Source organism: Neophocaena asiaeorientalis, unplaced genomic scaffold, assembly GCF_003031525.2.
Source record: "Neophocaena asiaeorientalis asiaeorientalis breed wild unplaced genomic scaffold, Neophocaena_asiaeorientalis_V1.1 scaffold438, whole genome shotgun sequence".
NCBI lineage: Eukaryota > Metazoa > Chordata > Mammalia > Artiodactyla > Phocoenidae > Neophocaena > Neophocaena asiaeorientalis.
In genome coordinates this window covers 6686152-6810430 of record NW_020173491.1, presented here as the reverse complement: position 1 = coordinate 6810430, position 124279 = coordinate 6686152, and the positions used below count along the sequence as shown (strand labels likewise).

Genomic DNA, 124279 nt, shown 5'->3' with positions numbered 1-124279 from the left:
ACGAGGCTGCCCTGGAGAGGATGGGTATGATGCAACCCTGGTGTCGTGAAATAGCCGGGTAAGAGGATGCGCTGCTCGTCGGCCTGATTCACAACACCAGCTGCAGCAACGATACCAGAACTCGGCGAGCTTCCTCCTCTGGATGTGGCTCCGAGGGTTTGAGGCAGTGATGACAAGCCTGGGCAAACATCCTCCCCGACCGATGGCTGCCCTGGGCCAGCGCCATGCAGAGGCCCAGGGCTGCAAATGATAGAGGCTGGGTCCCTGCCCACAGGGGGGGCGCACAGACTCGATGGTAGTGGGGAAGTGGGGAGCAGACACAAAACCCTGTATACAGTGTAGGGGGAAGGGCAACAATGGAGGTGTCTGGCACTGGAAAGATCTGGGAAGCCAGAGGCTGACTGCAACCTCTGCAAGCAACCAGGACCAAGAAAACTGAGATTTCTCTTGAGCCTTGCAAACCACATAAGTGTGTCTATTGCAATCCTGGTCCTTCTAGCCGGACAGTGTTACAGCAGTTGAACACTGAAGTACCTTGAAGCTACTGGCAGCTAAAGCAAAAGGGAAACATGTTTGATGATTAAGATATTTTCATTGTTAAAGGAACAACTCCTCGTTCCTTTTTCTTCACGGTTAGACTTGCTTTTTTAAAAAAGTCTTTTTAGCCAACATTCATTCCACAGTAATTGTAGGTATTAATAATGTATTAGACACAGCCTGGCTGTTTTGGAGGATACACAGAAGGACAGGGCACAATGTCCTCAAGTAGCATATAGTTCCTCAGAGGAGGTAACGACCACAACAGCCACAACCCAAGGCCCAAAGGCAGAAATCCCTGATAAAATGCTACATGGGTTCAGAGAAGGGATGACTTCCTCTGGCTGGGGTAATGATGGAGTGGGATGTATGAAGTAGCACAGTTAGAATAAAGGCAAAAAGAGATAAACAAACATTTAAGGCAGGAGAGTGCCATGTGTTAGCTTGGAGCTTCCTGGCAGCCAAGGCAAAAAGTAGAATTATAATCAGTAGTCACTATCTGATAAAAAGAGATTTCACTTTTTTCCCCCTCTTCCTCTTCTCATAAAGAAAATAAATCTCCATCAATTCTTGATCCCTCCACCCAAACTTGGAAAAGATTCCAAAACAAGGGTGGCTTGAGCTCATTCCTGCTGCATCAACACAAACTGAAGCAGTGATTCTAACAGAAATTCGGTCCTGTAGTCACAGGCATGACCATGTGCTCTTCACCCTGATGACTCAGCCTATGTGCTCTCCAAGAGACCAAGGAGCCAAACCCATTGTTTCTCCTAGCCCCAGCTTTTCACTTTTAAATACACCTTCAGTTTTTCTAACTTTCCTGTAAACCTTTTTGTCTTCCTTGAAAAAAATAGAGGAAAAACGTGGTCATTCTGCTCGATTTTGAACTCCACAGTGCATTCCTAATCAGAATACTCCTTAATGGCAGCTTTTGGAGCTCAGGAGCCTCTGACCTGATACTGGAGCTGGGGCCAGGGGACCTAGAATCATGGAACTGCTTTAAAAGCTCAGCTTCCCCCACCCCATCCCCCAAATTGGGTCCAGCCCTAGACACATGGAGGGAGTGGGAAGGATAAGAGTCAAAGGAGGCCTGGACCTGGCTCTGCACCACCTACCTCATGACCTCAGGCCTGTGTGCCTTAGTTTCATCATCTGCCAAATGGATAATTCTTCTCAATGAATGTTTTGATGATCGAGAGAGGGAACTTGTGAAAGAAGCATTTCAGAGGACATTAATATTGCTCTGCAAATGTGTGTGTGTGTGTGTGTGTGTGTGTGTGTGTGTGTGTTCTGCCCCCCACCCTTCCCCCAGCTCTTTAGTTACCAGAAAAGAAAGGTGGGGGTGGGGGAAGAAACCAACTCATTCTTGACTATTTAAGGCAATGCTTTTTAGTAAGGGCAGGCACTAAAATTTATTAACAAACAAACAAAAAAGTTAGGGCATTAGGAGGAGTTGCGGGGAAGGGTTGCTTGGGATCAGAAGGTGGAAACCCAAAGAGAGTTGGATTTGGTCATTTGCATTCATCACAACTCAGGCTTCGACAGGGCAAATGTCCAGAGGATCCCAGAAGCCCAGAGAGAGGGTATCCCCCATCATCTTGTTGCCCCTTTACCAGACACTTGAAATAAGCTACTGACCTCCTTAATATATATCCCAAAGGATCTTCTGCCGGTGGTCACCAAGGGTTCAGCTGCAAGATGACACCTGCCATCTGGAATGCATTTGTGCTAAAGTGGGGAAGGGGCTGGATCCAAAGGGAGTCTGCCCTCCAGACGCGGTCCCTCTGGCTGGGTGCGAGTCCCCAGGGTATGGAGCCCTACAGCAGGAAGTCCGAGGGGCTTCACGTGGAGCGGGAATCGAGTCCTCACTCCCAGCGAGCTTCGTTAGCAGCAGCACTAAGTGCTGGAGAGGCTCAGGACAAGCCCGGCAAGGCCTGTACCTGCCAAAGGTGGATGCGGGAAGGCTGGGGGCAGGTGGACACTAGGAAAGAACACCCCTGATGAGGGCCCAGGGATTCGGCCAGAGTTGTCAGATGGCCATTCACTTGTGATTTCCTGGGAAATGGACACTGTTTTTTGTCATTTTTACTGATTAACCATCAACATCAAAAACCATCCTAGACAACTAGCTTTGACCTTGGTGGGTACACAATGGGCAAGTTGACCCAATGGGCCCTAGGTATGGCACATATTTTTCCTAACTAGTTAGAATTTTCATCTTCCTATTTAGTGCATCTCTGACAATCTATGATTTATTGAAAGTCCCTGTTGAGGATGGTGGGGGGAGTCCATGTTTACAGGGGCCTACTTCACTCCCTGCTTCTTCAGAACAATGGTCTTGACCCTGTTTTTGACCCAGGACATGAAAATCACCTGGGGAACTTTAACAAACCAGTCAGCGCCTAGGCCCCTCCCCAGACCAATTAAGTCAGAAACTCAGGGGGCAAGGGCTTGGAAGCCAGTATTTTTAAGAGCGCCCCAGGTGATCCTAATCGGTAGCCAGGGTTGAGAATGGCAGAGCTGGGGCTATAAGCTTGAGAAAGATGTGTTGATTAAGGCTGTGCACGGCACAAAATCTGGCTTTTCTTGATAAAGGTAATGCTGATTTAGGGTTCTTAAAAATAATCTTTCATGTTGTAAAAGGATTTTAAAGAGCTTTTTTATCCTGGGTAGACTCATGAATATATAAGCAGGTTATCAGCCCTTTGCTTGAATTCACTGCCTAAGGCCAACAGACAGCTTTACAGTTATTGATTTGTAAGACAAGTGTGTGTCCCCAAATGAGACCACCCCTCGTCACTCTGCCTGATGGACCACACACCCCAGGTGCAAACCCCACATACTCACCTCTTGGACAAGGTAGATGCCCCACAATCAGGTTTCTGCTCAGCCAGGAAGGGCTGCACATGAGGCCTGTGACCTCTGGCAGTTCTCCACCTGGTTCCAAGGCCCCTCAACTCACCTGAGTCCTGCTGTCTCCCCAGCTTCAAGGTCATAGGAGAGATTAACAGCTGCATGAGACTGCTGGGGCCGAGTGGGGAGCTGGAGTGGAGCTCACTGTATCATTCTGGGATGGCTGGGTGGCCACACCCAAACCACGCTGGCCCCCCCACCCCACCCACCCCTCTGCGGTCTGGATCCTGGTCAAGTGCAGATGGCTCCTGCATCCCCCAGCCACAGGAAATCTCATCTTCTTTATCTAGCCCTTTCTTGTGGCATTTCCTAAGGCTTCCTATTTTATTATAGTGTCTGTGTGCACGCACACACCTGCTTATCTCTTCTCCCCGCCTACCACACCACACCACACCATGAGCTTACAAAAGCAGGAAATGCAACTCGGTCTCACCTAGGAAGAAGCCCTTTGCTGTTGGTCTCACCTCAGTAAAAGGCAAGCTTCTTGAAGGCAGGGATGTCAATTCATTTCACCACTGTGTCCTAGAACAATGCCTGGCACAGGATAGATGCTCAAACATTTGTTGAACTGCATTCTTCAGTCAGCGGTCACTGAATCAACAGGAATCACAACTTGAACTTGACATGCCAACGTTGGTCCCCTTGTAGCAAATTTTTGGCTTACTAATTTTAACCTAAATTTGTCTCTTGCAAAAAACAAAAAGATTGCCATCCCTGGGGTGGGGGTAATTGAGTCCACCCTGCACCCATGTGAAAAACCTGTTGTGAAGTGCAGAAGCCAAATGGTAGAGGACATACCTATAGCCCTAGAGACCCATCTAAACAACGCTTGGAGTAGGGTGGTCAAAATTAACCTTTATTGAGGGCCCACAGTATGTCAGGCAATAGGTAGGCGATTTCTATAAATTAACCTCATATTCCCATTAGCCTGATGGAATATGATTGGTATCCCTGCCTTACATCTGAGCAATCTAGTTCTAAGCAGTCAAACGACTTGCCCTCAGTCACATGATTACCAGATGGTGAAATACGGATTTTAGCCCAACTTTCAGGCCAGCTCCAAGGCTGTGGTGTCTCTTGAAAATGCCAGGCCCTGAGGCCTGGTGGGCTTATTCCATTCAGGGCTCTGTGCTTGGAGAGCCTTCAGTCTTGGGCTGGTCCCTCAATATTCATTTCCTTTTCCTCCCCCGGACCCCCACTGTTGCTGAGCTCTTTCCTTTCAGAATTTAGTTTTCAAAGAAGTCTCGAATGGGGCTTCCCTGGTGGCGCAGTGGTTGAGAGTCCGCCTGCCGATGCAGGGGACACGGGTTTGTGCCCCGGTCCGGGAGGATCCCACATGCCGCGGAGCGGCTGGGCCCGTGAGCCATGGCCGCTGAGCCTGCGCGTCCGGAGCCTGTGCTCCGCAACGGGAGAGGCCACAACAGTGAGAGGCCCGCGTACCGCAAAAAAAAAAAAAAAGAAGTCTCGAAATCTTTCTTAGGCCTTTTGTGCTTTCTAAAGCTAATAATCGCTGCCAGCCACCAGAGGGCCACATCCCAAACATTCATACTTAGGGAATCAAAATGCCCTTTTGGGTTTGGTTTAATTTTCCTAAAAATACAAGCCAGCTGATGTGTGTGGCTGACCAGTATGAAAGCTCACCCAGGGACCCACTCTGAGTGCAAGAGGGTCAGCCGGGTGGTGAGGGTGATGCCTCTGGGCCGGCACTGTTTGGGGGGAGGCATTTGCAGCAACTGGGCAGAGGGGCTCTCCAGCCGACCTCCCTGAGGAAAATGTCTTACCCCAGCAACAGCACCGCCAGGATGCAGCTCTCCTGGGCTCTGGGGCCTCACTGCCCACCATTAGTCCTCATACTTCTCTGTGGCTGTGTGCTTCCCGGGGCTTCTATGGAAATCTGGCTGTTCCAAGGGAATGGCTAAAGCACCCTTCATTTGGGGTGACCAGTGGCCCTAACCTTGTCCTCTTTCCTCGTGGGTGGCATTTTAAAGGTTTTAACTAGGACTCCGCTGAAAAGCTTCTAGCTCTGAGATCTGGGTAAACGGGGCTATGCTTTACTGCAGCAGCCAGCTCTCCACCTGCCCCCAGCCGCCGCTCCAGGAGGTGCTGCAGAGCGTGGAAGAGACCACTAAGCCCTACATGGGGTGGGCCCTACATGGGCACTTGTCTGAGGCCCAGATTTCCAGGTGATTCATCAGGAAGTGGCCTCGCATAGGTCGCAGGGGCCAAAACAAGCTGAGGGCCCCCAGGCAAAGGGAATGGGCTGAAGCTCTTCCATGTGGCTCCTTCAAGGAGAGAGTATCCTGCCACCAGGCAGCTGGAGCCTGTCTCTTCGTTAGGGCCAGGTCTCCCAGGTGGAGAGAAATGAAGACCCCCCCTACCTCCTCAGCCATTTGCACATCCCCAGGCAGAAGCCCAAACCCCAGACCCTGAAAACCCTTCCTGGTCAGAAACACAGGCAGATACTGCCCAAGAGAGCAGGGGACAACTGTCCTGTGACCAGGCCCAAGTCTCTCCCACCATTGAAACAATCTTGCATCCCCTTCCCAAGGCCAATAACTGGCTATTGACCCCCATTTAAAATGCTTTCCACTGAGAGCCCAGCGTCAATGGTCACAGAGCTCCAACAGCTCCTAGCCCCAGAATGTATGCCACATGCTGGGTCACCATCAAAATACTCTGGATCTATTGTCCTACCACACCTCCAGCCAGACCGACCTCCCTCAGATCCCCTAGCCAGGGGACTGAACTCTGAGGCTGGTGAGGGGAGAGCAAGACTTCGGAGCTGGGATGGGAGTCCTGTACTTACAGAAACCTGTGGGGACTTCGAGGACCCAGGGGCCCGGCAGGCCTTAGCCTTCCTTGCAGGGAGTGGAGAAGGGGCCAGGCCCAGTCACCCCCAGAGGCTGGGAAGAGGCACTTCTGCTGCCTTCCAAGGAGCCCCAGGCTGTGCCTCAGTTAAGGACATTCCCAGGAAAGGAGGCCTGAGAGAGGTTTCTGCTCCACTGAAGGACTGAACAAAGGGGGCACATGACACTTAGGGAGAACATTCCGGAAATTTACTGGCTACGGACAGGGGTGGTGGTGAAGGAACCATCCTAAACAGAGTAAATGCAGAAGTTACTGTACAGGAAGGAACGTGAGAAAACATATACCGACTCTCTCCCACCCTGCCCCTTCTCCCCACAAATAGCACACAGAGCAACAATGTCAGCAAAGCAAAGTTGAAAGGAAAATAATCAGTCAACCAAACAAAGCAAAGAACTCTCCCCCCCCACATCTCTAATCAAAGTTACTGATCAAGTGAGAAAAGGCTGTACTTTGCTTCCTTGCTCTCTTTATAAGATACACATTTGAAATTCCTGACGGAAAAATACCCAGTAGAAGCTAGCAGCTGAGGTCAACGGGGGCCCACACTCATCCAACTCAGTCAGCCTGCCTGGCTCTTCAGAACTGAATTCCCCTTACTGCCCTCTCTCCAGTGACTTCATATCTCACTGTCATTTCCGCTGCCCACAGAGGCACAAACAGTGCAACAAATCAGGGTAATCCAATGTAGCTGGAGAGCTACTGGCAGCCTGTACCAAGCCTGGAAGCCTCTACGCAGCAGATGCCAGCAGAGGCCAGCCTGAATAAGGCAGTCAGAAAAAACTGGGACAAACTTATACTAAGAACGTATTCACTGTTTATCTGAAATTCAAATTTAACCAGGTGTCCTGTACTTTTATTTGCTAAATCTGGGGCAGATGAAGGGGCCTTAGCTGCAGGCCGTGCCAGCCCTGGATGCCACCTGAGAGCCTGCCTAGGTCAGCTCTGCTGCGGCCAGCCAAGAGGCTACAGTATGTCTGTTTCTCTGTTAGAAGTCCCCTCTGGGATCACGGGCTCCCCTCTTTCCTGTTCAAACAGAAGCTACTGTCCGAGGCAAACTCTTTTGCCCTCCCCATCCTAAGAAACAGATTCTCAAGGACCCCAAGGGCAAAGACAACAGGGCATATAGAGTATGCCAATATGCAATGCTGGGCTTCTGCCAGCCCCTCAACCTTTTTTTTTTTTTTTTTAAAGATCTGGCCTTTATCATAGTTAACAGTAAATCAAATGTCCACCCCTTCTTCTCAATGTTTCCCTACAGACTGTGCAGCTCTGCAAGTTTCCTTCTTTGAAGGATCAGTCCTGTTTTATCTAACCCCAGGAGGCACTCCCCTCTACCTTCTTTCAGACTGAATGCCTGTTAAAGGCCCCTAAGTCTGAATCCAGGCATGTGGAGCTGGTACAGAGGATGTGGGGAGGGGGCTGGCACAGGAGGCTGAAGCAAAGAATCTGCTCATTCAAACCTTTGCTGAATGAGCCATCGTGGGCTAAATACCTAGGAGAGGGCACACGGAAGCTATTTCAAAAATCGAGATTAGGACAAAGAATTTTCCTCCCTTCCTGGGTTAGCCACTTATAACCAACAGTATTTCCACTTAGATGATCCTGGCAAAAAAAGGAAATAAAGAGCCCACTTAGACTTCTGAACAACTCTGGGATGGGGACTTGATGACCTGGCTATCCCCAGCTACCTAGCACAGCCCAGCACATGCAGGACTGTAACTGCTGAACTGAACTTAGGCTGACACATCAACACACAGGCCTGTTTAGGCAGGCCCTCCCTGAGCCATAGCCAGTCACAACAGTTACATGTATAACAAGGCAAGGAGAAGCACAGATCACTTGAAAATAATTTTGGAAACATTTTAGTTAGTGGTTTTAAGCTTTTTTCCACCAACCTTTTTAGTTAGAAACAAGTGGCAAGACATTTATTTCCCTCCTGTCCCTGTTCTGTGAGGGATACTAGTATACTATGAAGCTGTCAAAAGATGGGCCGGAGATAGGTGACTTCTGAATTCAACCTACAAAGAATGAAGAACAGGGGACCATCCAGGACCTCAAAACAGCCTCATTTTCCTGCAGGGAGCTACACAATTTCCGCTTAATGAGTTGCTGACTTCCTCCTGATATTCCTGAAATGCAGGCACAAAAGCCTTTTTTTTACTGATATAAAATGAGCATCTTGAAAAATACCATAAAGTGCACATCTCCATTAGGAATTTTATAACGTTTTCTCCCAATTTGCTGGACACAGGGCTCAGTCAATCTCTATGACTGACTGAGGCTAAGTGAGAGTCCAGGCAGGCTGGGGCCTGCCAGCGCTCTGGTGGGCCTGGGACAATGCCCCAGCTTGGGGTTTTATTCAGCGTTTGGCATGCCCGAGTCACTTTCTGAGTGACATAATGGAAATGTGGCAGTGATGTGAACTACCTAATGAGCTAGACAAAGGTTCAGATGCCTAATGGAGAAACAATGATTGTGGGGATCAGTGTAAAGCAGTAGGACGTTGGCACATCTGCACGTTACAGTTAAATTAAGTATTAAAGCTTTGGCCAAAACAGTTCACTCAAACAGAGCGGGCAGGGGTGAGAATCCAAAGAGTAAATGCTCAATTTTTTTCCCCTCTATATCAGCAAGTGCGGGATTCTGTGGGAAAGTCTATAGTACTGTTCTTCAAGTAACCTAAACCCTCGAATTTAAATGATTCATCAAAAGAATAATAGTGGCTGCTCTACTGCCATTATAAGTCCCTAATTAGATGGTAAGTTATTGGAGGGCAGGAGCAGGGCCTACATTCTGGCTTCAGTGTGCGTGGGCATCTCCTGCTCTTTGATGAACGCGTCCAGCTCAGGAGTGATAAAACCAAAGGATTCGCGCTCTGAGAGCTCACTAGTTCCACTTGTTTTCCCTTAGAAGTTAGGCGGCCACGGTTGTTTTAAAAAAAAAAAAAAAATCAAAGGAACAGAGTCCATGCAATCAAATCCCTAGGCCTCTGAAAGGGACTCAGATCAAGTCAGTACATCCCTCTGAGTGTCTCAGTGAGTTTATTATGAGCCACTCGGAGGCAGGCACTGACCCTGTCAGCCTCCAAGTACCCTTGATTTTGTTAGAAAGATTGGAATCTCATCCTGGGAAGATGAAAGACTACCAGGACCACTTTCTCTCAGTTTCTCTGGGTAAATGGTGAAATCATGGACCAGTATCAAGGGAAAGGATTTAGCTCCCTGACTGAGTGAGCTAAGGATGACTTTTAACCTAATAATCTATCACAGGACCATGATTTCTGGCCACAAGCTGTAACCATGAGTACACGGGAACCTGTTAGATGCTGTGACCTTCTAAACTCGGCCTCATGTCTCCTGCATCTCTGCACCCAGCAGGCCTTGCTTTACCACAGAATCCGTCGACAGGACAAGCCCTGGGTTTGCTCCATGAGCCTGGCCCAGCCCTTCTGGTATGAACCAAGTTACCTTATTTCTCCTATAAATGTCTCTCGCTACGCAAGTTCTCAAATGCCAACCAGGGACTGCGCTCCTCTCAACTCCACCCAGCTCCCCCTTCAGGGCAGCTTTCCCCTCCCTTCTGTCCAAGGGTAGAGGACCTCATCCCCCTATGCAGGGCTCACGTGCAGCTCTCCTATTTGGAGCTGGCAGAACTGCATGACGCAAGGAAAGGCAAATTCACAATTAATTCTCACAATGAGAATGATGAACAAGAGGTGAGCCAGGGAGCAAATACATATTTAAACACCTTGTGCCTTCTCTCCTTTATGACACTGTTATATTTCTATCTACAAGATCTAGTATCAAAAAAAAAAAAGAACCCTAAATCAAACTTTATAAAAAGTCCTCAGAATACTCTTTTTAAGACACTGTTAAAGCAAACTGTTTGCTTTGTTTAAAATATAATCAACACACATAAATTGGGCACAACTTGCTAAATCAAGTCCCCTGCAGTGCTTGCGTTCTGAGACTTTCTTAGTAAAGCCCAACTGAAGGTGAATAGATGGGACTAGAGGAGGGAGACAGCTCCTTAGGCTACATCCTTGATAGATATAAGGGGATCCAACTGATGAACAGCAGATGGCCCCATTATCTATCTATTAGCTCTTTACTACAAGGAAAGGCAACAATTAGTATTTTTATAACCAGAGGATTGTGAGGGTAACCATGCCCTGTGACGAGAGTTTCCTCTCTAGAAGCAAAAAAGTACCTTTGGAGACTCTGGGAATCTTAACATCCTCCTGGGAGAGCCCACCTCAGGAGCAGTCCATAAAACCGGTAGAGCCGACCATACCCAATTTCTCGTAGCCCCAGCTGGTCCATTCAGCAACAAACACTCGTCCTCACGTCCTCTCTAGTTTAGTCCAAGGCTTCGGGAGAAACAGGGCCAATGATGGGGGACAACCTCTGCTCAGGGACCACACATCCACGGTGCTGATGCCCAATGTAATGAGACCCATGAGCCGGCCTGGCCAACTGGCTTCATGAGTGGGAAAGGGAAGGAGAGGGGAAGCTGTCCAAGCAGAAGAACCAAGCACCAGAGAAGGGAAAAGAGGGGCTTAGAAGTCCTCTTGAAGAGAAGAGTACACAAGGCCAAGCAGTCGCCTCGCAGTACTGCAGCTACAGAGGGCTCCCAGGTTTGCCCTCCCTCGAGCTCCAGCTGAGACCCCGACAAGGTTCGTTTACTAGGCTATCGTTTCCTAGGCCTATGTTTTCATCTCCAGTGGGATTTCAACAGAACAGCAAACCAAATAATTTGGAGGATGGTCTTGGACCCCCGGATGCCAAGGCCCACCTTGGTGAGGTAAGAGGGAAGAGGACATGGAGTGCTTGGTATTTCACACACAAATCTTAACTTACCAAGGCTGAGACTGGCTTTCACATTCAAATAAAAATGTGAAAAGCAAACTGTGACCCTGCTACAGGGAATGTTATATCTAAATAAAAGCAACTCCCAAAGGCTTCATTTCCTTGCTCATTTTGGGTGAATTTTTAATCATTTAAGGTCAACTTTAACCAAATCACAGATGCCTATATAAGCCTATAATTTTCTGGCCCAAGCACTAGTGAAGACATTTCCTCCCACACAAATAAAAATTTGAACAAAATTTCAAAGGAAAAACAAAACAAAACAATGAAAATAAAAGAATGTGAAAAGAAATACAAATCAAAGAAATTTATTGGTGTTGACAAATATACATAATACAAAAAAACAAAACAAAACTAACACAACAGAAACAAAACCAGAAACTCCCCCCACCCTGGCAGGCCCACAGGCCTGAGGTACTGACAGCAAGCAGCCCCAGGAGCCCCTTGGAGCATCGCACTTAATTCATGAGGACCTCCATCTGCACCAGCCTCGCGTTGGTGTCCCCAGATGTCCGGTAGGGTATCATCCCAGCAAAGGTAATCAGGGCTCGGGCTTGGCTGCGGAGTTGCTGAGAGAAAGGGGAAGAAGAGAAGAAATCCAGTTAACTTCCGGGTCAGGGCACTGTCCTGAGAACCACCACCCTGGCCTTCCATTTTCTACCCCTTGGGGGTCAGGGCAGATTCCCGGTGGGTGGATGACAGTCTCACCCTCCACCATCATGTTCCTCCAGCATGGTGCAGAGTTAGCAAAGCTCGGCTGCTGGGGCCTCAGTTCCAAAGCCTTTCTGCTTAGCAAAAGATGGATGGGTGTGCCGGGCAAGCTGCCTCACCTGACACGTCTGACCAGCTGCTGACACGGCCCTGTGCTTCAGACTGCCTGCTCTACTTCTCTGAGCCTCTCTCTCTCTCCTGGCTGGTTTCTGTCCAACTGTTACCATGGGGTCCTGAGTTTCTTTCTAGGACCCTCATGAAGCACCTGCACTACCAGAGGCAACAGTCGTGCCTAAGTGAGGCCCATTCCAGCTCTTTCCTCTCCTGCATCTTCCCCTTTCCTTCCTTTCACTCCTTACATTCCTTCCTTCCTGACAGAAGTGCTTGGCCCTCTTTTCTCAGGCAACAATATTTATGAGATTCCTGGATTGCTCCAGGAAGGAAAAAGATTTAAACTCAGGTGTTTCCAACAACAAAAATAGGAACCTTCACTCCAATTTCCAACTGATAAATTACTGAATAAAGAATAAAGAAACGTAAGAGAACAGCTTCAGGTTGCCCCACATTGAGGTGTGTTGGATGCTTATACCAGCAGGAAAGGAAACCATATCTGGAATAGAAAAGGAGGGTCTACACACATCTTTTGGATCAGTAATGAGATTTTTAAGAAAAATTCAAGGGTTACTTACTAGGCTTCTTAAGGACCATTCAAGAAGAAAACTGAAAGGTAAGTGCCTTTTACCTGATATGTGAAGTAAATTGGCAAGTAAAGGTCCTAATTAATGTCCAAGCCAAAAGAAATTTACTTTATGATGAGAGTATCCATCAGATTTTCTTTAAAAGTGCAAAAATGTGCATGGGTTCTCCTAACTTGTAGCTACTTTACGTAAGCTCTAGGGGTATGCAGGCCAAGGGACACATCCACTCCCTGGCAACACTGCAGCTTAAACCATGAGGCCAATTCTTGGGCAGGCGGCTTTTACACTTAAGTCTTTCCTTGACTCCACCCATCCCTTCCTTTCATTACAAAGGAGAGTGGTGGGTAAGGGGAAGACAGGAGAATGGCTTTATCCATCATATGTAAAAACTAAGTGCCTAAAAAAGAGAGACTAAAACACACAACGTGTGAGTCCAGCTAGTCTTAAATCAGTTCCCTTCAGATGTGGAAAATGGACCTGCCAGGCCACCAGCTCTGCTCTCTGTGAGCAAGCCCTGCTCTGACCTGTAAGCAGTACAGAGAGTATCAGAAACGCCCACCACTTCAGTAGTTGTATTCACAACAGCACTGCTGCCAAGGCCCTAGCACAGCGAGCCCACTGCTGGCACATCTCCTATGTAGGCTCTTGCCTGTCCAAGGGCAGATGGCAGACCTGCAGCTGCCTCTCATGCACACACGGATGGGCCTACCACGTCGGAGGACCACTTCTGAGCACTGCTATGTATGCTGCTAAAGGTGAAAATTCCCACCATCACTCACGAGGCAGAGGTTCTGACAGTGACAATGCCTGTAGGGGTCATAGCAGAGAGAGCCCATGGAGGCGGGAGATAGATTTTCAAGGCTCTAGTTTCTTGATTGCCAAAATCAGGTATGGCTGTTGTACACCATACTGAGAGACTCGCCAAACATTAAGTGGAAATGTTAAGGGAAAGGTAATTAATTCTAAAACACTGCCTGTTTTAATGGTTTAATTGGAAGTCCAATGCGCTATCCATTGCGCGACAGAATTAATGGTTTAATTGGGTCAAACACCTTTCTTTCCCCTTTTATCAAATCAACTGTACACCATACACTGTTGGAATCCCAGGGTTCTATCTACCTGGACTCTGCGTGACCCAAGCAATGCCGGAGGCCCCACAGGCAATGGAAAGGGCACTGGCCTTGGTATCAGACAGACCCGGCTTCCAGATGTGGCTCCTTCACCTACCACCTGAGGTGCCCACAAAAGCAAGACACCTCCTGACCCAGGCCTCAGATCCCTCAACTGTAAAATGGGGATAACGACTGTCCTAGGTACCTCCCTGGAGTCACTGTGAGATGACAGTAGAAACAAGGGATTGCATCTAATTGTTGACCAAAAGTAAGTATGGTTTTCATGAAAGTGCTGAACTGAGACTCATAAAATGACCTTCTATTTTAAAATGGGCTGGAATTCTTGTGGAATCAGTATAAATCAGCATTTTGATTTTTTAAAGGTGATATTCGCTGACTTAGCACATCTTTGTTTTTTAGCTTGAGAAGAGTAGCAACCCCATTAATGTTCGATTTCTTCCGGGAGCCCCCGACACAAACTTTACCCAGCTGCCAGGTAGTAAAGAAACGAGCAATTTAGGGTCATGAGCAGTGGTCTCATGAGGTGCAATGGACAGCAAACCAGAAAGGTGGTTCTCAGCGATGGCTCTGGCCAACCATCTGGCTGGGATCTTACAGAATCACGGTCCTCGATGACTCGCTGGGGCCTGGATGCCGATGATGGACTTGTCCCCTTGAGCCTCTTAAACTGTGTGAACAAGATGTTCATGGTGGCGAGAAGCACTTCTGAGAGGTTGTGCCTGACCTGCACAGAGGGACACACATTAAGTAAGGAGAAAGAACCAAGCCCTGGGGCCAACCACAGGTTGGGGGAGGGGGGAGCAGTGCTCCAGGAAGGCCTGGTCACATCACATCTCCACAGCTGCCAGGTGGAGCGCCACACAGCCACCAAAAAGGAGCTGATGGCATTGAAATGTCAAGCGTGAAAGCAAAGCTCAGGCAATGCTACTCAGAAGGTCAGGTAGGTCACTCTTCTGACCCCTTGTTTATGCCAGTCCTCCTAGGCAGGGGCAGTGAGCAAAAAGCATGCCCACTACGTCTGGCCAGCAAGAGTGATTAGCAAATGCCTGCATTTGAATGTCAGCAGGCAGGGACGCATACGCTGGTTCTCCAGTCCCTACCACTCCCCACTGTCTCAGACCCACCAGACTGTCTCCATGGGACCAGCACAGCCCGAGCAGAGGCCTCGGGAGTGTCTATGAGGACAGGCCCTGGTACAACACTTCAGTCCATGAAACACTGAATGATGTAACCAGGGGAGGGCAAGAATCAACAGAAGGAGTGGCTAGGGGTAGAACTGTAGCAGGTGTGAAGGGATGGTCGGCAAGAGGTAAGACCTCCTGAACTGTGTGTACCACAGCAGGCAGCTGCCTCACCACATGTGCAGAAGCCGGCCTTCCTTCTTCCTCTAGAACAGAAACATGCTTCCATAAAAGGAATGTGCTTACTAATGGTTTTAAATTGAAACACTGTTAGGAACATCCTGGAACCAGGCAGCTGGCCCTCAGTGCCTGTGGTTCTAGAGAAGAGTCTTACCCTTAGCTGCACATGGGAATAACCCGGGGAGTTCTGGGCTGCAGCTCAGATCAGGGAAACCAGAATTTCTGGGCCTGGGCACAAAGATTCTTTTAAAGGTCTCCTAGCAATTCCAGTGTGTAGCCCAGTTGAGCACCCTTGGGCTAAGCAGTGGCAACATGCTAGAAACCCTGCAGAGAGACAGTAGCTCTGGGGCTCTTGGGCTGATAATTGAGTCCATGGTCACTGCACCTGCTTCTTGAGACAAAATGGTTCAGAGAAGGGAAAGAAGGATGTGAATCATGATGCATATTTCATGTACCCAATGGAACTACTTAGACAAGATCAGAGTTAAGCACTGACACACCCTCTAGAACAAGTGCATAGTAAAGAATCAAACCAGATCCCACAGGATCAACAAGAAACCTGTTTCTCCCAAGAATATGTCTGGTCTCTAAAGCGAGTGTATTTTCTGAGTCAGGAACTCAGACTATAATCTGATGGGGATATGTGTACTCACAGAAAAACCAGTCCAGGATACCTGAAATTGGACTCGTCTTAGAAAACTCAGTCTGGATGGTGACTGTAGTAGGACTGTTAAAGTTACTGGCTATGTTAAAACAAAAGCTTTCAGTTAGAAGTGGGGGAAAAAAGAATTTTATAATTCAGGAAGAAAAGGACTCACCTCATCACTGAAATTTCTGAAGGCAGCCACTCTCTCTTCCACACTCTCCTGATTCAGGGGCACCAGCTTCAACCGATCAATTATCTATTTAAAACAAAACACATCGGTCCCATATGATACAACCATCACAGTCATTTCATCTCCTCAAACACATAGTCAGCATCTAACACATTCATAGTGGGCTTCTTAATAGGAAATGCTAATCCCCTCATTCAAAGGCTTTGATTCTAACTTGCTGACTGACTCAATTCCTATCCTCGTTTTCTGAGGCAGTTTTACAATTCAGAGATTTCAAATTACTCTGAGAAACCTCTCTGTTTTTAGACTAAAGAAGAAAGGAAGAGAAAAAGGAAAAAAAGAGCAACACAGAAATCCCTTTTATATTCACAGGATCATACTTGTCCTTCTTCACTTAACAAGCATACTGGTGACATTTCCTTTGTTTTAAATGAATCTCACCAAGCGTTTTGACATTTCCTTTGTTTTAAATGAATCTCACAAAGCGTTTTGATTTTTCAAGGGCATACATTAACCTGCACTTCAAACACCCTTCCTGAAACTTACATCAAAGGCTCTGTCAATATGCCCACTGTGATACTCGTCAAAAAAGGTGATCAAGTCCAACAGAAGATAGAACGTGGAGTCCACAAATTTATTTGCACTGATTCCCTGAGCCCTATACCTGAAGGACAAAAAAGAAGGAAGGGGGGTATATTAGGAATTTCTGTGCAATCTATAACTTGAGGATAGCATCTAAAAAATGTCAAACAAAACCTTTTAAACTCTCTAGATGAAGTGAACTAAGGAGTGGAAAATAGTGTTTCTTTTGAAATGGCCAAGCATTTGATGGTGGGTTTGACAGAAATCCACCTATAAATGTTCTGTGTGAAGCACAGTTCTCTTGCCTCAGCCCCCATCTCAGCAAGCATCTCCAACCCAGTTTTCACTGGATCACTTTATTAGGCATATCGGCAGAGGGCACAAAAAGTGACAACTATTGCCCCAGCCTGGGAGTTACACTGGTTAAAGTATGATAACTCCTCGAACTCATGGGGAGGAAGGTAGCTTCTGAAACACTGGCCACTACATCTCTAAGAATTTCCCCATCCATCCATCACTAGCTTTGTTCCAAAATGTCTTTGAGATGGCTGCTAATGACATATAGATGAGTATAATGCCTAGAATTAAACCTCATGTACAGGATTAAAATGTTGAGATACCCTTTCATACCCTTCCTTTTGGCAAGAATGTTTACCAAGTGACAGTGCCAAGTGACAGTTGGTTATGACGTGGGGGAACAGGAACTCTCAAACTGTCAGTGCTGGTGGGAGGGTGAGTGAGTAGAGCCATGCTGGGGAACTCTTTGATGCTACGGTAAAGCTGAAGACGTGTCTGGGTGGGCGCTGGGAGCCCCGGGACCCCTCGGAGCCAGCCCCGGCCTTACCGCTCCGCGACGGAGAGCGCCATGTTCTTCAGCCTCTCCTTGTTGGACTGCGGGGCACTGATCTGGGGGACGACAGGGCTGAGCAGTTTGTTCATCAGCTCCAGAACCTTGTCAGCATTCTGTTCGGTTTTTTAAATTAAGAAAGGAATCAATTAAAAATAATCAATAAGAGGAAAAAAACTAAATAACCGAAACCAAAGAGGGAACTTGTGTTCTGTATCTTGATCTGGGTGGTGATGACACAGATACATACCTGTGGGAAACCCATCAAGCTGTTCACTGAATATGTGTACATTTTTCTACTTTTTAATTAGACCTCAATCAGAACACTTTTAAATGAAAGGAAAAATGAATTATAATCCTCTTTTTGCCCACGTTGGTCAGCTGATAAAAGGAGAGAATGTATCCTTCTTCAGGCCCTAACAGTCATCAGTATTCCCCGCATGTTCTCACAACGAGCTACTTCCTCCAGTTCTCTCAGAACCCCTCAGCTGTGATTTTGTCCCCTGACACACACGGGGCAGTGTTTGTGCGGCTGCCCGGAGGGTGAGCACCAGGCATCTTCACCAGCAGTTTCACCACCCAAGCGTGATGGGTGCTTCCTCTGCTGCCAAGGGAGGCTTTGCTCAGTGCCCGTGGGACAGCCTTTCAATATGTCACTCTTGTTTGGCCAGGAAGACCTTATGGGCAGAAATAATTCTGTAAAATGGGAATTTCACCCTGACTGGACTATTAACTGCCTAAGCACTAGGAGAAAATGCCTCAGCAGGGAGAGGGGTACAACAATGGCAGCAGCGAAATGTTTGTGCATTTAATGCCAAAAGGCCGATGACAGATCTATTAAGTGCAGAAGAAAGAAAAGAGCACGTTTTACCTTGGCAAGGTCATAAAGCTTTGCTGCTTCTTCAAACAGTCCTTTATTTTCTGCCACGGAAGCAACTTTGTTGATAATAGGTTTTGTGTCACTAGTAAACTTATCTATGACTCCAGGCTGACAAGACAAATTATGGAGGGGAGGAAGAGAGAAATGGGGGGACAGAGTTGTTATTTTAAACACAGAGAAGCAACTGAGATCCGAAAACTACTTTAACTGAAAATACTTGCCCTGGGCAATGCACATATTTCATCAGCTAGACTCTGGCTTTCTTGAAGATATACGGTCACATTAAACATATGAAAAGGACCAAGGAAACTACCCATGAAGAGGCAGACTCAAAGGAAGCACAGGAGTCACCAGTAAGACTGTGCTTTCTAGTTTTCCAGAATGACCTAGAGAATCGGTGAAATCATCAATGATTTTAATTTTGCTGATGAGTAGGCACTAGGGGGAAAGAAACCAGGAGGCTCAGAGAAAGTATCTGAAAGATTATGAATTTGTTTTCTAAGACAGATGGCAAAAGAAATCCAGTCCTGAAAAAATATATGGCAAGTGGTGTCAGGATACTAAAAACAAATTTAAAAAATCTGCATCATCACTCAACAGCAACCAAATGGTCAAGAAAGTATGGGAGAGGCCTGAGGTACTGTGAAGAGAGAGGGCAGACTATGTGACGTCTGACTGGCCATCTGATTCTCCATCAGCCCTGGACCAAGTCGGGTGACCTGCTCCGCCACCCTGGCAGCACAGGAGATCAGTGAAGAGCATGGGCTCTGGGGTCAAGAAGGACTGGGCTCAAATTCCAGCTCACTTCCTTACTAGCTGTGTGATCTTGAGGAAAATAACCTCTCTTGTCTCCACTTCCTCCCTTGAAAAACAGATGACGGTTCCCACTGTGTTGGGTTCTTGTGATGATTAAGTGAGAAAATACATGTCAAGCATTCAGCACAGGGGCCTGGCAGTTGTCACTGCTCCATAAGCATGACCACTGTCACCAGCACTGCCACTGTTCTTCTTCTGGATGGTGTGAGCAGTGGGAGGTCATCTTGAGACTGCTGGCTCTAAACCACCCATTTTTACAAATGAGGAAAGTGAGTCCCTAAGAGAGGCATGTGGAGAGTGCCCGAGTGGGTCAGGAGGGGTCTCTGACACCAGGGCCTCTGCCCTTCTACATTGCCCAATAGCCATGATGGGTCTTAGGGAACTGCTAAGGCTCACGGGAGCAGCTGCATCTCTGGGGTCAGTGTAGAGTTCTGAGCCCTCAAAAACTATCTTTTGAGAGAGGTCAAGTGCATTTCTAACTTGCCCCTCTGGGGAGAGTAAGTGCAGTAACCAATTTCTTTCTTGCATATTTTCTGAGCCAAGAATGGCAGAAATGTAGCCTTCTCAGCTGAAAATATGGCAGGTGTGAACAGATGAGTATTCTGAACATAATAAAAAAACTATCTAACCACAAATTTACATATTTTAAGGAGAAATGTAAATGTATGTAAAATCAAGGTCATCATTTGGGGCCTGTAGTTTTCATTCTTTGTTTTTAAAACTAAGCAACTTCATTCAGATTTGCGTCTTCAGTACCTTGAATCCTAAAATCTAACTGTATTCTTTGGACAATTATAAACCCCCAACTGCAAACTAACACATCTCTGGGGTGCACTTAACCCACCTTTCTACTTCCATCGTTCTCTAGCTTCCCAAGAATCATATCGAACTGCAGAGACAAAAAAAAGTTTACTCAGTTTATTGGACGAGGATATACACAGAATCCACAATTCTTTGAAGACAAGAGAGGAATAGGGGAGGTGGGAGAAGTCTTGCACAAACTAGAGAACAGTGAGACTGAATCAACGTTTTTATTGTCAGAAACCAAAGAAAACTCTAACACCCCCCTGCCCCCAGCCACATCCACCAAACTCATATTGAGGTGACCATCCAGTATCACATCAGCATGAGAACTTGTACACTGTAAATCATGGGGGCGTGGAGAAAAGTTAACAGACATACCTCTCGACTTTCTATCACCAGCTCGCTCACACAACGCAGAAACATGTTTTCTCCTTGACTGTCTTTCTCGTCTCTAGAAGGGGACAAAATCAACCTGGTTTCTGGTGTGGCCCCAAGGTCTCTGTCATTCTCACAGTGGCAGAAATCAAAACCAGCTGAAGTAAATGGTCAAAAGCCAGTCTAACCTGAGGAAGTAGAAGTATTGGAGGGCCTCTCTCGGGTCCGTGGATTCAAACTTCCGGGTGTAGAGAATGAGTAGCCGCACGAAGTTCAGCCTCCGCATGCAGGGAGGGTCGCCAGGCTCATGGCTGACTGCACCGACGGGGACAGAACTGGTCACAACCACACTGCCCTTCTGACCCATGCAACGGAGAGCTATGGGAACTGAGTCCAAAGACCCAGTGGTGGCACCTACTCCTGCAGCCCAGCCAATGTTTGCCACTGTGAGCTTAGGCCAATCCCCTTCACCACCCTGTCCTCAATTTCATCCCAAGTACAGATTGGAGAAAGTGGCATTTTTAGTAAATCACTAGTATGCTGGTCTCTGAGTGAAAAGATGGTGACAACTGACCATTACGGCATGTGTTCTGGAATGAGTCTGCTGTGCTACTAAGGAAGCTGCAGCCATTCATGCACAGGTATCTTCTCTCCCTCCCCGGACTCCCACCCCATGCAGGTAGGCACACAAGATGGCTGGCTACGCCTTCCAATGTCTCCAGTTAGAGCCCTAATGAGAACCAGTCTCACGACTCTAGGGACTGTTTCTCCTGTACCACCCTCCAGGCGACCTGACTCACTGGCCACAAAACTAGCACTTAGCAAAGCATTTTATCTATTAAACACCTCAGGGAATACTAATGGCGGTGGGAAAGGCAAGAACCCTCATACTAATCACCTCATAAGCCCAAGCGCCTACAACACTCTAAAATGACTGGTACCCACTTGCCCAAATCCCTGCTGGCTGCAGCTACGTGTCCACTGCCATCTGATGGGGGGATGTGTTATGGATGTGCCACTGCCAACAAATACTCACGGAGTTGAGCGCTCTGTCCCGAGGATTTTAAAAGCAGCTTTAGCTCAAAGAGCACTAGCGCCACGTGCACAGCATGGCAGCGCAGCCGCTCCATGCGGAAGAGAAAGGCAATGGCAGCTTCGAACTGCGCGGTCAGGAACAGCACTTGGAAGTAGAGGAAGGGCTGATGGTTCACCGTGAAGTGGGACTCACCTGTCCAGGGAGAGGAGGTCAAGCTGACTCAGAAGGAGCCGGCCTCTGCTGGCAGCCCCGAGCCCAGAAGAAGCCCTATGTGCTCAAAGGACTTGCTGGGCAGGACAAAAGCACCAGCCTGAGCCTGAACGGATGCGGGGGCTCTGGACACAGTGGATGCCACTCCAGCCGTGGCCTGTTTCCACAGCCTCCGGACCTCACAAAACAACTGGCGAGCGGGGCTGTGTTGTAAAACCCAAACTGCTTGCATTAGTTGGGAGAGAAACAGAGCACAGGACCTTAAAACGGAATACAAAAGGGGCTGTTTCTCTCCTTTATCCTGATAAAAGTCACTCAATAAGGACAGGAATGATTTCAAAGCTTCGGTATTCTCAGATTCACAGATATCTGCATTCAACACTGCGGACCACTAGTCGGAATTTCCTTTTCTTCCCCCATTTTTTAAACAGTGAGAGAAAGAAAAAATGAAAAGCTATTTCTCCCTTGTTTGTGCTCAGATATAGTCACTGCGAGGTCTCTGAGGAAGCAGTAACCAAGTCCTCTTATGTCTCTCCCTGAGCCAGTGTCTGCCAGAGCAGTTCAAAGAACTAGTGGAGTTTACGGTCAACGACCATGTAAGTCACATACTCTGTTTACGGCCACGTGCGTGGCCTCTACCCAAATTTGAACTCATTGTTTTGTTGTGTTGTGTTTTGAAGATCCAGAGGGTTCTGAAGGAGAGACAGAGTTCAGAGATGAAGGATTTTCCCAGAAAAAAGCTAAGCAGTGACCTTAGGTGGACAAGAGAGGAAAGGTAGCTATGTTCTGGGTATCTTACCGTAGTCTTCCAACAACTGTTTCTGGAACTGAGAGAGAGTGAGCCTGTCTTGTGGGGAGCTGGTGCCGTCATCATCGAAACACACCTGGTTCAACTAAACGCCCAAGAGAAATACAGGCATTGGTACAAGCTACTTCCTGTGCCGGGTGCGGACTTGTAGCCGATCAGCTGCCATGCTCAAGGCTACGCTAATGGCTGTGTTACTGGTTGCGAATATTACACAATAAAAAATGGGCCAGGAGACAGGAAATCCACTAGTCCAGTCGCCCTATTGGCATTATACATTAAGCAGTAATATCTGTGTGCAGTGTGTGAGCAGGGGGAAGGGGAGAATGCCCTACTGGGCAAGGGAAGTAGCGCCTGCCTTCAGCCACAGGTAGTCCTCAGTTTTGTCGGCCACCTCGCTCTGGTTGTCAGTGATGTCACATCTGCCAATGATACAGTACACAGCCCGTTTGTAGGGGTCCGTGTTGTTCCTGAGGGCCCTGCGGTAATGCAGTCGGAGCTTGTTCTCCGTAGCTGGGGACAATCTAGAGACACAAGGGAACACACAGACACATATGCTAAAGATCCTCACGGGCATCTGAAAGTACCCAGGTCCCAACCACACAGCAGAGTCACGAAGCCTTCCTTCACGGAGGGTAACACTGTCCCACCCATACCCACGGGTACCATCACTTTAACCAGACTTGCAGCTACCAAAACCTGCGTCTCCACCCACTGGCTTCCTCAAGTAGTGGCTGTCAGAGGCACGTGAGAAGGTCTGGGGAATTAATCCTCCACCCACCTCCCTGGCAGCCCTCAAGCAGTGATGGGCAAGAGTGAGTCAGTCCCTTAAGTGCCTCAGCCCCGCTCCGGCTTCTCCACTCCCTTATCCCTGTGAGATCACCTCCCAAATAAACTCCATGCACTCAAACCCTTGCCTCAGAGTCTGCATCTGGGGGAACCCTAAAACACTGTCCCTACTTTACACTCTCTAACATGAGCAAGACAGGGCTTATGGTTTAAGATAATCTCTGGACACGGCATTATTGACACTGCCAAAAAAGTAACCCTGGTTTTCCACATGTATAACTGGGGTAACCACCATTATTTCTTCTACATACATGTATGTATATTGAAACTGGGTTCGAATATGAACTTTAAGTCCTATTACATTAACAAAAACCAGAGAAAAATGAATGCTTAGCAGTTCCTTAATGCAAGAGAACTAAAAAAAAAAAAAACGTACTGAATTAATTCAACGATTATATCTCAAGTTTGCTAACTTCTAACTCTGGCCTTTGAGTATGAAGCGTATATTGTCACTTGGGTCAAGCGGAAAAGCACTAAGTGTGAGCAAGTGAAGTGTAATACAACAAAGTTTCATTTACTAAAGCGCCCTTGATGCGCCTGGGACTTTGTAAGTGTACACGTGGTGTCAGAAGGGGGCTCTTTTAATGTTTTCCACTGTTATTCTACAGAGGTCTACTGGCTTTCTAAACTTCATTTTTCTCCCAATCAGAAACTTATTTGGAGCCATGCACAAGGAAAAGAGAGCAATGCCAGTGGGGGCCACCCTGCTGATTCCACGTGGCTTCTTCTGGATGCACCATCTCATTCACTGTACCTTCTGTCCTTGCTGTTCATGTACTCCTGGAACCAAGTTTTAAACTCTCCCAGCTGGTGCTGGGCTCGGTTGACCACCTGTGAAGCGGCAAGCAGGTCTCCACAGCGCAGGCAGTAATAAATTAACGCCCACACAGGATGGCCTTCCACCTCTCCATCCTAAAAGAGGAAAGGTTTAACTGACGACTTTCGATGTGCTGGCCCTCAGCTAAGCCCTCTTCTTGTATTAAGTCACTTAATCTCACAACTCCACTAGGCAGGGACCATGAATGGCCTCTTCCTCTCTGTTTTACAAACTAGGAACCTGAGGCATGGGGACGTTAAATAATTTTTCCAAGGTAAGCTGGTAAGCAGCAGTCTGGCTCGAGAGCCTTTCCTCTACAGCACTGTGTACACAGGCTTCAAAGACAGCCAGTGGGTTCTCCGTGGAACCCCAGTACCCACAGCAATCAGGTGACATGTTCTTCTGTGATAATTTACAGATGTGCACTCAGGCTAAGGACGTTCACTGACCAATAAGAGACTATCATCATATTTGAGTTTATAAAATGTTAACCATTAATGATTAGCTAAATGGATTCTGGCACTTCCATTCACCTGTTAGTTGTTCACTCACTTAGTATCTTTGTTTTGGACACCGTGCTACGTTATGCACTGGGGAATCTAAGAAAGCAGCTCTGTTCCCACTCTCCCAGCACTAGAGCTTCTCTCTCCTAAAAGTGGCTTTGCCATCACCTGCGCAGCAGCCCTGTGGTTACTCCTCTCTCTGCTTCTCCCCAACTCCTCCAGAAAAGTGGACCTCAGACTTCCTTTCTTGGCCCCTCCACCCTTCCCTAGGCAGGACTCTTTCTTAAGCCCAGATCTGATCGTGTCACTTCCTCACTTAAACCCCTTTGAGCAATTTACATCCTAAGTGCTTAGCCTGGTGCTCAAGGCCATCACCAGCTGGCCCCAAGCTGGTCCAGCCCTACCACACACCAGATACACCAGATACTCTTTCCTGCCTCCACGCATTTGTTCACGCTCCTCCCTCCTCCTGGAATACCCTTTTCCCAGACCCCTGGCTGGCAAGCCCCTACTCTTTAAGCACAAATGTGGGCCTCACCTCCTGTATGAAGCCAGGAGCCTGCAGCCCACCACCCTTGGTACACAGCTCCGGTTCAGCACTTTGCACAGGGTCTGTATCTGACTGTAACTAGACTGTGAGCTGAGAAGAAAGGCATGTTCTAGGACCCATATCTAACTCTGTTCTTCCAGCTGTTTGAGCCAACAATCTCAGAAGTCAGCCCTGACTCTGCCACATCCAAGTTCTTCCACAGTCCTATTGGGTCTACTTTCAAAACATGTCCAGAACCCAATGACATCATCCCCCTGCACCCTCCTCCACCCTAAGCTGAGCGACCACCATAATCACCTGGACTCCTGCACCACCAGTCTCCCAAGGTCCCCTAGCTTCTCTCCCTGCCCCCTCTGGTCTCTTCTCCATATAGTAGGTCCCACACATAACCTCATTTAAACTGAAAACGCCTAACCGAGAGAGACTGCTCTGGGAAGGTAACTCATCACATAGAGAAAGATGCCAATACCTGAAGTCCAGGCAAGGGAGCCGGAAGTTTGATGTTCAGGAAACTTCGAACCAACTGGTAAGTCCCAGGCACCCCACCCAGCTGGGCCTGATGCAAGTTGCCAAAGACAGTCACAAGGGTGTAATTCTTATAACTGGAAAAAATTTACAGGCAAAAAAAGGGAGGTTGAAAACACATATTACATGTATCTATGTCCATATCCACAAACATTAGACTGTGAACTCCACAGGGAAGGGCCTGGATTTCAACCTAACATAGAAGAGGAAACAGTGCATGCTTAATGAAGCAAACTACATTATTTATTCATTGGGCAGTGGACCACTGTGAAGGTCTCTCATCACTGCGGATACTCAAAAGAATCCCTGGAGCAACGTAACAGTGGACTTCAAATGCATTAAGGGCTAATGTGCAGAATAGTAATTGCTCCAGCTCACAGCCTAATGCTCTACTGGGATCTTTTCAAATTTTTCATTTCGAAAAATTTTAAACCTAAAAAAAGGAATAGTCCAAAGAATGCTCATATATCCTTTACTTAGATTCGCCAATTGTTAATATTTGTATGATGTGTTTTTCTCTCTATATATACGTAGATATACAACATATACAAACACACATACTTTTTTTCTGAACCATTTGAAAATGTTATAGAAATATAGAAATCAGGGGCTACCTCATCTGTAAATATTTCACCATGTATCTCCTAGTTAGGACATTCTACCTAACTCAATACTACCATGACACTAAGAAATTTAACATTAATGTACTGTTGCTATCTAAAATATAACACATATTCAAATTTCTTAATAACATCCTTTATAGTTTTTTTTTTTCTTAAATCCAGGATCCAGTCAAGGGAATGCATGAAATTTCGCTGTCATACCACTTCCATTTCCCTTAATCTAGGGTCTAACACTTTTTATATAAAGACACTGACCTTTTAAAAAGAATCCAGGCTACTAGCTACCTGGTAAAATGTCCCACAAGCTGAATAGTTTCTCATGACTTGATTCAGGTTCAACTCTTTTGCCAAGAACCCCACCTACACAGCTGATGCTGGTACTGCCACAATGAGGCAGGTAATACCATTTTGCCCTTCTTGGTAACATTTAATTTGATCACTTGGTTAAAGGTGTTGTCCACCAGATTTCACCACTGTAAAAGCACCTCCTTTCCCCTTTGTAATTAATAAGTACTCTATGGGGTAATACTTGGAGGTCATGTGAATAATCTGTTCACCAATAATCTTTCACCCAATAGTTTCCACTGGTGGTCCTTGCTGAACCCATTGTCACATTGGTGGTTGCAAATGATTTTCTATCATTTCCTGTTTATTTATTTGCTAGCAGGCTTCTTAAAATCCTTTACAGTGTTTTAAAATTGCTTTTATATTAAGATTAAATGGTTCAAGTTATAGATACCCAAACATGGGGTTAATACATTGAAGAACTTTCTAAATATGTTTCTTGTCCAAAACAAAACAGACTGCCTCAAAAAGTCAGGTGCTTCATATGTTCAACCACATAATAATATTAATATTATACCACATTAAGTATAATAACCAACTGAGAGAGACAGGGTGAGAGTGAGAGAGAGAAAAAGAGAGAGACACACACAGAGAAAAACACCTAACTATCAATTACAGAAAATAGACTCAATGGAAATTGATGTAGTCATAAAGAATGATACGGACAAAAAATTTTAAAAGCGAACTATATAAAACCATATATTGTACACATTTGGATCATAAGCTGTGTAAAAGATACATATCGAACAAAATATTCATACGTCCAAAAAGGCGGCAGGGATGGTATGGGGGTAAGGAAATACAACAAGGTGCCAGGGGCCTCTGGGCGGGGGAGAGGGGACTTCTCCCTTTTTCAGGTCCTCTTTTTGGCATCTTCCAAAATTTCTATAACAGTCATGTAGTATTTTCATAATGAAAAATGAACACAATTCAATTTAGCAAATGTAATGAGTTCGCCATCACTGGAAGTATTTAAAAGCAGAGGTTGGAAAAGAGATTACAGAAGAGTCCTGTAGCAACCAGGACAAACAGATGCCCACTATGGTCTCTTCAAACTCGAATGAAGACAACTCACATGCTGGAAAGGGCCTCAGAGCCTAAATTCCTTGAGAGCTAAGAAATGTGTACCTTGCTTCAAAGTTGGAATGTGGCAGGAAACAGAACAATGCTGTTTTCTCAACATTTTCAGCCTTATACCCCAAAAATAATTTGGGACCAGGTCTACTTTGCCACCTGGTGTATTACATCACTTGAAATACTGTACGTACGTTACACTGTCAGTGGATTAGCATTAGAAAGAATATTTTTTTTAGTGAGTACGACTATCTGAAATATTCCCTTTATCAAAAGGGACAACAAATCTTAAAAAGGATGCCATCAGAGAGTGATGCTACTAGAGTGAAAAAGAAAATAAGCATCCAATCGTTGTGCACAGGAAACTCCCAAATAGCTCCAAGTGCTGCTAAAGGAATTAATGGAACAACATAATGCCAAAAAAACGAAATGAAAAGAATAATAAAAGAAATGGGATAGCTTACATATATAAAACCAAAAACTGCAGCCTGGTACCACTGGTGAAGTCAAGCAACAACGTTAAGGATGAGGTTTATTGAAGAAAAAGCAGTCACGAGCAGTCATATACGTACACACGTTAAAAACTAAAATCCTCATGTTTTTTATAAACTGTAAGAACTTCTGAGTCATATGTTGCTGACTTGTAGCAAATAAATATCACTATATACATTAGGTTCTTTATGGCTGAACACTTAGAAATTTACATTACAAAAATTTAGTGAAAGCCTGATATAATACTTTATGAACTCTTTGTGCCCTGTGCCAGAAGCAATAAAAAACCATTTGGAGTTCTAGACTTTTCTTAACAACAGAATGGAGGCTAGCGAGTTTAATATGTCTGATGGTGTTCATCTCATGTAGCCATTATATAATTAATTTAGTATTTGGTATAAAAACCTGTTCTCTCTCTGCTGTACCAGGTCTGAATTACCTTGACTTCCTAATGAACTATATTATTTTGTTGACAGAGGGTGACCACACTACAAGGCCATTGGCAGCTGCATGGGCTCAGCAGCAAAGAACTGCAATTGAGCAAGTGTATTCAGCTTGGCTTTCTCTTCTCAAGCTAACAGAGAGAGGCCCAGCACCCTGTCTCTGAAATAAAGAGGGTCTGTTGCACGCTCACGACAACCTGCTGGCCAATTCAGAACAAGAAGTGTCCACAGGGAGTGGATGAATGGCACGGGCCCTACCAACGAGGGGGACAATAGTTAGGGCACAAGGGCACAGCCACAAACCCCTTGGTGACCAACTCCAATTAGTGAGGAGATGGCAAAAAAACCCCAGGCACAAATCAGAGGCATTAGCGGCCGGGAAGGATCTGGACTCACAAGGATTAACCAAGTAGAGCCAGAAGGAAAACAAAGGATCAAGGGGCCTTCCTAAGGTTTGAAGGTGGTAATGCTGGGTGGGAAAATTAAAATGCCTAGAGAAAACAAAGAGCCTAAGCAGTAATGGCTGAACCACAGGAGGGACAAGGATCCTGACCCAAGGCATCGTGCTCTAATAATCATGACTCTGTACTGAGGGACAGAGAGTGGACAAAGAGAAAAAGAAAAGCCTAACAGTGCTCAATGCTCCCACTCAAAATGATTTTATATCGGTGCATAAATAGTTCTGGTAGAGAAGTGTTTCTGAAAACAGCCTAACACCTCTCAGACTTGCTCAACCTTGTTTAAATTATACCAGCTACAAAGCACTTAGCTTGAGGACTACTTGAAACCCAAGAATGGCTGACTTCGGGGGATTTTAAAGCCAGCCTCTGTGCTGCCGTTGCCTTACCTCTGCTCGAGGTATCCCAAGGCCTGCCTGACGAACTCCATGCGCACTTCCACGCTGTTGCGGCTCTTCAGGGCATCAGTCGCTGGTGTCAACAACACGTCTGTCATTTGTTTTACCATGGTCCACATGTCAGAGATGTTCTGCACACAAATGAGACTGCATGTGACAATGCTGTGGGGCCGGGGAAATTGCCTCGTTCTTCACGGCAATCTGACTCAAAGGCAGGCGGGACATGGAGCGGGAAGAAGTTAACGTCCTGTCTGAGGCCCTCAGGCTCAAGCCCAGCACAGAGGATGCACCTCTTCCCAGCCAGCTGCCAGGCTCCCGTCTTCCCTGCGAGCATGCGAGCAGCCCCCATCTCGAGCTGGTTTTCACATCAATTACGATTCCAGGTCTGACATAACCACCTACATAACTAAGACCACATAAAACTAACAAGAACACTGAATCTCAGTCGGTTATCCCTTAAGAGAGAGTGAATACATTTATAATCATCCAAATCTCTAGGAGTTTAAACTCAAGTAGCTGCATTTCAGTCCTTACAAGGTCACTGGAGTTTTTTAAGGCTTAAAATAAGAGTTTAACCTAAATAATACAGGTTCTGTCCTCCCAGAGGCTCTCCAGGGTCCACTGCTCTTACCCCACCGTGTGAGTGGCACAGCCTCCTTTTCTCCTGCCTATTCACTCCCTTCAAAAGATGCCTTCCTGTGGCCTCCCAGGAAAGGCACTGGTGATCTCTCCTGTGTGTTACCACCACACAGCTGGACTCCCTCTTCCCAGAATCCTCCTGGCTGTAAACCTCTCCTAAAAATGTGTTCCCTGAACGCTGTGCAAAATATAAAGTTAAGAATCCTTGGAAGACAGTAGCGATTAGAGAAAAAGCAGGTTTACACCTTTTCCAAAGGAAAAGAGAAAATCCTGTTTTCACTGTTTCTCTCAAAAATTAAAAACTGTAGAAAATCCACCCTAAATGTGACCCTTTATAGGTGGTGAGATGGTAGATAAATTCTTATTTTCTTTAGATTGGTTTGTATTGCCTTATATTTACTATTAAAAAAAAATAAAGCATTTTTGAAGGAAAAAAACGTGTGTACGAGTGCTTGCTTCCGTTATAGCCTTTCCTCCTTTCTCCCCTCCTCCTGGCCACCTACCAATCTATCCATCCCCTTTTAAATTTTTTTCCCCCAGCGGGAGAAAATTGGCCAAGGATAAGAACTGAGGGACAGGAATAAAGATGGGGAGTCAGAGAGGAACAGAACCAAGTGGCTTTTAAAGACCCCACCTGAATCAAGTTCAAGGGGCTCACTGGTGTGAAAACCGCATCACCTTTACAATTCATATCTCATGAAAGAGCCTGTTAGTCTGTCTAAGGAGGGAAACTGGCAGGGAGGAGCTGGAGCCTGATAGAACTTCAAAGCAAACACAGCTTTGCTGGGCCTTTTGCAGATGCATAAAGATACATATATCTATATATTTAGGATCATCATCAAAAAACCACCCCAAGGGCTTCCCTGGTGGTGCGGTGGTTGGGAGTCGGCCTGCCGATGCAGGGGACGCGGGTTTGTGCCCTGGTCTGGGAGGATCCCACATGCCGCGGAGTGGCTGGGCCTGTGAGCCATGGCCGCTGAGCCTGTGCGTCCGGAGCCTGTGCCCAGCAACGGGGGAGGCCACGGCAGTGAGAGGCCCGTGTACCGCAAAAAACAAAAACAAAAACAAAAATACCACCCCAAAATTATTTAAAATAAAACTCTGAAGAACAGTTAACATCTTCTTCCAGGGCACAGAGTTTCTCTTCAGCACATTTCTGCCAAGTCAGCAAGCTGCTAATCCCATTGGAACACCAGACCCCACACGTCTCCTCGGGTCAGCTCTGGGCGCTACCTTATCATCCAGTTCTGTGACAGAAGCACAGAGGTCCACAAGGTTAGGCTGCAGGTGTCCGTTGACAATCTTCTCGTTATAGATATAAATCTGAAAGGAAAAGCAAAGTAAATCGCACAAATTCTATTTTCACCTTTTCTTTTTAGAACCCCTTGAAGCAGTTCTGAAACCAGCTTCTGCCCAATGGTCAGAAGCTTTCCTTCCTCAGAGTGGCTGAGCTATCCACACTGCCTGGAGGGCAAGGCCTCCAGCCAGCTACCCAGTTTTGTGCCTAAGCTTCAGACAGCAGCATCGACACCCACGAAAGCTAGCCGCTAGCCCAGCCTTCCTAACACCTGAGGAGTGGGAGCAGGGTGGTCCCGGGGGTGGGGGGGGAGTCCCACGGGCAGTTCTGCATTGCTCTGCCCAGGAGACCATCAGTCCCAGAGAGCAAGGACCAAAGTGGAAGGTCTCCTGCTGCTGCTTCCTAGGAACCCAGGGAAACATTTGGTAATCTTTCTGGCAAAAGGACTGAATGGCCCCAGGCCCTGGGCTTGTGGACTTAGTAAGGACTGTCAGGTTGCAGCCCTCCACATGTTTTATAAGAGCAGTTGCTGCCCATCTGCAGTACCCATTTCTCGGGAAAGAATCCCAGCTCCTTAGTAAAATTTTCTCAAGAAAAAGGAACTATGTGACGTTCAACGAATGGAAAAGCCAATATTACTTTGGATTTTATTTTTTAAAAACTAACATAATGATGGTAAAAACTATTAAGTTCTACTCTTTGCATCTGAAGTCCTTGCTCTACCGAGGACTGAACAAGGTAGTGATGTTAGACAAGTCAGGACCCTGTCAAACCTTACCTCCCTCTACTCTAAATGGGGGAGAGCATCATGCAGCCTCCAGGAGTGTTATAAAGATTAAATGAAACGGTTTTAAAACCAGAATGTGGTGTTTATTCACTCATGAGCATTTATAAGGAGCCTTCCCTGGGTTACTGTGTTCAACATGGGATATAAAGATTCGCTCTCCACTGGAGGGGATAGCCATGTAAACAGATACATGACATTCCAGTGTCCTGAGTGCTAGTAAACCTTAGTTTTATGAAGTTTTAGTCTTCACAGACACAGAAGATACATGGTTTCTCTCCTCAAAAGCTTGTAATTTCATTAGGCCTGAATTCTGACGGTGCCTGTGGCAATGGAAGTCAGTCACATAATGAAAGTGAAATTTAAAAAAATGTAGATGTAGTGTGGGAGAAAAAGAGAGATCTAAAAACTGAAGAAAAAATAAATGAAGGCCCAGTAGTAAAACATGAGGGAGTTGGAAGGAGGGGGACTTATGTGAGGGAAGCTGATGTGGCTGGTTTCAGATGCCTAGAGTTAGAACTGGCAGTGGTATGCTGAAGGAGAGAGGCTTAAAAAGAGCATTTAGAACATTTTTCTCAACAAGGGGTACAAGAAGGATCTCTGATAATACGATCAGCTCACCAAATAATTCAGTTACGGCATCCCTCTGTCAAAGGCACAGGGTCTAGCAGTTTCTCCCCTCCCCCTGTTCACCTCTATAGCCACCACGTGTTTTTGTCTCCACCTACCCCACCCCACCCCAGCCCAGGTTGGACGGAAGAAAGGAACTGGGTGATGCTGAGGGCCACAGTGGCACTGATTGCGGGAGGGCTTCCCTGGTGGCGCAGTAGTTAAGAATCCGCCTGCCAGTGCAGGGGACATGGGTTTGATCCCTGGCCCGGGAAGATCCCACATGCTGTGGAGCAACTAAGCCCGTGCGTCACAACTACTGAGCCTGCACTCTAGAGCTTGTGCTCCACAACAAGAGAAGCCACGGCAATGAGAAGCCCGTGCACTGCAAGAAGAGTAGCCCCTGCTTGCCTCAACTAGAGAAAGCCATGCACAGCAATGAAGACCCAACACAGCCAAAAAAAAAAAAAAAAAAAAAAAAAATAAAAAAAAAAATTTTTTAAAAAAAAAAAAAAAAAAAAAAACAAATGAATAAATAAATTTATTAAAAAAGAAAAAGAATCGCGGGAGTTGGTCACGACAGAACAGATGTTCCTTGGTCACTGCTGGTGCAGGACAGTTTAAAGGGGATGGAAGCCCACCACCCTCAATTCAAGAAACAAGACTGTTTCCCCTTCTTGATACTTTGTGCAGCAAAGCAGCAAATTAGAATAAAATACACAGGTGGCCAGCACTGCTTTATTCAAAAAGTCAATTCCAGGTATGTACTGTCCTAAGGGCAGTTTCAGTCAACAGAGTCCCTGAGCTTTACCACAAAGTGTCTCAATCCATACTCAAACTATCACATGGTCATGATATACCACAAGAACCACAACCCTCCAAATATCATAAGCTTCTCCAGGACAGTAATATCAGGTAATGGTGAGTACATTATGCTTACCAAGGCAGAAAAGCATTCAGAAAATTTCTCTCTACAACGGGGTTAAGAAGCATTTCTGATAATACCATTCACTGACCAGGTGATCAGTTAATACAGAACTCCATTTACTTAGCAGTGCAGTTACTCAAAGCTTTACTGTACATGGGCTGCTGCCAAATGCAAAATAAGATGCCTTGGTCAGTGTGTGAGGCAGATTTCAACTTCCTTAAATCAAACCTGAGTCATTCTATTACCCAATTTGATAGACTTCTCCAGGGACCTAGATGGTAAAATATCAACGCGTCCTCTGAATGAAAACCCAACTTGTTTTCAGGGTTGGACTTTCACATGAAGTCTGTGTTCTCTTTTACTTCCCAGCGGGCTCATAGAGGATTTTCCTGGATTTGATCTTCCTTGAGAACACACTCACCTGCCGGGCATAGGCCATCTCGATGCTGTCCAGAGAGCTTCGACCAGGGGGTCCCGCATCACTGATGTAACTTGGCTGTACAGAAATACACATTCAGAATTGGTTCAGAACAGCATTCAGTCATGTAAAGAAAAAAAAAAACTATAAACATATGTTTGTCTTTAACAAAGCTGTTTTTGTTTCCTAGTCAGACTTCCTCAAAACGATGATTTTTAGGGGCTTCAATAGAAGGCAACTCGCTTACCATGGTCACATGAGAAGGGAGCAGGCATGGGACTCAACTCAAAAATAACAGGAGGCTGGAGAAGCTGTAAGGATATCTCAGTAACTGTTTCTAGAAAGGCACCTCTTTGTCACATTCGGTTTCAATCCCCCAGTCCACCTCATCTTCCCCCTCCATGTCTTTACACCAGTGAGGCTGTGGTGTATGTGGGTCTCCTGTTTCCATCACTCATATCAGATAGCTGAGGAAATGGAGTTTATAGGGTCACAATACCAGGATTCAGACATGTCCTATCTAGAGTCCACACTAAGACAACAGCTACTGATGAACTTTATGCATCTGAAGATATGAAGCCAGCCTAAGTTGGGCATTCATTCATTCAGCAAACATCTGCCAAGTGCCTGCCTGCCACATGCACAGTGTGTACACATCCATCCCCACAGGATGACAAGACAGCCCACAGAGGCTGTTCCCAAAGAGCTTACCATCTGATGGGGAGAGCTAGACACCAACATATGGAAAAAATTATTAGCCTTTTTTAAGAAAGACTAAAGATAATTTTTAGCTAAGTTTATTTCCTACTCTAAAAAAATATGGATCAAAATCAGGTATGTTCCAATTAGGTATATTAGGCATATTCTTAAATTTCCAATATTAGTTTGTACTGTACTGCAGCAAAGATCAAATTCTTCAAGCTTCTCTCATTTAAAAAAAAAAAAAAAGCAATGCTCTATTCTCTAAAATCTAAAACAAAGCAGCTTAAAGTAGGTTTCCTGGGAGACACATGACAGATAGCAGCAAAACTTCCTAGCACCACCAAAGCTGGTAAAAGGGATACCAACATGAGCATGCACTGGGGCAGGCCAGAGAATAGGAAGAAGCAGGAAGCAGAAAGGTGGGTTGTAAACCCTCAGGTTCTGGAATGAACACTGGACTGTCAGGACACCTGGGTTCCAGGAGGACTGCTCCACTCCCTTGCTTTGGCATCTGGGCAAAGCACATATCCTTGGAGCCTCAGGTTCCCTTTGGTTGATGAAGGGGCTGTCCTAGACAATCTCGAGAGGTCCTCCCCAGCTCTGATTTTCTGCAATCATTGGTATTAAAAGAGCTTTAAACAGTTTACTGTTCAAAATATCGAATTTGGTCTCACTACAGTACAGTAAAAACCAGTGTATTGGAAATTTAAGAATATAACTAATATACCTAGTAGAATACACCTAATTTTGATCCATACTTGTTTATAGTAGGGAATAAGCTTAGCTAAAGTTTAACTTTAGTCTTTCTAAAAAATGGACTAATAAACTTTTCCATATGTTGGCATCTTACTCTCTCCGTCAAATGGTAAGCTTGGAAGATGCTGCTGCTTGGCTGACCCAATGACCATTTCACATCCCTACCTCTCACTTCTACTCACTGCCACTTCCCACTCTGGCATATGGAGTTAAATATATCCAATGGTGTGCTGGTAAATGTTTAACAACTGGCTTGGGAAAGGGAACTTGACTTGTAGCGTTTGCTGGTTTCTGGTGTAAATATTCCCACCATGGCAGAAATCAAGCTATTCCAAGTAGTATCAACTAGACGGCAAATTTCCTGAAACTCTAACAATAGGTCCTCATGAGCTGACCCCTACACACTACCCTTTCCCAGCCTCTACTGCAGCTAGGAGTGGCCATGAACCCTGGTTCTAGCCAACCGGATGAAAGCACAAGCCTGGTAGTACATTCTGGCTTAGTGCAGTTTCTGCTTTTCCTAATAAAGGGAGAAAAAGGAGCCTGGCATGGCCTTTCAGCTTTCTCCCCTGAATGCAAACAGGTTGTCTAGAGCTGCAGCAATCAGCTTGTGAGCCCAAAGTAAGTGTCCGTGCTAAAAATGGTGGTATACAGAGAAAAGGAGGTGCCTCTGATGGCACTGCAGAGCTACTGAATTAAGGCCCATACTCTCCACACCTGCAGACTTGTTAGGTGAGAAAAATAAATCGTTATTCAACCTACAAAAACTCAAGTTTTCTGTTACTCACAGCTGAAAGCATTCCTATCTGAAATGATTGAAAACCATCAGGTTAGAGTAACAACAGACACGCTTACTGAGCGACTACTATATGCCAAGCACTGTCTTAATTTCTGTGTATTAACTCCACAACCCTATGAGATACATACTTTTATTATAACAATTTTACAGATGAAGACACCAAAGCGCACAGAAAGCACCTTGCCAGGGGTCACTCTAATAGGAAGTAGTGGAGCCGTGGTTTGTGCCCACAGCCTGGGGCCACACTGCCAGCCAGGGCAGCCTGGGGCAACTGTCCAAGGATGGCCATCGAAGAACAAGAGAGAGTAGCAGTTAGAAATCCTGGCTCCACTACTCACTAGCTATGTGATCTTGATTGAGTATATTGCTTCTTTTGAGCCTGGGTTTCTTTAGCTGTAACACAGGTGCAGCAATGGTATCTCCCTCATAGATTTGTGAAATAATCTTAAATTAAATGGGAAGAAAACAGTACTTATTTCACAAGGAGTAAGTAGGAATAAGTAGAAAGAGCTCACTGTCCAACATTTGACCAGTAAACGCTAGCTGTTACCACTTTTTAAATAAAAAATAAACCATAATGAACATGGGACTAAATCAGATGTTGAACAGTGGATAGATATGGACACTACAGAAACATAATCTAAGATATTTTCTTTGTGCTGGCTGGAAATTCTCATCTCACTCCTCTACAATGAAAACACATTCTCGTAGGAAAAGAATCCCCCACCAGCTCATTTTCTATTTCTGGACTAATTCTGAGTGTTCCCAGTAACACTGCATTTGAGGACTGTTCTATAACGTGGCCATCTTTCTGGAACAGAACTCTCTGAAAGTTGATGATCCCCAAGTCTTTTGAAAGAACAGAGCACTAAGCCTGTTAATTCCAGTAACCTAACTGGGGGGAATAAATGGGGAGGGGAGGGGGAATGGCACTAAACACTTCTGCAAGGACACAGTTGTTTCAGCTAAATATACATAAACAGCCTTGAGAAATATTTTCCAGTACTACTAAAAACCTAATTTTAAAAAGTAGTTCGTTTTTTGGCCTTCAAATTTCCATTTAAATTAATTTTGCCTAATGCCCTTGTTTTCAAACGTACCTTTCCTTCATTTGCCCTTGGCCGAGCCTCTATTTCACCACACACAAAGTCAGTTATCCATCAACAGGATGTGTACATGCACATTCCTGAGCAGAGGAACCAGCAAACATTCAATGGAATTTCAAAGCCAGGAGCTGCTAGAGGGCTGGGAAAGGAGATGCCGGTATGCTGTGTGGGAATAACGTTCCAAACTCTTCAGGTTTTCTCTGTATTGGGGCCTGATCGGAGCACAGTGGGGATAACAGGAGCACAGAATCAGAGACCAGAAAGGCAGGGAAGATGGGTAGGCAGGGCCAGAGAGAACAACAAGGGGCTCACCCAGGAGTCTGGAGATAATGTGGAGAAACAGCAGTCTCTGGGAGCACAGACATGAGAAGGGTCTTCTCAGTGTACCTGGTGTTCCCCAAACAGCCATTTTCTAAGTGAACATTCCTGAACAGGCAGGATGTGGTTGGAGAGTGGTAAGGGAACTGCAAGCTTTTATTAAGCAACTACTTTTGTACATAACATATCCAGGGATAAATAAATCTCTTTTCCCAAGGAGAGCACATTCTAGGCAGGGAAAAAGGAATGTAGCACTCACTTCTAGCAAAACAAGTACAGAGTAAAAAGAAAATGTGATGATACTACAGAAGGAAGAGAGTTTTTAATTTCCAAGTGGAATGTTTTGGCTTTATGTAAGCAAAACAGAACCAAAGTAATTAATGTTCAATAGTTGGCTACAGTATCTGTACACAGAAGCCCAGTACTACCAGAAAAAACACCGACTGGGCACCAGAAGACCCAGGTTCTAAACGCAACCCAACTGTGTGACCTTGGGTAATGACATCTAACTTTTCTGGAGCATCATTCTCCATGGATAAAACGGGAAGAATACTTGGGTCATTTATACAATGAAATCTATTACGGCCACTAAAAAATGACAGACACCTACATGTACTAACCTAGAAAAAGCTCCAAAATAAGTTAAAAAAAATCAAAACATAATGCTAAGTAGTATCATTTATTATATAAAATGGTGCCGTTTATGGAGTAAATTGATAATAAACTGATCAGATGGACATATACGTATAAATGTGCACATAAATACCTGAGAGGGAATTGGAAGGATAGAATGTCAGAGGTTATGTTTGGGTTGGGGGTAGAGGAGAGCAGCTGAATTTTCACAATCTCTATCTCTATCTCTACCAGTAGAATGCTGTGCAAGAAGAAGGTGTTCATGTGATATATCCTGATGTCAAAATGAAGGGCCCGTTGAGTTGGGTACTTTAAACTTCTTTTTGAAAGAGCAGCTGAGCACTTTCTATACTTGAAATCCTACTCAAATTCCAATACATAAAACAAATTAGGAAACTACCAGGGAGCCATAAAATACAGCTTGGAATCATCTAGTCTAGGGTTTTCAAACTCATACTGTCAGTCTATATTTTTACTGTATTTCATCAAATCTAATACACCATCAACTGCAAGGCATCATGTTATTTATGTACCATTAGGAAAGAAAAATGAGGACAAACTATGACACACCACTGAATTTAAGGCGTATCCTGATTTCAGAGATGTTAAAATATAGAAAAGATGTGTAACTGGGAATTGGTGAAATATGGTATTAAGTCAGTGATCAAAATTAGAGACTACATTCAACACACACTGTTCACACATCACATCATTATCTGTAATGATTAAGCTACAACTTAGCTTCTCTACTGAGCCTATTGCTTGCTAGGCTGAGCCATTTTCCAGACAATACATTAAAGCAACATCCACTGACTATGTCTAATATCAATACAGCCACGACACACTGAGGCTAGGTAAAAATTTACTTTTAAATGTTGCCTAAGATATATCAAGGATTCTCAACGATGCTCAAAGCCCGTAGTGTCATGCAAGGAGTGCAGACGGGGGGTGTTCTTCCCCATAGGCCAGACGCAAGGACTAGGGTATGGGAGTTCTTAGCCAGGAGTCTCTTTCTTGCTTCAAAGCACATCATTTTTATTCAGACTACAACCTGGAAAGTTATTAACAATCTTTCGATTCCTATCTTTCTTTAAAAATTATACCTTTTTCTTCAATGATATCCTAAGGAAATTAACTTCCCAAATTGAATTTATGCTACTGAAGCATCATTTCCCTTATTAAAACTTGCCAGGAATAGATATTACTAATGTGTTGTTGCTCTTCTGTTATTGGAAGGCTTGGGGGAAAAATGATTCAGGAACCACCATCTCCTACTTCATTTTTGCTTAAAAATAAAAGCCTCAAGCCTCTCTTTATATTAAATTAACCAAATTTGGACATTTTCCTTCAACTATAAGGTCAGCTCAAAATGACTGGAAGCCTCTTTCCTAGCTAATGACTCTTTGGATTCCAACAGCCTTATTCCTGACAACAAAGTGCCCAGGAAAGAATGGTTTAGATGGCAAGTCATACTTTAATTATTTCTTCTACTTATGTCCTGAGATTTTTTTCATTCCTAGTGACTTTATAGGTCAAGGGACACTTAAAAAGGGATAGATCCATATTAAAATGATAAAAATAAACTTAATAGTGTGTAGCTTACCAAATACCAGCCACCACCATAAACAGTGCTGCGATATGCTGAGCGTGCACTCTATACCAGCTCTGGGCCAGGCACCTTACACACGTTCTACGTTCCTTCCAACGGTTCTTCAAGAGAGGCCTTTTACAATGAGGATGAGAACAGGGAAGTTCCCGGGAGAGCCCCGGGAACTTAGGCCTGCAGAATTCCAAAGCCTGTCTCAGGCCTTCACACTCTGCGGTTTCTTACAAAGAGGGCAGAGAAGGTGCCTGCCCAAGTGGAGATAATACCACCTTTCCATCATTTTGAAGAAAATTACATGGAAAAAACATGGTTCTTCCACATATCCACCAGAATGGTTGAATTGAAAAAGACAAAAAATACCAAGTGTGGCAAAGGTATGGAACAAAGAGAATTCTCATAGTGCTGGTGGGAGGGTACACTAAGAAACCGTTTTGGAACAGTGTTGAATATATGTGTACCCTCTGTCCCAGCAATTGCCCGCTTAGATGTGCCCAATGGATGTGCAAACGTATGTTCACCAAAAGACAGGTACAAGAATGCTCTCAATAGCACTCTTTATAAAAGCTAAGAACTGGTAACTATCCAAATGTCCATCAACATCAGAATGGATAAACAGACTGCAGTCATACTATTCGGCCATGAGAATGAATAGCCTTCAACTACATGTAACAATATACAGAGTGTTAAGCAAAAGCCAGAAACAAGAGTACATACCATATGACTCCATTTACACAGAGTTTAAAAACAGGCAAAATTAATCTATGACATCAGAAGTTAGGACAGTGTTTCTTTTGGTGGTGGTGGTGAGGGGTGGTGAATGAAAAGGCACAGAACAGGGGATGCTGGGAGGCCGACAATGTTGTTTCTTCATCTGGGTGTGTTCCCTTTTGCTATATTCATTGAGCTGTATACTTAAAAAGTGCATACTTTTCTGTATATATGTTATACTTCAGGAAAAAAGTTCAAAACAGCAACAAACAACAAAATCTACAAGGTTCCAGAAATGGCAATTCCCTGGATTATCTGAAGAACCATCTGCATCATTTGCCAGCTTTTTCAGCAAAGCTATCCACTCCGCTAGGTGTCACAACAGACAACAGCAATAGTATCAATAACTCCCTTCCAAGAGGGAGGACTCGAGGTCAAGGAAGCAGAGTCTACTAAATAGATTAGTCTATTTTAAGACAAGAGCAATCAAGAAAGAATATCTCATTAGCGGCTTATAATTACTTCCAAATCCCAATACAGACTACAACCTATTAACACAATTTTAAAAAATTAAGTTTATAAAACCATGAGCTGTTCTACTTATCTGCCCAGACTCACAAGAAATAGAAAGAAACATTAGGCTGGCCAAGGATTTTATACATTAGCTCTTTTTTCCCAAAGACTCTACTCTTCTTTGAAATCTTTGAGTCTAAGAAATGTGGAAGAGGGTCATTAATGAGTAATTTCCTAAGATAAATGACTTTAGCATCTATTTATTTGGGGGGCTAATTTAATAGAAAAACTGGGTTTTTATTTTATTTTATTTTTTTTTTTTTTGCGGTATGCGGGCCTCTCACTGTTGTGGCCTCTCCCGTTGCGGAGCACAGGCTCCGGACGTGCAGGCTCAGCGGCCATGGCTCACGGGCCCAGCCGCTCCGCGGCATGGGGGATCTTCCCGGACCGGGGCACGAATCTGTGTCCCCTGCATCGGCAGGCAGACTCTCAACCACTGCGCCACCAGGGAAGCCCTGGGTTTTTAAATCAGGAGCAAATTTGTAGATACAGAACGTGTGAAGTTACCCTGCAGGCATGAAACACTGCCAAGCTACCCACCTTTGACCCAGAGTTCAACAGAACGATGGCCTAGAAGCCAACAGTCCTGGATCTCACCAGCATATTACACATCTCTCTGAGCCTTAGTTGTCCTATCTCCCATGAGAAAAGAATGCTAGCTAGTTAAGAAACAACTTCTGGGGAAAAGATTTATCAGGAAGCACTGGCAATATTACTTGAAATGTCTAACGCTATAATTTTTGTGACATTATAATTTTTAACTTGCACCTCCAAATTATCTGAAACTACTTACTTTAAAACAATAGTAAGGGACGCCCATTATGAGTCAGGTGCTTTATGTTATCACTAATCTTCCCAATAATCCATTTTACCAATGAAGACATTAAATGTCTGCAGGATTAAATAACTTGGATAAGGTCTCAGAACTAGTCAGTGGTGAAGCTAGGATCTGAACCCCAGGGCTGTTCTCTCCCCAGCACCAGCGTGGTAAATGTGTGGTTAAGTCACAGCTCCCACTGGCACAAGGGCAGACATCACTAATCAAGCACGACACACTTTCCTGCTGATCCCAAGATGCAGCCTCAAATCCCTCTCAGGAAAGATCTCCAGGATAAATAAGTGAAAAAAGCATGATATAGAACAGAGCATATAGTAAAATAACTTTTGTCTAAGAAGGAGGGAAGATAATATATTGCCTTGTATTCATATAAAGAGACTCGAAATATTACACAAGAAAGTAATAATAGTGATTACTTCCAGGGAGAGGCAAAGTGGGGAGGGAATGAGCTTCTGGGGACAGGGTACTTTAGTTCTTGAGTCATATGAATACATTGCCTTTAAAAAAATTAGATTTTAGGGCTTACCTGGTGGCGCAGTGGTTAAGAATCTGCCTGCCAATGCAGGGAACACAGGTTCGAGCCCTGGTCTGGGAAGATCCCACATGCCGCAGAGCAACTAAGCCCTACTTAGTTGGGCTTAAGCCCAACTACTGAGCCACAACTACTGAGCCTGCACATCTGGAGCCTGTGCTCTGCAACAGGAGAGGCCGCGACAGTGAGAGGCCCACGCACCGCGATGAAGAGTGGGTCCCGCTCACCGCAACTGGAGAAAGCCCTCGCACAGAAATGAACACCCAACACAGCCAAAAAATAAATAAATTTACTTTAAAAAAAAAAGAATTAGATTTTAAAGAGGAGAAACCCCTCAACTTAGCACCACCAGCAATCAATGAACACTGGCAATTAAAATAGACCCTATTAAACATACCCACTCTAAAATCACACTGTTTCAACATATCCCTAATACTCTGGTTAGCACAAAGTTAGCTAAGGCCAAATGATTTATTCAACAAATATTTCTAGAGCATCTAATATGTTCCAGGGACTCTTCTAGGCACTGGAGATATGAGTAAATACAACAAACAAAAATCCTTACCTTCATGGAGCTTACATTCTACTGTGAGAAACAGACAGTAAGCAATATAAAGACATAGAACACATACAATGGTTTAAAGTGAAGAAGTGCTAAAAAGAAAAATATAGGGCTTCCCTGGTGGCGCAGTGGTTGAGAGTCCGCCTGCCGATGCAGGGGACGTGGGTTCGTGCCCCGGTCCGGGAAGGTCCCACATGCCACGAAGCGGCTGGGCCCATGAGCCATGGCTGCTGAGCCTGCGCATGTGGAGCCTATGCTCCACAACGGGAGAGGCCGCAGCAGTGAGAGGCCCGCGTACCGCAAAAAAAAAAAAAAAGAAAAAAAAGAAAAATATAGCAAGAAAAGGGGATATAGAAAGTGCTGAATGGGGAAAGGGTGGTTTGGATTTCAGATATCAAGGCCCTGGAAGGCCTCACTGAGATGGCACTGGGTAATATGTGAAGAAAGTGAGGGAGACAGCCATGCAGTTATTTGGGGGAAGAGCCTTCTAGGCACAAGCAACAGGAAGCCCAGAGGACCTGAGGCAGGAGGAAGCCTACCCGGTTCGTTCAAGGAACCTGCAACGAGCTTCTTTGGCTGGAGCAGCAAGAGCAACAGGGAGAGCAGAAAAACTTGAGCTGCGAGAGGCAACAAGACCAGGTCAGGTAGGGACTTAGAGGTCATGGTAAAGACTCTGGCTTTCACTCCAAGTGAGAGGGGTGTCACTGGAGGATCCCGAACAGAGGAGTGACACAATCTAGCCTGTGTCTTAATAGTGTCACTCTGGCTGTTGTGTTGAAAAGACTGTACAAGGGCAAAAGCAGGGAGACCAGTGTGGCTGACAACCTCTAAGATGGCTCCCAATAATCCCCACTTCCTGGGATCCGAGCCCTTGTTTAATCCTCTCTCCTTGAGCACAGGCTGAATTTAGTGACTTACCTTGATCAAAGCAAAGCGACAGGATATTACTTTCAAGATTAAGTCACGGAAAGACCGTGGTTTCTGTCTTGGGGGCCCTTTAGCTCTTCCTTGGATCCCTCACTCTTGCTCCAGGGGAAGCAAACTACCATGCTGTGAGCAACACAAGAGAGACCCACATGACAAGGAACTGACGTCCGTAGCCAAGAGCCAGAGGGGACCTGAGGCTTGCCAAGAGGCATGTGAGTGAGCCTGGGAGTGGATGCTCCCCGAGTTTAGCCCTGCAATGAGTGTTGCCTCAGCCAACATCTTGACCACAGCCTCAAGAGACCCTGAACTATTTCTGGTAAACGCAGCTAAGCTAAATGATTGTTTTCAGCCACTACGGTTTGGAGTGATTGGTTACATAGCAATAGATAATGGAAAAACCAGTTAGGAGGTTAGTCCAATAATGTGAACAAGAGATGATGGTGACTTGGACCAGAGTGCTCACAGCAGAGGTGGTAAGAAGTGGTTGGATTCTGGGTATATTTTGAGAGCAGGGTTAAGTAAATTTGCCAACATGTAAGAGAGTCTAGGTGACAGAAAGGGAGAACAAAAATGAATCTGAGGTGTTTGATCTGAGCAAGTGAAAAACTGCAACTGCCCGTTATAAAGAGGATAAACTCTGTGAGAAAAGAAGGTTGATGCCAGGAGGGAGTTGAGGGCAGTTGCTACCATGACTCAATTCTAAACATGTTTAGCTTGATGGCTCTGAGACATCTGAGTACAGCCAAGAAGGCCACTAGAAAAATGAGTCTGGGGGTGTTTGGGGCTGTGATGTAAATTTAAGTCTTCAAGTACATAGATGGTATTTAATACCACAAGCCCAGATGAGATCAACGGGGCAGTGACTGAGGAAGAAACAAGAACAGGTCAAGGACAGAGTCCTGGGACACACAAACACCTAGGAGTCAAGGAATTTGAGGAAAATTCAGCAAAAGAGGCTGAGCAGAAGCAGCCAGACATGTTGGAGGAAATCGAGGCAAATGTGGGCATCTGGAAGGCAATGAAAAGAGGGTTTCAAGGAGGAGACAGTGATCAACTGTGCTAGGACTGTCAGTAGTCAAGCAGACAAGCATTCTCTGACCTCACAGTTTTCATCGTGGTTTACCTGCTGGACTCAACCTACCTCGCTTTCTTGAGTAAAGTCAAGGGCATCTTCTCCCGATGCCAGCAGGGTGTGGAGAATCCGCTGTTTCACTTGCTCCCACTCAACCAGCATTGACTCTCGATGGTACTCCTCAGCCATGCCAAAGGTCTGTTGGAGAGGAGCAGAGAGAGATGACCCAAATGAGAAGACAAAGAACACGGTTTCCCTTGAAGCGCAACAGAAATTCAAAGCCCTCCAGATCTGCCATCTTTCCATAAGTGGAGCAAAAGCAATCTATTTTAAATTATCCTTAAAGAATTTACTGACAACTGTTTGCAACATGCCCTATTTCATCAAGTCTAACACATTAAAATTTTTTTAATTGTGGCAAAATGCACTTAACAATAAAACTTACCATGTTAATCCTTTTTAAGTGTACAGTTCAGTGGTATTAAGTTCATTCACACGGCTGTGCAAACATCACCACCATACATCTCCAGAACTCTTTTCATTGTGCAAAAATGAAATTCTGCACCCATTAAACAATATCTTCATTCCCACCCTCCCCCAGTCACAGGCAACCACCATTCTACTTCTGTCTCTATGATTTTGACCACTTCTAGGTACCTCATGGAAGTGCAATCATACAGTATTTGTCTTCTTATGTCTGGCTTATTTCACTTAGCAAAATGTCAAGATTCATCCATGTTATAGCATATACAGTCTCGTTCCTTTTTAAGGCTGAATAATACTCCACCATATGTACACACCACATTTTGTTTATCCATTCATCTATCCATGGACACTTGAGTTGCTTCCAATTTTTGGTAATTGTGAATCGTGCTACTGTGAACATGGGTGTACAAATATCTCTTCAAATTCCTGCTTTCAATTCTTTGGGCTACATACCCAGAAATGGAATTGCTGGATCAGATGGTCATACTATGTTTAATTTTTTGAGCGATTGCATAATGTTTCCAAAGAGGCTGTACCATTTTTCATTCTCATCAACAGTGCACAAAGGTTCCAATTTCTCTACATCCTCTCCAATACTCACTATTTTCTGGGCTTTTTTGATTGCAGCCATGCTAATGGGTGTGAGGTGATAACTCATGGTTTTGATTTGCATTTCTCTAATAAGTAGTGATGCTGAACATCTTTTCATGTGCTTATTAAGATAAATATCTTCTTAAAACCTCTGAAATTAGGCTACATATTACAATTGATAGCATGTCAAAAGCTTAAATTGAAGTACTTTTTCTTTGTAGTACATCAAATAATGACGGATTATAAAGTCAATGGTATCTTAAGATTTAACGAGCCTCTAAGATAAGACAAAAAGTAAGATTCTCCCAGTGTCTATTTTTTTAAGAAACAGTAATATTTTCATATGAGGAAGCAAATCAGTAAAAGAAAAAACAGAGCCTTTTGCAATTAGGTTTCCTATCAGTCTTCTCAAAGTCACTACTGAAATGTCTGGCAAACCTCACTTCTATCTGCTGGTGACACAGCAGGTTGCCAAAACAAAGGCACTCAGAAGGAAAAGAAAAAAGAGAAAGAAGGAAAACAAAGAAAAGAGGAAGGGGGGCTTCCCTGGTGGCGCAGTGGTTAGGAATCTGCCTGCCAATGCAGGGGATATGGGTTCAAGCACTGGTCCGGGAAGATCTCCCATGCCTAGGAGCAACTAAGCCTGTGCACCACAACTACTGAGCCTGTACTCTAGAGCCTGCGAGCCACAACTACTGAGCCTGCATGCCACAACTACTGAAGCCCATGTGCCTAGAGCCCGTGCTCCATAACAAGAGAAGCCACTGCAGTGAGAAGCCCGTGCACCGCAACGAAGAGTAGCCCCCGCTCACCACAACTAGAGAAAGCCCGTGTGCGCAACAAAGACCCAACACAGCCAAAAATAAAATAAAACTTAAAAAAAAAAAAAAAAATCTAGGAGAGTGGTTAAAGAAAAGAGGAAGGGAAGAAGGAAGGCAGAAAACACACACCAAAAAAACAAGAAAAAGGGGGCTTCCCTGGTGGCGCAGTGGTTGAGAGTCCGCCTGCCGATGCAGGGGACACGGGTTCGTGCCCCAGTCCGGGAAGATCCCACATGCCGCGGAGCGGCTGGGCCCGTGAGCCATGGCCGCTGAGCCTGAGCGTCCGGAGCCTGTGCTCCGCAACGGGAGAGGCCACAACAGTGAGAGGCCCGTTTACCGCAAAAAAAAAAAAAAAAAAACAAGAAAAGGAAAACAAAAAACCCAAACAAAAGCAAAACCAAAACCCCTCTGAGGAGGAGATTAAAGCAACTTATAGAGACATACTGATTCGTAACCATTCTTAGCCTATTATTCTTCAATTGGCAGACCAGGTTTCCCATCAGCTTAAGCCCACTTCTCAAAAAGCCATTTCATTTACAATCAGATTGGCATCTAATTAGGCAGCACCAAGAGAATGAGTATTAGTAATGCCTGCTTTATTTTGGCAATGCAGATTATTTATACTGATAATATTCATATATATGAGCTCTGGGAAACTATCAGAAAAATCATATACTCTTTCTACAAATGGGATGTTTGAGTGTGGACCAATATTTATTAAAATGTGAAAAAAAGAACAGAAACCCACAAAAATGATTAGGAAGAAGGTTGGCACATCTTGCAAATTTGATTTGGTCCATCTATCAATGGATCTCTTTTCTAATATGTATTGTAAAGACAAAAAAAGGAATGGCTATCAAAAACTTTAAAAACAGTGTTTCATCTGGTTTTCTTCCCACTGAAGGTCAGGCAGAATGGACCACTCCAAGTCGCCTGGATTGAAAAAAATACCCAGAGAAAAATCATTGTCTCTTGCTACATTAGTGACCTTAAACATGAAAGCTATGCATTTTGAACAGAGAAAAGTATGCTGGAATAGAGAGGTGGGGTAGAGGTGAGGGGAAGAGGTAGTTTCTCTAGAAGCTATCTAGAAATAGTGCACATGTTGAACCACATTTCTTCTAAAACTCTTCCATTTAGTGGGCACCCACCTCCTTAACCTTGAACCTGTCCCTGAAAGGGAAAATAAGAGGGCCATGGGGCAGGAGGACCAGGGAGGGTTGAAATAAGGAGGTGGAGGGCTGGCATACCACACAGCTTTGCAAACTTGTAATAGGAAGTGAGGCACTGACTAAGCGCTGCCACTGACCCAGGACACCACAGTGTCACAAGAATTTTTCTTAAGGGTAAGTCCTCTGGCTGATAAAGAATAGCAGAGCGCTAAAGGCAATTGAAGAAAACACAATCTGTCTCAGAGACACTGTTGATGAGGATGGCAGGGGCAGACTTCCAGCATCACGTAAGGGTCAGGGCGACAACAGTGGGAATTAACCATCCCCCTGTTAATCAAGCTGCCCACCTGTGTGCCAAGAGCTCCTGCTTCAAGAACACAGGAAATACTCTGAAAACTGGCAGCTTTCTGGGCTCAAATCCTCAGATGTATCTGAGAAATACGCCAGGCTACTCATTTAGAAACAGCTCCACAACCTGAACAAACAGCACTGTCGTTCCATTCATCATTAGTGTGATAAGGAGCTTCAAATAAAAATAAATGGCCCAACATTAAAATTCTCTTCCCATCACCATGCCACCCCCAGCTTATCTTAATTACATCAGAGATAATGGAACATCCAATTTGTGGGCTAATCAGGGATGATCAGCCACCCATCTGCCCTCTTCCAGTCTATTCCCTTTAGACCCACATCTGAACCACCAGATCAGGTGCAAAGAAGAATGTCAACTAGAGGAGCTAATGAGAGAGAATCAACAGAGCTACTCAAAAGAGCTAAGAACTAAGAGAAAAGGAGGACAGTGAGGGTCTGAGACAAGGTGAGAGACAGGAATAGCAGGGATAAGGAAAGACAAACCACAGAAAATGACAAAGCAGTGGAGAAACTATTATAAATTAAATCCGGGGACTTCCCTGGTGGCGCAGTGGTTAAGACTCTGTGCTCCCAATTCAGGGGGTCCCGGTTTGATCCCTGGTCAGGGAACTAGATCCCACAGGCATGCTGCAACTAAGAGTTTGCATAACACAACTAAGACCCAGTGCAATCAAAAATAATAAGATTGTCATTGTCAAGACAGGCAGACCTCAGATATATTAAAAAAAAAAATTAAATCCGAATCTTTCAAGTTATGTGGGGAACTATATCTCTTTGAACATAGTTAAGAAAGGAAGGCAGGGAAAGAACTGGGCAACTGAATTAAGAACAGGTGGGGAGCACTCGAACCCCATTTTCATAAAGGGAAGAGGGCAACCTGCTTTGACTTCACACCCACTTATTATTGAGCTGTTGCTGGCGTTTAGAAACTCTACATATGTTCTGATAATGTTGTTCTGTTTTTGCTGGGATGCACCAAATGGGAAAAGATAGTACACATTTGTGGTTTTGTAGCCTGTTTTCTTGGCATTTCAGCAGCATATTGGCAAGTTATTCAAACGTGAAATGACCACCAATAATGCCAAAAAGCTGCTCACCTTTTTGTTTGAACATGATTCTTGTTCAGCAGCAGCCTCTGGTGTCCAGACAGGTGAAAGGTTCCCCCCCAGGGCCAGCTCCCAACACCGGAACATCTCCCTCACAAACACATATGCACACATTTTGCACTGTGGTATGTCACTTAAATGTTTTGGCTGGCTGCACATTTAGTCTCAATATGGCACAACGTTCAGAGACTGCCAATTTCAGAAACACATTCCGCAGGGTAAATGGATTAATAAGGCTCGGTGGCATTCGACAATCCTAATTTAATTTCATCAGTCCTTTACAGCAGGAGAATCAATGTTGGTGACTAACTCACTCCAAGTGTGAACCAAAAAAAACCTTAAAAAAAATATTTTCAAATCTGGATCAAGTGAATTTCTCTATTTCTAGGAATAAGTACTATTGCCAAAAATATAATTAATTAAATTTTAGGGAATTTTACTCTGATAATTAAACGTATCAGTCATTTAAATAATGTCTCTGAAACATATTCTTATAAATTAGAGCTGGCAAGCCCCCCTGAGGCCCTATCCCACTCATATCAGCCCTACTTAGACACTTCCACCTGTATGGAGTATTTTAATAAAGCACACTGAGAAGCAGCATTTTTTTTTTTTTTTACTTTCTTATTTTTGGAACCACTTAAATAATACACAAATACATTTCACTTGATCTAAGGCTTACACAAGTAAACAGCAAAACAGAGATTCCCTTCACCCCTACTCCCTTGCAGAGACAGCTACTGCTTCCAGACTAATGTGAACCCTCTAGCCTCCTTCCTGGGAAAAGCTGCATTTTTAGAACCAACTCCACATGACCACTAACCTTCCTCCTCCCTCCCTCCCCAAAAGACCCCCGGGGCCTGAAAATCTTACTCCATAATGGAATGTATTCTAAAGGTTTTGATCTTTTAGTCCTTGTCAAACAAATGGAGATAACTCACGCTAGTGAAGTAAATGATCTTTGACTATCTTGAGGGAATGCTTGTTGTGAAATATTGCTGCACATATAATGGCTGTTCTGGCTGACTTATTTACTATCCTCTCAAATATCAAGATGTTTGTTTGTTTGTTTGTTTCAAAGAGCTTGGAGAAATTGTTAATTTAAAAGGTGGTGTAGAAAGTCAAATTGTGTGATAAAAGGAAAAGAAATTGAGGAAAATTATCAATATCATAATTGCTTTTCTGAACTGCTGATTCAGTAGAAACCAAAATACCATTTATACTGTAACAATGAAACCAAAGAATTGTCTGGCCCTTCCATTTTATGATTAACTTAATAATTAACTGACCAGCCCGGTGTTTCAGATGCAGTCATTAAATACACGTAGAGTTACGAGCATGGTATTTTCCTCAAAAATGGTTCCTGTAGAACTCCCTCTGGTGAACTATCAAGAGAGCTGGGCCTGGAACACAGAATCCAGTTTCTAGAACCTCCACGCCCCAGTATACACTGCTGCTCTCACAACAGTATACATATACATTTGGGTTCATTTCTTACCCTCTTCCGGGACTCTTCGATGGCAGACAGCAGGGCATTGTCCTTTTCATTCTTTAGGAAGCCCTAGGAAGGAGGAGAGAATGACACAATTTAGGTTAAAATTAACAAAATTAACCTTCAAATAATTAAAAACACACTGTAGGAAAAAGAAGAAAACACCTGCAAGGATAACTGCTACCCTGGCTACCTTCACCCTCACAAAACTCTCTCAAGTTGAATATGGCCCATATTATAGATACACCTTTGGCTATGCAGCCAGTCACAGTGCGTGTAACTGTTCCTTGGTCTATATTTCTCTGTTGTTTTCAGTTAATTCTTCAATTTCTTCCTAACACTGAGGAAGGCATCAGCCATCCCTTTGTTTGGGTGTTTTTCACTTGTTTGTCAATGGCTGGGATACCTGAAAAATTATTTATTTATGCTTTTCTTCTGGGGTTGTGCTACGTGCACTCCCTATTTCAGGCCTGATGACACCTGCTGCTTATTTAATACAGGTGGGGTGAAGAGGAACTGGCCCACAAGGCTGGTTTAATACACACAGGGTTAAATGTCTGCAAAATGCAACTTCATGATAACACAACAGACCTAGTTTTACATCATGGTCCCCCATTTACTACTTGCATGGGTGACGATTTTAGACAAGTCACCCAGATTCTCTAAACCTTAGTTTATTCATATGTAAAATGAATATTAAATGAGACAATGTAATCAAGTGCTTGGCCCAAGGCTCAATACATGTAGCTCTAGCATTAGTATTGATTAGATCTAGATCTGTTGGTGACATTAAAGAAAGATGCCCAGGGTGACTTCCTAGTTGCTATTCATTGTCCTCATTGCTCAACCTGAGATCCTGGGGAGGAGGACAAGGGACAGATGCAGACAGAGTGGGCTTCCATGCTGATGCCTTGCCATTCACACAGGGGTGAAGCTTTCTCCCCACAGCCTGCGATGTGGGGGCCAAGTAGGAAAGGAAGATGATCCATTAACTAATAAGTAGAGATCAAACTCTTGGTTGTAATATGAAAGATTCTGAGTCACCCTATACATTAGATCCACCTACACTATGGAATGCAAGGTACCTGCGTGTCAAGCACACTATGGGTGTTTTTATACATGTCCCAAATCATCTGTTTTTTCAGAATCATGTTTTTGGTCTTTTTCTTTTAGGAACTCTTTGGGGGAATATAATACAAAGTAGAATTAAGCTGAAGTTTTTATTTTGTTTGTTTGTTTGTTTTTTTGCGGTACGCGGGCCTCTCACTGTTGTGGCCTCTCCCGTTGTAGAGCACAGGCTCCGGACGCGCAGGCTCAGTGGCCATGGCTCACGGGCCCAGCCGCTCCGCGGCATGTGGGATCCTCCTGGACCGGGGCACGAACCCGTGTCCCCTGCATCGGCAGGCGGACTCTCAACCACTGCGCCACCAGGGAAGCCCCTAAGCTAAAGTTTTTAAAGTGACATGCTAAATTTTAAAACATCTGACAGTTTTCTTGAAAGCTTACTTTCATGGTTAATTAATTTATTGATCACTTATTTATATTTCAACAATTGTAACATTTTAGTATATTTTGTTCAAACAATCGCAGATATAAGGCTGTGATTCTTAAAACAAAACAAAAGAGGGGTAGGGGGCTGGATAAGAGTGGGGACATATATTTAAATAAAATATTACTAATCTTCACAGGATTCTCCACATCTGTTGTTACATCCCAACCTGGGCAGTGCACTGGAATGGACAGAGACAACGGCCAGCAGCTCAGGGAACAGTTCCCTCATAGGCTCCTCCAGGGCAGTCCCTGAGGCAGCTCTCAGGCAGCTCTGAGGACACAACACAGAGGCTGCTCCAAACACCTCTACTGATATTCGGTGGTGGGGGCGCGGGGCTGGAGGGAAGCATCGGCCACTTGCTTCTAAAATAATGGCCTCAATAAACCAGAGCACATAAAGCTAGGACCCCACGTAATCCAATCAGAAGGGGGCAGCTTCTCACCACGTGTCTGTTTCTGGCCATTGCAAGGGAGCCAGACACGAAAACATGGGAAGGATTTTAATGGACCTTGTTCATACCCTTCGCAGCAAATGATTACATCAAGTCAACAAATCTTTATTATGATTTCCCTTTTTCTGAGCGGGTCTTCAGTGGCTAAAGCTAAAGGCAGTTTACAGTGTCACAGTTTATAAACAAAGCTATAGAACTTTTATCTTCGACTGCTGTTCCTGAACAAAGGGCATAGATTGTGCTTTGCTGCACCCTTTCATGGCTGCTGCTGATGGCCAGAGTGGTGGTAATAACCACTGCCTGACAAGGCCTGGTCTCATTTTTTTCTTTTTGGCTGGGGTGGTAAGGAGTGTGCCAAGTGCCCCACCCCCTCTCTGGGCTTCTCTGCTCGTCCCAGTGACCAGCCCATCCCATTCTTTTAACTGCATCCATGTCTGCGTATAACCCATAAACACAATTCAAACACAAATGCAAAGCAATAATCAGACACATTTGTTTAAAAGCAACATAATATTCTGTAAGAAACACAATTTCGAAATTTCTAAGAAATGAAATTTCAAGTAGTGGTTAAGAAAGAAAAAGAAGAAAAAACGGCACTGCTTTGGGGGGCAGATTACTCTCTTCTTTATAAACCTACCTTCCAAAAATCTCACTTAATAAATTAAATGAAGCATTTGTGCATGAGAATCAAATTACAGACATCACCTACATATGAACAAAGATCATGAGCCACTATGCACCTCTACAACTGGGCTTTCTCTATAGCACAAACCAAGCCCACAAAATATATAGATTTTGAATTTTAATTTTTCATCCTTTGTTCCTTCTTTCATCATTTATTGCTTATGTAACCTATGTAAAATAGTCCCCTCCTATCATATTTTATTTTTAAAAACAACGTATTAGTGACCTATCTTTTGAAAAGAATCTTAAATAATATACAGTCAGAATAGTGCTGGGATCCGTGTGCCATCTAGTGGCAGTTAGTTTCTTGTAAAGAATATATATCTTAAGGAAGAACAACAAATTAAAGAACTAATAAGTTGGGCAAGAAAATACCTGCCTCAGCCCAAGTTTCCCATGGATCTCTTCTACTTCCCTTTTCCATGTGTGTGTTTCCTTTCCTTCCAGCTCCTCCTGTGAGGCACCTCTCAGGCCTCTCATCTCAGAGATATGTTTTTATAGTTTATCAGAAAATGGGTTTTCTATAGAGGTGAGCTGGGGTGTGAACAGTGTACTAGGAGGTGCCCTCACTCATTGGGTGGGGCTCCCTGCCACACTGAAGACTCCTGGTCAAAGCGAAGGCCCAACAGCTCACTTCCTACTTGGAGATGCCAGCCATCTAACTGACCCTCAGAGACACTCATCATTAATATCTCCTCTTTTTGCCAACAAGTACTCCCACCCAGCCCTTCTACTGCTGGCCCACTCAATAAAGAACATTCCATAAACATCTGCAGGCCTGCTAAGTAAGATAACTACCCCTGACTTACCATCTGTATACCGCTCCTCTCTGCCAGAGTCCTGGAAACAGACCCTCTTCTAACTGACTCCTTGAATGGGTTTTGGTTTCAAGCTTTCTGTAACATATAATAGCTCCCATTCGAGAAGCAATTAAGGGCCAGACATTGCTCCAAGCAATTCAAAGACATTATTGCTAATCTTTTAACAATATGAAAGAGTAGACATGATTACTCCATTCTCCTCCCTCCCCCGCCAATCCCATTTTACAGGTAAGAAACAGATTTCAGCATTCAACTAACATGACAAGAGTTTCTGACCAGGAAGAGGCAGAGGCAGAATTCAGCTCTAACTCTCAAAAGACCAACTGTTTCTGAAATACTTAGGGAATAGTAAACTTCTAAATTTAGAAAATAAAGATAAATTTCCTTTTATCTCTAAAAGGATGGAAGCCCAGGAGGGGAGCAAAATATCCTTAAATTTGTTTTATTCATCAGTTGTTAGTTCCCCTTTAGTTATTAGTTTATGATGAAGTTGAAGGCTCAGAGAATACTAATTCTTATATCAGTACTAGTAAGAGCTAACACTTATATGGATATGGTGATTACTTTGTGCTAAGTATGTTACACACATTTGGTTCACTGGCTTGCTTTTAACCCAATGCTAAACTGTCTCTCAGTAGTACTTAACTGGATGATCCTTTAAAGTATGTTCTTAAAGGGCTGTGTGAGATGGTTTCCAGAGCTTCTATCAACTCTAAAACACTGTGGTTTCATATTAAGACCACCTGGTTCGTAAGTAGCCAAGTTCAGACTTAGAATACAAATTTTCTGACCCCTTTTCTACCTTTTTCCACTCTACCGTGCAAGTAAAGATGAGCCAGACAGCTATTTTACGCTTGCATATTTATTCCTTTCCTCCCCTACTTCACATAGTTAGGTGAGGAATGAAACAAGTTTGGGGCATTCCTTTAGAATGGTGTTTTTCAAAATGTGTGCCAGAACCCATAATTGGGTTATGAAATCAACCAGCATTTTTTAAATGAAATAAAATGTAATAGAGATATGTGGTATGGGTAAATACTGTTTTGTGAAACTTTCTTTCAATTATATATACTTATTTGTATGTATGAAGTGGGTCATGGTGTTAAATGTATTTCTTACTATGGATCACAGACAAAAAAGCTGGAGAAATCGCTGTTCTAGCCTGCCAACTCTATAGTGTTCCAAAATATTATTATTATTTATTGCTGTGGAACAATAAACACTGTACTCCTGCACAAGCAATATCTCCAGCCACATGTTCCATCTTTAACAGAGGAAGTGGGCTGCCTTGCAATGTATGCAGTCTGAGAATAACCCAGAATGTAACTGCAAGGTAAGCCAAGCCTCCTATCAAAACTGTAGTCACATCTCAGGGACCTGGCAGCCAAACTGGCTTTTAAATGGCTCGGGTTTAGAAAGACAAGTATGAAAAACTGCCTTATTTTAATCACCATGAAGACTCCGGGTTTCAGAATATAAATGACTGTAGAAAAAGTGAGTGGGCAAAGGATGTTTGTTTTTGTCAAATGGCCAAATTCTCTTCACTTATTTGCCTTCCAAAAGTGAAAGCTGTAAGAAAGAAGGGTCTCTGTGAGAAAAATTTTAGTATCCACTTTAGCTAGGAAAGTATGATGGCAAAAAGAGTCTGCATTGATTCTTTCACAGTTCTTTGCTTTCCACCAACAACAAATAAGTGATTTATTGAACAGTTATGCAAATAGTTTGAATTGAAGCATACAGACTTCCTAACCATTAAAAAATAAAACAAAAAAGATAAAATAATTAGTCTAAGTTGTCCCCACAAAACAAAAGCCATATTTTACATGGCCCTCAAAACACAAAAGACCGTTCTAGGTCTCTTCCCCTTCAACAGACCAACTGGCAATCCACCCTGTCAAAATTTAAAGTGAGGCAGCCATAGCAGGCCTGACTTTCTATCAGAAGGTATCTGACATGAGACAAAAACACATGGTGAGTGCTATAAAAAATCTTGTCTCTTCTCTCATTTAATACATAAAATATATACAAATTTATAGGAAGTCAATAAACAACATTCCAAATCCAAATAATATTAACACAAGTAAGCAGTGACCGTAGTTAATGGTCACTGTGGTTTGAAAAAACATTGCCAAGACACAAGCAGGAGTTAGGAGGGCAATGAAAAAGGAAAGAAAAATAAGCAGGGCAAAAAATAAACTTAAAAAACAGAATAATCAAGATGGTCTGTTCCAAGATGAAACAAGAATTCCAATAAGCATTACAAGTATTCCTTAGAACTTTAGATAGTGAAATGGAGAAGTGTCCGCTTTCTGTCAAGACAGGAATATGAGCTGTAGCCATTATTTTGCTCAAGCTCATTCTGAATAAAATACCACTCCCTTAACCTCTCCCAAACCTTCTTCCCAATTTCTGAACGAATGACCTCTTCTGAAGTCTTCTCTTGGGAAAAATTTTTACAAAGGTAAAACTACTACTAAAGGAGAAAGTGAGGAAGGACAAAGCAATATACTGTTTTCAGATGAGCACAACAGAAATCCTGCCAGCACTCGAGCTGCTGGGCTTATCAGATGGTGTGGACATGCTTTTCATTAGCTCCCTTTGTGGTGCCTACAGAGAACCCTCAAGGAATTTTTCAGGTGCAAAGAGATATTCTTTACTGAAAGCCCAAAAGATGAACAGAGAAATTTAAAATTTGGGGCATTTTCAAAATTTGGGGAACATTCATATGGTTTTATAGCATGCCTGGTTATTTTATTAGATCAATATTTAATGCATTAAAATAAGAGTATATAAAACGTCAGCTTAAAAGGCCCAAGAGAGACTGAATCTCCCTTTGTAAGAAATACAGACTAAATAGCAAATCCAAGCTTTATTCTCCAACTCAGATATTCAGAATAAGTTCCACTGCTTGTTTTCTACCAAAATTTTAATATTTTAAATTGTTTGTTCACAGATTGCATTAAATAAAATATTTTTTCAGACTGCATTAAATTTTAAAAATATATATCTCTTTAAAATTTAATTTTATATATATATATATATATATATATATATATATATATATCTTCAAAAAATACTCCTGCAGAAAGCAGTGCTAAGCTGGCAGATCTGACATTGTCAATTGTAATACATTTTTAATGCTGTTGTATGATTTCTCACTGTGCATTTATGCAAAGCCTAGCCACCCTCATTCAGCAGGTGGCAGCAGACCCTGCAAGAGTGGCTGTGGAGTTTGTCCCATCATTTGCCAGTTCAGCAGACCCATCGGCCTAAAGGCAGCTCTGGAGTCACAGGTGGCAGACCTTGGTGCTGTGTGAACACCAGGCCATCTGTCACTGTTAGGCTGCAGGGTCCCATTTCATACATGGTTTCTGCTACTGGCCTAAACAAAGGGTCACACAATTACATGATGGATTTGGGCCCATTAAGGCAAAGCAAATCACTTGCTCCCATATAATCCAAATTGGTTTACAAGATGGTCTACAAATTCTCACAGGCTGAAGAGAACTCAACGTGTGCAAAGAGATTCTAAACCCAAGAATACAGAGCTCTGAGCAGTGCTTCCTCCTGGGCCCACCTAGGACCTTACCGGCAGCATTCCGACTCAAGTGTACTGGCTTGCCTGATCTCTTGCAGCCATGCCAACACAACTGTGACACAATTCCATCTCCCCTGTGCCTTCTGGAAAAGCCACAAGCCTTCGAGAGAGCCACTCATGTAAGTCCATCTAATAGCCTTTTTGGATCCCTACCTATTATCCTCTCCATCCCACAAAAGAACAAAAAGAAGAGGAGGCGAGTGGAGAGGGAGAGAGAAGAGGAAGGGGAGTTGGGAGAGGAAAAGGAGCAAGGACCTCAGGCCTACAGCTTCAAGAATTAGCCTTCCCATCTTAGGAGAGGGAGAGGGGGAGATGGGGGAGGAGGGGAGATGGGGGAGGAGGGAAGATGGAGGAGGGGGAAGAGGAGGAAGGGGAGGAAGAGAAGGGGAGGTGGGGGAGGAAAGAAAGGGGAAGGGAAGGAGGAGGAGGGGGAGGGAGGGGGAGGAGGAAATAACTATCATATAACAAACACCCAAACTTCCAAGATTTTCATCACTGGGTAAAGAAAGAATATAAGAAGTAGGACTCACTATGATCCAGAAGGAGAAGATCAGCTTTGAGAATGGGGACATGTCATTTCTGTAGGGCACTGGTGAGGGGTGCAAGGATGTGCAGCACACCTCCCCTGCCAACACAATGTAGGCATATAACTACTAGATGCCTCTTCCTACTTCTACACCAAGGCATCAAACTGGGGCTGCTTAGCACATCTGGTTGCTGCACTTGGAGAATAAGGCCAAGGTTAAGGTCTGCAATCCTGTGAGGGCCGTTTAAGTCTCTTGTACTGCAAAGCCAGTTCTGTCTCTTTTAGAGGGCCCAGGGCATCCCTGCTATCTATCTCTGGACATCAAGGAAAGGAAAGCATCTGTCCAGCTCAGTTATTGGGAGACTCTATGGAGAGGGGGAGCAAGTAGTAAGGGCATAATATAAATGAGTAAAATAAAAAATGATGGCCATTTAGTCAACTAGGGAGGGAAAATGCTTTTCAGCAGAAATGCCCCCTCCTGTCAAATCCAACAGAGCCCTTCAATAACCTTTCAGGGTTGTGTAAGCAACTTTTCCCTGCTGGTCACAAGAGGTCTGGGGAGGATGTGACTTGCTCAGCACTGATACCTCACCACTTCCAGAAAACTAGCCAGAGCCTACACCCTAGTGATGCAGCAGATGTGCCATGCTGCAGTCGCTGGACCTCTGCTGGCCATCCTCTCTCTCCACTCCTGGGAAGGGGGGGGCAGAGTAGCAAGAAAACTAGAAACCAAGAGAGGGAGGGAGAGCAGCCAGCCAACTGCTCTCAGAATGCTGAGGTGGCCCCACAGGAGAAAGCAAGGACAGCAACTCTGAGCATTTTATCTCCTCTCCCTGCCCCCCAAACCCGTACCCCTGCCCCACCCTGCCCCAAACTAGCATACTTGCTAGAGCCACCTTTTGGGGACACAAGAACAGGGAGGATTCTGAAGAGAAAACTTTTCAATCTAGCTTTGCAAATGGAATAAACAGTGTGCCAAAGTATGTGTGGCTTCAAAAATCAGCTGAAGAACCCTGTCCTTACCCAAAGGTATGAACAGATCTAAAAAATATTAATCCCATAGCCACTCTTAGGTGATGGAAAGATAAGGAAGATACACTAAGGGATGATAAAATGTTTTAATATGTCTTTGGGGAACTGATTTCCATCTTGGAGATGAATTAGTCCACGTTCAAAGAACTTTGAGTGCTAAAACCACACTGCAATATAAAATGGGAATGCATCAATCACGGCCCTTATCATGGCCAAAGTCCCCTCCCACTGCCCCCAAAAACCACTCTAAAAGAACTTATTAAAAGAACCCCATATTATTTTTAAAAATATATAGGTTGCCTGCTTTGTCAGATCTAGTGTCTTTTCCCTTTGGAAACAGGAAACAAAAGCAAGATTTGGGGGCCATGAGAAAGACAGACAGCAGAGTGTGTGTCTCTGAGGCACTCAGGTGGGAGCTAAGTGGTTTTTGCCAGGCTGGTTTCCACAGCACTCAGGATTAAGCCTGAGTTCTACTTAGCAAGCATAAGGAACGCCGTTAGTCAAGACAATGTTTGGGAACCACGTGTCATATTAAATTCCCTGCTGGTACACGGTGTCAGTCATTTACACTGCAGTCGAAAATCACAGCTCCTCCTGCTATGCAGCACTGTTTATGCTGATGGGATTGGAGCACTGATCATCATGGCTGTCACAGAAAACAGAGCTTTGGTTTTGCTGCAGTTTCTTCTTATTCAGAAATTGTTTTTCAAAAATTCATTTGTCTGGAGACCACTAAAACAACAGACCTTCTCTTTAATAACTTCCCGTTGCCTTAAATGGAATCTGTCATGGTACCCCTTTGCTAACAGTACTTGGGATTTCACACTCTCTTAATTAAGTTTGGAAGCGTTTTGACTTTGCCTTGTCAGAGCTGAGGGAATACTGCAGGATGCACTACCACTGTCACCACGGGTACAGAAAACATAAAACACTGCTTAGCTAAAATGGCAAATACAAGCAACAGGAAAGGAGAGGGCAAGACCACTTTTCAAACACAAATTGCCCCAAACTTACAGGGAGCTAAAACCTTTCACCCAGCTCATGCACACTCAGAGGAGAAGGGGCAACCCTGCACTGTGGGACCTAGAGATAAAGGAGTGATCTGCTGGGAGGACATGTCAGAATGCCTGTGCCCATCCCGGAAGACAAGCATTTCGCCCTTCATGTGGAGCAACACAGTGAACCTAAAAAGCTTGACTTGCAGGATATATCTTGTTTTAACTGTTTGGTTATAAATGCATATCATCTACAACAAAGGACCAGGAGGACTCCAAGCACAGCTCAATAAGCCATTTCCGGTAAGACTGCGAAGGAACATCTATCTCTGTGAGTAGGTTGCTAAAGCAAAGACAGACTTTGCTGTAAGCTCAATCCATTAGATCCATCACCAACCAGTAAGCCCACAAAGAGAAAGAGTCAAATGCAAGCAGAGGCACAGCACAGATTACGAGTCTGATGGCCTAGATTTAGGCAAAATTGACTGCTTTCCAGATGTATGACCTTGAGAAAGCTGTTTAATGACAGTAAACCTTGCTTTACTTGACTGTAAGATGAGCTGACTGCACTACATAAACTCTAAGGCCAGCTCCAGAAATTCCAACTCCATGAGAAGTGGGAACAGGTAAGAAATTAGCATTGTCATGACTATATAGTTCACTTCTGAAATAATCCATACCTTAAAACCACACAAGAAATACAATAAACTTTGTTTTTGAAGGCAGCCAACATATATTTAATATTTAAAATAACCAAAGCCCACAGAGAGCTAGAACAAAAATCAGAATCAAAGACAAAGTATTTTTATAGGAATGCTAGTTTCATCTTGCCATAAGCAGAAGCATACTGTCCTGTTTTCTGAAAATTCATCCTATATTGAAAGGAGTACATTTTCACAATTAAAAAAAGAAGACAGCACAAAGCAAGGAAATTCAGAAGTATTAATAGAAAATAGCTATTTAAATTTTTATTTTATCCATATTTTTCACCAAGTTCTTGAAAGCAACAATCAGAAGCTATCTAGATATAAGTGCTAATTAAGTCTTTAGTTCAGGAAAACCTCAAAATTTCTATCTTCTAACAGAATAAAAAGTGATTGTAAATTGGCAGGGCAGTGCTGCTAGAGGTATCTTCAAATTTGATTGAAGGAAAATGACCCTTGCGGTCCACCTCTTATCACAGTGTTCCTGGTGACGCCATTTTACTTCTTCCTCACTGCCATCTTAGTGCCATGAACGTCTCCGAGCGGGCTGGCCAACAGGCTTGCTTATCTACATTTTGGCACTGCCAGAGCATTCAAAGGTTTGGTATGAATATATTTTTTGCAGCAAAAAGAACCAACCTCTGACTCTTTACTACCAGCCAGGCTAAAATTTCAGACTGAAGAGGTTTAGGAATCCCCTACAAGTACCAGAAAGGAGAGACTCTTCCGAGTAGCCAAACTTGAGTAGACCATGATGGGGGTAAAGAAAATGCGAAGCACCTGGGTCTCTGCTATGTCCTCAGAGTACCTGGTACACAGCTTACAGAAAGCCAGAGAAAGAAAATAAGACCAGAATCTTCAACCAAGTTTTACTTTAAAAATTTCAAAGGAAGCCTCTGTGATACCCTTTATGTCATCCAACCAAACATTTATGCAAGCAAAGATGCAGTTAAAATGGAGTTCTAATTTGCTGCCCTAAAAGTCTTATTTCTAAGTGCAAGCCTTGTAAAAACCAAAGGAAAAGAATCCCTTTGCATTCCATTATATAGTAAACAATTAATATATTAAATGTCCTTCTCAGGATTAACAAAATTATATGGAGATCTAGGCTCTTATGCTACAAGCATAAGATTAATGCAAGATTTACGGAATCTTTGTGGGATTCTAAACAGGGCTTAGGAAAACTGAGCCTTCTTATTTCAATGAAAAGACTGATGTGAAAATCCTCCTCTCCCCTAGTTTCAAAGACATCTCCTAATTAGAGAAAACAGCATTCAGTGAGCAGGATGAACAACAGCTTGTGCAACAAGACTTGGAAGAACAGCTGGCTTTATCAATTTGATATCAAGTTAAAAGGTATCTAGTTCTGTGAAGATTCAACTCCTGAAACAGCTACTAGAGCATTTTGAGCAAATTCTTCATGGTACAGTTTACTGTAAAATACACTTACTATAAATTCCTCAGGGTTAAGTGCCTTTAAAAAGATAAACACACAAATCAAAGTTAAAATCCACTTGTTTCCTCTTAGTAACAGCATAAAGGAACAAAGGAATAAGCTGAGTCAAATCCAATTAATTTTAAGAATCAAGATTTCTAAGCTTACAATCACAAACAAGAGTTTTCCACAAGTAGCTTTGAAGTCACAACTATTAATTAAACAGAAGGCACTAAAAATTATCCCCATTAATGAGAGTGAAAGCCCTCAATCTACTGATCTTTTAAGATAAAATCTTCTTTTGTTAAAACATTTTTCTTATATATTTTAATCAGCTATTATAGATCATTAACATGGAAGCATTTTCTTAAAAAAAAACCAAAAACAATAAAATCCAGCAATTTTCTTCATAAATGGAAAATAAACTATAAGAGACAGTGAAAAGAAGCCTGGACTCTCTTAAATATACCATATTTAGATTTCTTTTTTCTCTGAAGTGTCATTTTCATCTTTGACTACTGATAAATTCATACCTCTCATTAACTTAAATTACCAAAGAATATTTAATTAAAAGCATGTATTAAAACCACTCACAAAACCTATATTTCAAGTATATATACATATATATATACACACACACCAATATATATCACACCTGGTTTCTAACACATACATTAAAAAAATACATCTAACAATCTCTGTATTATACCTTTAATATTTGCAGCGTTCATTTTAAAGTCTATTTTGCCCATTCAACCAAAGACAAATTTTCAACCTCCCACCACTTTATGAGTATGAGAAATACTTACTGTAGACAAAAGGATTCCATTTTCTTTCTGGGAATGCTCTCCACCCTCCTACAGAACTCTTTTATGCAGTGTGCAATTTCATTTTCTGAGTTTTACAGTAACAAAGCTCTCGTGCCACAGAACCTAATGTAAATGAAATGGCCCTGCAGCTGCCTTCAGAACCCAGCTCACCTCAACCATGATACAGCTAATTGTTAAAAATGGTGGCTGAGACATTTTCCATACATTAAATTAAGGAGCTCTGATGAAGGCACTGGCATCCTCCCACTTCAGACAAAGGAAAATAATTTGCGACTGTACCAAGGCACGGATAACTGAGTCATCTCCCATACAGGGTCAGTGTTAGAGGTTTCCTCCATCTTTACAAAATGCAAACCACAGCTCATTGTCTCATCCCAGAAATCAATTCTCTGTAATGCTGCACTGGGTCAGAGTTTTAAAGGAATCTTAGTCATGGGTAAATCCAGACCTCCAACGGCGAGACAAGTGAAATTCTCACAGTTCCTCTCCCTTCCCTGAGCAGCTCTCTTCTATTCCCCACTTGACAGCTCCTCAAGTCTTCCTATTGTTAAGAGTACAGAAAGTCCCACACCTCTGAAGGGAGCTAAATCTCTCAACTAGGTGAGCAGTTTCCAAGTACATGCTTTGGAAAGAAGTCCAGACCCTACAGGTCCCATGATACAAATACATTCCTTGGGGTAAAAAGCTAAACATCATTGTCTTTTTTTTGGGGGGGGGGGGCTTGTTTTTAAGGGAGGACAACTATCAAGCTGCTTTTTAATGCTGAATTAAAAGTATTTTATCTCTGATATTAATCAAGGTATTAAAAGTGGTATAGGCAACATTTATAATTTTACCACCCTCCAGATAATGCTTACGTGACTTGGGAAGTTTTTCATTTCACTTACACAAATCACATTCTCTGCACCAAAAACTGGAAGTATAGTTAAAGCATTCATATCATACTCTTTTGAGGATGAATTTAGGATAGGAAAAGTAACTATCTTAATTCAAATCACCTACATTTGATAATACTTAAGAATCCACATTTTAAAGCCTTGTGCTAAAGCATTTCTTGTGAAATAATTCCAGATATATCAAATAGTAATTTTTCCCTATAACAAAATATAAATGACTGAATTCCTTGGTAAAGCATCTACGCACACACACACACTCACCTACAATCCCAAAGAAGGATCTAATTTTAGCAAAGAAAAATTCTATTTTAATATTTTACCTCTTTTAAGAATTCTGCACTTCGTATGCATCTTTTCAAAAAAATCCTAAAGAAAGACCACACTACTTACTACTTAAAGATGAAGCCTGCAAAAATCCTAAATAACCAACTATTTAAATCTTTAAGCAAATGCTTCTCTGCCCCACCCAACAGATTTTTTTTTTTTAAGAAAAATGTAGAATGACAGGGCACAAATCTGAATAATTATCAGAAGAATCAAGTACTTTTTCTACTGAATGAGTTAAATGCTTCTGAATTCATCTCAAAATTTTAGGCAAACCGAGACTTTGTCTTTCAGAGGTACTGCAACTACATGCTATCAATGTATTTACTAGGGCGCAATAATCTTAATTTCTTTACGAAACATAGGCAATCCTACCTGCAGCTCTCAAATTTAAGGAGTTACAGACCGGTCGACGCTGTTGGTCACGCAGCTCTTCCATACCTTCTGTGTGGGATGAGCTCTGTTGGAACCAGAGCTCAAGTTTTTCCCACTTCGAACAGCCAGAATTGAGAGGGGGGAGGAGGGGAGAGGAGAGAGAGGAAAGAGAGAAAGAAGAGAGAGAAAGAAGAAAAAGGAAAAGAGAACACCCTGCAAATGCTGATATGACTGAAGCACTAAAGAGTCTAATTAGACAATGAGATTGCAGGGTCCCCTTAAAAAGGGTGCACACAGCCCCTGGGTGCAGCATCATTATTTGTGCTGCTCCACACAAATTCAGAGAAGTCAGCCATCAGTTTGAAAGCACAAACTGATGGGAGTAACAGTTTATAGGTTACAGAAGGGTATTTTATTGTTAACGGACTGTACCAAGTTAAGATTTAAGAGGGGGAGAGACAACATGTAGGCAAGGAATGCTATGATACTTTTTTTTTTTGACCCAAGCCACTGCAATTACTCTGATGTGAATTTTTGATGACTTCCGACATCTTGCATGGTTAATAATCGCTTCAGCTGTCATGTTTGGTTAATGTGGAAAATGCATTTGCTGCATTGTAATGCAGTGCTGTGGCCACAGATTTTAACACCAGTTGTGAAGCTGGTCCCTTAACTGAGCAGCAGGAATTTGCACATGCCATGATGCTAAAATAAATGGTGGTTAAAAGATTTTATACAGCAGCAGGCAGATTCTGCCATTTTAGCCTACAGAATTCGTAGATCCAACATCCACAAGCATCTCAGATCACCGTACCCTCATCAAGTGCACTGTCCTTCAAACAGAACAGTAAATTCACCATCTTATATGTTTGGCCTCTCAGTAGTTAAAATATTTCGATACTGTTTAAATAACTATTCAGATTAATTACAGCTTTGAACAGAACCGAGGTTATTTGCATTTCAGGAATATACAGCCAATGAAACTGTCAGTGACACAGGAAAATGCAGACCTTTTATTAACATATGCTCAGCTCAACTGTCACTTCTCTGTATAACATTTAGGGAAAAATATATGATGTGTAAATAATGAATATTCCCATACTACCGTAATGGTTTTTTAAAATGTTCCTCAGAAAGGATTTTTTTCCCTCCGTGTTTTAATGTATAACCTGAAAATTAAAGACTACATCAAAATACTAACATGTGTTTTTTATTGTCACTGAAAGAAATTCAATGCAGCAAACAACTGTGCAATTACAGGAAAGCTTGTGCAAAAGCAGAGATGAAACTGCACTGAGAACCAGGCACCAGATGATTAAAGTCAGGCCAGTAAGGTAGTGGACGGTCATTATGGTGCAGATTGCAAAAGAAAGATCGAGAAAAAGACCCTTCCATCTTCAAAAACAAAACCCACAAACGCTACGATGCAATGTGCTGGGTGCAAAACCAATACCTATACTGCGGAACCTGAAGGACACATGATTTGCCAATTTCACAACACACTTTTATACAAATATTAACTTGGCTACTTAGTATCTAGAATTTGGCTACTTAAGGTTCTTATTCATCTATAATAATCATTCTTGTATTTAAAGAAGCAGAACCAGGTTACAGGCTTTGCTGCTTTAAAAGATAAATAACTAATATAATCAACTTGTATTTCTTATATCAGAACTTTTGCCAATTAAATGCTCATAGTTGAGATGTTTCAGACGTTTCTGCCCTGAAAAAATAAAACTAAAGGGAAAAAGAATGAACATAAGAACACACTGGTGTCTGAACAGTGAATAACAATTAAAGAACTTATGTTACTAACATAAAAATCAACCCATGATTTCCTTTGTTTAATTCATTGTGATAGCACCAAATGCATAATTTGGAGGTGCATGTGTTAACAAGAGCTGTAAGGCTGAAGAGCTTTCTAGTTTTGTTTCTTCTCCTAACTTAAAATTAACTGCACCAACAGTGCTATTTGGTGCCACAGCAGATGTCACAGTAGTTGTAGCTAACATTCAACAACTCAAGCTTTTTTGTTCCAGACCCAATACAAGATAGCACTAGCAGCTCAAAACCGTACAAGGAGGGAGAGGGGATCGTGTTGGGGGTAGCTTTGAAATTAACCAGGCTCAGCTTATGCTCCAATTACTGAACAAAAGACAATCCTGGGGGACCTCTCTCTGAACCAGTGCAAGAAGCAAACTCTTTTGTTTCTGATCAAATAAATACAGCATTGGAACACAGCGGATATGCAGCAATAGGAGTCTCTGCCTGGGGATGGAAGGGGCAAGAAAAAAAAGAACTCAAAGACCTCAGTCTGGTTACAGTCAAACCACTTCACTGACGGTTAAAACCTATTCCTGAGGGAGACATCTGAAGTTCACTACAGGGGACTGAGAAAACCCCCTTCAATTACTTAAAAAACCCATGTCATGGAACCACATTTTTCCATGCCACTATGGCCAAAGAAATACATTCAGAGGATAGATCTTTATGCTAGAATAAACCATAAACAAGCTCAGCCTCAGTCTTCCCTAATCTATGAATACCCCAAGGAGACCAGATGAGCTGGAGAATATTCTGACTGCAAAGGACCTCAGAGCAGAGACTACTGAGAAGTGTTAACTAACCTGCCTCAGACTCCAAGCCCGAATAAGTATGTGGAGGTCATTAAAACGCTGGACAGAAGCCACCTTACAAAGGAGGTACTTTTCCAATTGATTTATCACTAGATGAGTTAATCCATTCCTAAATGCCTATTTGGTAGTCCATTGTTTAATTCTGTGTTTTGGCTTTATATAGCCCTAATCACCAAAAACTAAAACAAAGAGAAAAGGACAGACAAGTAGTGGACTCAGCACTTATTAATATAAGGGACATAAATGTGCCTGCTTATACAAATGCAAAGATGATGTCTGATTCTTTCTACCAATGGGGATCGATACAATCTTTTCAAAATCCTCTGTACACTGCACTATTCTGAACTACAACGGCAGCTAATTTGTACATCAGATACACACACACTCTATGTAAAAAATGTAGACACCCAAGTGTAAAGACAGATGGATCTTACTACCACAATGACCAAAGTGTATTATGTCTCTGTGTATTTGAAAGATCTGCAAATTTCAGGTGAGGGCTTGAATTTTTAAACAGTATTCCATATAAAATTCCAACAAAGTATGCCTTTAGATAGTTCCTTAGAATTCACTGTAATGAGAATCTTTAATAGAAGTTTCAAGTTTGTTGTTTTTATTTCCATCTCTCTACAGATTTTCCCAATTAGTCCATTAAAGAACTTCTTAGCAAAGTACAGGTATAGGACCAAGAAAGAAAGAAAAAATGTTCCGAAAATAGTAGGAACACTTCCTCCAACTTAAGATATCCAGGTTCCAAAGACTCTCAGACTTTCTCTCTCATGTAGTTAACTGGTTTGAAAGATCTGAGAAGGTTAAAAAAAAAAAAAAAGGAGGGGGGAAAACAGTTCCAATTTCCTTAGGCCCATGCTTGAAATACACCAAGGATGAGGAGACATTTTTTAAGGGGTGGCATTAGTACTCCTTTAAAAAAAAACAAACAAACCTGTTACCATTAACAAATAAGATTATAGAGTAGAAAAAGGAAGCCACTGAAATTCTATGGTTCTTATAATAATCACTAGGTGGGGACTTCCCTGGCAGTCCAATGGTTAAGAATCCCATGCTTCCACTGCAGGGAGCACAGGGTCAATACCTGGTCAGGAAACTTAAGATCCCGCATACTGCGCGGTGCGGCCAAAACTAACTAAATAAAATAAAATAAAATAAATTAAAAAATCACTAGGTGAAGTTCAAGTGCACAACTGTAAAGCTCTAAAGTACATTAACAATATGCAGGGCTCTGCCCAGAAACCAAGCTTTTACAGAACGCTGGTTACCTGTGTTCTGCCTTCTGCCAGGCTCACTGGGCTGCTGGGAAGATCAAGTAATATCACTGGTGGCTAAGTGCTTTTAAGAGTTAAAAATGAGAGGCCTCGTGAGGTCGGGCAGTCACTGTCCCCTACTTGCTAGTCTTCTGAGGCACAGCTGGCTCCCAGTTCCCTTCCCAGCCTCCATCACCAACCTCCTCCCGGCTCCTCTCTCCTTGCTGAGACCTTGGTCCCTTGCCCCATGCTATATGTTTCCTGTCCTGTACAGTCATTTGCACTGCCACAACTCTTACCTCTAGACCAGTGGCTCTGGAAAATTCTGTCTGGAGCTATTTTCTGAGCAGTGTTTCTTATCCTACTTTTAAGTGTTTGAGGGGCATTTCCATGGTGATGTCTTGCCAGAACATCAGAAACTGAAACAAAATCTCAACTCTCAATCTAGTTAACCTTCCTAATTCCTCAGCTTCGACCAACAGCACCAATCCTTCTCTTGCCACAAACCTTGAGTTATTTCTGAACATCCTTCTTAAGCCCATCAGGCACCAAGTGCGGCAGATGTTTTATTCCAAATGTCTCTCACACATCTTTTCCTCTCCGTTTTCTCAGCCACCAACCTGGTCCTGGCCATCATCACTGTGCCTGGATTACTGCAATTGCCTCTGAACAACACCGCAGCAGGTATCCTTCCACTGGCCATGCTAACTTCCATAAGTGTTTCCACACCCTCCCTCCTTCCGTGTTGACATTTACCTACTCCAAAACTTTTAACAGCACGTACTGCCTACACTCTACTGCTTGGCAGTCACTCCTTTCACATTTGATCCCCCCCTCACTGACAGACTTTATTTCTTAGCACATAACTTCTATTCTCATCTCCCTGACCTTGTTCAGGTTATTACTCTCATATCTTCTTTCACTTCCTGCAAGCTAAGCCCATTTAATCTTTCAAGGCCTATTGGGATCCTGACTATTCCAGGGGATCTTCCCCAATCACCCTTGAAGTCATCCGTCATTACCCCCTTCCTCTCCTCTGAACTCCGTATGGCATGTAGAATCTCATGTCATTCCCATTCAGTTTTGCCAGTCACTTTACACTGTTTTGGACAGTTTGACCCTATTATATAGGAATGTTAGTCTGGGCTCTCCAGGTAGAAAACAATGAGCTTCTAGGGGACAGTATCCAGAATTTATGTTTATTCTAATTGACTATGTTTATTCTGATGACTATGGTAGGTCATCAGTGCCTACCATAGTGCTGTCCTTAATGTGCATGCAACAAAACCACTTCATTGATTTTCATTAGTGTTCACTAGGCCCCACCCAGGGAGATGGAAGCGTCTACTTAAAGGGGAGCTAAATATTACTTTCGCTTATTGTTTGTTCTTTCAAATCTCTTCAGCTCCTTGAGGTGATTGCAGCCTTAGGTACTAAGACAGATGCTGAGGTGGTTCTTGGCCAATGTGCAGAGGCACCAAATTCTTCTTTGTGACTAAGCAATATTACCAACAGTATTCAATTCCCAAAGTCGGCTTCCTTCTCAGTTGCATCTAGAGCCAAGGAGGTTCCGGGAAAATGAGATGGTCCTAGCCAAAGTCAGTGGTGTGGCATTCACAGCTGATCTGTCTTGACAAATCAGCTGAGAATGAAAAAGCAACCTGCCAATTTTATCAATGACATTTCGCCTTGAGTATTAAGTGAGGACCACTAGATTTACGCAGTCACTAAAGAGTCAGAGGATGTCTGCACAGCTTTTTTAGCAGTAAAACAAATTAAGGTCCACTCTCTGTTGCTCATATGCAAACTTGTCTGCTCAGGGGTCAAGAAACAACAGGGAAAAAGAAAGCTCTCTGCCTGAGAAGCTGATGAGTTCCTGCTGCCCAGAGCAGGGTTCTGCTTTGGTAAGCCTATAAGCCAAAAGGGGTGGGAACACAGTTTAGAAGTGGGCCAGAAACTTTAAGGGAGGTAGGTGAAGGTAATTTCAGAAGTAAGATTTCCACTTTAAACATGTTTTTGGGAAGTAGTTCCTCAGTAAGTGCAGTTACTAATGGGAATGGGCTAAAATGGGAGGAGGAAGCAGCTCTCCTCAAATATTCCTCCAGGGCAATTTACTGCAGTCCCAAGTTTCAAAAATTCAGAATGAGAGCTCTCTGTCAGTCTGGGTCTGGGTCTGTCTCTCTCTGTCTCTGTCTCTGTCTCTGTCTCTCTCTCTCTCTCTCTCACACACACACACACACACACACACACACACACAGCATCTAATCAAGCCTTAGTATTTAGATAAAGGGAACAAGAGATTTTGGCAAGAACTTGTAGACTATATGAAGAACTTCTACCTCAATAATAATAAATGAAATAATACAGTAAATACAGACTCATTTTCGTTGTAGCCATAAAATTTCAGGGGTGACTCATTTCCCTTGTGGCATAGATTAAGAAAATAAGGCACAGAGAAACTCAGATTCTCACAGCTCCAGGTCCTGGGTTCAGAGCCTGAGTTCTCTGCACAGCACTATAGGACACTGTACCAACAAAACCTGGCCGGGTGTGTGCTTGATGGACTCTATTTCATGGAATCTGAAGTTCTTACATGGAGGATGATGGTGGATAGAAAAGAACAGCTTCTGGCTTGCTAGTTTTGTTACCAATGTACTTTACACAACAGATGTATTTCTTACCAGGTTGATTGTAAATAGAGCTCTTTTAAACAACTTCTATTTTAAATTCAGTAGGGAAGCTGTTATTTGAAGGAATACTAAAGCTAAATATCGCCCCACGATTTCTTTAATAAATGCAGATATTCAGAGTTTGGATTTGCTTCCTAAAGCAAGGTCTATCATATTATTACTATTATTTTAGAGAAAAGACACTAAAACCCCAATTTTCATGCAATTTTTTTGCTGCATATTACTTACCATTTTTGTTATTAACTAGATAACACTGATGAGGCCAGAAATTGATTAAAAAAAAGTAAGACTCCTTAATAGAAAAGGATTACTAAAATTACTCAATCCTCAATGTAATTTAAACAAGGGAAAACCTGTATATATTTCATTATCTGGTCAGAATTTCAAATTCACTGACATATAAAATATAAGTTCCTGAAATTTTTCTAAGAAAAGTTTTATAAGAAAAAAAGTTAAAAATTATATGCAAAATAACAACAAAATGAATTTACAACAGAAAACATGGTGACAGAGGTCCCATGGGATGTTGGTCCTACATGATGGGGTGGGAGAGGTGAGAGGAGGCCCTGCCTTTCATCACCCACCACTCTTAGGTCAGGACAGACAACCAAGGCAAGTTGGACAGATGGCCTGGTCTAGGCCCCAGGAGCTTATGCTTCCCTGTAAGAACCTCGGCCCAGGTTTCCATCTCAGTACTGTACCCTCCACATCTCGACAACAGGAACATGACGATCTGCAATTCTAAGACAGTTTTTTGAAAACTAGGCTGATTTTAAAATCTGCTCTTCCCACACCATTCTCTCCACCATCCTTCCAGCAGTGACACAGGTGAAAATCATTTAAAAAAACAACAGCCCAGTTTTACTAACGTGCTTCTTACATACTAAATCCTCCAGCAAACTACTGAGGTGATTAAAACATTTCCAGTTCTACTATTTGGCCATCTCACATCCTTAAGTCGATACTGGGACATTTCAAGTAGCTGAATCCCCTTCGGTAGACCTAAAACACTGAAGATCGAATAAAGATGGGGACTATATTATATCCACTTACGGTGCTTAAAAAGCATCATGCACCGGGTTAAGTGCTCAAATATATTTATTGATTAACCTATGAGTTGTTGAAGGTTATTATGCAGATGCTCGAGAAATGTCTACAGAACTGCAGCTTGTTGTCAGCCTTCTCCAACTGTGGTGCTTCTGGGCAAACTCACATTTAGAATTTAAACTGAAGTGTTCCTCTGAAGCTACCTATATATTAGTCACACTTAATCTAATTAAGTTCTATTTAAGCCTTATGGGTGAAAAACCATGTAAAGCCACCTACATATGATTTCTAAAGGCAAGAGGTTATTAAACCTAGTGGAAAGCATGCTGAAGTTGGGAGTCAAAAGAACTGGGTTCTAGGTAACCCTACCCAAGTTACTGACACCATGCCTCAGTTTCCTCATCTGTAAAATGGGAAAATGCTACCACACCTATATGAAGAACACTATGTATATCTTCAACTGCCTATACAACAGGATTACTCTTCAAAGCAAAGAGAAGCCATTTCAAATGATTTCTAAGACACACAGGCTGCACATTTCAATACATTTTTAAATATTCAGACTGATTTAGACATTTCCAAGGAAATACTTATTCTGCCTCTCTGCTTTCTCTCATGGCATCTGTTGTTACTAGCAGGTAAGGAAAAGTAAAATCTAATGTCATTAACAGTAAGACCCAAGATCTTTAGCACTCACTCAATGCAGGAGGGGGTTACAGAGAGAAGCAAATGAAAAGGTAAACAAAATGAGGATGAGTGGAGCTGAGGAGAAAGGCAGAGAAAATCAGGTTAATGAATAAAAGCAGTAAGTCCATCTTTCATCTCTCCTGGCTCCTAATGATGGCAGACGGTGTATTTAATCTGCTGAGAGACCAGATTTAAGGCCTTCTTTTGGCACAGTCCATCCATGAATTATTAACATTTGCAGAAGCAAGAGCACATCCGCTCACAGTGATCAGAGAGGAAAGTGATGATTAACTAAAATGGGATTATTAATCCCTCCACTTCCCTTTCCTCCGTCCCCCTCTCTTCTTCATTCCCCACTGGGCTCTGACTGCTTTTTAGGCAGTGTATTTTAAGCTACAGCCTCGGTATCAGAGTCAATACCTCCATGGTAAAAAAAAAATAATCAATGGCCAATTATAAGTCATAGGTTTTTAATATATGTAAGTTTTTAACATATTTTATTGACTACTGTGTCCTTCATGAGTGGTTACAAATTCTTTATGGACTCAAACACTTAGAAGATAAATACATTGCTTTGCAGGCTGGAAGTTCAGGGTTGGTCCACAGGTGGACTAAGTATAAAAGTTGGCAGAGATGGCTAGAAAAGGGTTTACTTATACTAACTAGACTTCTGTAATAACAACCCAGTGGACCTCATGCTGGAGGACTTGTTCAAACACACATTCTGGGCCCCACCTCCAGAGATTTGGATTCCGCAGCTTTGGGGTGGGGCCTGAGAATTTGCATTTCTAACAAGCTCCCAGGTGATACTGATGCTGCTGATCTGTGCACCACACTTTAGAATCACTGATAAAGAGCTTCTTTCCTGTTGTCAAATGCATTCAGGGCATGAGAGGAATGGAGAAGGAAATTAAAACCAACCTGAAGTAGAAAGTTAATACAAAGACAAAGGTGAGATTTGTAGCTCCTTTCCCCTCCTAACCCCCAAAGAAAATCCTGGAGGCCTGAAGGGCTCTGCAATGTTTGCTGCTCCAAAACAAACCCTATTCCATAACACTCCCCCTTTCCCCAAAATATGAGCTAGTAGGATGAATAGTTAACAAATGGTGAAGAACATATATGAAGTCGAGAGCTAGATTAATTTATAACTTCATTCCTAAAACATGAAAAACAAAATCAAATGTGCCCTTTTCCTTGGTCATTTTCTTCCCCATCATCTTCTCTACTTAGGATTTGGCTTTAATGTATGATCAATCCTCAGAAAACAAATAAGTTGAAACAGCCTCACCCAAAACAGCTATGTACTATAACAGAAAAGTCTTATACACCCTCAATATCAAGCTAAGTCAGGCACCAAAAAAGTAGAATATTAGCAGAGGTTTTAGGCAACGGCCAAAAATAAGGAAATGCACTTCAGAGTACCCATTAAAAGAGCAAAGCATGAGCTGGTTAGCCAGATGGATAAACTAAATTCCACCTCTTCGGGGTTTGCAAAAGCAGAAAACACAAGTAACAAGAGCACGTGAGGAAGAGGCCCACCTCTGGCAGCCAGTAGATCCAGCCTCTCCACCAGGCCCAGCCCCAACCCCACACCTAGACTCACTCTACAGAGCAAGACAGTGCTGGTGGCTGCACACTGCCAGGCTGCAGAAGCCATTCTTGATTGGCTTCTGAAGCCAATTCTTGAAGCCAGCCATGATTTCACAGCTGCCACTTGATTGCAAAAAAGGAGGTACACTCCCATTAGCAATGGCTGCTCTGGATGCCAGCCAGTCTAAAAGGCTGGGAGGGACTGGGGGGGTGGGGGAAGAAAGAGGGATGCAAAAGACAGAAGGAAAGCAAGAATGAAGGGAAAAAAGGAGAAAAGACAAAAAGAACAGACGAAAAGAATGAAAGAAGGGAGGATAGTCCAAAGGAAGGAAGGAATCAGGGAGAGTGAAACAGAAAGCAAAAAACTGGCATAAACAAAAACAAAAAATCTTCCCCCTAACCTGCTCTGAACCCTAGTCCACCTAAAGTTTCAAATATGATATTTGTTCTGGTTTGCCACTTTGCATTTGCTTGGCACCAGTGACCTACTCAGCACAAACAAGGCTGATAGGCTCTAGTGTGACAAATCTCAAGAAACCCTGGGCACCTTCACATAAAGGGCATTTGTAAAATATAGCAGCAGCAGCAGCACTTTTGTTCAGTATCACTTTTTGTTCCAAAGTATATCCCCGATGGAAAAAGTGAGGTTTGTCCCCATTCAGACTATAGTATTACCCTTCTAAGTAGCATTTTCATACCTACGACTGATTTAGTTAACCAGAAAATCTTTCACATGGAAAGGAATAAATGGAAATGTCACTTCAAAGAAAACAAGTAAGAAAAGGTCTAAGGGGAAAGACAGAACCAAAACATCAAGAAATTTGACCAGTGGCAAAAGAACTAGCTTAGCATCTTTGTGGTGGTGGTGATGACGGTGATGAGGAGGAGGAGGAGGAGGAGGAATTTATCCAAGCAGTCCACCCCTTGATGCCTTCCTCAGCAAGCCATGATAATAAGGATACAGGGCAAGGTATTAAGAAGCATCTGGGTTCAAGTTCCACCTTTGATAATAACTAATCTATCTTGATTTCCGTTTCTTCTGCTTCTAAATAAAGATGATGCTATCACCCATTCACCTCACCTCAAACACTGCAGTAAGGAACAAGACGGTGATGGACAAAGCCCACTGCAAAGTATTATACGAATGGAAAGATTACTATGGTGTGTCCCTCAAAGTTCACATAAAATTACTAACCTGTTACGTCTCCCCTAAAACTTCTAAATTAGGACAAAGTCATAGAGCTTCTCAATAACTATTTTTCCCAACAGTTTTTTAAAAATAATTAAAAAATTTTTTATTTATTTTTGACTGCGTTGGGTCTTTGTTGCTGCGCACATGCTTTCTCCAGTTGTGGTGAGTGGGGACTACTTTTCATTGCGGTGCGAGGGCTTCTCATTGCAGTAGCTTTTCCTGTTGCAGAGCACGGGCTCTAGGCACATCGGCTTCAGTAGCTGAGGTGCGCGGGCTCAGTAGTTGTGGCTCGCAGGGTCTAGAGCGCAGGCTCAGTAGTTGTGGCACACGGGCTTAGCTGCTCTGTGGCATGTGGCATCTTCCCGGACCAGGGATCAAACCCGTGCTCCCTGCATTGGCAGGCGGATTCTTAACCAGTGTGCCACCAGGGAAGTCCTTTTCCAACGGTTTGAGGGGGAGAGTGAAATGACATAATGGTTGCTCATGAAATCTGCACATCTCAGATCCCTTTTCACACATTAGGAAGTTTTTTCCATTACAGAATAAAGGAAAAGACTGTACATTACTTTATAGGAACTGACCAATTCTGAACTATGAGGGCCATTCTTACAGTCTACCTCTAACACATGCTTCATGGACTAATTCCTCACTGCCCTGTTAAAATAAATCAATTTTCCTTGTTATTTCAAAGATGTTCTACAGCTTCAAGTACCTGGTCCAAACAATTCAACACTCCCAAAATGGTGGCAGTCAAGAAAGTACACTATGGAGCCATTTTCCAAGTTCTGTGAACTAAGGACATCCGGCTTTTATAATTAGAGGGAAAAGTGAATTTTCCCTTCTAAAGCCATTCAGTTCTCATTCACACCCTTAAAATCCCAAATTTAATGTTTTCTTGTCATCTAACTCCCTCAGCCCTCACTTACCCTCAATTCCAGTCAAGAGGTGTCCAGGTTGTGAAAAGGAGGGTAAAAGTCTTTCATAGGCAGTGATTGCTTCCCTTCCAATCACTCTGAGCCCAGCTCCCTCCATAAGCAGGCCACTGTACCTGCCCCTCAACTAGATTCTAATTTCAACTTCACACTGGGAGAGTGGCACCAGGCACACGCTGAGGACCACTTACGTGGGAGTGCTTGCTTAGCTGGGACCTACTCTTTGCACACCATCACCCCTGACCAGTTAGTTCCCTGCTGGTCTTCTTTTCAAGATTCTGTTATGTTAGTTTGCATTTATTTCTAAGAGCCAGTTAGACCAAAGAGTACCAATTTGCATGACTTCAGGTATTAATGTTCTGCTGAATGTCAACTCCTCACTTTTGTGCTGTCTCCTAGAAGTGAGTAATTTTGCTGTGCAGAAATTCTTTCCTGTATTCTGGAGCACACACCAAGTTGAGGGCTCTGCCTGTGTCTTTAAAAGCCAAACACAATAATACCCATAGGCAGCCAAATCATATTATAAGATGCAAGATTTCAACATTCCGGCACACTGCCAGAGCTTAATGGCCAGTCAGACGCTAATAAGTAAGGAAATGGGTCTGCATTAAACCTACAAATAAGTCAACAATCAATAGTTCAGGATTACAGTAAAAATTTGATGTGCCCTTTAAATTGCTTCTAGCATCATCCTTCTAACTCCAGCTCAGCTTCAGAAGCAAAACAAAACAAAGATGATCAAGCAAGAAGCTGAACCCAACCTATTTTTACAAGCACAAAGCCTTGGCATTTCAAAACTAAAAGCTGCTCTAGGATTTCACAGAAATCCTTTACAGTGTACCTGTAGGGCAGCAAAACTGAGAAATAATAGGCTGGGCTTTAGACAGTAAATTAAACTGACAGCTCAGCAAGCAGAAAACTATGGCAAAAAAAACCAGCACCTAGAGATAAACGGAGGAAGCACGTTTGGCCTTCCTGCAAAACTCATCTTCCCCCCAAACCAGCAGTGTTTGTATTAAGGTTTAGAAAGCACATTCCAGCTTCTCCCTCAATCAACATTATTTTACTACTAAGCTTATATAAATAAGAGCGATGCCCACCACATCCATTCTCTGTGGGCTTTATACTCTTTATTTTGCTCTAAAGGAGTGATCAATTACACTTCTATTTCCTATTTCTACCATCTTTGTCCTTCAAATATAACCTGAAAATTAGTCTACAATGAAATTTAAAACCTAGGGGAATAAGGGCACAGTACTGAACTCAAACCCACAGAAGGGACTTCAAGTCTGGCATAATAGCCTTTTAGGCCTTAGGCTCCTCCTTGGTGAAATGGAGTTAACAACAGTAACTGCCTCAGAGGGTTAATGGAAGGACTGAATGAGGAAACCCACAAAGTGCTCAGTACAGTGTCTGGACACAATAAATGTTCAGTAAACCTTAGCTTTGCCTTCCCTATTCTAGCTGGGGTAAAACAGAAAACCGGAATTCAAAATTGTCTTTGGTGCCATGTTTCACTGTACCAACAAGTAAACTAAACAAAAGAAAGGAAGGGAGACAGGAAAGGAAGGGGAGAGAGATGAGGAGGGAAATTGGAGGGGAGGGGAGAGAGGAGGGGGGGGAAAGGAGAAAGGAAGAAAACATAGCTACTGAAACTAGTACTACCAAAGTACAGCTGAAGAAGCACCCGTCCACAAGTAGTTTGTTCCCAGTCTGCAGCAGGTAAGTACAAAATCTGAGAATCAGCATTTAGAAACTTTTATAGCAATCTGACAGAGTAATTTTATGTCCACTGAATTTAATTTAAAAAACTAAGGCTTACAGGAATTCCCTGGCCCTGGCAGTCGTTAGGATCCATGCTTTCACCGCTGGGGCCCAGGATCAATCCCTGGTTGGGGAACTAAGATCTCACAAGCCTCATGGCATGGCCAAAAACAAACAAACAAAAAACAAAACCTAAGGCTTATATTCTGCATGTCTTTTATTTCATTTTTTTCTGGTAATTCTTTTTTGCTGTATTTTATAAAAGTATCTCTCAGTCTGAGATAAATTGGGAAAAAAGAAACTTGAGAAGCACGGATTATGTAAGCACCTTCTGAATACAACACCCATCACCATATTCCTTCAACAGGAAGACATGTGGGGCAGTGTGGGGCCTCATCACAGAGCCAAGTGCTACTGTGAATGCCTTAAACCTTCAAGGATTCACCAGGCCCTGCTCATTTAAAGACTGCTTCTGCTGAGACAGGCTCATATGCACTGTGGATAACAGAGAACCGAGTAAGAAATGAGAAAGCACTCCCAGATAATATCATACAAGTATACTTTGGTACCTTGAGCAAATCAAGCATATTATAACCTTCCATGGCTGTGTCTACCTGTCCCTAAGATAGTAACAGCTTTTTTTAATTAGACAATATTTTTTTAATATATACAGGAGGAATAGAGAAAACTCTGCCCCACATCCTTGTGCTCGTGTCATTTAAAGAAATAAATCAAATCAGGTAGTAATAAAAATCAGCCAGTGAATCCACACTCCCACTTACGTTCTGCTGACCTTATCCTCCCGTTTGTGTTATGAACTAAATGAATAGCCTGGTTCTAGTTGTAAATGTGTTTTATAAGACAAAGGTTCTTTTTGTACAGTTTCTTGGAAGCTGTGTCACGCCCAGCCCTGCTCAGCAGATCCTGCTGCAGTGCTTCAAGTACTGTGGTTTTCTGAAAAGCACAGGCGGGATTTTGCTGATGGCATCTCGGCCTCACAGCCACTCTATGGTGAGAAGCGGGGACTAGCCCTTCTGCCCTCCAGGATAATTGAAGCAGCGCGTGCACCGCTGCTCATCATTAATGTTGGAGACCAGGAGCTGCCTTCACCCTGAGCATGGGACTCATTCAACCTCTCCATATCTGATGTGCAAGATGGAAGCCAACCATTTGCGAGATAGGAAAATGCTCAAAAAGGAAGCAATACACACTGGTTCTGGGAGCTCTGCAGCAAAAGAAATTAATAGTACTGGTCTTGTCAGTAGAGGATGTTGTTCATCCTACCTCCCAGCTTCTTTTTCTGGTCCCTGCCGAACAACAAACAGAAAAAAGCAAAACCAAGAGTATCTCCTGTCTGAGCCCCTCTCTCAGTTCCTTCACAGAATGTGGATTTTTAGTGGAGACAAGGAGAACCTGGGCCCCAAAGTTTTATGACTATGGAGCCACACTTTGTAACCACCACCAATGGAAGGAGCCGCATCAGGCTGCTGGCCTGGAAAGCCTTGGACTGAACACTCCGAAACAGAAATAAGAGATCACAGGGCGCTGTGGCAAGCAGATCAAAGTGGCGCACAGGGTCAAGGGCTGCCATCTGAGAATGACAGACTGGTCTACAGTAGTGCATTCAATATTTGACAAGGTTTTAACCCCCATTTAAATCAAACAGTTTAGCCCATTTCTGATTCCTGAAACCAAGCAATTTAAAGATACCAGAGTGAAGATAACAATATATGTTCCCCATCTCCGGAGTACTGGGGCATCAATAGATATCGGCAGGTTAAGAGAAGCTGGTAAAGAGGGAGGGGATGACTCAACTCCAGTTCAAAGGCACCAGGGCCTGGCCAATACTTGAAGTGCTCTATTAAATTGTTAGATAAATATTTTAGCCGTGGGCTTCTTCCAAAACACTCTTACAGAACCATTCCCACTTCTTTCTTAAGTTGGTAATTGATATTCCCCTGCTCACTACAGGATATAAGAAACCTCTGAGAAGACAAAAAAGCCTGTCATTTCCTGCCTGCACAGAATGCATTCAGCATCCATTTACTTGCTTGTTCTGAAAGCTCTGCATTCAGGAGTAAGTGTGAATGGTTAAGTAAAAAAGCTGAAATCTTATATCCTTGGCTCACATAAAAGCAGTTTTTCACATTTTCCACAGATGATGCCTTTAACAACCATTTTTATTCCAAAGTTACCATTTCTAATTCCATTCAGAGGACACTTTAATGCAACTGCATACTTTGCTACCATACCATAATGTCTACCTTTCCCCTTATCACAAACAGGCAGAAAAATTAAATCATTTCTGTACTTACCACAGCAATCAGCATTAGACTACCTAATTATAAACACAAAATGGGATGGCACATTAACCTGCCTCTGTGAAGACACTATTTTTTCATTTTTACATGTTTACCGGTTTTTACCAGCTCTCAGATTTACTCTGGGTCAGGGTTTAATGACAAGGAACAGCAAATATACTCATTAAGTGGGGGTGATGTGGGCACCGCAGTGTTTACACAGGATACGAAGCCTAGCACAGCTATTGCCCTGAACAAGAACACAGGACACAGTGTGATGTGTGTCTTTTCCACACGCACCTCAGCCACTACAACTGAATTCTGGCCTAAAACGTACCTGGTATTTGTTCTAGAAAAGGGTTTCTCTCTAACTAACGGGCTTTGGATCCAGTGGGAATTGGATTCATTTGCTAGTGAACCCAAGAGCATTACCTATAGGTTGTTTCAAGTCCAGGATAGGCAGCTGTTATAAGCTGGGAAAGGGCAAGATTCAAATATCCATTAAAGTCCTCTAAAAATTCATAAGAAAGGTTACCATGAACTTCCCACTGACTCTCTTAGGAGCAAGAGGAATATAACAAAGGAGGTCAATAAATCAAATGCTTAACTAAAAATCTTCACACTGTTAGATTCCATGCAACAGTCTCTTACATTTTTATATTATGTGAAAACATCTGAAGAGCAAAGTTTTATTCCTTCAGAGTCCATCAATTCAAAATTTCTAATCATCCAATTTGGGCTAGATCACTATTATTTGCAGAAAAGACTGCTCAAGCATATTAAGAGCAGAAACAATAAGGAAGATAAGTATGTTTTGCCTACTTAAACCATTTCTCAGAATTGCTATACAAATTATCAGTATGCAAATAGATGCAACTCTTATGAAAGAACCTCATCTCTTCCTTAATTTACTAAAGCAGTTTTGGTAAGACCTCTCCTTGGTACACACACTTAGCAGTTTCAGTTTCTAGGAATAGATGAAAATGACAACTACATTTCTTTAAAAATAATTCCAGAATTAAGATATTGTTCACCCATTCAGAATGCACCCTCCCTCAACTAATTTGAGCTAGGGAAAGCTTACTGCACCTTTCCCTCAATATTAATACTTTGCCAGTACTAATCCTGAAGAGCTGCTATTAGCATACTAATCATTCTGAGAAAGTCTGAACTTCTTTTCAACAAACTGCCACAGGATTTCTGGAACCAGTTCCCTACCAACAACTTGCCAGTACTACACACACACAATTAGCACTCAAGACAACTACTTTTCCTCTTAGCTGTAATACACAGCTGCATTTAATTAGCAGTACCTTAATTCTGAAGGTATAAAATTAAAAGATAAACCATGAAAATAACAATTTAGGTGATATGGGATTATACCACCAGTGATTCATTTTTATGCTTACCAAAGCCATTTAGCTTCTTCTGATTATTTAAAAGATAAGCTAAGAGTGGTTTGAGTATACTCTACATTTCCAAGGACAGAAAAAGGAAGGAAATAATGAAAATTTTATTATACATATAGTGTGGTAAGTAGAACGAGTTTTTAACAAGTCAATTATTATTGCACCATTTTCTTATATTTTATCCTCTTTTTAAGACTTCTTTTTCTCTTTATTCATACAGGACAGATTTCCATCTGGAAACTGAGCATATTATGAAGATGTTTAGTTCCATATAGAGTTTTTTTGTGTGTAGAAGGGGCTACATTTTCATTTATAATGATTTAAATTGGTTGCTAAGTCAATTCCAACAACATAATCTAAAGTTGTTTACTTTGTGGGGGAACATTCAGAAAGTTTTGTTTTTTCCTAAGCAGTAAAGCCAACATGCTATATTTGGAGGCCATGGCAAGAGAGATCTGAGACTATGAAAGAGGTGGCATCTAGGAAAGCCTTAAGAGGGTCAGACTGAAATTATGGCTCAGACATTTTCAGAGGTGCTACTCCACGCTAAAGGAAGGGGGTGAGCAAAGGCCTAAAGTATAAAAGGAAAATGAAAGAGTTTGGTAACTTGGTTAGCTGAAGTAGAAATCTCTTTCTCACTTTTTCCTACCTATACTTACCCTGTAAACTAGAGTATTTAAAAATACTTAAAAAAAAATCAGACTGTTTCTAGTTGGAAAATGTCTCTTGAGAAATCTCTTAAACATATTATAGAACATTAACCTGTTTGGAGAGAATGACTATGACTAAACTCTGGAATCAGACAAGGGTAGTCAGCCTCACTTTCCAAGGCCTGAAAGAGAGTGCTGAGGATGAGATCAGATATTTGGTTGAGGTTTGCAGTCCCTGGAACAACTAGAAATAGATGTCTTATCGTGAAACTCCTCCATGAAACAGAGTTAGATTTGAAGATGTTTCATTTATTACAATTAATTGACAGTTTTAAATTTTCTGGCACTGTAAGTATAGTGGGTTGAAGTGGGTACTGCCAAAAATATATGTCTAAGTCCTAACTCCTGGTACCAGTGAATGTGATCTTATTTGGAAATGGGGTCTCTGCAAATGTAACTAAGGTAAGCATCTCAAGATGAGACCACCTTGGAGCTAGAGTGGGCCCTAAATCCAACGGCTGGTGTCCTTATAAGAGAAGGGAGAAGTGGATTTGACACACCTGACAAGAAAACCTATGAAGATGGAGGCAGACTGGACTTATGCTGCCACAGATCAAGGAATGTCAGGAGCCACCAGAAGCTAAAAGAGGACAAAGTCTCCTCTCGTGCCTTCGGAGGGCACTGCCAACACCCTGATTTCAAAGTTCTGAGCTCCAGACTGTGAGAGAATGCATTTCTAATGCTTTAGGCCACTAAGTTTGTGGCAATTTGCTGTGGCAGCCACAGGAATCTAATACAGTAAGTTCAGCAATATTATTACATTTTGGTTTAATGCCATTTGGAAATATTACAGCCTAATGCCGAGAAACTGCAGCTCCCATTTTTTATGGCCAACCCAGGCTATTTCTGCAGAGCCTTCTTGAAAAATACATGTAATCTAGTGAAAGAGCCCAGAATATAACTAAGCTGTGTAACTGTGCACTTTATTACTATATAATACACATCACCCATGGTCCATTAGGTCTGTTCAGACCACAGTAAAAATGTGCAGTCTGCCCTCTATATGTTTTTCCAAAGACAGAAGTGAGCAAGTGGATCTCTGTGAGAGGAACCATACTTGCAAGCACCACAAAGTCACTCAGAATAGAGTAGTCCAGTTGTTTTAGTACCATGTCCTCTTAACAGTTATGGCTCTTCAGTTCCATTACAAAAATGTGCAGGCCTTCTTTATGACCATTTCCAAAAATTAAATCAATAAACATTAAAAAAAATTCCACTAGCATTTAAGTGGGTTTATTTAAATATGTTACCTTTGCTGGCCACAGCAGTCTTTCAAAAATGCATTATCAATGCATGCCAACATCACTGTTTATGACAAACAACAAAAAACCTGTATTAATTTCAAGCTCCATTAGAAAATGAAGGAAATACAATCAATGTTTACCAAACAGAAAAGGACAACCTATTCATGGGAAAATGCCTTTCCAAGCTTATAGGTAATGCAAACAATGGATGGTACAAAGTCTTGGACAGCACCTGTCAAAGGATCCTTCAGCATTTCCTTTTATGAATTTATAAGCTGACATAATAAATTCACTCTGACTGATACTCAGTGGGATTAGGGTACGTTCTCATCTCAAAAACTGCACTGATTGGAAAACAAAAGCTCATACACAAAAATCGATCAGATTTATGTTATGTGAATTATATTTCAGTAAAGCTGGTAAAAATAAATGAGAAAAAAAAACGTCCATCAGAAAGTATATCTGGGGCTTCCCTGGTGGCGCAGTGGTTCAGAGTCCGCCTGCCGATGCAGGGGATGCGGGTTCGTGCCCCAGTCCAGGAAGATACCACATGCCGCGGAGCGGCTGGGCCCGTTGAGTCATGGCTGATGAGCCTGCGCATCCGGAGCTTGTGCTCCGCAGTGGGAGAGGCCACAACAGTGAGAGGCCCGCGTATTGGAAAAAAAAAAAAAAGCATATCTGGCCTTTTTAAAAACAAAAAATTGAAAATATCCAAATTAACTCTTCCTGGACAACTAACACATTAAGAGAAGAATTAAAAGGAGGACCACTCCATGCTAAGGGCGAAAGCTGGCTTGGCTCCTATATTTGACTACTACACAGGAAGTCAGGGAAGGACATGATATTACTATGTGTACAGGAAGTTTAGGCATAGATCAGCTGAGCCACACAATACAATCACTAGAGCTATCTCAGATTAGGCCAAAGACTCAGCCCTTTAGAAGTTAAATTTTCTCCTTTAAGCCTTTGCTGGCAAGAAGATGAAGTCAATAGAGGATTTTATTTTGAAACTAGTTAGTCTTAAATCTTTACTTCAGGTCTAGATGATCAATTCCCAATTAATCAAAACTTACCTTGGAGTGACCATTTCACATTTTTTAAGCTATTCCAGAAAAGCTCAACTGAGAGGTAAAATTTTGAAATGGAGGCATCCTTCCTCTCAAAGACTTCCCAGTGGTGCAGGACCAAAACTCTTAGCCGTGCTCATTCCAAATTAAGAAACTCTCTTTGATGTGACCAAGCATGCATTGCTAGGAAGCCACCTAATGGGGCTATTGAAGGACGGTGTTCATGCATAAAGTAGAAGGTTAGAATAAATGATCATTCTGACTCAATACATTTATAAACCTGTCATTAATATCTCAAAGCAAAAAATGTTGTACCACATCAGTTGGAATTCATGAAGTGCATCACTAAATGTTGCTGGGTATTCCAAATATGTATTACAAATATGCCAAAGAAAATCTAAAACGCAGTTTTTAAAATAAACAACTTATTTGGCATTTTAAACATTAAAAACAACGCAAACAAACAAATAACCTTTCAGCAAATGTCATTTCTTTCCACACTATTAGGAATACTTCCGCACATATATGGTGATTATTCAAATTATCTGAGCTGTATCTCATTCACTCACCTGTTATGGGAGTAAGTATTTGTTTCTAGGGCATCAAGCAGTTGAAATAGAAGGTGGGGAGAGCAACAGCTAAAACTTTAAAAAAAAAAAAAAAGAGGCAAGTATACATGCCATTTTAAGATTACATGGAAAGGGCTTCCCTGGTGGCACAGTGGTTGAGAATCATCCGCTTGCCAATGCAGGGGACACGGGTTCCAGCCCTGGTCTGGGAAGATCCCACGTGCCGTGGAGCAACTAAGCCCGTGCACCGCAACTACTGAGCCTGTGCTCTAGAGCCCATGAGCCACAACTACTGAGCCTGCGTGCTGCAACTACTGAAGCCAGCGTGCCTAGAGTCCGTGCTCCGCAACAAGAGAACCCACCACAATGAGAAGCCCGCGCACCGCAATGGCAAGTAGCTCCTGCTCGCAGCAACTAGAGAAAACCCACGCACAGTAATGAAGACCCAATGCAGCTAAAAATAAATAAATTAATTTTTTAAAAAAAAGATTGCACGGAAATAAGAAGGCATCTATAAGGTGACAGGCAAATATAATTTAGTATATAAAACTGGAAAAAACTGGATTTTCATACTCTGGGAACATATCAATAACAGGGAAAATAATGAATATCTATAGTTACTGAACTCTCAACTCAAAGTTGAGGGTTTTAGGTTTCTCAAGTGGAATAAATGCAGTAGAATTATGGCCATTACTGTAGATGGATTAAAACAGTTCTCAGAAGGGTGGGGTAAAGAGTATTAATTCAAATTGAGCCCAAATAATAAATAACAGATTCATCTGTACTAGGATTTGCCTTTGTAGGACCTGCATCCTTTCATCTCAAAGGTAAATCGACGATAAAAATGGTATCCCACTATCCCTTCACTCTAACACAAGTCAGTGTTCCAATATCTCAGAACTAAATGGATCACGGGACTTCCCTGGTGGTCCAGCGGGTAAGACTCTGTGCTCCCAATGCAGGGGGCCTGGGTTCAATCCCTGGTTGGGGTACTAGATCCCACATGCATGCCACAACTAAGAGTCCATGTGCCACAACTAAAGAATCTGCATGCCATAGTTAAGACCTGGTGCAGCCTGAAGGAATGAATGAATGAATAAATGAATAAACAAATATTTTAAAAAAACCAAACAACTAAATGGATCACAAGATTTTTCCTTAACAATTTTAAACACACACACACACACACACACACACACACACACACACACACAAACCAGTTTCTAATTATATTAAAATAGCAATCAATTGTGCCAGTGGCATGCTAGGTTAAATGAGACAGGAGTGCTCTATTAGACCATTTCCTGGTGCCACTAATGAAGCCAAATACTTCCTAGAAATCGATGAGTAGGTTTCAGTAAATAGTAAAGCTATTTAGTTTCCCCAGCTCTTTGCCAAGCCACACAAGCAAGATGTAGAAAAGAAATGTGGAAGACGAATAGTAAAATTATTTGAGATCTAGCAAAGAAAGCAAGAGAAACTTACAACTAATGTCTCCGTGCCTTGGATTAAGCCCAAAGAAGGAAGAGAAATCTGTGCTCATAATTACAATAATTTAAAAAGTGCAGGTCGGAAATGCTTTCCTAAATTCAGCCTTACAGAGCACTCTGAAAATAATCCAATGTTCCTCCAAAGCTGAGCCTCCCATTCTCTTAATATCTGAGGAAGAAGAGAATTAACAAAGAAATGTGGTATTCCTAAACCTGCTGGTGAACAAAAGGCCAAGGCCTTCAGCCTGGGTTGCACCTGCACCAGTCCTGGTACCTGGCAGCCCTTACCTGAATGTCTGTGTCCTTCACAGGCTCAAGAGGCTCAAAGGTGGTGGCTGCACTCAGACTCTCCAATCGCTGGGAGATGTGGGATATGTCAAGTCCCCGAGACCCGAGGAGAACTGACCTATATGAGGATATAGGGCAGGGAGAAAAAAGTAGAATTAGAACATCTAATATGCTTCCTAAAATACTAGAGAGTATTTTTAGTATGAAACTAAAACTTCTTATATACTGCCCAAACACTTTTGTATGGTTGTTTCATACCTTTCCAAAAAGATCTACCACCTGGGATAACAGACACAACGTTGCATTTGGTAGTAAGAGAGAGTTCTGATCATGCCTAAATTAGAGTGAGGGACCTGTCTAGATAAATTGATAGCATATCAATAAAATTACAGGCTAGACTGCTCCAAACACTTTATAGTGAAGAAAATCGTGAGGTAGATATTATTCTCAATCCCCGTTTTACAGATGGGGGAACCAATGTGCAAAGAGGTTAACCAACTTATCAAAAGTCACAGAGCCAGGAAACAGCAGAGCCAGGTCACCAAGCTCCACAGCACAAACTCTTAACCACCATCCTATATTTACAGCCTCTATAAAGACAGATGTAGTAAACCACAAAATTTTAGAAGCTTCAGGAGAACCTAGTCTAAACTTCATTCATTAAGGAAACTGAAAGTCCTGGGCAATCAATAACTTGCAAAGGGCAGGGAAACCAGAATCCAAGGCCAGTTCTCCAAAGCTTCTCTTCAAAAGCCAAACACCATGTGCAGTACATCTTCAAATTCCCTCTCTGCTGCCCAGTCCAACAGTAGAGGAAGCTGTCACCTGACTAATAAATGCTTTTGAAGAGAGATGGGAACACTACAGCTGGCTTTGTGTCTACTCATCTGGAGCAATGTAACAATGGGAGAGCAAAAAAAAAATTATAGATTCTCACTAATATCTAGAAAACTCTCTGGAAGAAAGAAACTTAGGGAAATTAATTGTTTAGACTGTTGCTTTTGGATTATGATTTAGTACCCCCAAATCCCATCGACAAAGTCTGTGCTCATTCTTAGTAACTTAGAAGAAGCTAGACCACCTGGTGGCACAAATAACCCTAACACCTATGGGTGTTACACTGAAGATGACCAATTCTGAACTAACATACTTATTGGAAAAAAGAAAAGACTTCTCATGCTTATTTCCATTCTACTTAGTACCACAGGAATAGATAATGTGCACCCAGAGGGCTCCGCACTGTAGATTTTTGTCTCTTCCGTGCAGACTGGTCAGCTATGATGCCATCCCTGAGGCTTCCCCTCCAGGCTATCATTTCAAATAGATAATCTTGCCTCTCTCTTCTAACAATCCTTGATGGCTAACTTTCTAGTACAGTGGCTCCCAGTCCTGGTTGCACATTAGAATCGTCTAGACAACTTTCCTCCCAATGATTCTGATTAGTGTTGGGTAAGACTGGAGCACGGGTATCAGTATTAGGCTCTCCTTCCCTTTTTTATAACAGCTTTACTGAGATATTATTAACATATCATACAATTCACCCATTTAAAGTATAGAATTCCATGGGTTTTAGTATATTCACAGAGTTGTACAACGATCGCCACAATCTATTTTAGAATATTTTCATCACCCCTCCCTGCCAAAATTTCCCCCACTCCATAAGCAGTCATGGGAATGTATCAATAAAATGCTCATGTCTCCACAAGTCTCCCCCTAGCCACTAATTTATTTTCTGTCTCTATAAATTTGCCTACTCTGGACATTTTCTATAAATGGAATCATACAATGTGTGGTCTTTCATGACTGGTTTCTTTCACTGAGAATAACGTTTTCAAGGTTCATCCATGTTGTAGTATGTATCAGTACTTCATTTCTTTTTATTACTGAATAGTACTCCATCATATGGATAAGCTATATTTTATATTAATGAACATATCATCATTCGAAGGACATTTGGGTTGTTTCCACTTTTTGGTTATTATAAAAAATGCTGCCATGAACATTCATGTGCGAGTTTTTGTGTGAACGTATGTTATCATTTCTCTTGGGTATACACCTCGGAGTGGAACTGCTAGATTATATACTGACTCCCTGTTTAACCTTCTGAAGAACTGCTAGACTATTTTCCAAAGCAGCTACACTATTTTACATTCCCATGAGCAATGTACAAGGTTTCTAATTTTTTCCACACTCTTGCCAATACCTGTTACTACCTTTTTGATTATAGCCATTTTAGCCAATTCCTTTTTAAACTATTATAGAAAAAAATCTTAATATGAAATTAAAATAATAAACCCTGTACCTATCACCCAGCTTCAAAAACTAGCATGTCGTCGCAAACTATTTTCATCCACATCCCTACCTACTTTCCTCTCTCTACCACCCAGATTATTTCGAAATAAATCCAAAATATTCTCTTAATTATTTCATAACATTAAAATGTGTTTGTGTGAATGGAATACAAGTAAGTTCTCTACCTGCAAATAATTGATATGCCTCCAAATGTCTTTTAATCTTTGAGTTGTCCCTCCATCTCATTTTTTTTTTTCTTACAATTTCTTTGTTGGAGACTCTAGATTATTTGTTCCATAGAGCAGTGCTACTCAAACTTGAAATGTGCATGTGAATCACCTGGGAAGCTTGTTAATAAGCATATTCCGTTTCAGCAGGTCTGGGATAGGGCCTGAGGGTCTCCATTTCTAAAAAGTTCACAGCTGATGCTTATGCTGTGGATCTATGGACCAGACTCAAAGTAGCAAGGATGTAGTTTCCCACATAACAGGTTTTACTGATTGCAACCCCATGATGTAATTTAACATGTTCCTACGGCCTCTCCTATCCAATTTCCTGTAAATTGAAAGTAAGTGCTAATGGTTTGATCAGATTCAGGTGGCATTTTTTTTTTTGGTTCAATTACTTCAGACTTTTATCAAGAGGTATGTAATATCTCATTACCTCTTTTTGGAATGTTACCAGACACTGATGATCATTGCTTAGATGCATTAATTCCTTAGAGGTTGCAAAATGGTGGTATTCTGTCTCTATTAGCTGGAATATTTCCCCTCAGAGACACTCTTCATCAACTACGTGGTTACTCTGAATAATGAGTTGATTCTCTAGCATTCTCCAAAGGTGACTGATGAGTTTTGCTTTAGTATCGTTATGTACTCATGAATTTAAACATATTTGATGTATTTCAATCCACTGCAGTTATTATCCTTATCATGCTCAAAATCATCTCATCTTTGGCCAGTAGAAGCCTTTTCAAGTTGGTTTCTGAGTTCTTTTGACATGACTCAAGTTGACCTACATAACTTCCTTGCCATCTGGTATGACAAGACAAGTTCATCTTGCCCCAGACCTGGAATCGGTCAACTCTCCAAAGAGCCCCAGTTACTTTTTATTAAGAAATGGATTTTTAGAGACCACTATCTGAGCACTAAGATGTGCTCATTGCTACACTGTTTCTAAGCCTTTCAGTAGGCAGAGCTATAGAGTTTTTACTTTTGTTTCAGTTTCCTTAAGATAAATTACATCATGAGTTCATACTGACACTTCCAATTCAAAATTAAAAACGTAAAGTTTGGGGTTAACCTCATAGATTTTCTATCTGTATCTCCTTTCTCTCATACCCGAAGTCCTAGTTCTCACCATCACCACCGTAACTACTTATTTGCTTTATCCTACACTATACACACAATAGTCTCAAAACAGCAGTATCAATCCCTCTACCAACAATATCATTATTGAAGACCGATTAAGATATTACTTGGAAATGTTCCTCTCTGAATGACTATGTCACCAACTGAATGAGCATTCATTTTCCTTCTTTAGGAATTCCTTTTTTTAAATTTAGTTTTGTTTTATAATTACACAAAATATTTATACAATTCCAAAGTCAAATCTATAAAAAAGTCCATCTTCACCTTATTTTTTCCCTTTTCCTATAGGTAACCCTTGTTTCTTTACACCATTTATATTAATCACAACTTTTTTTTTTTTTTTTTTTGGTGGTACACAAGCTTCTCACTGTTGTGGCCTCTCCCGTTGCAGAGCACAGGCTCCAGACGCGCAGGCTCAGCAGCCATGGCTCACGGGCCCAGCCGCTCCGCAGCATGTGGGATCCTCCCGGACTGGGGCACGAACCCGCGTCCCCTGCATCGGCAGGCAGACTCTCAACCACTGCGCCAACCAGGAAAGCCCTAATCACACCTTTTAATTTCCTGTATTTGTTGCTTTGACATCTGGGGCCTTGCTGGCACTGGAGCGACTGCCTCTCCCAGAGTTAGCTAATTCCTAGAGGCCTGTAAGCACATATAAGAACATATGCACACTAATCAATCCAGAGCCCATACCTCAACCACCTCCTTCAATGGGTCACCATTCCCCACCCTAATTATCTCAGGGTGAGGTACCAGACAACTAGAGACAGCGCCTTTACCCTAGAGCCCACTGAGGCTATTCAAACTAGCCAATCCTAAGCCTGCTCACCCTGCCTTCCCAGAGAAACCTCAGTAAAGGCTCTTGCTTCCTCTGCCCCCGACTGACCTCAGTGCTCCCTCAGTGGCCCTGCATGGCATGCCCTGCCTCCTGTTTCTAGAGAAATGTGAGTAGAGGGCTTCCCTGGTGGCGCAGTGGTTAAGAATCTGCCTGCCAATGCAGGAGACACGGGTTCGAGCCCTGGTCCGGGAAGATCCCACATGCCGCGGAGCAACTAAGCCCACGCGCCACAACTACTGAGCCTGCGCTCTAGAGCCCGAGCTCTGCAATAAGAGTAGCCACCGCAATGAGAAGCACATGTACCGCAACGAAGAGTAGCCCCCGCTTGCATCAGCTAGAGGAAGCCCGCACACAGCCATGAAGACCCAACGCAGCCAAAAAAAGAAAAAAAAGAAAAGAAATGTGAGTAGAAACTTCTTCCTTCATGACAGTCATATCATATCCATGTTTGCATGTCTTACCATACCTGATTATAGTAAATCTCAGCTATTTTTAAACACCTTCCTTCTTTTTTTATTAGCAGTTAGGTATAGAAGTTTGTGTTACGTACTTTTTAAAAACAGCTTTATTGAGCTGTAATTCACATACTATACAATCACCCACTTAAAACGTATAATTCATAGATACATTTATAAATGAATCACTTTGTTGTACACCTGAAACTAACACAACATTGTTAATCAACTATACTCCAATATAAAATAAAAATTAAAAAGAATTTTAAAAAATGGCAGAATGTTGATATGATAGGTGATGGGTACCTGGGAGTTTATTATACTGTTTTCTCTACTATTGTGTATGTTTTAATATTTCCATAATAAAAGTGTTAAAAGTGCAATAAGAGGGGAAAAAAAGAATCTCAAAAAAATAAAAGTATAATTCAGTGGGTTTTAGTATAGCCACAGATTTGTGCAACCACCACTACAATCGATTTTAGAATATTTTCATCACCCAGAAAAGAAACCACCCTACCCACCAGCAGTCACTCCCTATGTCCCCTAATCTACCCACTCCCTTGGCAACCTCTAATCTACTTTCTGTTTCTACAGATTTGCCTATTCTGGACATTTTCTATAAATGGAACTATACAATATGTAGTCTTTTGTGACTGGCTTCTTTCACTTAGCATAATGTTTTCAAGGTTCATCCATGTTGGAGCATGTATTAGTAGTTCATTCTTTATTGCTAAATAGTATTCCATTATATGGATATGCCACTTTTATTTATCAATTCATCAGCTGTTAGACATTTCGATTGTTTCTACTTTTTGGTGATTATGAGTAATGCTGCTATGAACGCTCATGTACAGGTTTTTGTGTGGACAACCGTTTTCATTCCTCCTGGGTATAAACCTGGGAGTGGAACTGCTCAGTCATATGTTAACTCTATAGTTAACCTTTTGAGAAACTGCTGGATGTTTTCCAAAGTGGCTGCACCACTTTACATTCCTACTGACAGTTTACGAGGGTTTCAATATTTTCCACATTCTCACCAACATTTGTTATTATCCGTCTTTTTTGATTACAGCCATCCTAGTGGGGGTGAGGTGGTATCTTATCGCGGTTTTGATTTGCATTTCCCTGATGGTTAGTGATGTTGAGCATCTTTTCATTTGCTTATTGGACATTAATATACCTCCTTTGGAGAAATGCCTATTCAGATCTTTTGCTCATTTTAAAATTGGGTTGTCTTTTGGTCCAGCCACTAAGTAAAACAATATGGCGGCTTCTCAAAAAACTAAAAATAGAACTACTATATAATCCAGCAATTCCACTCTGGGGTATGTACTTGGCAAAAATGAAAACACTAAACCAAAAAGATACATGCATCCAATGTTCACAGCAGCACTATTTACAATAGCCAAGATATGAAAACAACCCAAGTGCCCATCCATAGATGATAAAGAAGATGTGATACACACATATGGTGGACTGTTACTCAGCCATAAAAAAGAATGAGGGACTTCCCTGGTGGCGCAGTGGTTAAGAATCCACCTGCCAATGCAGGGGACACAGGTTTGATCCCTGGTCCAGGAAGATCCCACATGCCACAGAGCAACTAAGCCCATGAGCTGCAACTACTGAGCCTGCGCTCTAGAGCCCGTGAGCCACAACTACTGAGCCCACACGCCACAACTACTGAAGCCCGCATGCCCTAGATCCCACACGCCACAACTACTGAAGCCCGTGTGCCTAGAGCTCGTGTTCCACAATAAGAGAAGCCACCAAAATTAGAAGCCCACGCACTGCAACGAAGAGTAGCACCCGCTCACAACAGGTAGAGAAAGCCCCTGCAGCAACGAAGACCCAATGCAGCCAAAAACAAACAAAAAAGAATGAAAATCTGCCATTTGCAGCAATGTGGATGGGCTGAGAGAACATTACGCTTAATGAAATAAGTCAGACAGAGAAAAACAAATACTGTATGATATCACTTACAAGTGGAATCTAAAAAATAATGCAAACCAACATATACGCAAAACAGAAACAGACTCACAGATATAGAAAACAAACTAATGGTTACCAAAAGGGGGAGGGAAAGGGGGAGGGGTAAATTAGGGGTATGGGATTAAGAGATACAAACTACTATATATAAAATAGATAAGCAACAAGGATATATTGTATAGCACAGGGAATTATTATATCCATTATCTTGTGACAACTTTTAACGGACTATAATCCGTAAAAATATTGAATCACAACGCTGTACACCTGAAACTAATATAATATTGTAAATCAACTATACTTCAAAACAAATTGGGTTGTCTTTTTATTATTGAGTTGTAAGAGTTTTTAATATGTTCTGGGTATAAGCCCCTTATTCGACATATATTGTAATATGCAAATATTTTCTCCCCATTCTGTGGGTTGTTTTCTCTCCTGATAGCGTCCTTTAAAACACAAAAGTTTTTTAATTTTGATGAAGTTCAGTTTATCTATTTTTGATTCTGTCACTTATGCTTTTGGTTTCACATCCAAGAAGGTCAGAAGATTTACACCTACTTTTAAGAGTTTTAAAGTTTTAAAGCTTTAAAGACACATACATATGATTTCACTTATACGTAGAATCTAAAAACCAAATCAAATGAACAAACATAACAAAACAGACTCACAGATTCAAAGAACAAACAGGTGGTTGCCAAAGGGGAGGGAGGTGGGGGGAATGAGTGAAATAGGTGAGGGAGATTAAGAGGTACAAACTTCTAATTATGAAATAAATGCGTCACTGGAATGAAAGGCACAGCATGGGGAATATAGTCAATAATATTGTAATAACGTTGTACGGTGACAGATGGTAACTAGACTTATTGTGGTGACCATTTTGTAATGTACAGAAATATCGAGTCACTATGCTGTGCACCTGGAACTAACATAGTGTTAAAGGTCAATTATACTCAACTAACAAAAAATTTAAAAAAAAGGAATTGTTTCGGTCATTCTAGGTTCCTTGAATTTCCATATGAATTTTAGGATCAATTTACAAATCGCTGCAAAAAAGCCAGCTGGGATTTTGATATGAATTGCATGTAATCTATAGATCAATTTGGGGAGTGTTACCATCTTAATAATATAAAGTCTTCCAATCCATGAATATGGACTTTCTTTCACCTGCTTTCTTAAATAAATGATAAAGTACTATACCCTTTCCTCCACCTTGCATGTTTATTTTACTTAACGATATGGCCTGGAGTCGCTCCATCCATGGCAGTGTATATTCTCATTCCTTTGTGCTACTGAAAAGCTATGCACATGTACCAATATTCAACCAGTCCCATACTGATGGATGTCAGAGTTGTTTCCAACTTTTGCTATTACAAATAATGCTGCAAAGAATAACCCTGTGCACACATCTTTTCGTACTTTTGCCAGTGTATCTTTGGGAGAGATTCCCTGAAAGCGGGACTGCTGGGTCAAGAGTAAATGCACTAGCTATTGCCAAATTCTGTGCCGCAGGCACTCGATCTCCACCAGAGATACATGAGAACGTATCCAGTGCCTAGTGATTTTAAGGCATACCAGGATTGGGAACCTTGGCATTTAAAAATTAACTATTAGAATTATGAGAAGAGAAAGGTCATCCAAGTGGCTGGTGCCTGGAGGAGCTGTGGGCCTGTGCAGTGCATATGCAGAAGTCCTGATGGGGGAGGGGGAGGGAGGAACGATGAAGGAGGCAGGGAATCTAGGGTAGGGATGGTTTTACAAATAAAGGCTGTACCAGAAACTTTCAGCTTCTAAGGGTGGAAAAATCCAAAGGTTCCCTGCCCCCAACCTGCCCCAATTTTTGTAAGCCAGGCAGCCTCTCTTGAGCACAGAGCCAGAGAGGCTGGAGTCAAACAGTCCAGTCCCAGGAGAACAGAAGGACAAAAGCTGTTCTCAGTCAGTATACATGGGGAGCAGAAAAAAAGTCAAGAGGCTTGAGTTAGTCCCACCAGTCACTTACTGACTGAAAATCCTGGGTGCATCACTTTTCCAAGCTTCCTTTTTCTCCTGCTAACATGTGAAGGAAAACCCTGCCTCTCTCACCTCTCAGGCTTGTGAAGACCAGTCAAGAGAGCACCTATTATAAGCCTATGGGAACTGAAAGTGCCTTACAAACGTGAGGGATTCTCACTGCCCAAGCTGGATTTGAGTTCTGGTGTGACCGACCACTTACTATCTGACTCTCCTCAATTATAAAACAGAGACAGTAACACTTATTTCACAGGGTTATTTTAAGAGGAAAGTATAAAATGCATGTAAAGTACTTGGCACAATGTCTGACAAACAGTAAGTGCTTTAAAAGGTAAGTTAGTACGAGCATAGTAAAGTTATAATCTGCTCTTTAACTTTGGGCAAATAAATGTTTATACATGCTTTGCTTGAACATGAAGAAAAGTGTGAAAGAATAAGTAAATTAATAACACTGATTACCTTGGAGGGTAAAGTTAGGGAGAGAGAACGATTGCTGCATTTTTCTTTGTACACCTCTAGGTTGTTTGGCTTCTGAGCTGAATGGAAAAATCCAATGAGGCATCTCCAATGAGAAAAAGGGGGGATGCAATTGACGATGTGTACCCAGGGAGGGCTTCACAGCTAGTGATAATATTCCACGTCTTAACTGTGCACAGGAGTATTCATTCATTTTCCTATTATTTACACCAGGAGTCAGCAAACTTATTCTATAAAAGGCAGACAGTAAGTGCTTCAGGCTTTGCCGGCCATACAGTCTCTGTCATCACTACTCAACTCTGCTACTGTAGCACAAAGGCAGCATAGACAATACATAAACAAGTAAGTGTGCCTGTGTTCCAATAAAACTTTAACAGGCAGCAGGTTGGATTGGGCTCCTGGGTCTTAGTCAGCCAAACCCTGATTTATACCTTTATATATGTTATACATATGCTTCTTTATGTGTGAAGGTATTTTACAATTTAAGAATACCACACATGCAAAAAAGCCAGCAAATCTGCTCCCTAAAATGAAAAATCCAACAAAGTCTATTTAAACAAATGAATTTCAACACAGAACAATTCACTCTTAGGTCTACAAGCTAATCTTAAATAAAATCTTGAAGACAGAAATTTTTTTCAAAATTTATTTCGTGTAAGAAAATTTTCCCTATTCACTTCTCTCCTCTGCCCTCATCCAGTACTGAAATATTCACATCACACTTTATGTCTCTGCCTATCAAGGAGATGGAAAAATACAGTCATCAGCCCTTTGGTTTCTTTTTGAGCACCTGCCCCACCCTATACCCATTCTTTCAATGTTCCAACTTCCTCCTCCCTAAAATGATGAATTTAAGGTAGAAAGATATGAGGAAGAATGGAAATTTACAAGAAAGAGAGCATGACTGATAATTGTTCCCAAGAAAACATTTTCCCTTTTTGCTCTTAATAGGCTGTAAAGCTAATGCAATTAAATTATAACTATAGCAACTCAGCTGGCATCACAGTCCTTTCGCTCCAGCAGCATCCTTTCACACAAGCAAAACCCTGCACGCTAAAGACCCAGGGTAACTGCAGGCAACCAGCAGCAGCAGCAGTAGGAGCCTGCAGGGAGGGCAAGTTAGCAGAAATGTCTAAAGGCTGGATGGGGTGCTGAGGAAAAGTGTAGTGGAGCAGTTGGCTGCATTTAGCTACAAGGCTGGATAATGAAAAACCCCTGCCAGGGTTCCCCTGATTTGCCTTTACCAATACCAACAGAACACTAACTAGTATTTTAATAAATAAAATTCTGGGGAGGCCTACATAAGAATTTCTACAACATCCTTACTGACTCAGCAGAGCAGCCAAAACATTCAGCTCTCAAGATTAGTTGGGAAAAAAAAAATGTAGCCCTTATACTCACCCCCTGTGACATTTACTATGTATCCAAAACAATGTCCCCACCTTAACACCAGCACTTAGGTCTTATCAAGTTTAAGGAATGAAGACTGAGCAGATGACTGACGATTTCCCATACAGTATTTCCCACAGAGAATCTCAGCCACTTTCCAGACCCAGCAAGGTCACCAGTAACAGCACCTCTGCATCCTCCCATGACCCTTCGATCAGGGCTAAAGGAGCATACACTCTGAAGTCAACCTCATTGGGTTTGAATCCTAACTCACTACTCACCAGCTGTGTGATCTGAGAGAGTTACTTGCCCTTTTTGAGCCTTAGCTGCTCATCTGTAATACAGGGACCACAGTCCTACTATTTGTTGTGAGGATTAAGCAAAATCTTACTGATGCATAAGTAACCAGTAAATCACATTTCCTATGGAAAGAGGCGAGATTTTTTCCTGCCTCACCAAATAATAAGCTTCTTAAGGGAAAGGACCATGTCTAATTCATGGTTGTAGTCCCAGAGACAGCCCAGGCCTGGCACAGCGGGGATCCCAAACACATGTCTGTGGAATCAACAACCCAAAGCATGTTGTGAGGCAGCAGCAGCCACTGGCCAGTCAACCTGCATTTTTCTCCTGCTGCACTCTCTGGAGGCTCACCCACTTTCCTCTTCTACAATCAACTGGCAGCCACCGCATTTCCAAGGCCTTTTAGAAGCAGCCTCTGGGGTCGCTGACAGTAAGCAGACAGGACTCCTCACTTGGATGGCTTCTCATCACTAACTGCTCATCAGTTTCTTCCAAGTACTCTTAAAAACTCTGCTCATCACTGGGCCCTCTCTGGCTTGGAGGGTAACATTTATCTGTGTGACCCACATTTACCAATATACTACGTGAGCCATTTATCACCAACAGTCAGTGAACCCAAGCAGGAATGACTGGGACGGTTTCTGTATGACAAAGCCCTTCACCCTTTCTCACCCTGATCATCTCTGCCTGTGATAGGGGCTCGCAGCTTGGTCAGGCAGACAAGTGGAAAACCCAGGAGGCAGGGAGACAAAGCAAGGCTGCTGACCTGTTTATAAAACCTCTCTTGAATTCCTGAGACTCTGGCTTGTATCTGTCTTTTACAGACTACATCCAAATTCAAGGCAGGAAAGAAGCAGATCCTGCCCCCGAGCCACCCAGCACCAGTGCTGCCTCCCCACCAGTACTCACGCCTTGACATCTGCTGTCTCCTGGGATGTGCGTGTGAGGGTACGGGAACGCAGGCGCTCGCCTGCCTGCTGGATCTCCTGTAGGTTCCGTTCCACATGGGGAAGCTCTGAGATGCCCTCGGTCTCAGCGGCAAGCTGTTCAGCTTGCTGAAGGAGCTCACCAAACCCCTCAGTATCCATTGGAGATGCAGATCCTAGGTGGGGGAGAAAAAGGAAGAGACCCAAATCAAGAGGAAGGATAGGCTTCAAACACTGCCTGAACCTGTCACAAGCTTAACGAAACACGAGGACTTTTTGTAAACAGACAAGGAGACAGCTCATCAACAAGCAGGATTTGTTCCTGAACATAGCCCAAGAAAAACAGTCCTGACAGAGAAAATGAGTCAGACTGAGAAGAAATAGATCATTTCTGTCCATACTGACAGCCCCAAGATTGATTTCTGCCACCAGAACAAACGCAAAGATATTAAAGCACAGATCAGAATTCCTGCCTCACTTCAGACTCAAAGCCGACAAGGCAACAGAAGCCATGGTGGCAACCTCTGGGAGGCGTAAAGAACCCTCACTCAAACTTCCTCTCCCTCCACTTGTCTTAGACAGAAAAACACCTCCACCCGCAGACGGCTGGCAATTTATATGGCCATCTCATCTCATATGATTCCCAAACAACTCCATGAGGACCCTGAGAAGACAGAGAAGGAACTCCAGTCCACAGAGCTCAGTTCTGTGCCTAGAATACTCTCTGCTGCAATGAGGCTGAACTGAAACCAGAAGAACACAGGTCTTCTGACTAATCCCATTAGTCTCCTTCGCTAACATGAAAGACAGTCTTTTAAAATTCATGTCCAAGTCTCCATTCACTCATTCTTCAGCTTTATCTCTGAGACCAGAGATCCATGTCTGCTTATTATATGACATTCAGAATATGACTTGTTAATATATCTACTACTTTTAGAGATACTGTTGCAACTAATAATTATACTAATTTAAGTAGCAGCTGGCTTCTAGACCATGAATATTATTAGCAAGATCACCTGTTTCTCCAACAACTGAGAAAAGCTCTGTGAACAATGTTGATATTTAATGCATATTACACATTTATGAATCTTCTATATACTGTACCATCCTTGTATAAGGTTCATAACTAAGAGAAGGAGTTTTAAACTCCTACCACTATTTAAGTCAACAGAAGATAAATAGTATCAACATCATCTTAAAAAATTACATTGCTAAGAGGTTAACAAAATTATTATTTACTAAAAAAAGAACAATATTCTTTAAATAGTAGCTCTTGATTATATTTTTCCCCTTTGTTTTAAACCCATGGCTTCTATTGTACTTTAGAAATCCCTGTGGTCTAGAATTGTAGTTACAATGTTAATGTAATATATAATTATATCTCAGCTATGAAGCTCAGGTTAATGTTAAAAGAGCATGGTTTCCACCATAAATCCACAGCAGCAGAATAAGGACTTTTAAAAATGAACATTAAAGGACATTAACTTTAAAGGCAAGGGCACAAGGTTAAAACAAAAATAGCTCAGCTGGAGTAAACATGAAGACATTTTGGTATTCTTTATGAAATGCCAAGCTGAATTTAATCTTTAGACAAAAAGTCATATACACTGTAACTCTTTACCTAAAGTTTCTAGATAATCACTGTCATTTTTTTTTTTTTTTTTTTACCTAATAGAATCAAGCTGTAACTGGCCACCTCTACCTGTGAGAAAATGTGGATCACAGATTGAGAAGGGTATTCTGGGGGACAGAAGAAGAAAGAAGCAGAGAGTATAATTAAACGACGGCTCCTGCTTGATGGAGAAATGTTTTTCCTCAGAAACCTATAGGGCCAGTGATGTTCTATGAACTACCAGAAACATGGTCACTCACCAGAAAGAGGAAAAAAAAAGAAATATGCTGCCTTTTACCACCACACTTTTTTTTTTTTTTTTTTGCGGTACGTGGGCCTCTCACTGTTGTGGCCTCTCCTGTTGCGGAGCACAGGCTCCGGACGCACAGGTCAGCGGCCATGGGTCACGGGCCCAGCCGCTCCGCGGCATGTGGGACCTTCCCGGACCGGGGCACGAACCCGCGTCCCCTGCATCAGCAGGTGGACTCTCAACCACTGCGCCACCAGGGAAACCCTCCCCACACTTTTTTTTTTACTCTAAGATAAAAATAATTTGTCTAACAGAGCCAAGGAGAAGGAAATATTTTTTCTTTCATAAGGAAAATTCTGGAACTCCCTGAATAAAACAAAACTTTTTAATGTTCAAAAAAAGAAGAAAAATAAAGGAAAAAATATATCTATCATTTCACGTAACATTTCCATGTCAGACAAATTCAGACAAAGAAAATGCTCAACTTCTCAAATGACTTGCCCATACAAAGATTTAAAGTGATGGATCTAAGGGTAATAAATGCAAAATAAAAGTCATGATTTACTTTAATATGGTCCAATAAATATGATTTTTAAAAGTTAACTAAATAGAATTATTTTGACCATAGTAAAATAAAGGCTGAATCTCTAAACAACATCCTAAACTTAGTATGCCCCAAACTGAGCTTTAACCTTTCATCTACAAAACCTGCTCCTTGGCCTGCTCCAGTCAGTTGCTTGGGCCAAAATCCTTAAGGGCCTCCCTGACTCACATCCCACATTCAAATAGGCCAACAAAGCCTTACAAATCTACCGTCAAAATGCACCCAGAATCTACCTCTTCCCACCACATTCCCCCACCCAAGTCACTCTCACCTCTTCCTGGCTTCCCAGCTTCAGGCCTTGTCTCCTACAGTGTCTTCTCAATCCAGCAATCAATGATCCTTTGAAAGTCTGATCACATCCATCCTCTGTTTAAACTTCTTGTACAGAGTGAAGCCCTACAGAAGCAAGCCATCTCTTCTTACCTCCTAGACTCATCTCCAGTCCTGTCCCCCTTCCTTTCCTGGGCTCCAGCCACCCTGGGGCCTCCTTGCTGGTCCCCCAGTGGGTCAAGCACATTCCTGCCCTAGAGGCTTTCTTTGTACTCCTTATTTCCTCTACCTGGAACGCACCTCTCCCAGATATGCTCATGGCTGATTCCCTATCTCTCTCAGCTAAACTGTCAGCTTGCCTCTGATGCCGACCTATAACAAAATATTTACGAGTGCAACCTGCAACCACCCTCAGCACTGCCCCCCACCCCCAGCTAGAATGTAAACTGCACAAGGATAGGGTTTTTTTGCCTGTTTTGTTCACCGAGGTACCCCAGGTTCTTAGAACAGTGCCTGGCACATAGTAGGTTCTCATCTGTTCAATGAATGGGAGTTTTATTCTTCCGTTTGTGGAGACTGTTCTTCTTGAAGGCTTCCTACACACTCTTGCCAAATCAGCACCCACTGGCAAGCAGAGACCAAAGCAAAAACATTCCCTTCCGACTACCAACTGATACTTAACATTTCTGAGGCTGCACAGCATAAGGCAGAGACAGTATAAATGGCACAAATTCAGATCACACTTGGTCCAGACTAGTGCTTTCCCTCTAAATACCCAGACAAAAACCCAGTGATATTTTAGAAGAAACAGCCCAGTTTTCAGGTGAACAAATTCCAAACTAAAAGAACAAATATACATACAGGAAGAACTGTGCTATATAAGTTTAGAGTAGAAAATAAGCTTCTCCATGTCTGTCTGAGAGAAGAGAGAAATGTATATGATACCATATTTGGGAAAAACTGGATCTGTCCTGCATTGTAACTCAACCAGTGGAAACTGATTTACAAAAAAGTTATCAAAGTTTCCAAATGTATACTTTGATGTAGTCATCATCTCATTAAAATTTTTAAACATATGGTTAATTTTACACATTTAAAGATGATTTTTAACCCTTCTGCAAAATAAATATCAATTTAGCCACAAAATATAGGGGTTAAACAAACCAAATATCAATTTTGACCCAAGATACTGAAAACTGATCATGAAAATAACCTCACTAGCTTTGTCCAATAGTGAGAACCAGAATGATTAGTGGGAGCGGAGGTGAGAGGGTGAAGTCCAAGCTCTGTGCTGGGAAAAAAATCTGGCCAAGACACACGCAGAGACTGGATGCCAGCTGCACCCCTGGGGAGCTACGGAGGAGGGAGCCAGGAAGAAGCCACACTGAGAACCCACAGAAGTGGGATGTAGAACAGTCAATGCAGCAAAACTGGGGCTGGACCAGAAAAGGCCAGCAAGGACAGACAGCACTAAGGCTCCTCTCTGTCAGCATGACTCTGAGCCTGATTGTTGAGAGGTCTCTGGAAACACCGAAAGGTGCTTCAGAGAGCATGGCAGGGTACCAGGGCCCTAAGCAACAAATTGCTCTCCGTGCCTCTTGGCAGAAGTCCTACTGAGCCTCCACAGACCTCCTCAAACACCCGAGTAAGCCTAAAATGAAGGGCAAACTTATCACTGCTGTTAGAAAGCAAGACTGGTTATCCTTTGGTGGTGGGGGGGTGGGGTGGGGGGGAACAGGAGGAGGCAGAAAGGAGGCTTCTGGGGGGCTGGTAACTTTGTTTCTTTATTCTGGGTGCTGCTTAATAGTGTGTTCATTTTGAGAACATTCACTGAGATAGACTCGTGATTTATGTACTTTTCTGACTGTGTATTGCACTTCAATAAAAAGTACCCCATCAAAATGAAGGACAATGACCCACTGTTTTTCAGAGGTTGCAGACACCCTGCTATATTAGAAATGGTGGGACTTCCCTGGTGGTCCAGTGGTTAAGACTCTGTGGTTCCAATGCAGGGGGTGCAGGTTCGATCCCTGGTCTGGGAACTAAGATTCCACATACTCCGCGGTATAGCCAAAAAATTTTTTAAAATTGAAAATAAATAATAGGGCTTCCCTGGTGGTGCAGTGGTTGACAGTCTGCCTGCCGATGCAGGGGACACGGGTTCGAGCCCTGGTCTGGGAGGATCCCACATGCCACGGAGCAACTGGGCCCGTGAGCCACAACTACTGAACCTGCGCGTCTGGAGCCTGTGCTCCGCGACGAGAGGCCACGATAGTGAGAGGCCTGCGCGCCGCGATTAAGAGTGGCCCCCGCTCGCCGCAACTGGAGAAAGCCCTCCCACAGAAACGAAGACCCAACACAGCCATAAATAAATAAAATAAAATTTTTTAAAAACTGGATCATATATTCACCTTTCTCTTTAAAAAAAAAAAAACTCTTGAACAATGAGATTTGTTGAGTTTCTCAGTTGGTGAATGCATCCACACGCTGGGAGAAGGGTGTACCCCGGTTCCACAAAGACAGAAGCTCCTGTGCTAAGGACTCTTCCAGACCCCGTCCTATGTACCTCTTTACCTAGCCATTCATCCTTCATAATAAATCAGTTGATTTACCCTGGGGATAAAACCCAAATCTCCCCTCATCATTTCCTCATCTCTAAAGAGGAGATGATAATGCTTACCTCCTTCAAGGGGTTGATGATACACAGAAAGTATTTTATTAATTCTCCTGATTTATATCACTGTAAAATGCTATTTTAGCTTTTTCCCAAAGTTGCCAATTTGGCAACACTTTGTCAATTATAAATGTCTCTGCTTCAAAAAAATCTTCTAGCAAATATATGATACTAAATTATGACTTATTTAATCACAGCTTCATATCATTCAGTAAGAACTTCTGGGAGACACCTGCAATTTCTAAATGTACAGTTTTTACATTCCCCACTATCAAATATGGTTTTAATTATAAATACAAATTTCCACAATGAAGGTGTGATTCAAAAGAAATTTAGCATTGAATTTCAAGTGGAAATCTTGCCCTCAAACTTATTATTAATTAGACTGTAACAGGATTAAAACACAAGAACAGTGTTCAATGTCCAACACCAAGATTAATGAGGAAAGCCTCACAGGAGGTGTCAAAAGCTGAAGACTCTTTCTGCTCTCCTCTCTTCTTCTGAATACATAAACTATGGTTAAATGACAGCATCACTCTACTTTGTACTGTATCTGTCAGCTGTCAATTACAACAAGCAAAAGAAAATTACATCCTAACAAGATACTATTGTTTCAGATGCCTCTAGAAGATGAAAACAATGATTAACAACAAAAAAAGTGCTGTTGGATTAACTCCTTATAGTCCTGTGAAACTAAGTAAAAAAGTTAGACCTAATCATTATTCAGAAGGTAGACTTCTGGAGAAAACAAAGAACTACTTTTGCAAATATGTTCCTATAAAAGGGTTTCATCTTCAAGGAATTCATGGAAAAGACTCTGACAAGTACAGGTTTCTGGTAACTGACTATACTGCTGAACTGAATGAAAAAACATTTTCAGAACTCTAATGGAAAACGCATGAATTCATAAAAGTGCTAACAAAAGATCAAGATGAAAAAAAATTAATTACATGGGACTGAGTGAACTGATGAGGATGATTATAATTTTTGTGACTTTCTGTTTGAATAAAAAAAATAAAAAATCCCACAAGGACTCAGAGGCAAAAAATATACAAATCAATTTTTACTGAAAAATAAAGGAGCTGTTACAGTGGAGGATTACTGGACTGAATGTCAATATTATGACATAGTATGAGTGTGTTTCGTGTTTGGTAACTGCAATCATTATTGCTTTTGTTGTGGTCACCCATTTACAATGCTTGGTGTCAGTTTATTTATCTCTTGTAAAAATAAAATACAGTGTGTGTGTGTGAAAAAAAAAATTTCTTAATAGCTGGTCTCTATTTTAAGTAATAGATTTATTTGTAAACATGTTGTAAATAACTGCTATTGGTTGAAAAAAAATTTTTTTAATAAATAAAATAAAATAAATCTAAAAAAACACAAAAAAACAAAGAATTAAAATAAAGTACCCTAGACAGAAGAGAAATTAAAGACCTGAGTGATTCAGTACAAGTATGGGCCTGGATGACTCAGTGTTTGCAGTAAGGAGTGTGTAGTATCAGCTTTCTTGATACGTAACACTTGTATTATTTCATCTTCAACGAGCAAAGAGGAGCAAGCTGGCATCACACAGAAACATAAAGCAACCACACAGCCTACCTTCCGACAAATTCTTGGAGTAGAACTGTGCACCCCATCCTGGCTTTGCCCCACATCATCTCTCTGACCCTGGGACCGGCCCTTCCGCATCTCTGGTTCCCAGTTTCACCACCGGTGAGAGGAAGGGGTTGGCTCAGGTGATTTCTAAGGTCCTGCCCACCATGAAGAATCTACAGATATTTTAATCTGTAGATTAAATCTGGGATATTTTAATTCAGTCTTTAAACTGAATTAAAGGAAGGAGCAGCCCCATTTCAGCGGTGATGAAAAGTATCTGTATAAAGAACCTGAGGTATGATACAGGCCCCATAATTTCAGCTGGCATAAACAGGGGCAGACCACCAAGTCTACCTCCAAAAGGCTCTGGCTCATCTCGAAACCAACGGTTCTCAGCTGGGGGCAGCTTTGCTCCCCAGGGAGCACTTGCAATATATAGAGGCATTTTTGGTTGTCACAACTGAGAGAGAGAGGTGACGTGCTACTGACATCTAGATGGCAGAGGCCAGGGATGCTGCTAAACATCCTATGATGCACAGCACAACCTCCACAACAAAGAATTATTCAGCCTAAAACATCAATTGTGTCAAGGTTGAGAAACCCTGCTGTAAACTAAGGAAGGCTTCCTGTCCTGAGAGCCATGACACCAGCATCACAGGCACCAGGAACCCTGGGAAATATATGCACACATTTTTTTTAAAAAATATAAGAGAAGCACTATAGTTGTTATCAGATTCTAAAGTCTGAGTCCCCTGCCCCCCCCACCGACCCCAAATAATCTTAAAACACTGTATATACAGAATTATACCATTTGAGTTTTTAATGGTGGTAGTCATTCCCCGGTATACCACACAGCAACGGAAAAGATCAAACTAAAGCTACATGGAACAACAGGGATAAATTTCACAGACATGAGAATGAACTAAAGCACCAGACACCAAAAAAAGACACTGCATGATTCGATTTATATGGATTTTAATAAGAGAAAAAACTAATCTGTGGTGCTAGAAATCAGAACACTGGTTATCCGGGGGGTCGGTGGGGATGGGGAATGACTGGGAGGAAGCACAACAGAACTTTTCTGGTACTACAGACTGAAATGTGTCCCTCTAAAATTCATATGTTGAAGTCCTAACTCCCAATGTGAAGGCATTTGGAGAAGGGACCTTTGGGAGGTAATTAGGTTTAGATGAGGTCATGAAAAGGGGGCCCTCATGATGGGACCAGTACCCTCCTAAGAAGAGACACCAGAAAACTGCTTCCTCTATCTCCCACCCCTACTCCACACACACATTCACCCAGGAAAGTACATGTGAGCACACTTGAGACGGTGGCCACCTACGAGCCAAAAAGAGAGAGGGTCTTCACCAGAACCCAACCATGTGGCACCCTGGTCTCGGACTTCCTCCAGAACTGTGGAAAAACAAACTTCTGTTGTTTAAGCCACTCAGGCCATGGTGGTTTATATGGCAGCTGAAGGTAAGACACCAGGGTATTGGAAATACTCTATATCTCAATATGGGTGATCGTCACATGATTGAATACATATATAAAAATTCATCAAGCTATACACTCAACATATATTAAGTGTATATGTTAATATATATAATACACATATTAAGGTTTGTTCACAGATACAATTTAGAAGAAATAGCAAGAAACATAACATTAGCATAGCAAGAAACTTAGCATTATCTCCAGAGTGAGGGCAAATCTAAGATTTGGGAGATTTCTACTTTTCGTTGTATAACCCTCTGTCAATCTGAATCCTTTCCATAAGTGCATGTGACCTTTTCTAATTTTTAATAACTTGTTCATTTTAAAACTGCTCTAAGCTCCCTGCCTCAGCGTGTTTGTCTCACCACTGCCCCTGACTCCTCGATGGCAATGAATGTCAAATCCACACTCCCATCCTGCTTCTTGAACTCACGCTCCAAACCAGGAGCTTCCAGGCACTGCCGGTGCGTTTCCACTCAAACCCACAAATGCCACACCCGGTGCACCTCAAAATGCAGTTATCCACCCACCACCACCGCTGCCACCAGATGCCCTCCCAAACCCCTTCACCTGTACCTGGGCTGCACTCTCTCAGGTTCTAACTCACCCTTCTCCTTGCACCTGTGCATGACCTCGGACTGTTTATTTACAGCTATTCTCCACTCTCCAGACTCAGAAACCAAAACAGATGCAGACACATTTTTGAGAAAGAACACACAGGTATTCCTCATTATCCAAACTATTGCTCTCCCTGACAAAATCTCAGGAAACCAGATAGTACAGATTCAGATAACATGACATCCCTCACTCTCCAAATCTCTCATTACCTAAACAGATTTAGAGAGCAAGGGATACTTTATTTTTGCAGCATCTTCTGTTGCTTTTTTTCCTTTTCCAGCTTTATTGAGATATAACTGACACACAATATTGTGTAATTTTAAGGCACACAATGTGGTTTGATAGACATAAATACTGTGAAATGATTACCACAATAAGGTTAGTCTAACTGTTGCTTCCATCTTCATCACCATCACTCAAGGCCAGACTTCCCTCCCTTTAAGCCCAAGTTCTTGCTAGATGCAAGTTCCAGCCCCTCCCACTGCACATCACTCTGCTCACTGCGACCACGTTCCTCTTTCCACCATCACTTTCCCTATGTTGCTCCTGAACAAAAGCCCTCAATACCTTCCACTCACGGGATCCAGAGGAGGCACTGTTTTTGGAGAAACCCTGTGTACCAGTAATGTGATTCACTCTGCCCCTGACCATCCTCGTGCATACCCAGCTCTGTGCTCATGCCATTTTTCACAACCAGGAACATCTACTCACCTTCTACCACACCCCTGAGATCCAGCCAGGAACTGTACCCTCTAGCTGGATGACCTTGGGCAAGTTAATTACTCCCTCTGGGCCTCACCTGTGAAGTGGAAAAACAGACGTACCTTCCTCGCCTGCCACACAGTAACCACTCAAACATCAGCTATCGTTTTACCACGAATTCAAGTCCTACTTACCAAAATGGTTTTCCTCAATAGCCATCCCACAGGAATCTCCCCTCATCTAGATTCCTCTCTACTCCATTTATTTATTTGCCTTACATGTTTCTATGTGGCCAGCCATCTGTTTTTGTGCTCCACAGGGTTTCTTTTTTTTTTTTTTAATTTTTATTTATTTTTGGCTGCCTTGGCTCTTCGTTGCTGTGCATGGGCTTTCTCTAGTTGTGGCGAGCGGGGGCTACTCTTCGTTGCAGTGTGCGGGCTTCTCATTGCAATGGCTTCTCTCGCTGCGGAGCATGGGCTCTAAGTGCGCGGGCTACAGCAGTTGTGGCTTGTGGGCTCTAGAGCGCAGGCTCAGTAGTTGTGGTGCATGAGTTTAGTCGCTTTGCGGCATGTGGGATCTTCACGGACCAGGGCTCCAACCCCTGTCCCCTGCATTGGCCGGCGGATTCTTAACCACTGCGCCACTGGGGAAGTCCCTCCACAGGGTTTCTGCAGCCTCCTTATTTCACTCTGGAGTTCTCACAGAGCTACTTTCGTCACTATATAGTTGTTTATTTGCTGTTTTTGTTGTTTTTATGGGGGGACAAAGCGTGAGGACCTGTTAGTCCACCACCCTGCTGACATTCTCCTCATTTGCCTTATGTTATCATCTATTAATACCTAGATTCCTTCTCTCCCAAACAGCTTAAAATTTATTTTGTAGCTTTACCTTTTTTTTTAAATATGTAACTCCAACAGTGCCCTTAAACAGTAGCTAGATCCTCAACACAGTCACTAACTGCCAGAATAACCTTCAGCAAACCTTTCCCCAAATGCCTAATGACTCAATTTCTAAATTCCTGTGTTTGCCTTGTAAAGTTCACCAAAGTTAGAGCCCCATGTACATGTGAGCACACTCGAGATGGTGGCTACCAACAAGCCAGAAAGAGAGAGGGTCCTCACCAGAACCCAACCATGTGGCACCCTGGTCTTGGACTTCCAGCCTCCAGAACTGTAGAAAAACAAACTTCTGTTGTTTAAGCCACTCAGGTCATGGTGATTTATATGGCAGCTTTCCTTCATTCATTTAACAAATACTTATTGAGCATCTACCACATGCTAGGTACTGTTTGTTCAAAGCAATGGGGATGGAGCTATGGAAAAACCAGACAAAGTTCCCCAGCCTCAGGGAGCTTATGTCTATTAGGAGACAGACAATAAAAATGCATAAACATATAGACACATGATGCCAAGTATTGATAAATGCTATAAGGGAGGTAAAACAGGGAAATGCAGCAGAGTGGATGGTAGGACTGCTTTAGCTGGGGTGTTCTGAGAAGCTTCTTTTAAAAGGAAACCTTTGAGCAGAGACCTGATTGAAGTAAGGGGGTGAGCTATGTAGATATTTGGGGGAAGAATGTTCTTGCCAAGGAAACAAGGCAGAAGTGTAGTTTGCATAGTTGAAGAGCAGGAGGCCACGTGGCTGAAGCACATAATCATGGGGAAGGGTGGTGGGAGAAGGGGTTGGGACAGGGTCAGATCATGTCGGCTTCCCAGCACCAAGGACTCTGGATTTCAGCCTACTTATGACAGGAGCCAGTGAAGGGTTGAGCCTTCTCTAAGGCTCATTCCCACTGCTGTGTGGAGAACAGACAGGGGGCTTGAGGGGACAAAGTAAGAACAGGGAGACCAGTCAGGAGGCTACTCCATCACTCAGATGTGATACCTGAGACCTGTGTGGACCAGGGTGATAGTGGTGGAAGAGACAAAAAGTGGGTCTGATTCATGGATACTACATTTTAAGAGTAGATTTAGTGTAGACATGAATTGCTGATGTAGAGTGTGAGAGGAGAAAAGAAGTCAAGGACAATGCCAAGGTTTTAAGCCTGAGTAACTCAGACCATGGAGGTGCCATTTACTGAAACGAGGGAGACAGGGAAGGGAGTAAGCCTGACATCACAGGGTTGCCGTGAGGATGGCATTAGATTAGAGAAGTAAAGCCCATGGCAGAGACCTGCGCACAGCCAGAGCTCAGGAAGTGATGGTTGTCCTTTTTTTCCACTGTCATTGGTTCCTTCTAGGATTTAGGTCTCTCCTTCCCTAAAATAATTCCTCACCAGTAGGGGAAACTGGGTGAGGGGTACAGAGAACTCTGTACTATCCTGCATGTGTTCTATAAATCTAAAACAAATCTAAAATAAGAAGTTTATTTTTAAAAACTTCCTCGACCCCGTGTCCTCCTCTGGCTCCCACTCCCTTCATAAAGAGACGGCCATCCCCTGTCACGCATCATTCATTCATCACCACTGCCATCTAACTTTTGCTTGCCTGCCTCCCATTTCCTGAACTCCCCGGCAGTCACCACTGACCCAACTGCCAAATCCAACGGACTCTTCAATCCTTCCTTTCTCACAGCCTTTGACATCCTAACCACTCCTTCCTTCCTGAAACTCTCTCTTCCCAAGACGTGGAGACTCCACCTTCTCCTGGTTCTCCTCCTCCTCCTCCCTCTCTCAGCCTCCTTTGCTATGCCTCCTTCACCTACCCACCCCTCAAATGCCAAGCTTCTATCCTTGGACCTCCTCTTCTCACACTATATATTTCTCTGGATAACATCCACTTGAACTTCAACTACAATTCCTACCACAGCCATCCATCTCCCAGATGGCTACAGACCTCTCTGAATCCGTTCACATACACACGTGCATCCAAGAGAACCGCACACACACTCCTAAGCAGGCAGTGCCAGGAGGCTCAAGGCTGCCTTTCCATGGACCTCGGAGGCCTATCTGGGCCCAGGCAAGGACACTGACCTATCAAAACAAAGGTGACTTCCGTATCTCTATGTCCAGCCCAGCTCTCTCCCAGGGTCAATATTTCCAACTGTTCACCTGACATCTACAGCTGGCTGACCAGTGGATGCCTCAAACTACATATTATCCCAAACGCTTCACTTCTCTCCCCTCTTAGCTGCCACTGCCACCACCACCAGCACCACTTCCTCCTCCTGCATTTCCAGTCTCTCTTGATAACAACAATTAGCACCAGTCAATTCAGCCAGAAACCACCTCAGGCTCCCTTTCCTCTCCAAACAACCAATCTCCAGGTCCATCTCCTAAACCTTTCGGAAAGTCGAACCCTCATCTCTTTTGCCCCCACTCTAACCTCACGCTCTTCTCCTGATTACCTCAACAGTCTAAGCCTTCTTTTTCCTCTAACCTACACTCCCCTTGGCTAGAGAGGTCTTTCTGAAACGTTCCCCTGGCTTTATACCCTCAGGAACACCTTCCATCTCCTATAGAAGGAAGTGCTCTGGCGTTGACACGGCCAATAGGGGCACCCTCCAAAGAATGGGCACTGCCACCCTTACCATCCTCATCTCTTACTGCCTCCCGGCAAAGATACCCTAGCAATTCTCTACTCCTTGGGATGCCTCATGCTGTTTCCTCCCCTCACACACTGGCACATACAGGTGTACACTCTGCTAGAACACAAACATACCCTGGCACATGGAAACTCCTGTGTACCTTGCAAAGTCAGCTGGGACAGTCCTACCTACCTCAAACCCCTCCCACACTATTCTCAACCATCTATTACTGTTCTTCCCTGGCCAGGTGAAGAGTTGTGATGATTTTATTCCCAAGACTGTTTCTCTCTGTACATGGAGAATTCCTGTAGGGTGAGGTCCACAGACTGCTCAGCTTTGAATCCCCAGCTGCTAAGTTTGGTACAAACTTAAAAAAGTTACCGAATAAAATGTCTGCTGAATTAAAGTGACCTGTTCCCTGAACATACCTCAGGTCCTCACCTCCAGGTCTTTGCTCTGACCCCTCCTTCTCCTTGGCGTATCTATCTTTCTCTCTACCTTATTTTCTACCTCAGCCCATCAGGAAGCAGGTTTAGACACTCAAGTTCACCACATCTCTAATGTTCCCACCTCAGGGTATTTGCACTTGCTGTTCCCATTCCAGGAATGCTCTTGCCCGAGATACTCCCCTCTCTGATTTCAAACAGGTCTCTGTTCAGACATCCTTGCCCTCTTTTTAAAAAGGCCCTGCCACTACATGCTACCCCTGCGGGCTTATTGCTGATGATGTGCTCCACAGAAACAGCAGCTCAGTGAGCGCAGGCCTATCTCAGTCACCAATGGATCCCCAAGCCTCTAACAGTGTCAGGAACATGGATTTATTTTCTATTTGTTGAGCACCTACTGTGTGTCAGGTCTAGGTGCTGGGGATACATCAGGGAACAAAACAGATAACGTTCTAGAGGGGGAAAACAAGTAATACACAGATAAATGAGTAAAATATAAAAACGACTAAAGCAATAAAGATAGGAAGTGGGGAATGTCTCACTAGGTGACCCTTGAATAAAAACCTGAAAGAAGTGAGAGCGAACCATATGAATATTGAATTGCAAGCACAAAGGTCCTAAGGTCGAAGCATGTCTGCCATGTGGAAGGAGAGGGTAGCAGAAAACGAAAGTGGGAAAATAACAGTGGGTCATATTATGTAAAGCCTTAAAACTCACTGTAAGGAGTTCATCTTTAAATGAGATGGGGACCCACTGGAGGGTCCTTCTATCTGCTGTGCTGAAAATAGGGGCCAGGGCAGAAGCCAGGAGACCAGGTGGGAGACTATTTCAATAATCCAGGAGAGGTGATGGTGACCTGGCCCAGGATGCCAAGCATTGGATGTGAAGTAAGAAAGAAAGAGAGCAGTTAAGGATGACTCATAGGTTATCGGTCAGAGCCTTTTACATTACTGAGAAAAAAAAAAACAGCAAGAAAAGCAGTCTGGGAAGAGAAGTGGAGGGAACCTTGCTAGCCCTATCTTGAAATGTTCAGGTTGAGTTCCCTACAAATCATCACAGTGGAGATATTAAAGTAGGCAGCTGGATATAGGTCAAGGGAGAGGCCCAGGCTGGAGATATTCATGTGGGATCTGTTAACCTAATAAACAGGTATTAAGAACGATGAGCCTTGAGTGAGATCACCACGAATAAAAAATGAAAATGTCCCAAACACAAATTCACAAAGAAGAATAACTGAAAGAAAGAAAAAAGGATACGATGCCCAAGGGCACCCTCTCACAGCCCCCAAACAGAACAGAAAGGTGACCCTTGCTGAAAAACATTTTGGTCTAAACAAATCATAACCTCTTCTCACACCCGACAGAGGGGCAAACCTGGACCAGCAGCTCTGTCAATGGGTCGTCCAAACTTGGAACAAAGACCCCTGCGGTCGGCCCCGTAATTTTTAAAAAAGAGACCCAATAAATGCAGGAATTGCCTTTGCAGAGGATGGGGTGCTGTGGGCCCTGAGAAAGTGCGGGCCACCTCCAGGTTCTAATCACTAGCATCTCCCTGCATGGGATGGCGCATTCCGCTGGATGCAGACAGAGGAGATAGGCCAAGGCTCACAGGGTAGTCCCTTTCCCGGGAGGGAAACGCCTCCCGATAGAGTATCCCCGAGGAGCGAGCGAGGAAGCTGACAGGGCGCGGTCAGGAAGATACCAGGCGGAGTGTGGTGGCGGGGAGGGGCACCGATACAGCCAAGGGTAGACTCGCAGGGCAGGGGTGGGCGTGGCGCGCCGGCAGAGCGCTGTAGTGGGATAGGAGGGTCGCCAGGGGGCCGAGGCTCCGCATTCAGAAAGAGGGCAGATAGAAAGCACTCCCAGAGCGCAGCCCAACGCTATAATGGGGGGCGGTTCGACAGGGCGCTGTGTCGCAGGCGTCAGGCGTGCCGTCTGCCATGAGGCGAACGGGAAGTGTGAGCAGCACGGCTCCGAGCACGGGGACCGGGCTCCGCCCAGCCTCTGGACCTTAGGTTCAAGGACCTGGCCCGTGTCGAAACGACGGGGCCACAAACACCCTTACCTGGCGTTGCAGCCGCGTCAGCCGCTCAGGTCCGGGTTAGAAAACGCGCCGGCCGCGTCTCGCGCCGCTCGCCCGCGCTTTCGGATTGGCCGAGACAGGCCTTCCCAGAAGACCCCGCGCGGCGCGCCGCCAAATGAACTTTATGGAGACCCGAGGAGGAGGACACGGACAAGGGCGGGGTTTGGGCGGGGATTGGGCGGGGCCTTCGACTGAGCTCTCCCTCCCCACACGCACCCAGCCACCGCCCTCACCCCTCCCACTTGGTTAGAGTCGGCTCCTGCCAGAGAAAGCGATCCCACAATTGCCTGCGCGGATTTCTTACCCTTCATTGAACACCATCCGAGTGCCAGGCACTATTCTAGGTACTGGAGGCATAGTGGCAGCCACGGCAGACAAGATCCCTGCCCTAATGGAGTTCTCAAGCTGGTGGGGGAAACAAAATATAATAAATCACCTCCAGTTTGTAAGGAGGGCAATGACGAAAAACGCAGTGTGATGGGAGAGAGAATGTGGTCAGGGAGGGCCTCTCTGAGGAGGTGCTGGCTGAGCTGAAACATGAATGATGAGAAAGGGTCAGCCTTGCAGAGTCTTGGCTGCAGAACATTCTAAGTAGAGGGAACAAATCTGAAGGCTCCACCGGGAAACAAGCCTGGTGTTTGAAGAATAGAAAGAAGGGGAGTATGACTGCTAGAGGATGATCCAGCTCAGGTGCGATAAGACTCACAGTTGGCTGGGGCCAGACTTTCAGGTCCTTCAGGCCACAGCAAGAAAGTTGAAGTTATTCCTCATGCAAGTGGAAGCCACTGGAGGATCTGAAGCCAAACTGTGACATGAGCTGACTTACCTTTATAGACGATCTCTCTAGCCCTCTGGGTAGAAAAGAGGGAAGCAGAGAGGAGCTGGGAGGCTATTTCTGTGTCCAAGACATAAGGAGAGTGGACCTTTGATTGTCACAGTGCCCACTCATGCAACATACATTAGTGCTCACAATATGCCCAAAATGAATGAGACCCAGTCCTTACGATCTGGTGAGGAAGCAGAATGTATTTCAATGTAACGTGCTAAGTGCATGACAAAGCTATATAAGGATGCTAAGGGTGTTTAACCCGGTCTGGTGGGTTGAAAGTCAAGCAGGCCTTCTCAGGGGAAGTGACACCTTAACTGAGCCATAAGGATGAATAGGGCTTAGAATGGCAGAGAGAGAGGAGGTTTTTCCTGGCCTAGGGAATGGTGTAAGCAAAGGTAGAGAGGAGAGAAATAGTGCTATTCCCACCCTCACCACACCTTTCCTCTCACTTCTGACAGATTCTCTCCTTGACAGAACTCTAGCCAGGCTCCTCTGAGCCCTGTTCTCTTCTAGGGCCTCAACCTCAGCCTGTAACAACTTGAGCAAAACAACCAACATAGTTTCTAACAGCTCAGGGCCACATCCTTAGGTGACCCTAGCCCCTCTTAAAGTACCTGCCAGAGAAAACTCAAGGCTGCCAAAAGAATTTACCATTTTTTCCAGCCAACACCTGAAGATAGGGTCCCTGTCTCCCAGCCTCTGTGCGAGGGCAGCAGCCTAACTTCAGTGAGCACCAGTTAGCAAATCCAGATGAGTTTCACATGGACTGACACCTCCTTCCCACTTTTGGTAATTTTTCCCTAACTCAGCAGAGGTCAACCCCCTCCCTATTCTCTGATTCTCCCTTTGAAACGCCCAGTCACCTCTGTACAAATCAAAGTTGAGTTCCATTCATGCTGGACTCTGTTCCTTACTGCAATAGAATATTGCTGATTAAAATATGTCCTTACCACTTTAACTAGTGTCCAGCTTCGTTTGTCTTTAACAGCTCACACCAGCATATTGTGGGTTCTGTATAAATGATTGATGCTGATTGACAATATATATGGGTGTGGCCTTTGTCTTAAAGCTATTAAATATAACCAGATCCTGCTGTGGTCAGACAATATCCACAAATATAACAGCATCTTGCATCTGAATAATGTTTTATCCTTTTACCTTGCTTTTTTCTATTATGTAAAGAAGAATTTTTAATACCATAGACAAATACTCATGAAACATTGCCAAACGGAAAATCAGGACCTTTACCTTTTGGAGCTGAATACTTCCATATTGTAAACCCCAGCAATGCCACTCCTTGATACATGCCCAGGAAAAACTCTTACACATGTGCACCAGGAGATATTTGCAAGAATATTCACAGCAGCACAGTTCATAACAGGAAAAAAAAAATGTCCATTAACTAAATAAATAAATAAATTGTGGGTATTATAACAATGGAATATTATTCAGCAGTGAAAATGAGTGTGCTATAGCTACAAACACAACACAGGTGGATCTTGGAAACATAATTTTAAGTGTGAAAAACAAGTAGCAGAAGACTACTAGTATAGTATGAGCTCTACCCTGGCTAGAGTGGCTGGTTCAGGGATGGGCCTATGACTCAACAGAGTCAAGAAAATTCATTCTCAAGATGTTCTTCTCACACAGTTGCTCTCTTTACCACTGGAATTGGAATTGTGAAGGAGTTTTCATAGAAGTCCTCACTCCCTGAAATTAAGCTTTTAGAACTTTAGTGATTAGCCATGAGGGAAGAACCTACCTAGGAATGAAGCCATTACAAAAGAGAACAATGTAGTGATGGAGAGAGAGTCAGAATCCAATGACATTATGTGAGCTTCTAGATCAAACTAAAGCTAACCCTACCCCTGGAATGTTCTGTTGCATGAGAAAAAAACATTCACTTTCAGTTGGGTTTTCTGTCACTTATAATCAAAATAATCCTGAAGGATGCAAGATTACTTGAACCCTTGCAGCAGCTCATCTAACATGCTTGTTACAAAGTCAGCAGGCCAGAATTCAGTAAGCTTTTCCCAACTGAATGTGGTTGTCCCTCACATGCTATGTAAGGAGGTGCTTTCAACAATGTTAAGAAGAATGTTTTCACCATCATGTTACATTTTGTTCTATACATTTAAAAAATAACATCAAACAAAAAAAATATTAAACAGCTCCATTTTCAAAGAAATCCTGCATCGTCAGGCGGACTCTCAACCACCGCACCACCAGGGAAGCCCAAGAAGTCTTATTTTTATGTTCATTACATTTTATTTCAAAATGACATCATAATTTGGCGAGACTACAGAATTATATAGCAGATTTTTGTCTCTGTATTAAGTCTGATGGACACCCTAGGTGATATTTATTGTTAAAAATATAAGACTTGATGATGAACATCCTCATCATTGCTCTTGTCTTCTGGCGATTTTGTGGGGAAAGGATCTCTATCTGGCTTCCTTTTATTCATTTAGTCACTTGAAAAATATTTGTTGGGCAACTGCTATGTTCTGAGTGCTAAACATTCAGAGGGGAACGAGATTGACAAGGTTCCTGCCCCACAGAGCTCAAAATCTAACAGGAGAGAAAGAGAGTAAATAAACAATTTTTTGGAAAGGTTAATTTTAGGGAACACAAGTCTACAAAAAAATGGAAATTGTAGCTGAAAGGAGTGGATGCTACTTTAGCTGGGGCAGTCATGGAGGACATCGCTGAGGAGGTGGTATTTGAGCAAAGAACTGAATCGCTGAAGGAGCAGCCATGTGGAGACATGAAGGACCAGCAAGTGTCATGGTCTCTGGGACAGAGAGGATTTCAAAACACACCCTTTACTTCCAATGAAATAAAATAAACACACCCCAAAACAAAAAATTCCAAGTCCAGATGACTTCACTGGCAAATTGTTTCAAATATTTAAGGATGAAATAATACTAATCTTACACAAACTCTTCCAGAGAATAGAAAAAATAAGAACACTACAATTTGTTAAATGAGACCTTTATAACCTTGAATTCAAAACTTGGCAGAAACCTTACAAGAAAAGAAATAGGACAACAGCCTGAGTAAACATAAGGCAAAAATTCAAAATAAAATATTAGAAAACCAAATACAGCAATACAGCAAAAGATAATACACCAAAAGATAATACACCATAATTAAAAGGGATTTTTTTTGCCAAAAATGCAAGGTTAATTTAGCATTAGAAAATAATGTAATTCTCCACACTAACAGCATAGATGTGTATGGAAAAAAATGTGTATCTTAATAAACACATTAAAAAAGCATTTTATACAACACTCATTTATGATAAAAAATTTTTTAGCAAACTAGGAATAGATGGGAACTTAATTTGGTTTTAAAAAGCCTTCCTCAAACATCACACTTAATGATGAAATATAAATATTTCCCCTGAGAAAAAGATGTCAGTTGTTACCATTTATATTTGACATTGTACAGGAAGGCTTAACCAGTGCAGTATGACAGGAAAGAGAAATACTAGGTATAAAAATTGGAGGGGCTTCCCTGGTGGCGCGGTGGTTGAGAGTCCGCCTGCCGATACAGGGGACACGGGTTCGTGCCCCAGTCTGTAAAGATCCCATGTGCCGTGGAGCGGCTGGGCCCGTGAGCCATGGCCGCTGAGCCTGCGCGTCCGGAGCCTGTGCTCCACAATGGGAGAGGCCACAACAGTGAGAGAGGCCCGCGTACCGCAAAAAAAAAAACCAAAACAAACTACGCAGCATTGCTGAGAGCAACAAAAGAAGACCTAAATAAACATAGGAATATACCATGTTTTTCGATTGAAGACAGTATTATAAAGATGTCAGTTCTCCCCAAGGTGATTTAGGTTCAAATACCTCAAGTTATAATCCCAGAAAAAATTTTAAAGGAAATTAACAAGCTGATTGTAAATTTTACCTGAAAATGCAAAAGGCCAAGAATGTTCCTTCTAGACATTCTTTTTTTCTTAAAATTAATTAATTAATTTATTTTTGGCTGTGTTGGGTCCTCAAGCCTGCGCACGGGGTTTCCCTAGTTGTGGCGAGTGGGGGCTTCTCTTGTTGTGCAGCACAGGCTCTAGGCACGTGGGCTTCAGTAGTTGTGGCACGTGGGCTCAGTAGTTGTGGCTCATGGGCTTTAGGGCGCAGGCTCAGTAGTTGTGACACACAGGCTTAGTTGCTCCTCGGCATGTGGGATCTTCCTGGACCAGGGATCAAACCTGTGTCCCCTGCATTGGCAGGCGGATTCTTAACCACTGTGCCACCAGAGAAGTCCCTAGACATTCTTAAAGAAGATAAACCAAGTGGGAGGGGAACTTATACTGTCAAATATCAAGACTTATTTAAAGCTATAATAATTTTAAAAGAATTGGCACAAGAATAGATAAATAAACCAATGAAACAGAGAGTCCAGAAGTGGACCTGATATGGTTACCTGATTTATGGCAAAAGTGACTCAGAGGGGGCAAAGATAGTGCTTTCAGTAAGTAGTATGAGCCTATTAGCTATAGGGGAAAAAAATGTATCCCTACATTACACCGTATACCCAAAATAAATTTCACATGGATTATAGACCTGAATGTGAAAAGAAAGCACAATAAATCTTCTAAAAGATAAGATAGTAGAATTCATGACCTGGGGTTGGCAAGCATTTCTTAAATAACACACAACAATCATTAACTACAAGGAAAAGACTGATAAATTTGACACCACTGAGAGACTGAAGAAATTTGCAATACATTTCTCGAACTATGACATATCCAGAATATATAAAGAACTCCTATAAATCAATAAGGAAAAGACAGATAACCCAATTAGAAATGGGCAAAAGACTTGAATAAGTATTTTACAAAAGAGGATATTTATAATGGTTAATTTTATGTATCAACTTGACTGGGCCACAGGATGCCCAGATATTTGGTCAAATGTTAGTCTGGGTGTGTCTGTGAGGGTGTTTTTGGAGAGACTAACATTTGAATCAGTAGACTGAGTAAAGAAGATTGCCCTTCCCAATGTGGGTGGGCTCCATCCAATCAGTTGAAGGCTTAAATAGTATAAAAATGCTGAGTAAGAAAGAATTCCTTCTGCGTGACTGCTTTCAACTGTTTTTTCCTCTTGCTTTCAGACATGAACTGAAACATTGACTTTTCCTGGGCCTTGAGCCTGTTGGACAGACTGGAACTACTACAGACTCTCCTGGGTCTCTAGTTTGCCTTCTGTGGAGAAACCTGACTAGTAAAATATCAAAATAGCAGTAAGTATATGGAAGGTACTCAACATAATTAGTCATAGGGTAATGCAAATTAAATCTGCAATGAATAACCGTTAAACAACCACCAGGCCAGAATGATTACATTTTTCATGAAGTACAGTCTCCTTCCAAAAAATGGACCTGTTTTAAAAGTATACTTAGGTGTATTTAATAAATGCATGACCATCACTACAATCAAGGTATAGAAGATTTCCATCATTCTAAAAAGTTTCTTTCTGTCCCTTTACAGTCAACCTCCTCTCTATCCCCTAACACACATCCCAGGAAACTACTGATCTGCTTCCTGTCACTATAACTTATTTTTGCCTGTTCTAGAACTGTGTGTAAATAGAATCATGCCATATCTTTTGTGTCTGGCTTCTTTAGCTCAGCATAATGTTTTTTTATATTCATCCATGTTGATACCTGTATCAGTAGTTCATTCATTTTAATTGATAAGTATTTACTACGTAGATATACTCTGTTTTATTTATCCATTCATTCTGATAAATGTTTGGATTTTTTTCCAGTTTTTGGCTAGGAACATTCCTGTACATGTTTTTGTGTGAACATATGCTTTCATTTCTCTTCTGTAAATACCTAAAAATGGAATTTCTGGGTTGTATGGTATTTATACGTTTAACTTTATAAGAAACTGCCAAAATGTTTTCCAAATGGTTGTACCATGTTACCTTCCCACTAGCAACGTATAAGAGTTCCTGTTGCTCCAAATTTGACTAACACTTGGTATTATCAGATATTTTTCTTTATTTGAGCCCCTTTAATAGATGTATAGAATATATGATTATAGTTTTAATTTTTATTTCTCTGACTACTGATAATGTTGAGAAAATGGCTAAATTAAAAAATTGACAAAACCAAATGTTCAAAAGGTTGAAAAGTGAGGATTCTAAGAAGTATCAGGAATCTGTCCACACCTGGACAACAATTGCACTGGCAGAATCTGTTTGATGTAACTATTTTGGAACTATGGATCTATTGAAGCTTGCAACTTCCAGGGGAAGGCTTGGGTGGTAAATTGAAGTTAATTTCAGTTTATTTAAGCTCAGACACCCATCCCCCATGGTGACAGACAGCTGTGCACATATTCCTGGAGCAGCTTGCACACAGTTGCAGGAGCCGTCGTGGGTAAAAAAGGCCCTGTCCTCCAAGATCCTCCAAATCTTGGGGATCTGTGCTCTGATCACTGATTGCTGCTTCTGATCTCAGAAGTGCAGACAAATAGAAGGGCAGTCATTGTTGTTAACACCTTCTCCCATTGTTGCAAGTCCCTCCCCCTCCACTCCAGCAGAGGTCATTCCCAGCCTATTTGAAGGGCCAGTGCCCTATTTCCCCCCTTCATTTTTCTCTTTTCCTCAGACGTTAAAGACTAGAGTATTCAAAAACAACTACATACATGGGTGAAATTAGAAAATGACCACCTGCACCCAAGGAAAAGCATAGGCTCAGAAAAGACCTGAGAAGACCTTAAGTTCACACCTCAGGCTGACCCTTGGCACAAAGATAGTCTACAACAATCATAAAAACAAAAACAATAACAAAAACCTAGCAAACCTTTGGGAAGGGAGAGAATCTGATTTCCGGAGTTACTACCTTACTAGATTCAAGTGTCCAGTTTTCACAAGAAAAATCATAAAGCATACAAACAAATGAAACAGTAAAGTAGGGCCCATTCAAAGGAACAAATAGGCCAACAGAAAATGCCCCTGAAAAAAAACTTAATGGCAGATCTACTAGACAAAGACTTTAAAACAAAAGCCTTAAAGATACTCAAAGAACTAAAGGAAGATGTGTGAAAAGTCAAAAAAATGATGTATGAACAAAATGGAACTATCAGTAAAGACACAGAAAACCTGTAAGAAACCAAAAAGAAATCCTGGTGCTTACTCTGAAGCTCTGAATCCAGAAATTCTGAAAAGTACAATAACTGAAATGAAAAATTCACTAGAGGGATTCAAA

General features: G+C 42.7%; 1 protein-coding gene across 4 annotated transcripts; it reads right to left on the bottom strand.

Moving 5' to 3' along the window:
* Window positions 1-11473: 11473 nt before the first annotated feature.
* On the bottom strand, window positions 11474-116314 carry NUP93 (nucleoporin 93). Of its 4 annotated transcripts, XM_024747455.1 has the most exons (22): window positions 116209-116298; window positions 100331-100523; window positions 88305-88422; window positions 51211-51273; window positions 45234-45362; window positions 34036-34110; window positions 31230-31319; window positions 29349-29488; window positions 25469-25601; window positions 23884-24041; window positions 22639-22804; window positions 22275-22368; window positions 21266-21457; window positions 20418-20544; window positions 20233-20305; window positions 19895-19939; window positions 18226-18342; window positions 17352-17470; window positions 16472-16589; window positions 15908-15991; window positions 14324-14452; window positions 11474-11755 (listed from the first exon to the last, which is right to left on the bottom strand). In XM_024747455.1, the coding sequence occupies exons 2-22, from the start codon at window positions 100507-100509 to the stop codon at window positions 11645-11647; spliced, it is 2460 nt and encodes an 819-aa protein (XP_024603223.1). In that variant the 5' UTR covers window positions 100510-100523; window positions 116209-116298; the 3' UTR covers window positions 11474-11644. The 4 variants fall into 4 exon arrangements, with proteins under 4 accessions (XP_024603223.1, XP_024603224.1, XP_024603222.1 ...); XM_024747453.1 differs by lacking the exon at window positions 11474-11755 and having other exon boundaries at window positions 14189-14452; window positions 116209-116314; XM_024747456.1 differs by lacking the exons at window positions 88305-88422; window positions 100331-100523; window positions 116209-116298 and adding an exon at window positions 84897-84927 and having other exon boundaries at window positions 11479-11755.
* Window positions 116315-124279: the final 7965 nt, after the last annotated feature.

Excerpts from the sequence above, each read along its gene's own strand:
- NUP93 (XM_024747453.1), bottom strand. The coding sequence starts at position 100,509 with ATGGATACTGAGGGGTTTGGTGAGCTCCTTCAGCAAGCTGAACAGCTT. Across the intron at positions 24,042-25,468 it reads CTCCCTTGCCTGGACTTCAG|GATGGAGAGGTGGAAGGCCA; the intron begins GTATTGGCATCT and ends TTCCTCTTTTAG. Across the intron at positions 14,453-15,907 it reads TCAGAAATTTCAGTGATGAG|GTCAGGCACAACCTCTCAGA; the intron begins GTGAGTCCTTTT and ends CCCTCTGTGCAG.